The sequence below is a fragment of the Hyaena hyaena genome, unplaced genomic scaffold (assembly GCF_003009895.1).
Source record: "Hyaena hyaena isolate Hyena2069 unplaced genomic scaffold, ASM300989v1 scaffold_269, whole genome shotgun sequence".
NCBI lineage: Eukaryota > Metazoa > Chordata > Mammalia > Carnivora > Hyaenidae > Hyaena > Hyaena hyaena.
The window spans coordinates 1444137-1565757 of NW_024080896.1; the positions used below are offsets into that span (position 1 = coordinate 1444137).

The 121621-nt window shown below is 44.1% G+C and overlaps 1 protein-coding gene across 2 annotated transcripts; it reads left to right on the forward strand.

The window, feature by feature from the left end:
* Nucleotides 1-22359: 22359 nt before the first annotated feature.
* Nucleotides 22360-85215, forward strand: PTCH1 (patched 1). 2 transcript variants are annotated; one of them, XM_039245691.1, is made up of 24 exons: nucleotides 22360-22939; nucleotides 24639-24831; nucleotides 43239-43428; nucleotides 46526-46595; nucleotides 46688-46779; nucleotides 48173-48371; nucleotides 48668-48789; nucleotides 49552-49699; nucleotides 50505-50636; nucleotides 51051-51206; nucleotides 51839-51937; nucleotides 52695-52820; nucleotides 59081-59199; nucleotides 59883-60285; nucleotides 60694-61003; nucleotides 65888-66030; nucleotides 68103-68286; nucleotides 69703-69983; nucleotides 71686-71823; nucleotides 75230-75372; nucleotides 78740-78839; nucleotides 79394-79648; nucleotides 81231-81786; nucleotides 82336-85215. In XM_039245691.1, exons 1-23 carry the CDS (start codon nucleotides 22739-22741, stop codon nucleotides 81783-81785), a joined length of 4359 nt encoding a protein of 1452 aa, XP_039101622.1. In that variant the 5' UTR covers nucleotides 22360-22738; the 3' UTR covers nucleotide 81786; nucleotides 82336-85215. The 2 variants fall into 2 exon arrangements, with proteins under 2 accessions (XP_039101622.1, XP_039101623.1); XM_039245692.1 differs by lacking the exon at nucleotides 22360-22939 and adding an exon at nucleotides 23787-23944.
* Nucleotides 85216-121621: the final 36406 nt, after the last annotated feature.

Here is a 121621-nt window from a genome sequence, read left to right on the forward strand (position 1 = left end):
GGGGGGTGATGGGCATGGAGGAGGGCACTTGTTGGGATGAGCACTGGGTGTTATATGGAAACCAACTTGACAATAAACTATTTAAAAAATGATTAAAACTGTATGAAAATAGAAAAAATAAAAATCTAAAAAATAAAATAAAATAACAAAATAAAAACTGTTTACAAAATGGTTGCAAGGTGTCCAATGATGATATGATAATACAGGAATGTTCTTTCCTATGAGGAGACAGTTTTCAGCAACACAGAAACTGGAGAGTGAGATTTACACATACTTCCGATGCTTAACAATCTGGAGAAAAGCTACTATTGCATTGCCTACACCAGCTCCTTTGTCCTTTACACAGGAAGTTGACAAAGCTCCAGAAAGTCTAGAGTTTTGTTTTATTTTGTTTTGTTTTAACTCACAGGTTCTGTGTTACAACACCCAGGGAGCGATTATTTGTTTCTACGCATGAGCACAGGTGAGAAAGCAGGTCACCCAACAGGACAGAGGGCACCTGAGCTTGGGGCTTCACAGTCTACGAACAGGCACTGAGGCAGACAAGGCTGTGGACATTGATGGGAAGGTGCTGGCAGCCAGGCTGCGCATTCACCTTTGTTCATTAAGTGCTGAGACCGATTGAAGGTTTCTGGCATAGGGCTTGCTTGAAAAACCTGTGCCTGAGGAATGAGACTTTGCCATCATGTGTAAGAACCAGCTTGAAGACGATGATAATAGTCTGTGAGAGAAATCCTAAGTGCTGGGGGCAGGGACACCTGCGAGGGAAGAGAATGAGCATGAGCAAAAGGACAGTGGGAGAGGTGACTGGGTGGAAACAGGCCTGTGACTGCTTGAATGAGAGTAGGGAGTAAGCCGACCAAGAGAAAAGAATAAAAATACGCGTGTACGTAGAGTGCCAGGCGTGGATGGACGTTGATGCCTTTTGGGTGGGGAATGGGAGGGAAAGGGATATTTTGGCAAGAGCATGATCGTTTCCATTTTGATATTTTGAGTGTGGGGTGCTGATTGACAGCTGAGATAGAGATTATAAAAGTCCTGAGTTATAAAGGAATTGAAGGACCAGAACATGTGACCACACAGTGCCCACACCCCTGGGTTAGATGAAACTTGTGTTTCTCTGGCCACTTAATTTATTGTATTATTTCACCACTCAAAAATGTTTATTTTTTGGGTTAAAATATGTCCTTTTTTCCTCTTATCGACTGAATTTCCTGCTTCTGTTGAAGAAGTCTCCTCAGGGTGCCTGGGTGGCTCTCTTGGTTAAGCATCAGACCTCAGATCAGGTCATGATCTCACAGTTCATGAGTTCAAACCTGGCATTGGGCTCTGTGCTATTGCCCCTGTCCACTAGCCCCTGGTAACCACTGTTCCGCTCTGTTTCCAGGAGTTCTACTTTTATTTATTTATTTATTTATTTTTTTAGATTCACATACAAGTGCTACTATCCAGTTTTTGTCTTTCTTTGGCTATTTTACTTAGCATAATGCCCTCAAGATCTGCCCATGTTGTCCCATATAGCAAGATTTCCTTCTTCTTAATTTTTTTTTAATATTTTTATTTATTTCTAGGAAAGAGAGAGAGAGAGACAGCGTGAGCAGGGGAGGGTCAGAGAGAGACGGAGTCACAGACTGAAACAGGCTCCAGGCTCCGAGCTGGCAGTCAGCACAGAGCCCGACGCGGGGCCCGAACCCACGAACCGCGAGATCGTGACCTAAGTGAAAGTCGGACGCTCAACCGACTAAGCCACCCAGGCGCAGAGAAAGCATAAGCAGGGGAGAAGGGTAGAAGGATAGAGAGAGAAAGAGAGAGAATCTCAAGCAAGCTCCATGCTCAGTACAGAGCCAGATGCAGGGCTCAATCCCATGACCTTGGGAACATGACTTGAGACGAAATCAGGAGTAGGACACTCAACCAACTGAGCCACCAAGGCGTCCATTTTATTTTAATTTATTCTATTTTATATATACAGAGATATCCTTCTTTTTAAAAGCTGAATAATAATACTCCATTGCTTATATACACACCACATTTTCCTGATCCATTCATCCATTAACAGATATTTAGGCTGTTTCCATACTTTGGCTATTGTGAATAATACTGTAACAAACATGGAGGTAGCATAGATATCTCTTCAAGATAGTTGTTTCATTTCCTTTGGACATATACCTAGAAAGATTGTTGGCTTATATGGTATTTCTATCTTAAATTTCTTGAGGAACCTCCATACTGCTTCCCACGGTGGCTGTGCTAGCTTGCATTCCCACCAAACAGTGCAAGAGGGTTCCATTTTCTGCCCATCCTCTTCAGCACTTGCCATGTCTTGCTTTTGGAAAATAGCCATCCCAACATGTGTGAGGTGATATCTCATTGTGGTTCTGATTTTCATTTCAACAGGTATAAATTTTGCATGCTTTAAATTTTTTAAATGTTTATTTTATTTATTTTGAGAGAAAAAGAGAATGCACACCCACAAGCAAGCAGGGGAAGGGCAGAGAAAGAGGGAGAGAGGAGCCCAAGCAGGCTCCATCCTGTCAGCACAAAGCCCAATGCAGGACTCAAATTCATGAACTGTGAGATCATGACTTGAGCCCAGATCAAGAGTCGGACACTTAACCAACTGAGCTATCTAGGTGCCCCTAAATTTTGCATGCTTAAAAAATGTTTTTATGAGCACCTGGGTGGCTCAGTCAGTTGAACATTAGACTTCAGCTCAGGTCATGATCTCTAGGTTTGTGAGTTTGAGCCCCACATCAGGCTCTGTGCTGTCAGCTCAGAGCCTGGAGCCTACTTTAGATTCTGTGTCTCCTTCTCTCTCTGCCCCTCCCCCACTTGAATTCTGTCTCTCTCTCCAAAATAAATTAATATTAAAATTTTTTTAATATTTAAAATTTTTACCACTTGCTCATGCAAAGTTTTAAAACATGGTAAACATCTTGAAGGCATCATTATTCAAATCTTACTCAGACTTTTACTTAGAGTCATTTTAGGCATAAGAGCTGACATTAAAAAATGGTACTCATAGAAGGCAGTCAAGATTTCTCAGCCAAACACTTGAAAAGATTTCACTTGGAAGTTTTTATACAAATTTCACATTTAATGTTTTTCCTAAATTTTTATTTATCTATTTACTTATCTTTGTTATAATTGTGCAATACAAAAAGATGTAAAAACTCCAAGTACCCCACAGATAGGTGCCTTCAAATTCCCACCAGTTTATTCAGTTGTGCTGTACCAATTCTTTCTATGGGCATCACGACATAAAAAAGTTGGAAAGCACTAGAAACACCAGAAGAGAGGGTATCAAGAAGTGATTGGTGGGATGTACAAAAATAAACTCAAAATGGATAAAGGACCTGAACGTGAGACAGGAAACACCCTAGAGGAGAAAGCAGGAAACAACCTCCTTGACCTCCACCGCAGCAACTTCTTACTTGACACATCCCCAAAAGCAAGGGAATCAAGAGCAAAACTAAACCATTGGGACCTCATCAAGTTCAAAAGCTTCGGCACAGCAAAGGAAACAACCCACAAAACTAATAGGCAACCGACGGAATAGGAAAAGATAGTTGCAAATGACATTNAACAGGCTCCAGGCTCTGAGCTGGCTGTCAGCACAGAGCCCGACGCGGGGCTCGAACCCACGAACCGCGAGATCATGACCTAAGCGAAAGTCGGACGCTTAACCGACTAAGCCACCCAGGTGCCCCGACCTCTTCTACTTTTAAAGACTCTAGTTTGGACCCACCCATTCAAAAATTCCAGGATAAACTCCCCATCTCAAGGCCTTAACTTAATTACATTAGCAATGTCTCTTTTTCCCAGATAACATAAAATATTCACAAGTTCACAGAATTAAGATATGGACATCTTTAGGAAACCAATATTCAGCCTCCCACAAAACTCCCCCCCCCATAGTGTTTTATCAGTGCCTTAAGTTTTCCTAAAATGAATCCAGATTCCATGCCATCTCACTTATTCTTTCTAATCTTCATAATTTTTGGAACTCTAACATTCACAAAGTGGCATAAAATTTTTACCAGAGCTGTTTTGGGTAAGTAGGCAGAAGTATTCTGAAGGTTTGTTAGCTATGCATTGTGAAGATGAACTCTAATCATAAAGTCATCAAAGTGTTCGAAGTAGACAGAACTCCCTCAAATAATGAGATTGGATCAGAATCTATCCTCTAGAATTAGCTCTACTATACGGGAACTGGTACCAGCAAACCCTGGCTTGACCAAAACTCATACTGATGAACATGTAAAATATCTTTGAGCGTACAAAGAGATATTTGTACACTCATGTTCAGTTAAGTGTGATTACTAATAGCCCAAAGATAGAAGCACCCCAAGTGTCCATCAGTGGATGCATGTATAAACAAAATGTGGTAAATCCATATAATGGAATACCATTCATCCTTAAAAAGGTATGAAATTATCATAGGTTACAACACAGATGAACCTTGAAGATATTACATTAAGTGAGATAAGCCAGTCACAAAAGAACAAATGATGTATGATTCCACTTAGATGAAAAATCTAGGGTAGACAAATTCTTAGAGACAAGAAGTCAAATGGTGGTTACTAGGGACTTGGAGAAGAGGGGATAAGGAGTCAGTGTTTCATGGGCAAAGAGTTTCTGTTTCACAAGACAAAAACAGCTCTGGAGATGGATGGTGTGATGGTTGTACGTCAGTGAGAATATACTTCATGCCACTGAACCAAACACTTAAAAACAGCTAAAATAGTACTTTTTGTGTCATGTGTATTTTACCACAATTTTAAAAATGAAGATTTAAATAGAGTGTTTTCATATCTTTGAGCCTAATTCTTTTAAAAATTGTTTACAAGACACAAAGACCAATGGAATAGAATACAGAACTCATAATTGGACCCACAAATGTATGGCCAACTAATCTTTGACAAGGCAGGAAAGAGTATCCAATGGAAAAAAGACAGCCTCTTTAACAGATGGTAAACTGATGGAGAACTGGATAGCAACATGCAGAAGAATGAAACTAGATCATTTTCTCACATCATACACAAAAATTAAAAAAAAAAAATGGATAAAGGACCTGAATGTGAGACAGGAAACTATCAAAACCCTAGAGGAGAAAGCAGGAAACAACCTCCTTGACCTCCACCGCAGCAATTTCTTACTTGACACATCCCCAAAGGCAAGGGAATCAAGAGCAAAAATAAACGACTGGGACCTCATCAAGATAAAAACCTTCTGCACAGCAAAGGAAACAATCAATAAAACTAATAGGCAACTGATGGAATGGGAAAAGATAGTTGCAAATGACATTTTAGATAAAGGGCTAATATCCAAAATCTATAAGGAACTCACCAAACTCTACACCTGAAAAACAAATAATCCAGTGAAGAAATGGGCAGAAGATACGAGCAGACACTTCTCCAAAGAGGACATCCAGATGGCCAACAGACACATGAAATGATGCTCAGCGTCCCTCATCATCAAGGAAATACAAATCAAAACCACCCAGAGATACCACCTCATGCCAGTCAGAGTGGCTAAAATGAACAAATCAGGAAACTCTAGATGCTGGCGAGGATGTGGAGAAATGGGTACCCTCCTACATTGTTGGTGGGAATGTAAACTGGTGTAGCCCCTCTGGAAAATAGTGTGGAGGTTCCTCAAAAAATTAACAGTAGAACTCCCCTATGACCCAGCAGTAGCCCTGCTAGGAATTTACCCAAGGGATACAGGAGTGCAGATGCATAGGAGCACATGTACTCCAGTGTTCACAGCAGCACTCTCAACAATAGCCAAAACATGGAAAGAGCCTAAGTGTCCATCAACGGACGAATGGATCAAGAAGATGTGGCTTATCTATACCATGGAATACTACATGGCAATGAGAAAGAATGAAATCTGGCCATGTGTAGCAACATGGATGGATCTTGAGGGTGTTATGCTGAGCGAAATAAGTCAGGCAGAGAAAGACAGCTACCATATGTTTTCATATATAGGTAGGTTAGGAGGAACTTAATGGAGGACCATGGGGGAGAAGAAGGGGAAAATTAGTTGGGGAGAGAGAGGGAGGAAAACCATGAGAGACTNCTGAGGACTGATAGATGTGGGGGGGAGAGGAGAGATGGGCATGGAGGAGGGCACTTGTGGGGATGAGCACTGGGTGTTATATGGAAACCAATTTGACAATAAACTATTTGTAAAAAAAAAAAAAAAAAGAAAAGAAAAAAAAGAAGTGATTGGTGGGACCAGATAGAATTGTATGTCTACAGAAGAGGTGGGGGGCATGGAAATGAGTGGACCACTCAGTGGTGGGTGGGCTGGTAGCCTGTTTCAAATCATGAAGGTTAAAGAGCAGTGTTCACCTGTATAAGCAAATAATGAGCTGCAATCTGTAAGCTGCCTTCTCCTTGGCTTCCTCCAGGCCAATGCTTGTTTGTAACTGAATATTTCTTAAGCAGTCTGTCTGTCACTTTACCCATAGCTAAGTGACTTCTTAATAAAACATCCTATCAGCATGCAAATTCACATGGGAAGAAAGTTGAGGTCGCCATTTTATGAAGTTTTACTATTACTCACATTTAGAACCCCTCATAGTGTTCGCAGTAAATAAATAATATTGCCTTACATACAAAGAATGTCATTATAAGATGATTGCACGGAAGAGTTAGTTGGCTTATATAATGTGGATTTTTTAAAAAATCTAGGTTTGGGCCCATAAAGTGCCATCAAATACACACATTTCCTGACTTTCAGCTTGTATAGCTTCATTCCCTTGGAAAAGATTACTCAGGTTTCTAGTCTGTACCTAGGGTGACATGTTGATACAGGCAAAGCAGGAGGTGGTAGTTCAGAGTTTAGTCAAGCTGGGGTCCAGAAATAGGGGCTTCTAAGAATAGGGTTTTTCTTTCAGGTGTCTCTGGCTCTCCCCCTCCCCTAACCCCCTTTCTCTCTTCCTTTGACCTGGTCAACACCCCTCTTCCTTTCCTCAGCATCCCCCTCCCCAGACTCTGCCCTCTTAGGAGACAGGGCTCAGACTCATATTCCCTGTGCTCCTGGTTCCCGCACCTGTCATATTATACTACAATTACTTGTTCTTCTTCATACCCTGTTATGCTATGAGATTGTCTAGGACTAGGATGGTGTCTCTTTTTAAAAAATGTTTTTATTTTTATTTTTTTTAATATTTTTATTTCTAGGATAGAGAGAGACAGCGTGAACAGGGGAGGGTCAGAGAGAGAGGGAGACACAAACTCTGAAACAGGCTCCAGGCTCTGAGCTGGCAGTCAGCACAGAGCCCGACACGGGGCTCGAACCCAAAAACCTCAAGATCATGACCTAAGCGAAAGTCGGACGCTTAACCGGCTAAGCCACCCAGGCGCCCCTAAAAAATGTTTTTATTATGAAATAGATGATACATTCAAAAGTGTATTTGTCATCCGTATGTACATTTTAAAGAACAGTAATAAAATGAAAATTTTTTCACAATTTTTTTAAGTAGGCTCCATGCCCCCAACGTGGGACTTGAACTCACGTCGCTGAGATCAAGAGTCACTTGCTCTTCTGACTGAGCCAGCTAGGCACCCCAAAGTGAATCATTTTTGAAGCTTCCCAATCCCTTTGCCTCCTACACCCCTAGATGTAACCACTTTCCTGAGAGGGTCTGTTAGGCTCTTGCTTTTCTAAGTACTACCTGGTTTTGACCTTTGTATAAATGGAATTTATATATGCATTTTTATGACACTTGCTACTAACCTAGGTATTTCACCCAAGATAACATCTATAAGATTCATCCTTGTTGCTGTAAGGTAGCTAGGTCTCATTTATTTTCACCTCTTGGTAGAATTCCATCGTGTGAATTCTCCACAGTTTATCTTTTCTATTTTGATGGACATTTTAGTCATGTCTATTTTATACTATTACAAATGATGATGCTATGAACGTTCTTGAATGCACCTCCAGGGCCTCGTCTTTCTCTTAGAGATATATCTAGGAGTGGGATTCAACCTTTCTAGGTGATGCCAAATTACTTTCAAAAGCAATTTTCCAGCCTGCACTCCAACCAGTGGTGCCCTAAAATTCCTGCTACTCAGAGTCTTGTTTATAATTGCTATGGTCAGACTTTTAAATTTTTTGGCCAATCTGATGGATATGAAATAGTATTTCATGGCATTTTTAAGGAAGATGGCTTTTTAAAAAAAATTTTTTTAATGTTTATTTATTTTTGAGAAAGAGAGAGCGTGAACAGGGGAGGGGGAGAGAGAGAGAAAGAGAGAGAGAGACAGACAGACAGACAGAATCCAAAGCTGGCTCCAAACTCTGAGCTGTCAGCACAGAGCCCAACGTGGGGCTCGAACTCACAGTGTGTGAGATCATGACTTGAGCCGAAGTCAGACACTTAACAGACTGAGCCAGCCACCCAGGCACCCCCATGGAAGATGGTTTTTTTCATTCCCCAATTTCAGTACCCAACAGAAGACTCTGAGTGCAGCAGGAGCCCACAAATCTTTTATCTGATGAATCAACAGCAGCAATGCAAGGGTAACGAATACTATTAGAGACTGAGAATGTTAAGATTATATTTGTAAATCTTTCTGCATATCAGGATCACCCAGGTATTCTTTTATTTTCTCACTGACATTTTATTATGAAAAGCTTCAAATGTACAGCAAAGTTGGAAGGATTTTACAGTGAATACCCAACCTAGATCCTACCATTAGCATTTTACTACACTTGCTCTAAGGAGATTCTTTTGAAGAATGTCAATTCCCCAGGGCTGAGACTCTGATTCCACAGCTCTGGGATGGGAGCAAAGAATCTAGTTTTGTTTCTTCCTTTCTGTTTTTAACTCTCCAGGTGATTCTGATGAGCAGCCAGCCTTAGAAACCACTGCCTGAAGGAACTCACAGCAATAAATAAAGAAGACAGATTTATAATTAGCCTAACAGGGCTCATTCTTTGTGGGGGGATTAAAGTTCTGCTGAGTGCCTTAAGCCATTTTCTTAGACCACCAGCATTCCTCGGAAATGTGTCACCCGGTGTCAGATTGATGGAGGTGTACATAGGTTCCTGGGAGGTGGTGGGTCAGATCCTCCTCACACTAGAAGCCAAGAAGCACCCACGTCCTGTCCACCCCGTTCCCCATTCTGATTGTCACAGGAACTTCCCCTTCAGATCCATGCCAGTTCTTAGGGGCTGAACTATATACCCTCCAAATTCCTATGTTGAAGCTCTAACCAGTACAATCAGTACCCCAGAATGTGACTGTATTTGGAGTTAAGGTCTTTAAAGAGGTACTTAAATTAAAATGAGGTCCCATATGGGTTCCAATCCAACATGACTGATGCCTTCACAAGAAGAGGAAATTTGGGCACAGACACACACAGAGGGAAGACCACATGATGACATAAGAAGAAGATGCCAAAGAGAAAGGCCCCAAAGAAACCAACTTGGACAAGACCTTGATATTGGACTTCCAGCCTCTGGGACTGTGAGAAGATAATCTGTTGTTGAGGCCACCCAGTCTGTGGTACTTAGTTAGGGCAGCCCTAGCAAGCTAATACATGTATGGAGGGGAAAGCTCCAAGCATGGGGTCAGGTGGCCAGGCAAGCAGACCCAGGCTTCCACTCCCTACCCCCACAGAACACGCTCCTTCAACAACCGGAGCTGCAAGAGAAGATGCCATGGCCCCAGGGCCCTCCCCACAGGGCTGCTGGGAAACAGAACATGCATTCACTCCAGGCCCTTGTTCTCAGAGGGGTCTACCTCACAAACACAAGGAGAACTGTCTATATGTATGAGGGGTCTTCAGAGCTACCAACGGTCCTGCTGCGGCCGAGTGGCCCCCCAGAGCACAGCACAGTGACAGGACTCAAGAATGTTTCACCCCTTACATCTCAAACCTTCCCCCTAAAGTCTCACCCACACGGAGCCTTGATTCACACAAACTGTCTCACTCGCAGCGTGAAAATAAACTGTGGCTCCTGCCTCCAGATATTTTTTAAAAATATTTTATTTTATTTTTGAGAGAGAGACAGAGAGACAGCATGAGCAGGGGAGGGTCAGAGAGAGAGGGAGACACAGAATCTGAAGTATCCTGCCTCCAGATTTTTAATCACAAGCGTAGATGAATGAATTTTGGTTCTGTGCCTCTTCCCACCAGTCTCAATCATTACAAATGATGAATTCTGAGTAGCAATAATGCCAATTGTGCAAAATAGCCCTTTGTGTCAGACAGAGGCTGTTTTAGAGGCTGCCTTTTTTTCTTTTTCTTTTTTGTATTTACTACATTTAATATCTTTTTTAGTCTTCCTAGGTACAATTAGAACCTTGTGGTAACTTTTTGGACCTGCTTGATTGCAATCAGCTCTTTCTCCTGGCCCTCACCCACCAACCACCACTGTCACCAGCCAACCTGGCCACACCTGCCTCCCACAGTTTAAAAATCTCCTTTGGCACTTCATTTCTTACCACATTCTTCCCTGGCAAGGCTTGTCCCCTGCAGATCTTCTACACAGGGGAGTGTCATCAGGAGTCCCACATGGACTCTCTACATGAGCCCTACGTGAGCCTCTCTACTAAGTAATGGGGTCCCTTGGAGCCTTTGGTTTCACACTTTGCAGATCTCACCCCACCCCTTTTGTTTCTAAAACATCTGTTTAGATTTTTCTGCTCCACAATCCTGTTTTACTTCTTGTTGCTGTTTAAACAATTCCCCTTTTACAATTTCAGCATATCTCAGCACTGCTATTCAATTGCTTGCCCAGTATCCCAATTCTAACCAACCACCTTTAATATTCCTTATCCCTCTAGTCTTCAAAGACCCAGTTCTTCAAGTTGGCTTAGCTGTAGGTATCTTCCTGACAGGAAGGAGGCAGAGGGGGGGCGGGTAGTCATTTCAGAATTGGAATCCCTACACTGAATAAAATTGCTTTTTATGAGAGCTCGATCTGTCTATCCAGGATCAAAGAATGGCTACACCTGAGACACTCTGTGTGAAAGCAGTGGATAGCTTCTTAGATGTGGACAAATGTTTCTTCTGAACCCTCAATTAGTCATCTGAGGCATTCCAGTTGCTGGAGGTTGCTCTGAGGGAGGGATTGAGTGAATCATGTTTGGCACCCACTTTTAGCGGGAGCCAGGAAAGAGGGGAACACACAATGAAGAATGTGTCTGGGAGTACTTGGGTGGCTCAGTTAAGTGTCCTACTCTTGATTTGGGCTCAGGTCATGATCTCAGTTTGTGAGATTGAACCCTGCGTTGGGTTCTGTGATGATAGTATGGAGCCTGCTTGAGATTCTCTCTCTCCCTCTCACCCTGCCCCTCTCCTGCTCTCTCTCTCTCTTTCAAAATAAATAAACTTATAAAAAATTACAACTCAATCATTAAAAAAAAAGAATGTGTCTGCATGCACACGTGTGTGTGTGTGTGTGTGTGTGTGTGTGTGTGTTAGGAACAAGGCTAACAACTTAATCTCAAGTAGCAACAGATAGTCACAAAGACAGAGCCAGGGATGACCTTGCCCATCAACAGATTTTATTAAGCCCATGTGATTTGTTTCAGACCTGTTTCAGAAAGTCCCTGTGTTGTCTCCTCCTTTGATATGTCCCTAATATTCCATGTGGTCCTGCCTTAATGCCCTGAAATCTCCAACTTTAGAAGTACTTCTCTGGATATGGTACAAGTCCAAGTTAGCTTGCAAAACTACTGTCTAGTAGCCTTGTCAACCATTAATACCTTGATGCCAGTTGGCTTATCAGACTCATGGGCTAGAGCTGAGCTCTGTTGCCTGGAAGACTTGTCAGTCACTGACACCTCCATGCCAAGTGGGTTGTCCGACTGGACAGTGCTAGAGCTGGTTTTGCAGAAAGGGATGGGGCGCAAGCAACTTTAGAAGGGTGGAGGCAGCTGTTTGATGAGAAAGAGCCTGCCCTGGTGGGGAGCCTCTGAGAAATGTCAGAAGGTAACAACATATGGGGCTCTGGGCCCTGCAGAACACATATATTTCAGACTTGATGATTTGACGTTTCTAGCATCTAGAAGGAGACAGCACTGACATTATTTTCAAAGGTTGATTTCAGGGGAAGGACAAGACGGGCAGGCTGCTCTTGGGAGAAAAGGTTTCCAGTGAATTTCCCTCCTTGCTGACCTTTTAGGTTCCAACACCAAAGGCTTTCTCTCCCTGTTTCTTTACATTACCACTGGCCAACTCCAACTATTTACACTCAAATCAAGCTGTCTTTGCTCCCTATTATAAAGCATTTGACTGAAGTAGAACATAATATGAACACTTTCAGTATTAACTAATGGATGCAAGACCACAAAATCTGGGTAGCTCTGTAATCTCCCTGTTCTGCACTATAAAGGGGGACAGGAAACTCATGCAGCTTCAGAGCTCTTCCCTGCACAGACCCCTTCCAAAGCCAACTACTGATTTTGTGTTTGTAATTTTGAGTGCCTAAAGAAACACCCCCATCCCAAACGGCATAAGCCTCAGGTCCCACCAAACTTGATCCCCCCTGATTATCAGCCTTGGCCACATACTCAAGGAGCATGTAGTCAAGTGTGCCTGCGGAGGGCAGGGGTGGGGGAGGCCTTTTAATGAGGAAAGACAAACTCTGCTGGAATTTCTCTGCAAAATTAGCATACCTAGCGACTTGATACTCTGGATCCTTTAAATGTCCTTTGTTAAGCTGTTTCTCTTTTTTCTTATTCCCCTCCCCCGTTTCTCTTTCAAATTCTAGACTACTCTATTTGGAGACATATTTATATCTTCCTCTTCCTCACCTCACCCAAGTTTATAGGAGGGTTTGAATAGAGTCTTTTGATATTGCACCAAAATGTAGTGTTTCTGAGTGAAATGTTGGTGGGCTTGTCTTTCCAATTATTATGACTCTTAGGATCCATGCTCAGCTTGGATGAATGGATAATATCTATTTAAGACCATTTTTTACTAAAGTCAAACGGTATGAAATGACTTTCTGGACCAGCCTGATTCACAGGGCTGCCCAGCATTCCAATGCTTAATTACTTAATGCACCTCAAACATAAGCACTCTGGAAACTCAAATAACACTGTTAAAGAATGGTTTATCGTCTTAGGAGCAGGGAGGCAAATTGTGACTCCGAGGTTGGTTGCATGTTTGTTTTTTAATCACTACACACACACACACACACACACACACACACACACACACACACCCCTCTCTAATCACACTGTCAGCCCAGAACAAGGTGAGAAAAGGCTGGTTTTACCTAAAGCACGGCTAGTTAACTCTTTATATTTTCAAGAAATTATCTTACCCTCCCCCTCATCTGTAATTCATCTATATTCATAATACGGACCATTTAAAATAGCACTTTTCAGCTGTGTGTGAAACAGAAGTCTACCTTGCAGGTTTGAGCAGATGAAATGTTAAACACCGTTGCAGGGTCTTTCCGGAATAGGACTTTCCATTTAGGGCAAGAGGCTGAGAGCCCTTCCGCATGGAGGCACTTCCGTCTAACCCCATCACCCAAGCTTGCCTCGTTTGGGAAAGCAGCGTGGGTGGGAGCATTTGGGTGGCATACCCCAAAAACCGCAGTAATTGGAAGGGAAAAAAGGCAAATATCAATTAGTAATTCCTCAGCCAGCTACCAATCTCGGTTTCCAAGGGACTCCACCTTGGTCTCTTCAGAAGCAGCAGCTTCCCAGGGACCTCGGACAGAAACGACGCGAATCCACACACAACTTGGTGCACTGAACATTTCCCCCAGGGAGGCTCTTGTTATCTGCCCGGCTTCCCTGGCTCTCTGCCTCCCTGTCAGCCTGTGGGCCTGTCAACCAGAATGATCCCAGCTTCTCAGGGCTTCCGTGGGAATGCGAGCAGGAAAGGGCTTTGAGCATTGAGGGCAGGCAAGGTGGTGGTGTTCGGCAGCGCTCTGGGCACCCCGCATTTCCCGGAGCGCTGGGGATGCTGCAGTGAGCTTCCACGCTCCCCTAGCAACCCCCGCCCCCGGGTTCGGGCAAGTGCCTAAATGTTAGCAAATAAGGTGGGGGTGGGGACGGGGCACAAGGTGGGGAAGGCGAGGTGGCGAGCCGAGACCCCCCGCCCAGCGGCCCCCCGCACGCAGGGCCGCGGGGGGCGGGGAGGGGGCGGCCGGGGCTCGCCGGAGCTCGCGCGGCTGGGCGCCTCCCAGGAAGGCGGGGAGGGGAGCGCCTGTTTACCCAGGAGGGCTGTGCTGATAGCACGTTCCTCGAGTTTACTTTGCTTTCCTTGAGTTTATTGTAAAGGGGTAAAGTTTTCGGATCTGTCACGTGACCCTGACAGGTCCTGCCTATGGCGCGGCAGACCACCCACGCCGAGGGCCATGGAACTGCTTAATAGAAACAGGCTTGTAATTGTGAGTCCGCGCTGCACTCCGCCGAAAGCCTCCGGCGGCCCAGCGCGCCGGGGTTTTTACACTTTCCGTTCCTTTTGTAAAGACGGAGGAGGAGGAGGAGGAGAAGACGAAGACGAAGACGAAGAAAAAGACGACGACAGGGAAGACAAAGAGACCCGCAGCGACAAGGCTAGGGGGAGACGAGGGAAGACGGAGGAGCGGAGGACCAGGAAAGGGGGGCAAGGGGAAAAAAGGAATTGATGTGAAATCCAAGCGCAGCGTCCGCGCCATCGGCACCCGCGCTCCGGGCAGGGCTTGACGGCCGGCTATGGTGAGTGCAGCCGGCGCGACCACCGCCGCCTTGCCCTCGCGCCGCGTGCGCCCCCGGGGCCGCAGGTCTGCGGGGCCGGGCGCCCCGCGCGGCGGACAGAGGGCCGGGCGCCGGGCGGGAGGGGCGGGCGGCGCGCCGGGGCCGCGGGGCTGGGTGGGCTGCGCCGCCGGGGCGCGGGAGCGCCGGCCCGCGTCTCCACGGTCGCTCGCTCGCTCCGGGCCCCCGCCCCCCGAGGCCGGCCCCGCGGGGCGGGGAGGGGGCCGGCGGCGGCGGCAGGCCGGCCCGGGGAACGGCTCCGGGGGGAGTTCTCACGGAGAGGGTCGCCTGGGATCCCATTTTCACGCTTGAAAGGGTCGCCACCTTGGCTTCCGCTCCTCAGCCTGCTGGTGGCTCCCGACTCGCCAGCGGAGGCAGAGCTGGGTCGGAAGGGCCGGTGCGGAGAGTGACAGCGCGGGGGGGAGGGTGCGGGCCGGGAGCGCGCGCGCACCGTTGCGAGTCCTCTGGTCTCGGAGGCGCTGGTGCAGACCTGCTGAAGGGCATGGGCGCACGCTCCCGCACCCACGCCCGGACGCCTGGAGTGCGACACCCGGGGCTAGGAGAGAAGCACCTTAAAAGCGTGGAGCTCACACATCCCCCCTCCCGCCGCCGTTGGTGGTATAAAGGGCCAGAGGTGCTTTTCTGAGTTCAGAAAGGGGCTACGGGTGGGAGAGAGGTACGTGTTGACTCTTGCACCCACGGAGTCGGGCGTTCTGGTGCTGAGTGCGGCCTCAGGGGACTCCTGAGGTGGGGCGGGCTGCTTCAGATCCCTTTAGACCCGATGCCAACACTGGGCCCACAGGACCTCCAGAGACTGTACCTCTGAGATGACATGTGCGATGCCTCCAGGTATTTAAGTTTTAAAAATGACTCCTAGTGTGTGGATGAGCAATCAGTCCAAAGTTTTCAGATCTCAATTTCCAACACGTAAGAAGAATCATATGGATTGTTATCTATGGAAGACACCCAGAGACCAATCTTTTCCTAGACCTGGGAGAGAAGACTACTTTCTTCCACTCTTATCCTCCCTGGGGAGAGGAAATCTAAAGACTAGACAGAAATAATAAAGACCCACAATGGGTGGCTCTAAATTTTAATAATTGTGTAACTGAGGTCTTGAACTACAATAGTGCTTTTTCAGGACTATTGCATTGTGTGTGTTCCATTTTTTTTCCCTCCAGTAGTTCAACATGCAATTAATTGCCTCCACAAAGAAAGACAATGCTTTTTGGTGTCATCTTTTGTTACTGTAACTTATTATTTCTGGGTGGTACCTCAGGATAAATTGTTGCCTCAGGTGCATTGTGCACCCATGTTGTAAAACAAGGGGCTTTCAATTGAGAGTTTGTGTGTGTTCAGTTGTCACCCAGCTTCCTTCCACAAGGCTGTAAAATGCCTTTGAGTCCAAGGCCTTTTTATATTAAAATGTTGAATCAAGGTGGACACCAATAGACCCATTCTCAATTTGGGGTATTAGCTTCATTTCAAACCCACTGTGAGAAGTGTATCTAATTTCTGGTTATAATCTAGTCCTAATCTAACAAGCTATTTGAATAAGAGTTCACACCATTTGGGATGATTTTGTAGGGGGAAAGACTGTTTTTACAAATTGTCTTCAACTTTCTACAAAACAATATGGATTAAAATATCTGTCTTCCCAGTTTTTATCCTCAGTCCTCCCTCCCCCCCCTCACACACACACACACACACACACACACACACACACACACCTTTTATTTTCTCCCGCCTCTGCCACAGTGTATAAAGCCCTATTGAGACATGTAGGCGTGATGTGTAAACCGGATTAGCAGTATGAAAGAAAGACACACAATAAGCTGGAATTGTTTTACTTCCCTTTCATTTCTCATGCCTATATCTCTAATAAATTTGTTGCTCCAGCAGTGGGTCAAAGGGATCATGTTGCTCAGCTTCTTTTTCATGCAAGACCCAATGGCAGAGATCACCGAAATGAATGGTGTGCCTTCTGCCAAATGCAAAGCTTGATATAGATATATTAGATGGGGAGATAGAGATGAGGCAAGAGAGAGATGGAGAAAAAAATGTTCAAAGTCTGGGTCTTTCTAAAATACATCTCTAGCCACTGTAGCAATGTGGATAAAAAGATACTTGAAAAGGGGGAATAGCAATATAAGGATCAATGCTGTGTTTTCTTTCAAGCTCACTGTAGGCTCTGAACATTTTCTCTGTCGCATAAAGTCTAATTCCCCTTTTCAAGCTAGTATTTGAACCTAGAGTAATAAATGTGGAGATTTCTGGGATCTTCTCAGGACATCTCCCCTCTGCCACCCCACCCCAGGCTCACTGCAGACTCAGAAAATGCCAGTGCCCCTGGGTTTGTTCTGTAGACCCCTCATTTACTCCTTTGTGGAATTGGGAGCAGCCTCCCATTAAAGGAGATCAGGGGTAATTAGCAGCATTATTTTGACAAGTTGGCTAGAGCTGTTCCCATTCCTCCAGTCCTGGGGAGGGGGGAAATAGGGGAGGAAACAGAAGGTAGAAGGGGATGGGGAGGGAGTCATACTTAGGGGTTTCACATTCTGTGGCTGCTGAGTCTTTATTTTTCACTCCCCCCCACCAGAAAAAAACCTTTTAGACTCATTTTCTACCATCACCTTTTAAGTGAATACAAAAGCTGCCAATGAGAAAATAATAAGGCATTCTTAGGGAGCCAAGAAAATGTGGTGGACGGTGGCATACTTGCTTGAATAGAATAGAGTCAACAGTAGGTTATCCAAGGTACCAGGTTTGAACTGCTCAGGCTGTTTCATCACTCACATGCTGTATCCTGGGCTCCCCACCCAGAAATAGACATTACATCAAATCCCTAGTTCCTCTCCCCATTCCATGGCCTCTCAACAGCCATACTGTGGGACTTAATATAATACTTGCAATTCTTTGCATTTGAAAAGAATAGTAAAGTCAGGCAAAATTATAACATGGCCCAGAGATCAACTGATTGGAACACATTTACCCCTTTATTCATTTCTACTCTGCAAAAATTAGCTAAACCACACCAGATTTTAAAGACCGATTTAGTTGGATCTGCGAAACCAGTGAAAAGTTAAATCTCACTATGGTTTCCCATTACTCAACCAGGTCCGCAATTGCTTATCATTGGAATGTCCAGATACAAAGGGCAGATGTTTCATTTTTCAGTGTTATCACTTGGGTAATTGGATGTCATTTTTGAGACGTGTGTGGTGTAGCCATGGATATTTGAACTATTGGAGTGGAGAAGGGAAAATATATGAAGGATTCAGATTTTAAAAGTTTAAGACTATCTGTTTGAAAACTACAGACTCCTTTGAAGTCTTGGATCATGAGAGGAGACCCAGGTGACAACTGATGCATTGAGGTGATGCATTCCCCTTTACTTGTAAGGGGGAAAGAGAACACTCAACTGTGGCTCCAAAGAAGGCCAGCAATTCCTGCTGGTTGAAAAGGCCCCAAGCTCTCACTCATCTGGTAACTCTCAGGAGGGGAGCCACCCTGCAGAAAGGCCATTGAAGGGACTGTCTTCCTAGCTGGAACCTTCGCAGGCGTGGCTCCTTCAGCCAGCCTCATCTCAGGTCTGGAGAATCCTTATGGCTAGTAGAAGTTAACACACCCGGTGTGGCACAGCAGTCCCCTGCACAGGACATGCATATTAAAGCCGACAACGCTTACAAATGTAAATAAGGGCAGATTGATTAGGAACAACATTATCGCTGGGAATGTCGCACTCGCATGCATCAGCAATGAGGCAAATTGGGGGCAGCCTCAGCCCTGACCACCCAAGTCGAGCAGGCTTTTACACTGGCTCCTCTTCCCTTTCTTAAAACGTTACAGAAACAAGGCCAATTAGATCCTCAAAGTAATTCATCTCTGTGTATGAAAAAAGCAGACCACAGGGGAAGCGGTGGGTGGGGGTGGGGAGATTAAGATAGCGCTTGTTAGAGCCCAGGCTGGGGACTGCGTCCTGGAACCGATGGGTAGAATTTACAGGCCCGGACTATTGTCTGAGATGCTGAAAAGTTAACCTATCAAACAGCGGGTGAGGAGGCTGAGAGCGCTGACGTTTAGGAATTAAGTCAAACGGAGGGAAATGAGCCCGAGTGGAAGAGGCTTTGCCATTGAAATGGTGCACATGTAGAAGCAGTCAGAACGAGAGGATATGCAGCTGCATGCAGAGAGTAATAAGGAACCATGATGGGTACATAGCCTATAATTTCATTTTAGAATTCCATAATCCAAGTAGCAATACTAAAAGTGCTATAAATAAAAGAATAGGAGGCACAACTAATGTTTTGGTCTAAAATGCTGTAAAGGAATTTGAAAAGACAAACATAGCAACCTTTGGCTACATGAATACCTTGCTATATACATACAGCACCACTCAAATATCAAAAAAAAAAAAAAAAAAGACTGACACATAAAACCTAGGGGCACAACCTCCTTCACTGGAAAATAATTTCCAGCGGCAAGCACTTAATAGTTTTACTTGAAACGTCTGCAGAACCACTTAGTAAGAAGTTAGAATAAATCACCATTCCTACTTTATGTTCTTTATCAAACAATAAAGATCAGGATATCGCTTCAAGATTACACTTGCTATGTGTCGAGCCCAATCTTACTGCGATATTATATTTTAAGGTAGTGTCATTTAGTTGCACGGCGCTTGCCTTATCTTCTGGGTTTTAGCAGCCCTCCCAGAGCTGCGCACAAAATCACGTGCTCCTTCGTAGTTTTGAGTTTTGAATTTCCGCGCTGGCCGAGTGCTCCGGTCCTCCTGTTGATCTCGTAACCACCTTTCAGACACTTCTGTCTTTGTCTCTATTCTACGGGCCACCCTACTCCTCCCGGTGTCCCGCACACGTCCCGCCGAATTGGGATGCAGGAGACAGGGCCTCCCACTGAAACCAGGACGGAGAAAAAGCTAGAAGGTGGTGAGGCTGAGTAAGGAGGAGAAAAGGGTGAAAGAGTAAGGAGAAAGGGAAAGGAGGGAGGAGGAAACCGCCGAAGAGGAAGGAAGAGGGCGGGAGGGCTGCCGACAAGCCTCCCGCGGGAACCGCGTGCGACGCTGCGGTGGCCGGCGCACCCCGCTGAAGTCCCTTCGGGCCGGGGCCGCGGACGCCCGGCAGCTGAATGGGAAGGGGACCCGTGCGTTCGGCCATTGGCCGGGCGCAGGGAGGCCGCGCGGACATTGGGCAACGTAAGGGGGCCGGACCGCCTTCAGGAATGTACTACGGCGCGTTCGGCACGTCCGTCCGCGCCGGCGGGGTGCGAGCCTCGTCTGGGCTCCCGGGAGGCCGCGCTGGAGACTTGGAGTCCGTCCGGCTCGAGCCAAGCGCACCGACTTCCCTACCTGCTCCGCCTGGGCCGCGCGGGGAGTCCCGGAGGTCGGGTGCGCGCGCAGGCGGAGGCACGCGCGCGCGCTTAGGCCTCCGGGCCGCGGAGTGCGCGCCGCCCTGGCCCGGCCCCGGGTCACGTGGCCGCGTGGGCTCCGCCTTCTCCCTGCTCCTCCCCCTTTCTCTCCATCTGGGTTTCTTTCTTTCCTTTCCTTTCTTTCTTCTTTTTTTTTCAATGAACACACACCGTGTGCATCTTAAAGCCACACTGCTCCAATTCACGGCTGCGGTCGGCTTCTAGCTGCCGCGGGGGTCCCCCTCTGCAGTTCAACCACGTTTTTAAGAAAGAAAAATACCCAAATGAAGCAGAATCGAGTTTGTGGGGTCTGGTCCCTATCTCAGGGAGGAATTTAATAACTTGCAAACTTAAGAAAAACACATTACAGTCTTAAAAAATCCTATTTTTCAATAAAAATCGGAACTGTGTAGATAGTTTAATTTGTCTATGGCCCCAGGATCTACTTCAGAGAGTCGTGTGTTTTCTTCCCCAACGGGAAGCGAATCCCCGGGATGTCTCGGTGACACTGGCTGCAGTGTCCTGACAAGTCCTCGCAATCAGCGCACAATTTGTTTCGAATGAATCCAACATCAAAGCCTTTATTCTCCCCAACGTCACGCTATTATTAAATATAACAGGATGCATACCAGTTTTTGAAAAAAAAATAAAACTTCAAAAACAGACTTTAAATAAACAAAGGCACGTGAGTAATAAAAAGGGGGGAGTCCAAACGAACCCCAAATAGTCAGGAAAACTTTTTTCTCTTTCTTAAGGAAACAGTTCCGTTGCTCCGGGTTGTTAAAAGGATTCTCTTGTTTTTCTCTTACGTATGTCATATTAAAGATTCAAATAAAAATGCCTCTGCCTCCACAAGACTGCTTCGGTGTCTGGATTCCACGTTTTTAAAACACTGACTCCTTCAAACTGGGACTGTGCTGCCGTGGGTTTTGGTGTGTGTGTGGGAGGGAGGATTTTAAGAAAGGGTGGCTTTTCCCAACGTCCTTACTTTCCTCTTTAACTTTCCATTTTGTTTATCTTAATGCGAGGCGTTGTTCCCTGCGAGAGCCTAAGTCTTCTCTTTAGTTAGAAAAGAAAAGAGAGGAGAAAAAAAAATCTGGCACACCCTGGCGCACTATCCACCACCCTGTCATTATTGGTGCAGGCCTGGGAATTCAAGCCGGACCTCCCAGTATTTGCTGCAGCTTGAGGCCAAGGTGCCTCTGAAAGGGTTTTCTTTGAGGAATTTCAGAAATTGTTTAAGCGCTTAAAAAAATACTACATTTCCCCCCGTGTCTATCGCGAGGCAAATGCTCGTGGATGTGTGTGTGTGGTGTGTGTGTGTGTGCGCGCGCGCGCAAAAGGCGTCTTACAAAAAGAAGACACTGTTGAAAAGAAAAGGAATAAGAAAGAAAAGGGGGGGGAGCATTCCTTAATGGAAGTATTGCATGCGAGAAGGTTGGCGCTCTCGGAGACTCCCCCCGAAGCCGGGGATGCACACACTGGGGTTGCCTACCTGGGTGGTCTCTCTACTTTGGTGAGCTGTTGCTAAGCAGCTAATAATAGTCATGTTTGCTGAGTAATTTCTGCCCTCCGCGAGCCAATCGCGTCGCAGAAACCCAAGCCATCTGACAGCCCCGGGGGCGGGAGCTCCAGCCTTTTTCTCTTTCGCTCGGTCTCTCCCCCTCCACCCCCTCCCCTCCTCCTCCTCTTTCTCCAAATGGAGAGAGTTCTTTTTTTTCTTCTTCCATCTCATCTATTGAATCAAGGAGCTGCTGCGGCCGCTGCCCGCTGCACACACACAGAGCGGAGTCCCCAGGTCCCGGGAGCGAGAGAGGCGCGCTGCACTGGGGCAGAATGGTCCAGCGGGTTGGCGAGGAGCACAAGAAAGCAGAGTCCGGGACGGAACAGCCACCGCGAACCCAGCAGCCAGAGCCCGAGCAGCCCGAGCAGCAGCTTCAGGAGCCGCCACCGCCAGCAGCAGCCGCCGCGGGAGCAGCGGCGGCGGCGGCTGCCCCGGCCCGGCAGCGCTGAGACCCGCCGGGCACCCACGGACCCTGCGGCAGTGGCTCTGCGCGTACCCTCCGCGGCCGCTCGGGCGACCCAGGAGACGCCGAGGGAGCCTGCGAGGCCGGCGGGAGCGGCGGGGATTTGCTGGCGTTTTCTGCAGTGAAGGGGTCGCGGCGCGGGGCGGAGGGCGGGTAGGGGGAGTTGGGGACCGCGAGGAGCTCCGCGCGAGCGCCCGAAGGACAGGCTGGCTCCGCGCGCCGGCTCTCGCCCTCCTGAGAACTGGATGTGGGCAGCGGCGGCCACAGGGACCTCGGGACCCCCGCGCAATGTGGCAATGGATGGCGCAGGGTCTGACTCCCCGGCAGCGGCTGCGGCCGCAGCGGCAGCAGCGCCCGCCGTGTGAGCAGCAGCAGCGACAGCAGCAGCAGCAGCAGCAGGTCTGTCAACCCCAGCCCGAACAGCCGGCGGCCAGCAGCGTCTTCGCCAGCCGAGCGCCCGGGCGCGCCGGGAACCCGCAGCGGCTGCGGCAGCAGCGCGCCGGGCCGCCCGGGAAGCCTCGGTTCCCGCGGCGGCGGCGGCGGCGGCGGCGGCGGCGGCGGCAACATGGCCTCGGCTGGTAACGCCGCCGAGCCCCAGGACCGCGGCGGCGGTGGCGGCAGCTGCAGCGGGGCCCCGGGCCGGCCGGCCGGCGGCGGGAGGCGCAGACGGACCGGGGGGCTGCGCCGCTACGCCGCGCTGGACCGGGACTATCTGCACCGGCCCAGCTACTGCGACGCCGCCTTCGCTCTGGAGCAGATTTCCAAGGTGCATTTCAGACTCTCTCCTCTCCTCCCACTCTCTCTTCCCTCCTCTTCCTCTATGGGATCGCCCCCGCCACACACACACACACACACACACACACACACACACTCACTCACTCACTCACTCACTCAAGCACTCACACACTCAAGCACTCATACACCTCTCCAGGAAAAGAAGCAGACAAGTGGGGATTGAAAAATTCAAACCCTCCCTCCGGTCCTAGGAGGAAAGGGCTGTCTGAGGTCTGCAGGGGGTGGAGGGTGTGTGTGTCTGTGTGTGTGTGTGTGTGTGTGTGTGTGTGTGTGTACACGCGCTCTCCCCGGCAAGCCTTTTCCGGAACACTGGAAAGAGGTCCACAGTGGACCACCTCGAGGGCGGCCTCAGCGCGGCACAGCCCAGTGTCTCCAGCCCCGGAGCCCCCTGCTCCCGCGCCCCTGCCCCTATTTGCAACCTAAACCCCTGTAATGCTGCCACATTTCTTAACATCTTGGAGGGGGAGGCGGAGTGGAGAGAGGCGGAGAGAGGAAGGGGGGGAGGGAGCCGAAATAAAGGTGGTTTCCTCTTTTGGCAGCCGGTTTTGCTTTTGTTGAGCATGAAATCTCTGCCCCCTTAAAAATTATCCTTGGAAGAGGGCATCTCTCCTCATCCTTTTTAGTTTTTGAGCCACCTCTTCTCAGAGCCTGAGGGGAAAGGGAAAGTTGTAAACAAATTGCCACCTTAAATCCGCGGTACTGGTCTGCCAAGCGGCCGGGTTCATTGTGTTTACGAGGCTCGCTGAAATGTGTGGAATCCAGGGAAGGCGAGCACCCAGACGGGGGCCCGCCGGGGCAGCGGCCAGCGCCGGGGAAACGCCGCCGCCGGGAGCAGCCAGCGCCCAGCCCGGACCCCCGCCTGCGCCGGCTTGGGCCCTTCCCCTGTGCACTTGGCTACTTTTTACGTTTAACCAGATGGGAAGGGAGAGGAGGGAAAGATCCATGTGGCTGCCCTCTTCCGATCACAAATGTTGTCGTAAGTTGCAGATGGCTGCCCCACTTCCTAATTCAGCTCACACAGCGTCTCCCAACGCTATGGAAATGCGTCGCGAGTGAGTGCCCGCGGCCGCGCTCACCACGTGGATCCTCACTTACTACCACGCCGGGCGGGGGGTCAGGATCCGGGAACCCGCAATACATTGTTCCCGAGCGCGCTCGTCCCCCAACCCCCATCCCTTCCGGGGCACCCCGAGAGGGGTAAAAGATGGGGCTTGACTTGCGGGGAAGGGACCCGTGGTTTGCTGGTTCTTAAATGGTGGGCTCTATCGCAGACATTGCGCAGCCCCTCCCTTCCCGGCTCCAGGGTGAATATTGCCTGTGTTGAGTGATTTCTCTCCTCTCTGCCGCGGCTTCCCTTCCCCCTGTTCCGGCAGCCCCTCTCCCCAGCGCCCCCAAGACATCTTCGGGGATGTTGCGCAGGTCGAGCGGGAGGGGGGAGGGTTGCCCCTGCTGTCGCCAAGGTGCAGCTCCCACGGTGCAGTCCCACTTTGATTTATGTCGAGGAGTCCCCCAAGCCGCTCGCCTTCCCCGGGGCCCGCCTGGGTTCCAGTCTCGAGGGCACCCCCACCCCAACGCTGTCGCGGGATCCGCGGGCGGGTGCGCGCAAGCGGGCGTGGGCGCGCGGGCCGCGACTCCCCGGCGCTCACTCCTCCCTTCTGCTTCATCCTCAGGGGAAAGCTACTGGCCGGAAAGCGCCGCTGTGGCTGAGAGCGAAGTTTCAGAGACTCTTATTTAAACTGGGTTGTTACATTCAAAAAAACTGCGGCAAGTTTTTGGTTGTGGGCCTCCTCATATTTGGGGCCTTCGCTGTGGGATTAAAGGCAGCTAATCTCGAGACCAACGTGGAGGAGCTGTGGGTGGAAGGTAAGAGACCCAGCGCCCGCCGCAGGGCCCTCTCGTCCCCCAGCTCGGGCCCCCATCCCGTCCTCCTTCCAACTGATAAAGATATTTGCCAGCGTACACCTAGGGCCTTTCTGTGGCGAGCGAGAACCCCCTACCCGCACCAGGGGGAATTGTTTATTGTTTGGGCGCCTGGCCAGGAGCCAGGCCCGCCCGACAAAGGCCGCGCTGTAATCTACTCGGGGCGCTTTGCTTTGCTAGGTGTTGTGGGAGAGAGTAGCGAGGGCGGGTCGGCCGGGGCGCGGGGCCCCCTCCACGGGACGGACCACTCCGCGCGGCCGGGGACCCCCGGCGCCTGCCGCCGCCGCCGCTCGCCGCCACCGCGCCCGAGACGCGGTCGGAGGAAGGCCTCTCGGCTCCTGGCTCTCGTCCTCGGCGGCCTTCCCTCCTCCACCCCCACCCACCACGTCCAAAAAGAAAGAAGGGGGGGGCAGAGAAAGGCCACCCCTCCGGCTGGAGGGAGTGTGCGCGCCCCCGGCGGCCGTGGCCGCCGCGCCTTGGAGGGCGGGGGGCGGGCGCAGCGCGGGCCTGCGGAGGCGGCGGCGTGTGTGGTCCTGTTTTTGGACAGCTTTCAACTCTGGGGGAAAAAAACATTTGTCTCAAGGTACAAAAAAAAAGTGGGGGTGGGGAGGAAGGGAGTTGAAAAAAAAACAGTAAAGCATAGACTGGAACGCATGTTTGCAAAGTAGATTAATGTTTCCTCGCGGGTGGGGGCTTTTTAAATGGTATGCTTTGGGGGCAAGGCTGCATTTTGCAGGCTGAAAGAAGAAATGTGTTTTAAGAACGCGGATTTGGGGGGCGGGGCCACACAGGAGCTCTCCAAGGGGTTTTGCCAGCCTTTTATACACATTCCTCAATTTGGGGGTTCTTGAAGCCCCCCCCATTTTTTTTTAAAGCAGTTGTAAATTTAAAATAGATCCCTTCCCCTCTCAACACGGAAACATTTTACGTTCTTTTGGTGACATGGGTTTTTGTTTTGGGGGGTTGTTATTGGTGGTTTTTTAATTCTTTTACGGAAAGTAACAGATTTGCTATTTGGAAACATTTTAATCCCTAAACACTGCCTTGGATATCTCTTACAATGGGATGGGAAGGTGCAGATTTTTCAAACCAGATGCTGAGAACTAACCTTAGAGAATATTTTGTTAACTTTTTTTTGTTTATAAAGATTCAGTTCTCCGTGTTTTGCAAGCATATGGTGGAGTCTTTAATTGAGAAGTGACAATTAAACTAATAGTCCAAATAATTAAGGCCAGAAAACATTCTTGCCTTAAGTAGCTTGATAATTAATACAAAAGTATTCTTTGGATTGAATCCATGGGGTAATTTACCTCAGTTGAGCACTTCAGCATCATTGGTAGACAAAAGAAGGGTTTTATTGAACACCTACGATATCTTAGCACCAACCTTACCGAGCACCAATAAAGTCCCTAGCATGGAAGGGTCAATGACCTCTGTGAGACATTCCCTGTGCACAAATCCACGCACTTAGAAAATACTAGAGTTGAATAGGCTTGCAGTAAATTTGAGCTCACAACTGAAGTGGGCCACGAAAGCCAAATGGAGGAAAAAAAGCTTCTGTGGAAGTGAGGCAAATTAGGGTGACCTGGAGAGAGAGAAAGAGGGAGTTCTGCACAGGAACTCAGAAAGGGGGTCAGGCAAAGGCCCACTGAATGGAGGCCCCTAGTAGTGGGAATGGGGTGCCATGGCTCATGTGTGCCCTGGAGCGCAGGGCGGTCGTTCAGAAATGATGTGATTTGGCTAGGCTGTGGGGAGCTGGACAGAACAAGGGATGAGCAGAGGGGCCTCCCAGCTCTGTCCATATGTTCACACTGCAGCACTGACCAACTAATTTGTTAGGTATCAGTGATGATGACAAAAGATAATTTCTTGCTGTTTTGAGCAAGACTTTTGGGTAGACCTTTAATAAGCCTAAAGAGAAGTGATTTATTTTCTTAACATTGTATATTTCTGGAAGCAACTGTGTTTCTGCATTACACAATTCATTTAAAGTCCTGGAAGGAGGAGGAACATGATTAGGGAAAGTCTCCCTGAGCTCCGATTAGTGATAGAGTATTAAGGAGTGACACCTCAGACACTCAGGACTCAGTTTGCCCATTTTGGGCCTCTGAAGGAATGGGCCTTCCTTCATTCATTGTGTACTAGATTCTTCCCCTTTAGAAGAAACAATAGTTTCATAAATGCAAGTAAACCCAACCGGGGATCCCATGAGGCCACGATACCATTTTATAATTTTAACATAAATTCAAAGAAGAGGTAACAGTGTTGGGGTCTTGTTTATGATATAGTGAGCTTGGTGTAATAGTGTAAGCATTTGTCTTCAGGAGTTGGAATTTCCTGCTGTCCTAGACAGTAGTGGAGTAAAATGAGCAGCAACTCAAAATTTATGTTAATTTGTACCTTAATCTCTTTGATAAATTCCTCATCACTACCAGCAAAGAAGTCTGTTAGATGATTGTTTTCTTAAAGGAGACTATAAATGTTCTGAGCATACACATGGCTGCTTGCTACACTAAATAAACCAAATGAATAGAAAGTGCATATTTCCCTAGTTAAAAAGCAACAGACTGAGAAAGCATAAGAGATTTTTAAGGGGAGAGGAATACTGAGGAACAGTTTGGAAAAATACTGTTTCCGTTGTGATTTTTAAAAATATGACTTACCACACATATTACATAGGTAAATATACAAAGGCAACTGGAGATACATATATCTACATACCTACACACAAATACATATTATATACCAGTCGACTCCTGCACAATATGGGGGCTTAGGGGCACCAACCCCTCCACAATTGAAAATCCATGTATAATTTTGACTCTCCACAAACTTAACTACTAACAGCCTGTGTTGACTGGAAGCCTTACTGATAATGTAGTCAATTAACACATGCTTTGAATGTTAGACATATCATATAGTGTATTCTTAGAATAAAGTAGGCTAGAAAAGAGAAAATGTTATTACAAACATCAGGAGAAAGAAAATATATAGATATGGTACTGTATGTATATCGAAAAAAATCTGCATATAAGTAGACCTGCACAGTTCAAACCTGTATTGTTTATATATTTCTGCTTACATTTGTATTTGTATGTACACATAAACTTACTACATCCATCTTTGTATCTGCCAAAATAATTACTATCTTTTTCAGCAAATTAAAAGGATCTACTTGATAGGCTATCTCATTGATTTGATGTTCAGGCTTTAACATGCTGGGGAAATGTGGCTTTATAAGGACTGTTTGAATATGTTGGCCACAATGTGCAGACCAATATAAGCTAGATAAGGAAGACTCTGTCCTATTTTTATCTCATTGGTGATAAGAATTTTTTGATTCTGTTAAAATGTTCATGCAGTGGGGCGCCTGGGTGGCTTAGTCGGTTAAGCGTCCGACTTTCGCTTAGGTCATGATCTCGCGGTTCGTGGGTTCGAGCCCCGCGTTGGGCTCTGTGCTGACTGCCAGCTCAGAGCCTGGAGCCTATTTCAGAGTGTGTGTCTCCTTATCTCTCTGACCCTCCCCTGCTCATGCTGTCTCTCTCTTTCTCTCCTAGAAATAAAATTAAAAAAAAAATGTTCATGCAGTGATTGCTGTAATCATTGTTAACAGATATCAGTTTCTTTTAAGAAACTCAATATACGTTTTGATGTTAGCTTAGGTCTCCGGGTTAGAGTATTTGCAAGTCAGAAATACCAAATTTAGCTCACTTGTGAGTGGCATCATGAGGGTTAGTAAAAGAATATGTAGAATAATGTGGACATCTGCTCTCACGGAAGCACATGCCAGTTGCGGCAAGGTCCAGGAGAGATTAATTGTTATTTAAAAATAAAAATATTCAGGGCACCTGAGTGGCTCAGACTGTTGAGCATCCAACTTCCGCTCAAGTCATGATCTCACTGCTTGTGAGTTTGAGCCCTACATTGGACTCTGTGCTGACAGTTCAGAGCCTGGAGCGTGCTTCGGATTCTGTGTCTCCCTCTCTCTCTGCCTCTCTCCCCGCTCACACTCTGTCTGTCTCTCTCTGTCTCTGTCTCTCTCTCAAAAACAAATAAACATTAAAATTTTTTTTAAATAAATAAAAATATTCAGCACGTGTTCTCCGTGCCTGCTCTGTGCCAGGTATTTCATGAAGCTCCAGAGAGATGTTAGTGAAAGGCCACAGTCCCTGCTCTCGAGACCTCCACCCAGCAGGCAGATAGACCAGTGGCATGAGAGCAGGGATTCCTTCCAGGACAGCTCTGACAGGGGTCTGAGCCAGGCACAGGGGCTGGGGAAGTGGGGGTGCTGCTGGGGCATTGCAGGACAAAGGAACAGTGCATGCAAAGGCTCAGAGGACAGGGTGTGGCCTCCAGGAGAGCTCCCAGTGCTTGCCTCCATTGGGACATCCCGTCTGAGGAGACAGGGAGCCTTGAGGGCCTGGAAAGCCCAATTGTATCACAGAAAGGTCTCTGTTGTGTGCCGCATTCAGCTGAGGGGCTGCCAGCTCTTCCTTTTAGCCGTTCTTTGCCTTTCTCATTATCTGTACTAGCATATTTAGCCTCTAGGGCCCTCCCTAGGACTAGAGTGCTTCAGCTTGATTTCTCTCTTCTGGCACAGGAGGGAAATACTTTATTTTTAATCTTGCCCATTTCTCTGTAGGCTTTTCCTTTTTTTGCTTAGCACCCTTATCTTCCTGTCTCCCTTAGTAGCTACCCCCAGTCCAACCCTCTCTCAGATGCAGGTTTGTTGTCACAACTCCCCAGTGGGCAGAACGTTCATTTACCTCTTGGAGATGTTTTTTTTTTTCCCCTCAAGCTTTGCCCATCCCCTGGCCCCTTTTACTGCAAAGGGTTATAACAGCCTTGAAATGAATCCATATTGCCTTGTGTTTGGTTATTAACATCAAGGGAAGAGACACAAGTTGTGACTCTAATTTTTTTTAAGGAAAATTTAAAAAATGTTCTTAACACCTGCTTGATGTTTATAAGTGCTCTCAAGTTTGCTCTTTGCTGGTATGATGCCTTCAGTGTTCTTGGCTTGGACTCAGGCAGTTATAGGAGATAAATGAGCTTCACCATCCTTTAAGTTTAGAGCCAGTTTTCTCACTCTTGATATTTTGCTGGATAATTCTGTGTTAAGGGGACTGCCTTGTGCACTCCAGGATGTTTAGCAGCATCTCTGAACTCTACCCACTAGATGCCAGTATCAACCTCCCAACTTTGACAACCAAAGATGTTTCCAGTCATTGTCAAATGGGGGGGAGGGGGTGCTGCACAAAATCACCTCAGTTGAGAAGCACTGGTTTAGATAATAGATTCCAATTGGAAGACCCATGCTGTGCAGAGGGAAGGCTTTTATTATGATGACCTTGTGGCTGCAAATGCATTGCCATACATACAAAGGAGTTTTCTTGAAGATAATGTCCCTTCCCCATCTCCAAGTCTACTGATCTAGGTAACTAATTTTTTTATGCTAATAATGTAAGTTTTTTGTTTTTCTTAGAATTACATTAACTATCAAATAAAAAAACCCCAGCATGACAAGATGACAGAGTGAAGGAGGTCCGGCAGACGGTGTGGGTGGGGGCCAGCTATGCAAGAAAGTGAAATCTTTATATTAGATTTCCATTCTTCAGGTAACTTCATTTTGAAGACAGACCTTGTTGCCTTTCAAGAAGAGTAGGATGAAGGTTTTATTTAGCACGAAGGTGTCTTTGTAAAAAGCAGGAAAAGACACCACTAAACTTAGTTCATATGGAAATAAGAGCTCCTTTTGGAAGCCCGCTCCTCAGTACATTATCTCTTCGGTGGCCTAGCTCTCCTCCAGATGTTCATATCACAGACGGCTTTTCCCCGGGTGCCCTTTTGCAGCAGAACCAAAGGGATTGGGAGGGGCTGAGACCTTGAGCCCAAATGGGCGATATGAGCTCTGATTTTACTGCCAGTTTCTCCTCTCTAAGGCTGTCAGTTTGGGTGCATTTCACAAGGGACTGAAAGACCTAATGAATTGCAGCTTCTTCTCTTTGGTCCCCTATGCACTTAGCAAATATTAAAAATATGTTTATTAGCTAGGCATTGATTAGATTGCAGTAGCAGGCGCACACATACATGTGAAAGGAATTTTGGTTTTTCTTTTACATCAGGAGAAAAATGACCAAAAAATTTACACCCAACAATAATTGCTTTAAAATACCAATAGCCTCAGGTGCCTTCTCCCCAGGGCAGCCGACCCTGTGAATCTTCCATGTCTCTTTGCTGCCTGTCACTCTCAAGTGTAGAAGCCAGGTTGGGCAGTGGGGTGTTTCAGATCCACGGACTGCCGCTTGGAGGCTCTAGAAATGACAGCTTCCAGATGTACGAACCGCCGGATCCGTTTGTTTGGATTATGCACCACAGCTGATGGCGAGATTAACGCTGGCTGGATAAGCTATGGGAGATTTGTCTGGTTTCCACAATGCTGTGTTTATATTTCATTGGGATTTCTCCTTCAAAGCTGACCTTCCCGTGACCCCTGGAGCTCTGTCCACTCAGGCCAAGCTGTAACTTGTCTGCCCTTCTTCTTGTGTTGGGGGGTCACAATTGTGCAGCGGAAGGGGCTGCTTTCATGGTTTACCACCCCCCCCAGCTTCATGCCAGCTGTCTGCCTAGATTTAGCCCCAGAAGAATAGTCTTATTTTATGGGGGCGGGGGGGGGAAGGTGGAGGGGGGTTTGCTTTTAAAAGTCTTTTTGGCTTTTAAAACAAATATGGAAATAATTTAAAATTATTTACAAATTTTTTTAATGTTTTATTTTTGAGAGAGAGAGAAACAGAGTGCAAGTGGGGAAGGGGCAGAGAGAGAAGGAGACACAGAATCCTTAGCAGTCTCTAAGCTGTCAGCAGAGAGCCTGATGTGGGGCTCAGACTCACGAACCGTGACATCACGACCTGAGCCAAAGTCGCCCACTTAACTGACTGAGCCACCAGGTGCTCCCAAACTTATTTTAAAGGACACCATATTTAATAGAGGCCTCTTTGCAGAAATATAGTATTTAACTTAGCACTAGTGTGATAGTATTTTGACAAAAAAGACATCCCTAAATAATCGCCATACCTGTGTGATTCTATTATTAAAATACTATTTCCTTTGCCCCTCACTGACTCCCAGAACCTCTTCTCCGAACTCCCCTTCACTTCCTCCCACCCTTCATTCCCTCCATCCACTCCTTAACTGCCCTAATCATTTCCTCCCACTGGATCTCTGCAGTTACTAGTGTGAAATCTGAAATGGTAGTAAATCTGGTTAATCACAAACTGACAGGCAGGAATTAGAAACTATATTATTTCAAACCAGCTGTGGGAGATACCAAATGCCAAGCTGCCATTTGCATCCTTGAGGTTCTTGTCTTGGTAAGGGTTGGTTCTAGGACCTTACTCTCTGATGGGGTCTTGTCAACAGAAGGTGTACTTCCCCTGTTGAAGAGTCATGGCATTGTATGGACATTTGAGGTGCCTTAGAAATCATTGACAAATGGAGTGTGAAATAAGTCTTGGTCCCCTGTGTTTAACATGTTGTATGAAATGTGAAAAATTGAGACCCTTAGCATTTCTTGAGATGGTAAGTGAAATGTAAGCCTAGATGTTCAGACCCAGGCACCATACTTCAGGCTTTCCATGGATGGAACTCCCACCAAAGGCAAGAGGAATATGATGCTTGGGTATAGATGGAAGAGGACAGAGTTCCTTATCCACACTTTGGCCAACTCTGCAGCTTTAGACAGTCCATCCCACATGAGAGGTCCCAGAATGCAGAGCGTTATGCTCACAAAGGTGCTTCCAGCAGTTCATATGGAGGACGCTCCCTGGGATTTTCTTAGTGGAAAGCTTCCTTGACTATACAGATATCATCAGGGTCATCACAATAGAAACAATTACTTGTTCTTTGCTTCCAAACTTTGAATTTGGGCCCTTCACCATAAGACCTATGTATTGGATTTGTTTCTCTTAAACTGGATTTAGGGTTGTGTTTTGCTTTACATGGCAATATGTTTTTCTACATGCATGTATCTTTAGGTTTGACACAAGTAATTTCATCTTCCAAAATAGCAGAATGCTGCATTGAGAAACTGCTTGATTATCTTAGAGATTTTTAGGAAAGATGCATCCTGTCCACAACTTTTCAAGACTATTTTGTTGTATTTGGGTTCAGAGCATAGTTGGGAAACCAGCTATCATGTGTTAGGGAAACTGTCATTGGTGGGAAGTCAGGCACCTGCTCATGAGTGACACGTTTGTTGTTGGGAGATTTATAATGAAGGTTTAGGGCCTTATTTCTAGAAACCTGGTTGTGAGTTGACCCAAATACTCCACACTGCGTGTGGGTCCCAAAACACCACTGGCTCTGAAGGTGAGGCTAGTGAAAAGCAAGTCTCTGTACCACAGCATGAGTTTGATTTATTCTCGTTAGGATAAATGAAAAGAAACAGTAAGTTTCCCCAATTTATCAACCAACATAGTTTTCAGTTATTGATGAAACGCATACAAAAGTAAGCAAAAGGAACTGGAAGTAGGCTTTGTTAAGTCAGTGTGCATGATTTTTTTCCCCTTAAATCATTGCTTAAGGGCTTCTGGCCCCTAGCTCAGGAATCCTGCCCAAAAATGCCAGATGTATTACACAGTCAAGTACTGCAATGTAAACACTGCTCTGTGCCATGAGGCAGGGTGGTCCATCTCCTATTAAAGAAGAGCGAGAGATTGAGAGGGAAAGAGAGAGGTAAGCTCTCTCTGTACTGCAGTGGCACAGTAGTGGTTGTGTTGTTTGTGTTTTTGGCTGCAGAGTCAAGATTTGGAACTCCAAAATCCTAGATGAATTAATACTTTTTACTGGCAAAGAAAAGCAGCTTGAATTGGGATGCCAAAGAGAGCAAGATGTGGCTTGGATAATGTTGCTTCATTGGGTCAGATAAGTTTATAAAATGTTGAACCGAATGGGGAGGGGCTGATAGGAACAAAGCTGTTGTTTTCATAGCAGCATCTGTGAGCATCACCCTTTTCATCTGTGGTGAGTGTAGCACGGCAGGGAGAGACCAGCTCCCCACCCCCACCTGGTCTGAGAAAGCCTGCTGGTTTGGTGCACCTTCTGTGTGTAAACCTAAGAGGTATCACAAAGCTGCTCTGGGGTTTTGTAGCACTGGGGGTAGTCCAAGATCTATGTTGCAGAGTAAATGGCCTTCCAGTTTGCCCCCAGTTCCTAGATTTCAGTAAAGCACCTACTAATGATGTTCCTTTGGAGGTAAAAAAGTAACTGGACGCTTTGGGCCACCCCTCCAAGTAGAACTTGTTTTACAGTGCCGTGGGCAACCCAAGGAAATTGGAACGCCTAGACATTATCTGTACATCCAAATAATCTAATACTAAGCAGTCCTTAGACTTACTAAACCTAGGATGTTTAAACATTAATAAGGTATTTTGTGAGTTAGAAGGAAATGGGGTTCCAGTTGAATTTGGGGAATTGTTAAAACAGCCTGCAGTAATAATATCCCGAGTTTAGAAATCCATTCTGTAGAGTGATCTGAGAAAATTGCTTTTAGAAACAGGGATGGGAAACAGGAATTTTGAGATTAAGGAAAATGTAGGCTTCTTGACTCTCTCTCTTTTCCCCCACCTCCCCCCAACACTTTTTTTTTGTTTTGAATTCTCCCATTTCCCCACCCCCATTCCCTGATTTCCTTTGCTCCTTTAGTAGGGAAACCAGAAGACTTCACAAAATAGACATAAATATCACACAGTGTCTTTTGAAATAGAAGCTTTCCAGAATAACAAAAGAATTTTCCCTAGCGGCCTAAGAAATTATTTCTTTTCCTCTTACCTGACTTTTCCCCATGAGGTTCATACATTGTTCCAATAAGTTTAAAAATGATAAATATGACGCCATCATTTTAGGCTATACGTGATCCAGGGAAAAAAAATTGCATGTTTAATACGTTGCTTAATTGCAAACAAAGCTTGCAATTTGAGAGAATTGGGATTAGGGCTAAATATCTATTAACTGCTCTTTCTAGAGATTTGGGGAATAGGATGACCCTTTTTTTTCTTTTTTTTTTTTTTAAATAGGCTACAGTTTCACATGGCTCCCAAAAGAAATCTCTCTCCCTTTTTGTTTCCCACACCAATTGATTTATCATTTTGCTTGCAAGCAGATCCAGAATGTTAGGGCAAGAACACACTCACTTTTTTCTCGTAACTTTTTTGTTGCGGACCGAAACCAGTTGACTTGAATAAATTTTTCAGAGGCCTGAATGTAGCCAGCAACGTGGAAAAATCTTGCCATTCAGGGCCGTCTGAATGTACATTTCAGCCACACAGTAAGCTGCATTGGTAGGCACTGGACTGCTAAATACAACCATTTTTCGCAGCAGCGAGTTAGACAGGTGATTAGCATAATTAGCACCGAGCAGCTATACATATGGTAATGCTGAGTGTGTAAATGCCAGCTGCGGTGTAAAATTTATGTCAGGGGTCGGCAGGGCTGTGCGAAAGTATTGTGTTCCAGCTGCAGGTCAGGGCCGGCAAAGCTTACCTCCTTTTCTCTTGTTGGTGAATACGCCAAACAGAAGAGAAAGACAGAAATATAACAGATACGGCTTTGATGGAACAGCCCAGTTCTGTGCAAGAAGGACTGTTCTATAAAACACACACACACACACACACACACACGCACGCACACACGCACACACTTGCAGAAATCTCATTGCTTTCTCTACAAATTGTGTTTACTTCATGCAGGGTGCACATGAGAGGCAGCCAGGATGCGGGTTTGGGGAAGTAAAAGGGCCAAGTGATTTTCTGGGAGGAAAAGTTTCAGTCACTGAATTTTTAAAGGCCTTGAGTTGTTCTGGTTCTCTCCATCCTCATACTGACCGCCCCCCCCCCCACTCCTGCCCACATTGTTTTCCTTCAAATTAAATGGGAACACCCCCACCTCCCCCACCCCCACACTATGGGGTAGGACCATAATATAAGGTTCCAGCAGTGAGGCTCTCTTCCCAAATTGCTTGACTGGTTTTAGCAAAGGACTAGAAGTTTCTTTGTGTTGTTTTTCTGTGGCAGTTCTGCTCACCACTCCACTTAGCTGCCACTATCAGACCCCATTACGTCTTTTATAGATAAGAAAAGAATCAGTGGGGCTCTTGCTGGAAAGGAGGACAGTCTTGAATGGTTCACAGTCTTGGGAATGCATGATGGGGGAATTTATGGCTGTGACGAGTTCATGCATTTTCCCTGCTGTCCCCTTCCCTTTTTTTTTCAGTTGGTGGCTATAAGGAGCTGTGGTGGTGACAGAATATAGTTCACACCATGCTGACCTGGTGATGAAACTTCCTTATGGCACCAGGGGGTTCTTATGCATCAGTCCCTAATCCAGCTAATCCTGATGGCAACAAAATCATGCAAGTGGCCCCCAGGGAGGGTGTGGGAGATAAAGCAGGCCAGCGTGATGTTCCTCAGGGCCCTGGGAGCCTGCCTGTGGAGGTGGGGACTCACATTGTGTGCTCAAGTAGGAGGCCGGTGCCAAGAGGCCCAGGCTTGATAATGGCAAGAAGACTGTTGAGAGCAGAGAGGTGATGTCAGCCCCACAGAAGCTAAGAGAAGGGAGCTGGGGTTAATGTTATGCAGCAGCATCCCGAATGCTGGGGTAGAGAGCCCGCAGCCCAAGCAGGCACTTGGCTTTTGTTGTCCTGGTTGGGTTGTGTCCTGTTTTTATTTTGAATGAAGACTTTAGGAGGCCTTAACTAAGAACTTAAAACTTGGTAACAACACTGTCCTTGGTCCCTGGGTTTTGCTTCGTGGCCCAACTTTGCCTCTGATTGAGCATGCTGCTCTGTGTCAAACCCTCCCAGGCTTGCTCAGCTCCTGCAAAAGGACAGGACCTGAGTTTGCATCTACTTGCTCATGGATGAGCATCCAGGTGAAAACTTGGTAGCACCTGGGCCAGTTCCCAGTGAGCCGAGTGTGCAGCTTGGGGTAGAGCAGAGCTCCATCCTGTTCCAGCCTGCCAGAAGCCAGGAACATCCTTGAGTCCGCAGGCTCTGGCTTCACTTAGCCTGTCTTTGACGGGGAGGAGGTTTGACCACAGCCTTCATTTGCCACAGCAGCAAGTGACCAAGGCAGAATGGGTCTCCTAACAGATGCGGTGTGATCTTGGGAGCTGGTGGCCCTGGAAAGAATACCAGGTGGGGTGGCGGGGGAGCTGTGGCAGGCAGCAGATCCAGTGTGGGCACAGTGCTGGGCTGACCTGATCGTGTCCGACAGGGTGAGCGGGCAGCTTCAGGGAAAGCCATTCAGAGAAGCAGCCTGGGCGGTAACAGATGGCACCACAAACAGCTGGTGTGGGGGGCCTGTGGTGGGCGCATGCTCAGGCCTGCTACCCCTTCTACCGTGTTCCGCCCTCCTTACCAACCCTCTGCCCCCCCAAGCTGTCCCCAGGGAGGTGTGGGGATGTGTCCTGCTCTTGTCTTGTTTTTGTGGTTTTCACTCACTGGGCTCACTTCATGAAGGCAAATTCTCTTTGGGCTATCTGATTCTAGCATTTTCCCATGGCAACACCCAAGGGCACAATCCCAAGAGGAGAAAAACAGCCCAGAAGCTTAAGCAGCAGTTGGCTAGTCATGAATAAAAGAGATGGCTGGAAGACTGACTAAAACTCACAGCTCAGGAGTTTTCAGCCAATTGCCCAAATTACTGAATCTTCATTTTTTTCAATTTAGAAAATGAGCTGGTGCTAATAATTTTGCAGTTACACCCTTTGTAGAGTCGTAGTTTTTCACCCTCACAATAACTAATCGCAACATTGAAAGAAGGACCTGAAGTAACTAAAGGGAAAGAAAAAAAAATCTCTCTAGAGGCTGTTAGATAATTCATGGGATTAATCAAATGCAAATGCTCCGCTTGCATATACACAGACCCCATTTTCCTAATTGGACTCTGAGTGGGTACTTTTCAGGCTGAAAGGGTCATTTGTTTTGACTGATTGACTTTTTGAGGCTTTGGGGAGAATTAATATCTTATACAGATGACTGCCTGTTCCCAAGGCTCTGTATTGAGGCTGTTCATTCATTTATTCCTCTGACACAGAGTGTGCGCATGCGCCTGGTGTGCCGAAATAAGTGGGCAGCAGGCGGTGCCTCCCTGAAAGGATTTGGAATTTACTGGGAAAAACACTTCGTTTGGTCCCTCAGATCACCTTTATGTGGATCACAATAAGCTTTTGCTAAAAGTTTTTTGCGTGAATGCCACAGGCGTTTATTAAGCTCTGTGCAGGGGGCCGTGCTAAGGAATGGTACATGGTGGGAGAGCATCATGTGGGGAACATCTCGTGTCTACCATGGAATGGAATAGCACTGGCCCAGAGGTACAGACTCCTGGATGGAATGGTTTCTTACCTGTGCTGGTCCTTATTCACCTTGGCAAACCATAATGGTTTGATTTAGGGAGGAAAGGATCAGCAGAGCTTGAGCAAGAACTTCTTTGGGGGAAGTGATGCTTTTTACCCCACCTCTTACAAAGAATTGGTTTAAACCTGTGATTTCTGGAGAATTTGCAGGTGAAGAGCCCTAAGGCTGTGTGCCCTCATCTCTTTGCCCCCCTCCTCTAAATCATGCCCCTCTGGGGAGCCAAGGAAAATAGGGCATCTGTTACTGCCACCCATGAGGTTCTACTGAAAAAACTATCTCCTCAGTGGCCGTAAACACTCTGGGAGGCAATGTTGTCCTTTAAATAAAAATGCCATCTGTTGTTCTGTGTAATAATCTGATGCATTGTAAAAGCTCTAGCTGAGAGCTTAATACAGTCTGGTATATGGAATTCAGCACTTCTAGACTCATATCCTCAACTAGTGCTCAGAAGCCACAAGGCGCTCTCAGGGCAGTTGGACTAAGTGTTGAGGGTCAGTGCCACCTCCTCTCAGCTGGGTAATCTTGAGCAATTGCAGATACTTTTCCTCTTCTGTAAAATAAGGGTGATGATACATGCCCTGTGATAAATGAATAAGTAACCCAATGAGTGGATGCCCGCTGAACTCCTGGTTCAGGATTTGGGAAATTTCATAACACGTTGCTAATACTCACACCATCTTATGAGGTTAGTAGTAGCATTTTCATCCCATTTCACAGAGAAGGTTACTGAGGCCCAACTGTGTCAGGGACTCGTCCCAAATCACAGTGCTGCCCTTCTGGTCCTGATTCTCACCACCTGACCAGTCAGTCAGCTTGCCGCAGCTTGATGAGGGAGGAGCACTGAGCAAAATATTTATAAATAGGTAAAGAATGAGGGGAAATGGGTTTGCAGATGGAAAACATACACAAATATAAAAGGCTATTTTGTGTCCTAGAATCCTGAGATAGCATTTTTCATGAGTCTTGTTCAGAGTTTGGTTGTTATGTTGTTAAAAGTTACTGAATTTGAAAGAAGGAAAAGAATATAAGAGGTCTTCAGAATTTAATGAATATGCATTTTTTTTGCATTGAGCTTTTTAATTCAGATCTCTACCAAGCAGCTTTCGTATCTTTTTGTCACATGGAAGTCTTTAATTACATGGGTTCCTTGTAGAAAAAATTAAGAAATAGCGATAAACCTCAAAAAGGGAAATGGGTAAATATTATCCATAAACCACCACATAGTAGTAGCTGTTCACATGGCTGTCGGCATTCATCCATCTACATCAAATACTAGATCCTATGGTTCTTTATGCTCAGTAGTCGGAAATAATTATGCAGTATTTCATGAACAGATTATTTTTTAAATAAAAAACGACCCTAACCTTGAAAATGAGACAGAGAGAGAAAAGCCTTTTCCCCCAGACTGCACCTGTAAATTCAGTCACTTGAAATGGGGTCTGTGGGGCTTCCTGCGGATGGAGCCTCATGCTGATGCGTGATAAGGAAGACTGGCAAGAAAAGAACAGCTCTGGGCTGTCATTGTTGTGATTTAGGATAGGCATTTGCTAGGGTAGCAAAAGTCAGGTGAGTGCATAAAGTTGGCTCTGTCCAGAGAGGTTTCTGTCTCTGGTAGCTGGTTCCAGAGCACTGTGGGTGAATACTGATGTAAGACCATACGAATGCTGAGCAGTTTATGACATAGGTACACCCGAGAAGGAGCTAAGTCTACCAGTGCAACCAAGTGAATGACATAATTGTAGTCTCACCACGCTCCAGCCACACTGGCCTCCTTTCTCTTTCTGCAGCAAGCCAGACATGAGGGCTTTCCAGTTGCTGGTTCCTCCGCCCAGACACTGTTCCCCCAGCTCTTCAGAATCAGTCTAAGTGTTACTTCCATTTAGGTCTCCCGGGCTACTCCATTTGAAGGGGACTTCCCCGTGCCCACCACCTGCTAACTCGTGGCATCACTATCTGTGTTTCCTCTGTGGCACTTGTCATCCCATGAAATTATCCTATTGATTTGTTTGTTGCCCATGTGCGTACTGGCCAGCGAGCCTTTTGGAGCAGAGAACATGCTGGTCTCATCCCCCCCCCCTTAGCACCCCATGGTGTAGCACACAGCAGGCACCTTCATATGCTCGCTGGGTGAGTGTTAGGACTGTTTGTCAAGTTAAGGGGATGTTCAGTGAAACTTTAAAGTTACTGAATAGTTTTGCAAAAATAATAGATGGATTGTTCAATAAAATACAGCATGTCAAATATAAAAACAAATTGAACTGGTACTCAAAAGTAGGATACAGCATAGGTGCTGGAGGACACTTTAGAATTCAGAGTCTTTGAACTCCAGTTCGTCTACCTATGATGAGAGTCTTGGTTGAAAATGGCTGTCACGTTAGCAAAATACTACATTTATCACTAGAGCAAAGAAATGAAGGAAGAAAAAAGATTTTCAGTTCCAGAGATATGATAGACACCTTTATTAAAACATACGCATTTCTTTAAATATACGTCTTAAAACATCTAAAAAGTGACACTATAAGACCCCTGAGGTATATTTTATATCTTGTAGGAAATAGCATCATTTTTGAAAATGCCTGTAATAAAATAATTGCTCCATTGTGAGGTTGGTCTGTAAGAGTGCAGAGAGTTCTTTTCAGGAGTATGAACCTTACATTTGATCTTTATTTTTGTGTGTATGTGTCTCTTGGGCCCTCACCTTATTGCTTATGGTTACAGAGAGCTACAGCTGCTCTAAGGCAGGGGAGGCCGGCAGGGGTGTCTGTTGTCCCATTTTGTTGTTTGTTTGTTTTTACCTCATAGTTTAATTTACCTGCAGCTCTAAGCTTCAGGAAAAATAAAGGAGGTAGGACTTTGTAAGCAGAATGAGGGATCATGTGCTGTGCCAATATGCTTGAGGAGCTGGTAGAAATATAAATGATTTATAGGTATGGGGGCATTGATGTCATAGAGCCAGAAAAAAGGAAGGAGTTGAGATTTTTTGCAAAAAGGCTATTTGGAGATCCTTGGCATGGAGCTCTGTAGCTTTTCAGAAGTGACCTCTGGACTAATAATTGGCTTTTTAGCCTCAAACAGCCTTATTATCTCCAGAGAATGTAGACTGAGTCTAATTCAGTGCTCTAGTTAATTGGTTGAAGTAGTGCATTGTGATTCCTGCCAGAAGGAGCCAGACCCTGCCTGCAGGCAGCTTTAGAAGAGCATCCTGAAAAGCCCTAGGACTTCATGTAAATTTATCCTCTGTTACAAGTTTCCTTGTTTTCCTGTGGTCTTTCTTTAACTTCAAATTGAATTGTAAAATCCTCAGCAGTTCCCCAGGGCATTTGTCAAAGTTTTCTGTACAAGGAGTCTTAATACTTTCTGTAACCAATTGATAATTTCCTTCTCTCTGCCCTTCCCCATTCCTCCTTGCCCCTCCTCCCTCCTCATCCCCTCTCCCTCATCCTCCCCCCTCCTTGCTACTCTTTGACATACCCAGCAGTATGTTCAGCCTCACCTCGCAGTGTTCCGCAGTGGCCTTGGCCATCTGCATGGACCCTAGCCAGTCTGTGAATCTGGACTAGCTTTCCTAATGAGGGCATTATTTGCTTTTTAGCCTGCCCCCTTGTTTATAAAATATGCCAAGAGAACTAAACAGCCCACTATTCCCAGTACTTACTTGCTGAAACCAAATGTTTATGTCCTTGAATGCTAAACTTGAAGAAAAAGGATTCCTCCTCATGGGAAAGCTTACCATGATTGCTGAAGGCTCTTTCTACACTGTAGCTGAAGGCCTGCTTTCTGGTATAAACATGCAGCTTACCAGTGACTTGAGGAACTCTTCAGATGCACTGTTCAGACTCATCAGCTGGCCTTGGAGTGTGTATGTAGGGAGGGGGAGAAGAGTAGAGGGTGCTGCTCTAGGATTCTCTCTCTGCTGCCCTCCTGGGCCCTTCTGGAAGAGCCCCTTCCCTGTGACCATACTGGGTCAAAGCACACTCTCCAGAGCACTCCCAACTGCATCGCCACACACCTACCCTGTTGCGGAGTGAAACTCCCTTCCCCCCATACCTCCCAGCCAGGTCCAGCATTCTAAGCTTGGCTTATTCTAAATCCATAATTGAAGTATAACCCAAGACCTGAGAAAAGAAACAAAAAGTGTACCTTGTTGCCCTGTGAGGCCAGGCCTCCTGGAGAGCCCGTTGCTACTGGGGCAAGGCTTCTGGCCTCTGCAGCAGTTTCAGGATCACCTGGGGAGCTTCTGGAACACAAGCTGCCTGCTCACAGGCAACTCAGAACCTGGTATCTTTGTGTCCAGAATGCTGACCAGGTGAGTCTGATAGAGCCAGGATCCAGAGACTGGTTGTCCTGGCCACAGCTGATACATTTGGTTCCCCTCAAGTACATCTGATGTGAATCACATTATTTATCTTCTCCTGGCAAGTTTTCTGCCAAACACACATTTGCCACCTTTCTTTGTTTCTTTTTCAACAGGGAGAAACATTTCCTTGTTACCTTTGCTAGATTATTTAGGAGAAGAGTGTAAATTGAAGCCATTTATCTTGAAATGTGCTCCAGGGGCACATTGTTTACACAAGTGAAAGAAATTGTAACAGGGGTATTTGGTCTGGTCTGCAAGGAAAAGGTGTCTCAAGTTTTCCTTCCCCCTCCCCCTTTATACATCTGGTGCATTAGTTAGAAGGTGCACAAAGCACGTATGCATTAGCTTTGCATATGCAACAGTCAGGACAGTTGTTCATGGGCTTTGCAAGTAGTTTTTTTTTTAATTGGTGAAATGAACCTTGCCAATAATAATAAAGTGAATGTTACCTCCCAAACATCAGCGCTACATTTTCATGACCAGAGATAATTTATCACATATCCTGCCCCTCTTAGTGAGATAACAGAACATGGGTTCAGGGGGATATTGCTGTTCTAATTGAACCCTGTACATGTTTGTCAGTTGGTGGACGAGTAAGTCGTGAATTAAACTATACTCGGCAGAAGATTGGAGAGGAGGCTATGTTTAATCCTCAACTCATGATTCAGACCCCAAAAGAAGAAGGTGCTAACGTCCTGACCACGGAAGCTCTCCGACAACACCTGGACTCGGCGCTCCAGGCCAGCCGAGTCCATGTGTATATGTACAACAGGTAAGGTGGTGGGAAGAGGCTGCTGGTTGTACTAAATACGGTTGCATTGGAAATACGTTTCGAGTGTTAGTTCAAGTAGTTTTCTAATAAGTGGGGTTTTCTTAAATGTTGAATTTCACTTCTAGAGTTTGGCAACAAATCATATACATTATGATGTATTTTCACTAAGTATCTTGGCACTATATACCCAAATGAGTATGAGTTTTCAAACAGCCATTTGGGTGGCTGTCGGCCCTTCTGAAGATCTTTCATGCTTAAGATATTTTTGGAGCAGTTACATTTTGAATTGCCTTTTGTCAACTTAAAAAGAATGAGAAAAGAGGGGCACCTGGGTGGCTTAGTTGGTTAAGCATCTGACTTCGGCTCAGGTCACCATCTCACAGTTCATGGGTTCAAGCCCCGTGTCAGGCTCTGTGCTGACAGCTCAGAGCTTGGACCCTGCTTCAGATTCTGTCTCTCTCTCTCTCTCTCTCTCTCTCTGCCCTGCTCGTGCGCACTCGCTTTCTTTCTCTCTCTCTCTTTCTTTCTTCCTCTCTGAAAAATAAATAAACATGAAAAATTTTAAAAAGAATGAGAAAAATAAAATAAAGAATTTACTTCTGGTTACTTTGTATTCACCACAGATACTGACAGTTGGTACTTGTCACAAAGCGTTAGCAGTTTGAGTCCCTATGGTGAATTCTTACTAATAAGTAGGCAGATATGGCGGACTCATAATACAACTTCATAAAATATTTCCCTTTAGCTTCATAACTAATTTAACAATGCTGTGGGCATCATAAAAGCATATGAAGAGTTCTGGAACAAAACTGACAGTCCTTCTCTATTTAAACAGTGCATTATTCAGGGCAGGGACCACATCTTGTCCATCCTTCAACCCCAGCAGTTAGATTAGAGTTTGTTGAATGACTAACTGCCTAGATTGATACATTTGATCCAGATCTTCTCCCTGAACTATTAGAATGACTATCCCTAAATCCTGTTTTCAGGGTACCACTCAGTTGGCATTTGCCTAACCCCAGCCTGTCCCTTACCTCTTAACTTACTGGTTGATGGTACAGTTTTTCACAGGAGAGGTGAGGAAGTGCCACTGTAGACCTGTTCAGTGGCCAGGGAGAATGAGGGGAGAGACTAAAAGGAAAATCTGTACTCATCCCTGCTACAGTAACCTCCGCTCCCCATGGTCTTAACTGGTTTGTCTGTAAGACCCATCTAGCTGAGACAGAACCCTAGGGTCCAGAATGAGTCACATATCTTTGACGTGCTCTTGTTTCCTCACCTGTAAAGTCAATTACTGATCAAGTGTGGTCTGTTATCCTCAGGAGGTTCTGAGAACAAGATATATAACGTATGAAAAGGAAAGCGTAAGGAGGTATTCTAGCACTTTTGTCAGGCAGACTTGGCCAGTGAGCACATCCTGATCTTATCAGCACATCCCTCCCATTCCACAGCGGAAGCAAGTCCCCAGGGCAGTTCTGCAGAACTTGCAAGTGGAAGCCCTCTAAGGACTCTGGAAATAAGGTCCAGGACCACTGTAAGCATGCTGACCCATTCTTAACACAAGGGGACCCTACCTTGAAGGACTTGTTACTTATATACTTAAGGAGATGATGTGAGTGTCTATATAATGAAATTATATTCTTAACCTGAGATGGAACCAGAGAACTTCTATGTGCTGGAGTGAGCTTTAAAGAATACCTAGTTCAACCTGTCTCATTTTTTTAGGTGAGAAAACCAGGAATTAAATTAATTAGAGCATTTATCCAAGTTTATAGAATTTTTAAACACTAGAGCCAGTTTTCAAACCCTTTCTTCTGGTTCCAAGCCAGGGGATTTTCTAAGGCACAGCTATGCCCTTCTCAAGCAAGTATAAATGAGTTCACTGATAAAGTGATTTTGATAACCCATTCATGCTAGATGGTCTGTGTTGATGGTGTGTGGAGTTCAATATAAACATACACATAGATGCTTGAGTAGGTGGGTGGGTGGGTAGATGGAAAGATGGATGGATAACTTGGGCCCTGCATTCAGAAGCTGATGGTCTAGTTAGAAGGAGGAAAGGTATCACTGTAGATGGGCATGTACGAAGTCCAGGTGCTCCACGTGTCAAGCAGATCAGACCAGCAGTGCTCTGCAGTTCATGAGAAAGGGGTCATTTTCAGTAGCACTGGGCAAACAAAAAAGCCTAGTGGGAAGGTGTGGCATTTCACTGGAGACCCTGAGGGATAGGTGTGAAGGTTCCACAGGGAAGAGGACTAAGTCCAGAACATTCCTTTCAGTGACCAATAAAAAGAATGAAAAATGAGAGCAATAAAATAGAGCAGTTCAGAGAGACTCAAAAAAAATTTTTTTTCTCGTGGATTTCCCTTCCCTATTCTTTCCAAATTTCTTCTTTTTTCAAGTTAAAGTTTATCTCTCTGGTACACTTGGGAAGGTATGTGCTTATAGAGCATTTTCCTAGAGATGTCAGAATTCTGTAGTATTCTATAGATAGGTGATAGATAATAGAGGTAATTGGTGATCAGTATATTTAACAACATTTCTATAGAACAAAAATAAAAAACTGTAAAGTACGAAATCTCTCTACCTGGCAATGCTGTTTACAGCATTCACGGTTCAGAGCAGAATTCATTTTGAACACTCTCGGTTACTAAGGACATTAACTGCCAGTAAAAAAAAGTCAGTTATATTTTCCCACCTGAATATATGTTAATACATTGTAAAGCTTACTGATTAGTCTCCACTTATTTTGAATTTGTGATAACTCAACTCTGAATTATCTACCCTGAAATTGTTCAATGTATATAGAAAAGCAGATTAATGGTGTAAACAAGATTATTGGCAGAGCGCTTAAGAAAACAGGACTTTTCAAGTACTTTAGTAGCATTCATTTACGTAAACACCCACATGTTAATTACAATTGAGTATTATCTGTCAAAGTAAGCTTGTTGAGTCTTGCCAAAAGTTGTGCTCATTTTGACAGATACCTAAAGGTGACCAAAATTGCAGTGCTGTATGTTCTATAGTTCTGATGTTGCATGGATTTCCATACTTTATTACAGTGAGAAGTGTTGGTTTCTCCTTTCTATTTTAACAGGCAGTGGAAACTAGAACATTTGTGTTATAAATCCGGAGAACTTATCACAGAAACAGGTTACATGGATCAGGTATATTTTCTTTTCTTGCATACAATTCTCAAAAATTCCTCAGTGGTATGCAATTAGCCTAATGTGTGACCTCTTCTTTTTAACTTTGACAGATAATAGAATATCTTTACCCTTGTTTAATTATTACACCTTTGGACTGCTTCTGGGAAGGGGCAAAGTTACAATCTGGGACAGCGTACCTACTGTAAGTGCGTGATACCATATTCTGATGTCTGATTTCTGAACTTTAGAATGTTTCTATGATGTTACTTCATCATTGTTTATTCTATTTCAGTTTTGAACAAGAAATAAAAACATTGAAATTCCATGGGCATTTTTTGAGTGAATAGTTGGGGGAGAGGGGACTTCAGGAGAATGTTTTTCCTCTTTTCAAAAAAAAAAAGTTCTGAAGGCATCATTAAATTTTATTCACTTTTACCAATCTATTTATATGCAAATAAAATGCAAATTATTTCAGAGTATGTATGATTTTTAATTCTTTAATAAAATGTCTCTAGTTTTGCTGACTGAGCCCTTCCATAGGTTTAGTTTATTTTTTAAGCAGAGAATTTATTAGTGCATACGTGTCAGAATTAAAAATAATTGAGTTAAAGTTCCAAGATCTTCCTGTGAAGTAAAATACTGACCTTTCTTTAGATCCCATTAATGGCATTTAAGGAGGAAATCTGCTATCTTTGAAGGCTGTGGTAGGGGATGCTTCACAATTCAGCAGTTGGATATTATATACACCACGTCATTTAAGGAATAATTGCTAATCAGTGTAGACATTTTCAGTTAATTATGCAAGAGTTCGTGCCTGGGTTATTGTTTCTGTCCTAGCTTGCACATATCTGCAAAAGCAATTTGCAGTGGCCATACCCTGACCTTCGGTGTACAGTTTTAGATGGGAAATAAGGGGTTTTGTGTTTTCTGGTTGGGAGATTCTGAATAATGACTTCAGCCTGGTTAAGCAGCTACAGTGTGGTTTGAACCACATAACAGGCAGCCAAAAGCCTTTCTGGTCTGTCAACAGCACAAATTCAAAAGTGAGTGTGGGGGGAAGTGGCCTTGATGGTGGTGATGGCAGAGGCAGTGGGGGGCTTTCGGGGTCGACTGCCAGGCTGTCAGAGAGAGCTCATAAGTATGGGATTATTAAAGGTAATGGAGATCAAATATTTTGATTGATGACATTTACAAAGCATTTATTAGGCTGGCAAGTGCTAATTTGACATTGTGATTCCCTCTCCCCCCCACTCTCCCTAATTTTGGATCTCAGTCTTCTGCTAGCAGGAAGTGCCCTTTGGCTAATTCTGATTCTAGGTATTAAATATGACATATCAGCCAGTAAAGATTCTTTGATCTCTTCATTAATTTACAAGTTCTCTGCTTGGCATTTTTGCTCATGAATTACTTTCCGGACTCTGGTTTGCATACAGACACACTGGAAAGGAGCATTTATTTTGTATGCCAGGCTCCCAGAATTGCAGCACTACCGAAAAGTCTCATGTAATCCAGACACAATATACATGGTCTTGGAGGCTTGGAAAAGAGGCTTGGAAGCCTCTTTTCATGGTCTCGCCTCCTAATTTCTTTCACAGAGGTAAGCCTCCTTTGCAGTGGACAAACTTTGACCCTTTGGAATTCCTAGAAGAGTTAAAGAAAATAAACTATCAAGTGGACAGCTGGGAGGAAATGCTGAATAAGGCCCAAGTTGGTCATGGTTACATGGACCGGCCCTGCCTCAACCCGGCTGATCCAGACTGCCCCGCCACAGCCCCCAACAAAAATGCAACCAAAGTGAGTACAGTCATTGGTTATTCCCTGAGAGACAGAGAAAAAACTTGGTGTCTATCCCCCATTTTGAGTTCTGTTATTTGCATTTTTAAGATTTGATTCCCAACTACCTTTTTTGTCTATGGAGCTAAGTTTGTTTATAGAGCTAAATTTTGCTGTAAGATTTGCCATACGCCCCTCATTGGCCTTGTTATTAATGTTCTCTCTGAAACAAACAAGCCCTTAAAGCACTGGATTTTAACAAGGCATGTGACCTGCCTACTGATTCCCGTAATTATTTGGCTGTCTTTTTATTTTAGCCTCTTGATGTGGCCCTTGTTTTGAACGGTGGATGTCATGGATTATCCAGAAAGTATATGCACTGGCAGGAGGAACTGATTGTGGGTGGCACAGTCAAGAATAGCACTGGGAAGCTTGTCAGGTAATCCAACATATGGAGGAAAAATCCAAGCCATCTATTTTTTGTCCTTTCCTCAGAAACCACTTCCTTTCTGACATCTGCAAGTGTATTTGTATTAATACCTAACGGTTATCCTAGCTAGTCGCCTGCTGTAGTAGAATCTTAGGAAATATTACTGGACCAGACCAGCTTGAAAGAACACCTTGTGGGGAAGTTTTCAAGAGGAGATTTGTTGTTTTCATCGAGACTCTAGTTAGTGACTGAAGACCTGTTAGGTAGAAGATCAGGGCAAGTGTAAAGTGGGCAGGCGACATTGGTCATTGCCAGTGGGGTGAAATGCTGTGACAGCCCAATGAGAATGATCCTCTGTGCACTGTGGACCCCGCTCCATCAAGCGTCAGGCTCTCCGTCTGGGATCTGCCCCTTGGGAGAGCCGTCGTCTGGGATTTCTACACAGGCAAGCATGCAGTGCTGAACCCAGCATATCTGGTCAAGCTATCGACTCCCCTACTCTTCCTGTTTCACTGACTAGAAACTGAGAAAGGAAATTGCCTATTAATTTAATTTTGGGGTATATCTGTAAAAGGTTTGTAAGGTTACACCTTTAATATGGTACATCAATCTATTAAATAAAATAACCCTCAGGTCCCATTTAATGGAAACATGTGCTCGCATAGAAGGAGAGAATGGTCACAAGTGAGTTGGGGGTGCGGGTTCATGATTTTAAGCAGTGAGAACTACTTCCTGGAAATACTCATGTTGTGTCTTTATCTCCCATCACAGTGCCCATGCCCTGCAGACCATGTTTCAGTTAATGACTCCCAAGCAAATGTATGAACACTTCAAGGGGTACGAGTATGTGTCACACATCAGCTGGAACGAGGACAAGGCAGCAGCCATCCTAGAAGCTTGGCAGCGGACGTATGTGGAGGTAAATCGCCGGCATTGTGATGCCCACCTTTGAATCTGGGTACAAACCCCTTAGTTACTAAATACTTCATTTTAGCAATGTTTTAAAACCTTTTTTTTTTTTTTTTTCAAATAGAACTCATTTTCAAAACAAATTGTCATTCTGGGACTTTGTGGCATAGAAACTTTTCTTCCTTTCCTAGATACTGAAAATCTTAATGTCTGGGTGATGCTAATTCTAATCGGGATGCCTGAAACATTCTGAGTAATCAGTTGTGAACTCCAGAGCTAATGCATAACAGTGTTTAAAAAAAAAAAACAAAAAACACTTGGTTAGCAAGAAAAGGTGTCTGGAAAACATTAGCAAGGCGTAGAATCCGTTCACAGCTGCAGTCCCCTTGGTTAGGTCATGTGACAGGAGCTGGCCTTTGTTTCCCAAGCAGTGACCTCTACTGAGCTGCATGTGACCTTTTAAAAGTAGCCAGCAAACGAAGTGGGGAGGAGTGGCCACAGGAATGAGTTATTTTGGATTAGCGGGGAGCCAAGGGGACCTCTAGATAAGTTGTACAGTCGCAGAGAGGACAATGTGTGGAGTAAATAAAGCATGGAGTGGGCTTCAAGGATTCCAGCAATGGCCTTCATTGTCCCAGGCCTAGGGTCATTTCATGTTAGTCCAAGTTCAAACCTGGATCATGTAGAACTCTTTTTAATGCATTCAGAAAAAAGTGAGGGTTGAGTGGAGGGGCATGTCCCATAAGGTCTGTGCTATTGAAGCCCATCGAAGCTTTAATTCCATGTTGGACTTTATCCTTATGTTGTGACCACAGGTGGTTCATCAAAGTGTCGCTCCGAACTCCACGCAGAAGGTGCTTTCCTTTACCACAACGACCCTGGACGACATTCTCAAGTCCTTCTCTGATGTCAGTGTCATCCGAGTGGCCAGTGGCTACTTACTGATGGTAACAGTCAATTCAGTTCTCCTGGGGGAGGGGGTGTTGGTGTGGTTTTTGGTTTTTATCTTTCCATGACCGCTCCTGCTTTTAACTGCTCTTAACACACACGTGCATCCAAGACAGAGAGAGCTCGGCTTCATAACGGTTTCAAAAGTGGTCATGTAAAGCGTTTTCTCCCATTTGCAGTTTGCCCATCTCTGACTCGTATCATTTCATGTGATGTCTGTAATGTAAATTTTTTGTTGTTGTTGGATTCAAGAACTTCTACCTTTTGATTTGGGGTGATGGGTGGGGGAAAACATTAGAATCCTTATACATTCTAATGTTTGGCTTTTGTTTTGTGTCTCCCCCCCCCCCCCGCCCCTCCCAACCCCCCTCGTTCCTTCACCTGCCCCCCCCACCCTGTGGTTCTGCTTGCAGCTTGCCTATGCCTGTTTAACCATGCTGCGCTGGGACTGCTCCAGGTCCCAGGGTGCCGTGGGGCTGGCTGGCGTCCTGCTGGTTGCACTGTCAGTGGCTGCAGGATTGGGCCTGTGCTCATTGATCGGGATTTCCTTTAACGCTGCAACAACTCAGGTACTAAAGGAGCCATCCGTCCACTGTTTGTTGACAAACACCCCTCCCCAGGCTTGGCCCAGCGGCCTCCTATATTTCCCTGTCACCTAAAGAGTCTTCCGGCCTTTGCCACCAAGATGCCACACCAAGGTGCTGCCCCAAAGTGGAGCGCTTGGCAGTGGGCGGGGGGTCTGAATGGGCTTGTTGCTTGGTAGAGACACTTCACTTACCAGTGAAATTAAGACCATGTATTAGAGCCATGATTCCCAAACTTAGGAGTTTGCTAGAGTCGCCTAGAGGGCTTGGACAGCTCAGACTGCGGGGCTCCACCCCCAGAGTCTCCAGTCACCACTTCTCAGTGATGCTAGTCCAGGGCTCATGCTCTGGGAGCCGCTGCTTTCCATGAGTTAGATTCCTTCTCATTTATTAGCTTTAAAAACTATAGCGGAGCTTAGAAATAGAAATGCACAAGATCTCCTATGTGCTAAAATGGCGCCATGTGGGGGATTTAAGCCTCAGAGAAAACTAGATTCTACGTATGAACTGTTCTTTGGGGAGGTTGGGTGGTTTTGGGGGTAGTGTATTCAAGGGCTCAGGAATGGCCAGAATTGGGCTTCCCATGTCTAATCCGCTGCCCTTTGTTTTTGCTGCAGGTTTTGCCATTTCTTGCTCTTGGTGTTGGTGTGGATGACGTTTTCCTTCTGGCACATGCATTTAGTGAAACAGGACAGAATAAAAGAATCCCTTTTGAGGTAATAGAAAAACAAAAGAAGAAAGCTTTGGGACAGCCAAGATCCCCTCTGTTCTTGAGTTTTTGTCCTCAAATTTTCTTTGATCTAGCCCAGTAAATATTTCAGTCCCAAGTCAGTGACATGGTACTGGCTCTAAATAAGTGGAAGAAATCAGAAGACTCTCAGAACACTTATTCTAAGGCCCAAATTTGCTTTTCTGTTTGTGTGTGTGGGTGTGTCACTTCGTCCCCATCGCACCCTCCCCACACCTTTTTTTTTTATTATTTATTTATTTTGGGAGAGAGAGAGCAATTGAGGGAGGGACAGAACGAGAAAGAGAGAATCCCAAGCAGGCTCCACACCTTCAACACAGGCCCAGTGCAGGGCTTAAACTCATGAACCGTGAGATCATGACCTGAGCCGAAGTCAGGTGAGGACTTTTAACCAACTGAGCCACCCAGGCGCCACTCCCCCGCCCCCGCCCCCCACACACAACTTTTGAATCTGAAAATTTTACTTACATCATTATCTTGCAGCTCTGTGCTTTGGACGTCAGAGCCATGAACAGCACATGACTATGTAGATAGTACTGAGAACTTTCTCAATGCCAGTGTTAGGTGGTAAGGCAAAGATCGCCCTTTCTTTCTTATACCCTGATGCCAGCATTATCGACTCTCTGCTGTCTTACTTTGTCATGTATATGAGTTGTTCACGTGATCTGTGCTCAGAGGGCACCCTGCCCTGTGCGGTTCTCAGCACTGTGGTTTCTCATGCTCAGGACAGGACTGGGGAGTGCCTCAAGCGCACAGGAGCCAGCGTGGCCCTCACATCCATCAGCAACGTCACTGCCTTCTTCATGGCTGCGTTGATCCCGATTCCCGCTCTGCGGGCGTTCTCTCTGCAGGTGAGTCTCCAGTGATGAAACTTGTGGTGAGCACCCCACGTCGCCTTTTCTCCATTAACACGCATCCAGTACCACTGTAGTGTGTCAGCATATGGAGCTCCTGTGGTGGGTGCTTCTTTAAGCACCCTGACAATCCCCCTAAAATACAGCCCAGGGTTCTTCCCTTCCTTTCAGTCCTATAGTCTGGACACCTGTGGCCTTGGTGTCCTTGAGACCTGGTGCCTTAGGGAGTGGCCTTTACAGTTAAACTAAAATTGGTGCCAGAGCTGCTCCAGATAGGATGCCAGTAAGCCCCTGCTCCAGATATCTGGTCTCATCCGCGGTGCAGCCAGCTCCTCGCCGTCCCTGCTTCTAAATCCCACTCGGTTTCTGTGCTTACTGCCCTTTCTCACAGCCACCTCAGCCCCAACATGCCACCCTTTATTTCCCTAAAGCAGCCTCAACACAAGGCACCTAGAACAGACTTCATTGACTATGAAGATGAGGTTGCAGTATAGACCAGGCTAGGCGATCACTTAGAATTGAACATGGGGATTATAATGGGGTGCAGCCCTTCCCCACTCCTGCAGTCAAATCTACATATAAGTTGGTGGGATTTTTTGGTGTTTTTTTTTGTTTTGTTTTGTTTTGTTTTCTTTTTTTTTAGAGAAAAAGAGAGAGGCAGAAGGAAAGGGGGAGAGAATCTTAAGCAGGCTCCACATCCAGCTCGGAGCCCTACATGGGGCTCCATCTCACAACCGTGTGATCATGACCTGAGTCAAAATCAAGAGTGTGACGCTTAACCAACTGAGCCACCCAGGTGCCCCTGCATATAACTTTTGACTCTCCCAAAACTTAACTACTAATAGCGGCTGTTGACCAGAAGCCTTACTGATAACATAAACAGTCAATTAACACATATTTTATGTTACGTGTGTTATATACTATATTCTTACAGTAAAGTAAGCTAGAGAAGGAAATGTTATTAAGAAAATCCTAAGGAAGAAAAAGTACTTTTATAGTGCTGTCCTGTATTTATTGAAAACAGCCTCTAAGTGGACCTGTGCACTTCCAATATTTGTTGTTCAAGGGCTGCATTAGTTTTCACTGTGTAAATGTATTGGCCACCCTCTGCCTGCAGGAGGTTATTGGTGGGCCCTTGCTTGCCACCTCTCTCCCTAGGCCCCCCACAGTCTCTTCCGTCCTCTCCTCTCCCTTCTTGTGGTCTCCTAGTCCCCTCTCAGGCTGCACAAAAAGACTCCGAATTCCTCTCCCTTCCTTATGCAGGGCAGTTTGGCTCCTGCATTGTTCTCCTTCCAAACTAGGCCCTTTTGCACCTGGAGGCCACCAAGATATTTTTTTAATAAAGAGCCGGCTTATATGACTGGTAGGAATGGAGAGCTCCCTGGGTTGGGACCACAGCGATGGACCGTCCAGTCTGTGTGTGGCCTACAGGGCTGACTGCTTGAAGCCCCCAGGGATCCGGAAATGGATCAGCACAGCAGGTGAAAGCTCAGCACCCAATTTGAGCTGTGGCCTTCCTAAGCCCAAGATGGTTTTGGGTTTTGATATCTCAAAGACGTTATTGCCGTTTTGTGAATTAAATTCAAGTTTTCAAGCTTCGGCTATTTTCCAAGAGAGGAGCAGTGGCTTTCCCCCTTCCTTTCTCTCTTACAGTATGCTTTATAATTTATGAGATGGCCAGGTTGTTGTTTTTTTTTTATTATTTTTTTATGTTTATTATTTTTGAGAGAGAGACAGAGAGCAAGCAGGGAAGGGGGAGAGACAGAGGGAGACACAGAATCGGAAGCAGGCTCCAGGCTTTGAGGTGCCAGCACAGAGCCGGAGGCGACTGAGCCACCCAGGTGCCCTGAGATGGGCAGGTTTATAAAGGAAACTACCTTTGGTATCACTTTTTCAGCCCTTATTACATCCAGCTTCTTGAGGCTGCTTTAGTCTTGTTAATCACCAAAAGGTGATAGTGACCAGGAGGAGGAATGGATAGATGATAAATGTGTTTCTCTTTATACTTTTTTTTTTTTTTAATGTTTTTATTTATTTCTAGGAGAGAGAGAGAGAGAGACAGCGTGAGCAGGGGAGGGTCAGAGAGGGAGTCACAGACTGAAATAGGCTCCAGGCTCTGAGCTGGCTGTCAGCACAGAGCCCGACGCGGGGCCCGAACCCACGAACTGCGAGATCATGACCTAAGTGAAAGTCGGACGCTTAACCGACTAAGCCACCCAGGCGCCCCTTCTCTTTATACTTTTAACAGGCTTTACTCTTCTGTAATCTTCATATTTGAATTTCATTTCACTAGTGGCTAATAAAGACCAAAGCAAGTAATGATCCTACTGCATTCGGGACGCTAGACTTATTTAATATTTAGTGTAAGACAGAACATGAAAAAAGATTTTTGTGCCAGTCACTATGACCATCCCCCCCAAAAAAGAAAAAGGATTTATTATAAAATACATATATGTGAATAGAAGTAGTAAGTGAATTAATGAATAAAGGTAAACCTTTAATGACCAAAGCACAGGAAAATGAAAATATATCTAACTGCTCAGTAATGTGGAAGATGGGTGAATGTTGCCCACTAAATTATGGGTGCAACCAAAGTTCTGAAATGCCTTTTTGCATAGGCATCTGCGCCCTCGCATCAGGTCTGCCGTTCTCGTTTGCATATACAGCCGATTCCAGTATTGGAGAAATTGTCGTACTCCTTGGAGTGTGGGACCCTGTCTCCTGCCTCTCTCCTTTTCTGCTTGCCTTTTTCTCACTGTTCTTTTTTTCCACTCTGCCTCACACTCCTTCTTTTCTTCTTGTGTGTCTCTCTCATTTTCTCCTCTCCTCTCTCAGCACACACTGATGATTCATCAAGACATACTCTCCTTTAATGATATCCTATGGTGTGGTGCTGAAAAGCTACATGAGTTTTCCTTACGCCTTTTAGAAAATCCAGTGCGCTAAGTTCTCCCAAGGTAAGCACCTTACCGAGAAGAGATGAGTACTGTGAGTTTTGCATTTCTATTCCGAGCCACTGGGGTACCACTTTAGAAAATTGAGGATTTCCAGGAGTCTTCATTTCTTAAAGGCAGGCTCCCCATAGCACTGGCTCTTTCTCTGCCAAAAAACTAACAAAAGCCAAAAAAAAAAGGAAAGAAAAAGAAAGATAACGTAAAAAGAAAAGAGAGAATGTGCCATGATTTTTGCAATAACCATCAGAAATTTACATTGGTTTCCTTCTAAATATCTTGACATTCAAAACTGACCATTATGTAGCTTCTTCTCTTTCTTTTAGTGAATGGCATTCAGTTGTGCCTCTGTGTATTCATTTGTGTCTATATTTTCAGGATGTTACAGATTCGGCCTCAAAAGAGAGAGAGCCACAGTGGTTCTGTCCAATAATAAATCCATGTTAATTTAGAATTTTTCCCTGTGGAACTTTTCAAGTTGTCTAACTTTCCCAAAATAAATAGAATTTTTTTTTCCCCAAAGGAACTGTCTTAGACTTCCTTGTCAGCCTCCATCCATCTGTCCAAATACCACCTCTGTACCAGAAAGCAGTGTCATCGTCTAATTCTTTGGGAACCAGTGGACTGCACTGAGCTTTGCTGGTAGCTGAATGGTGTTTGTTCTTCAGTGAGAACTCCAGAACAGAATGCCTTATTGTTCTAGACAGTACGAGGGTTTCGATGAGGGCCCCACTAGGCAGGGCCTGGTTGTCTTTATGTCGCAGCAGCAGGGCCACCATGGGTGCTTTGCAGGGGGCACTGTGGACCTTGGAGGAATGGGGACATTTCCTTTAAGCACCGCAATTAGAATTGACTGACAGTGCAAATCATTCCCATCATGTTTTCAGATTTTCTCATAATTTCTTAAACTCCCCTTTGCCCCAGCAATGACACGTGTCCCTTGCTGAGAAGACCTTGCAATTGGTATTTACTGTTTTAGTGCACTTGAATGGGATATGGAAGCTGTGTTGTTTTCTGTCAATATGTCCTCCCTATGTGTGTCATATGCCACTGGACAGTAAGCAGGGCAGGACGCTACACTTCGGAGTTCTGGGGTTCTTCTTTTCCTCCGCATACTCCTCTGGTGGATACGGCTGATACCAGATGTGTTCCGCAGCCACTGTGGAAGCATCAGACGTCATTCAGCCCAGAGCACCTGGGCCACTTGTGTTCCTCATCCTCAGAAACTTCTGTCCAGAGTGAGAGGCCCAGAGTGTTCAGTCTGCATTCCACCCCTGAGCTCTGAACATGCCTGTAATAGAAAGAGAAGCTGAAGGGATTCCACCTCCAGGACTGAATTTTACTGAGAAGTCTCCTTGAGAATCAGACCCCTTCTTCCCAGCACCCCTGTGGTCAGATTGATCAGGAGTTGTAACCCAGCCTATGTCCATCCCCTCTGGCGCTGACCAGGTGACAAGAACTCCCAGGTCTCAGGCTGAGGGCTTTGACATCAAGTCTATGTATAAGTTCAGTTTACCCTGTAACCCGAGGCAGGGGACCATCCTCTGCACTCAGACTCTCTGTTAGGTAATAGTGTCAACAGCAGTAGTAATGGCTGGCGTGGCTGCTGTGAGGACCGGATGAATCATGTGTTAACTCCCTGGTCTCCCCTTATTCTCCCTTTTACTCCCTTCTCGTTCCCTCAACAGAATTTTACGTGTCCCCTTCAGACACCATTGGTCCATTTCCTCCACGTGGCACATCCTTCCTCCCTGGCCCCACCAGAGTCCTATTTTTGTCTTCTACACCTCCCCAAGTACCTGCCTTGACCACCCTCCACCCACCATCCCCACACACACCCTCGCCCACACCTGCATGTTCTTCCCTCCTCCGAGCTGCTCTGAAACCCTGTGCAAGCTTTTATTACTATATTTATCAGCCTGAATCATAATTTGTTTAAAGGTCTGACTGTGTCAGTCCTTGGAGGACAACAGGATTTTGTCTTATTTCTCTTTTTGTCTTTAGTACCCAGCTCAGTACCTTGCCTTTTCTTTTTAAAGTATTTGCCTCTTGGATGAATTCTCCAGGCAAATTAGTAATTTGCTTATTAAAACAAGTCAGACCTTCCATACATTAGAGTGGTTAAGTTCACAGGTTTCATATATTTTGAGTTGATGTGGAATCTCGAAGCAGACTAAGAGAGGGTTTACATAATTTTTAGAAGGAGACTTGATTACTTTTTGGTTTTGGAGACTTGGCAGGGAATTAAATATTATAAGGTACCTTTCCAGAACTCAGGCCTGCTCTCTCACCTTGAGCATAAATTCACAATTACTATCAAAAGCTCTTTGCAAAGTTCTCTTCTGATTCTGTTAGGTATCAGGTTCTCTTTTCTCACCTGGAGACACCTACCCAGTTGGAGAACATTTTAGAACTAAGTTGTTCTTCAGAAAACTTCCTAAGAGTTTTTAATTTTCAAAAAGTTTTCTGATGATTTCTTGGTTACTTAGCATTCCAGTTGCTTTTTTTCTTTATTGTGCCACTTCTTTCTACGCTTGTCTGAATGGGAGAGCCCTTTCAACTGTTGTCTGTTGACTTTCCCTATTAACGGCCCAATTGTGTAATTTTTACTAGGTCAGCAGGAGACTTGCCAAAGCACTACAGAATCTAGCCCCATGTTTATTCTAGGTTATGGAGTGACTTTTGAATCTGTACTTATTTATTCTGCATACTATAATCACACGCAGGAATTCCTTTCTGCCTTACTCTCCTTGACCTTTTATGTTACTGTGCTCAAATACCCCACAGGCTACTCCAGAGACTATATGGAATGTGCCTATTAAAAACCTCAGGGGATGTGTTTGAAATTTTATTTCATGTTTTAAAAGGGACATTTTGATATACCCAATCCACTTTACGTATAAATATTCTAAGTATAAAATCAGAGTTGCGTGAAACTCTGCGAAATGTTCTGAAAGGGGAATGTTTGTTTTAAATTAAAACATCTCATGTATAATCTGTATTCTGCCTTTGTAGATTTGGTTTGGTTAGGTTGCTAGTAAGACGCTCATTTCATTCCTGTGTTTGTAAATCATGGGTTCATGAAATTCTAAGAGGTGGAAAGGATCAAAATGACGGGGGCTATTCTAGTCAGTTGGTCTCTTAATGATGGAAGAGAAGTAAAATGATGAGAAACTCCAATATCTATTTCACCTTTAAACACTTCAGTAAGGAAGTGAAAGAAAGATGTTTAAAACGTCTATATTTTCAGTGCAGTCCTCTGGCATATTGATGACCTCTGCTACTTTTTTTTTTTCCTGCTTCCAGGCGGCTGTAGTAGTGGTATTCAATTTTGCTATGGTTCTGCTAATTTTTCCTGCGATTCTCAGCATGGATTTGTATCGACGTGAGGACAGGAGATTGGATATATTCTGCTGTTTTACAAGGTACAATTTCTGGCTGCTGGGGCCTTTATTTGATGGGTAGAGAGCGGTAGGGTTTAGAGAAGTCCTTAGTCTGTGGACTTGGAGCAAAATGTAGTTAACAGGACTCGTACCAGCGTGATGGAGGCAGGGGAGGTAATGGACAGAAGATGCTTTCGTAGGGATATCAAAACACCGGGGCTCTCCCCTACACCCCGACAGAAGACACGATCACAGCCCTGTGGTTGTGATGCACATGGCTGTTATTTCTCCTGTGGATCAATTTTGCTGATTATCAGAAGCGTGTCACATCTCTGTGGATTCAGGCAGAATAAAAGTTTGAAAACCAACCATCCAGAAAAAATACAGCCCTTTGGGTGTTGTGGGATTTGGAGTTGTGTGTGTGTGTGTGTGTGTGTGTGTGTGTGTGTGTGTTTTGGTATTTTTTAGGAATTATGCTCTGAAGGGGTTCATCAAATCAAGTGTGTAACTTGATTTTGTCAGCCAAATTCAGGTTCAGACATCCATTTGGCTTCCTTGGACTTACTAGTGTCTATGTCCAGATGGTTAAATCAGGTGACATTTGTGAAGTTCAAGAATATGATATTTTTCTCCTAAATCAGAGCTATGTAAAATAGATCTTGTCAGTCATTGGCAAAAATGAAAGCACTTTGTTTTTACCACTGCAACATATTTTTTCCTCTCAGCCCCTGCGTCAGCAGAGTGATTCAGGTTGAACCTCAGGCCTATACGGAGACTCACGATAACACCCGCTATAGCCCCCCGCCCCCCTACAGCAGCCACGGCTTCACCCACGAAACCCAGATCACCATGCAGTCCACGGTACAGCTTCGCACAGAGTACGACCCTCACACACACGTGTACTACACCACTGCTGAACCACGCTCCGAGATCTCTGTGCAGCCCGTCACCATGACCCAGGACACCCTCAGCTGCCAGAGCCCTGAGAGCACCAGCTCCACCAGGGACCTGCTCTCCCAGTTCTCTGACTCCAGCCTCCACTGCCTCGAGCCCCCCTGCACCAAGTGGACACTTTCATCTTTTGCCGAGAAACACTATGCTCCTTTTCTCTTGAAACCAAAAGCCAAGGTAATCTACCGAAACAGAAGATGCTCATCTTCAAGAAATGACAAAACAGTCTCCTTTGTAATCCATCAGGTCACTTATTTGGGTGTCTCTTATTTCAGGCCTTCTAAAGAGTCCATCCATTTCACATATGGGGCCATTTTAATGAGCTCATTTTCTACAGCAGTGAATCTCTATGCAGCAAGCGTTTCTGTGAATTTATTTTAACTTCTTACGTTATAAACATTTCATTCTTTGTGAGCTTACTTTACTATGATTACTTATTTTCCCCTCCGGGAGAATGCCCCCTACCTGCTGCATCAGGGCCACTGTGGTGATAAAAGTGAGGTTTAAACCAAACAGCTTGCTTTTGTCAAGGGAGAGTCGATCCTGTCCTCTGGGTCTGATCTTGTGCCTCTTACTGTGTTACAGGTTGTGGTGATCTTCCTTTTCCTGGGCTTGCTGGGGGTCAGCCTTTATGGGACCACCCGAGTGCGCGATGGGCTGGACCTTACAGACATTGTGCCTCGGGAAACCAGAGAATATGACTTTATTGCTGCACAGTTCAAATACTTTTCTTTCTACAACATGTATATAGTCACCCAGAAAGCAGACTACCCAAATATCCAGCACTTACTCTACGACCTTCACAAGAGTTTCAGCAGCGTGAAGTATGTCATGTTGGAAGAAAATAAACAGCTTCCCAAAATGTGGCTGCACTACTTCAGAGACTGGCTCCAAGGTAAGACGTGGCAAGAGGGTGTTTGCCCTTCGGTAAACTTTCACCATTTGGTCCTTGGTGTGTTCAGTGTCCACAAGTTCCCTTTGTTCACTTTACTCAAGTGTTAGATTATAACGTAACACTGACATGTTTCAGTGCTGCTTAAAATTCTTATATATAAACTGTTTCTGGGGGCAGCCTCCCCAAAACTGGCTTTCACCTATTAAGTGATGCAAACAGTTCACACGGTTGACTCGGGAACTTCTGTAAGAATTTATGGGTGCACATTAGGAAATGGGAAAGTATGTTCTAAAATAGGGAGCTGCGTGCTTCTAGTGCTCTTTTCTTGGATGGTGGTTAGTTGGATGACCAAGTGAAATCAGCGATGGAATTTCTAGACTGACTTCTTGCCAGATTATGGCTTATTAATACCAGTGGACTTTGCATCATTGGTGGGTATGATGTAAAATTCCGTATCTTGACCGTCCTTTGATTTGGTGTATGAAATAAACTTATCAATGCTTAACCACCTCTCACAATGTTTCATACTGTGATAAGGAGTCAAATTCTGCTCTAAAGTGTCTTTCTTAGCTTCTTACCTTGTTCTTAGAAACATTTCTAGGAAACAGTAGTCAGCTGAAGAAAAAACATGGCTTAAATATGCTCCTAACTGCTGACTGAATATGAACGTATTCAGTGATTCCAAGAACATCTGTTCATTTATTCCATGTTGACACAAGCAAAGTGAAGTGGGGAATCAAGATAATTATCCACACAGTTCAAGCAAAAATGCTTTTACTGAAATACTCAAATAATTATGGCCCCCAACATTTTTTGGCTTAAGTTATCCAAATGATTGTCTTAATTTCCCACTTAATTAGGCTTGTTTAAACACAGATTTGAGTGCCTTTTTTGGTCTTAAGTCAATATGCTTGTATGTAAAGATTAAGCAGCCAATTTCCCTGTGAGTTTGCATGGAATGGTAAACAACTTAAGTTTTAATTGAAAATTCCTCAGTACAGTTTTTCTAGGCTTGACTTCTCTTCCTACAGTTTTGTTCTTACGTGTATGCCAGACTTGACCTCTTTTTTTGAGGAAGGCAAAGAGAACCTTCCTCATATTATTTTTTAACATGCTCTGAGATTAACTCTGAGATTTGTGCCAAGACTTATTTTTTACAGCAGTTTGGGAGGTAGTGTTTTTCAGATAAAGAGTCAAAACAGGACCAGACAGTTGAGAGATTCCCTGCTTTTCATTTTTCCTCCATTGGCCAAAGACATGCAAATAGCTTCCTGCAAATGACAAAGAGTACACTGCCAGTATCTGAGCAAAGGAGGGCTGTTGTAGAATTGATTTCAATGTCTTCAGCCATTCCTTTGGAAGCTTAGTATGGCAAGTTAGGCAGAGCTTGGGAAGAGGGCAGAGGGGTATTGTCTCCAGGCAGTGCTGAGGGCTAACCTTTTTATAGCGAATTGTAACTTATCCCTATGCTTTCATCCATTTAAAGACCTAAAGCAGTTGGACTTGAGAATCACACTTTTTTAAAGGTGCCATTGAATCATGTTGTTCTGATTGCTAAGTGAACAGCACCTGCCTAGACCAAGTGAGACCTGTTAACTGCTCCCAAGTCAGGGTCCCAGCCAGCTCTAGAACTCTGCTGGTGACTCTTAGGAGGTCCAAGAGAGAACACGGGACACAGAATGGCCAGATAATGCTACAGTTGGGTTGCCTAGATGCTTTTCAGGCCTGTCAAGTGGTTGATTGGGTCTTTGGACACTTCCTAAAAGGAATCCGCTCTCCTTGAATCGTTCAAAACTTCCTGTGCAATTGTTTCCAGTGGAATTATCACTAAAAACCATGTCGTGTTGTTAATCTTTATCGACATTCCAGTAGTTTGGGAGGGGTAGTTAACTCATAAAAATACATAATGGTAATACCACACGTCATCTTTAAACACACATGCAGGGGCCCCTGGGTGGCTCAGTCGGTTAAGTGTCCGATTTCAGCTCAGGTCATGATCTCACGGTTCATGGGCTCGAGCCCCGCGTTGAGCTCTGTGCTGACAGCTAGCTCAGAGCCTGTAGCCTGTTTCAGATTCTGTGTCTCCCTCTCTCTCTGACCCTCCCCTGCTCACACTGTCCTTCTCTCTGTCTCTCTCAGAAATAAATAAAACATTTAAATAAATAAATAAATAAATAAATAAATAAATAAACACACATGCAAGTAAGGCGAAGTTGCAGATAAACACCACACTGTGCATCATGTCCAAATGGTGTTCATTTATATTTCACACTGAATTATACAGATAAAATTTATAAAATTTAAATTGGTGTTTTATTTTTAGGTCCCCTATCAAGGAGAAATTGACAATTGGGGTAGTTAGCTCAGAACTTTCACTAGAAAATTAAATTTAGTATAAAATTTAAAATGAAACAGGTTCTAGTGAAATTTTTACATTTTGCTGTAAGATAGGTAAAATGTCACAAATCTTTTCTACAGCATATGTGTGTTAGAGTATAAAATGTTTGTCAATGGGCAGTGAAGGCAAAATTCATATCCCCCGTTTTGTGTATAGAATCATGTTGTACATGTATCTTGGGCCAACTCGTTATTTGAGTGTTTTGGTAATTAGTCAGAACGTAAAATAATCTGATTATAAGGACTTAACTTTTCCATGAGGTCAGTGACTACTTCTCATTCACGTTTGTAGAGTGAATGGCGTGGGGAAGGCCGGCAGCGTGGATGAGGAGTTGAGCTGAGTGCCGGCAGGGTTGACCTCCCTCCCCAAGCCCCGTCTTTCTTTGGTTCACCCTAGGATGTCCCCAGATTCTTAGTGCATAAGTATCTTAAAATTACACTCAGTTTTGGAATGCCTTGTTTGCCACTAGACATCATCGGTGCCCACTGTAACTCTGCTGATCTTATTCCTGCCTTTAGCAAATAATTTCCTGAGCACCTTAGTGTGTTCAGGGCAATTTAGAGCATCGATAGTTCAAGCCAACCTCGGAACCCGGCTGCCTGGATCCAAAGCTTAGCTCCAGCCCTGGCCTGCTAGGTTGCCTTCATCGAGTTGCTTTCCAAGCCTCAGATGGGGAAGCTGAGTGGAACCATAATGCTAACAGGGCTGTCTCATGAGGTGGTTGTAAGAATTACATGAGCGGTGATCAGTGTAAAACGTGAGACAGCTCAGTGCTCACTGAGCCGGAGTGGCTCCCTAGGATTAACGGATCAAGAGGGAAAGGGTTAAAGTACCACACAGGCCATGAAGCGATGAAATTTCTATTAAGGCGAGGAAAACAGACCAGGTCTCTTTTTTGGGAGAGGAGGGGTTGTTTTTCCTCTCCTGTTTATTTTTTTCAAAAACAAAAAAAGGCTTTAGGTAATAAAATAACATCTGTTCCATAGGCTTGTTGTGCACGCCTCGCTGTGAAAACCAGTCTGTGTGAGAGTTGGGAGCGTGGCTGCCCCGGTGGTCCCCCGCCCGCCCTCCTCCACACCGGGCCTTCCTTCACCACCGAGCCCACGGGCCTTACCCCACATTGTTCATGTAAAAACAATGCCCACAGCAAGGTCAGCAGGGAGGTTTAAAGAGAGAGATGGGGAGACAGGGTCCTGTGCTGCCCTCTCCCCCTGCTTCACACGCCAAGAGCTTAATTATTTTGAGCGCTAAGGGAGCCAGTATTTGGGGGGGGGGGGTGTCTTTGAAGTCACTCAAGGCATGTCGTGAAATGAAATGAACCCTTCTCCCTTCTTGCTGGCCATGTCTAACCCGTGCATACGCAGCTTGTTCAAAAGATGTGGTTTCCAGAGCTACTGGGGCTGGGGAGTTCTACTTGGGAGGGGATTTAGGGGGAAGCAGGGCAGTGGAAAGGAGGTGGGGGTGTCGGGGGGAGAGTGTGTGCACGCGGGATCACTCAGCCCCTAAGGCCGGGTCACCAGGGCCCTGTTTTCTCTTCCAGCACGCTTATCTCTTTACAGCTGTAGCCAAACCATCAGGTCTGTAATGATGGTTTTGATTACAGAGGCCAAGCGCAGCTGTGTGTGGTGGGCTGGTGGGCTTGCCCATCCCCCACCCCCAGAAAGCCCTTTCCTTCCCCTCCCTGTGCTTGTGGTTTGTCATCTGTTCTCACAGAGCCCCCTTGTATTGGCCTGTGGCTTCCTGTTCTCAATCTGATCCAAATTTACCCCGTGAGGCATTTCCCTGCGCACACAGGCGCACCCGAGTTCCCTCCCCTCGCCCTCCTCCACACCCCCCTTCTGAGGAAGGGTGGCAAAGAGGAACAGTGGAGAGTGAATAGGTGTTGGCTGTGATCTTTACACAACCTGGCAGCCGATCCCACAGCTTGTATTAGCTCCACAAGTCGAACAGATGGAACAAATTGACAGAATCGTGTTCACTCACCCTGGGCTCGAGAAGCAGCTGAGTTGCTGTTTGAAGTTGGGAGTTTGAATGCGTTTTTCCCTCCCCTAGTGGAATTTCTGGTTGTATTGAAGAACCCACTGCTTTAGCACCTGACGGTGGCATGAAGTGGCTAATGAGCCCGTGTGGTGTCCTCACACAGCCATCCAGCTCTCCCAAGCTCGCTCTCTTGCTTTCTTTCCAAATAGCCTTGGGGGAGAAGAAGGGATTTCTTCTTTTATGTAAAGGTAAAACACTGATATTTGATTCCTAGAAATGAGTATTCCCCTCTTCGCCTTTGAAGCAGGAATTGTTAGCAACCTGAAGTTTACCCATGAAATATCTAATAGTGTCCCTTGAGCTTGATATAAGAAAACAAGTAGAACAGTATTTGGGGTGATGTCAAGTACTTCTTTGTCCTGCTCAGTGTCCTCAGCCCAATCCATTAGGGGCAGGATCATTCTGGTTAATAAGCATAATGTGTTATATACGTTTGCCCTTTCTAGGACTTCAGGATGCATTCGACAGTGACTGGGAAACTGGGAAAATCATGCCAAACAATTACAAAAATGGATCCGATGATGGAGTCCTTGCCTACAAACTCCTGGTGCAAACGGGCAGCCGTGATAAACCTATCGACATCAGTCAGGTACTCTCGCAGCCCCGACACCCTGGGGGTTTCGGAGGGCATAGTTGAGAGCAGAGCTCTGGGGCCATGCCGTACTGAAGATCGGTTCACAGCCTGCCATACCAGCCTGTGCTCTCTGGAGACCTGAGGCATCAGGGGCTGGGAGAGTATTGAATTGGCTCAAATTCACTTCATCCCATCCGCTAATTGCATGACTGCAGGCAGAATGCCTCACTCTGCTCCTCTGTTAAGTGGGCACATGTGTGATACCCTCCTTCCGGGGCAGTTGTTCTGACCAAGGACCCTCGAGGCAGTGCAGGCTCTTTTGGATTCTAGAAATGCTATGTTGTATTGTTCTCTTCTGAAAATAGTGCATGTTACCGTGTTGGTCTTATTTTCAAACTTGGGGGGCTTGTAGCAGTCATTTGAATGAGCAGAATTTGGGGTGGATGGGTGAGTTAGACTAGAGCGGTTACTAGAGGGGAGGATTGGTTGCATTTGATTTCTTGCGGGGGGGGGGGGGTCACCCTGGCCCAGCAGGTAGAGGAGCAGGATAGACAGGTGGCTCTGCCGTGAGTGAGGCAAAAGAAATGCCAGCCATTGGACCCCGAGCGCACTCAGTGCTCTGCTCACCCCACTAGGTAACAGGAGCTATTTCAATTTGGTGATCATATTCTGCGACTGCATCTGCACCTCCTCCTTGATGCCTGGGTCCCGGCATATCCCTTTAGATTCCTCAGGCATGTTGGGGAGTGTGTTTGGATCCTTCAGGTTTCGTAGGAGTCCAGCACCACTATCCGCTTTCCCGGACCCCATTCCCTCTGCTCCTTATAGCTTACTTGCTTCCCCCTCCGGCAGAAAACCGTCATGCTAATGATCTTCCCAGCAGCTCTGTTTATTGTCTCCCCTTTTTTGCTGGCATTAAAGGTGACAGATTTACAAACTACATTGTTCAGAGTTATTATGGAGTGTGAACTTGGTGCTTTATGGCCGCATGCAGCAGGCTGTCAGGTTTGACAAGGATGTGGGCAGAGGAGCCTGCCAGAGAGATAGCAGGGGGATGCCCAGGGGCTGGGCTGGGCTTTAGGGACCCCGGACAAGGTAAAGCAAATGTGATTGGGCCAGGCCCCCGGATATCACTTCCTCTGCCTGGGAGGGAGAAAAGCGTGCTGCATGCACGGAGGCCACGAGCTGTGCTATATAATTCCAGAGACGGCTTGAAGACATGCAGTTGTTACATATCCCAGGGATTAATTGAATCCAGACCCCTGAAATTTCGTTTTCTCGCTCTATTCTTTCTTTCTTCACTCTTTCTCTATTAACTGCTGTCACTGGTGTTTTTCATTGTGTTAAGAGGGCCCAAAGCATTGGAATCGGGCCTGAACGTAAACAGGAACAATATATTTGTGTGTTTGTGTATGTGTGTGTCTCTCTCACAGTGTTTTCACCTAAGCAAAGCCCACAAGACCTACTTCAGAGGGAGTGTCATATTCATGCTAAGCGTGACCACATCCCTCAGAAATCAGGTTACCCAGAAAGACCGGAGCCGTGCACCAACCCCTTCCACTCTCTGGCGATGGGCATTTTGTGAATACACAGGTCATAGGAGGCTAGTGTTAGCAAAATTTATACAGATGTTGTTTTATTTTTATAGCTCTCCTCCATTTACTGGGTGGCATTTCCTTCAGTGTTAACAGCAGAGGTTAACTGCACACAGACGTGTATGGGGATTCTTGCCAGGTTTTTTCCCCCTTCCCCTCCTATAAATATGTTTCTCCAGATTGTTCATTCTCTGCCTTGGCTGCAGACAGTCTTTTAGCATTCAGATTTAATTGGTTCAGTCAATTCCTGGACCATCTGCAGAACTGTGTGTGTGTTATAAACACACCGATTACTGCATCCTCTGATGAGTGCATTCTGAAAGAAAGGAAAGGTGTTCTGACGGGATTTTCTACATGTTCAAAGAGGGGACATTCTAGTCTTTGTTGCAGATACTGGTGTGGGGCTCTGCTTCCCCTCCTCCCCTCCACCAGGGAGGAGTGTCTTTACCCCCAACCCCATTCTGAAAGACCCCTGTTCTTCCCATTCTGCAGTTGACCAAACGGCGCCTGGTGGATGCAGACGGTATCATCAACCCCAGCGCTTTCTACATCTACCTGACTGCTTGGGTCAGCAATGACCCCGTGGCTTACGCCGCCTCCCAGGCCAACATCCGGCCTCACCGTCCTGAGTGGGTGCACGACAAAGCTGACTACATGCCAGAAACCAGGCTCAGAAGTAAGTAGCCCTCCAGCGGGGGCCCCACTGACGAAGGGCCTTACCCTGCTCTCCCAAGCTCAGTCATGGCCCTCATCTGCTGACGCTACCCAGGGTTCAAAAGTGTAAACAGAACAATATATTTCTTTGAGTTTAAAACTCTGGGAGACACATGAGGATGTGTAATGGGATACAACCCGTGCTCTGTCACGTTGGGAAATGAGAACCCCTAACTTCCATTTGTGGCTTGCACTCTAGGACGTCCACCAGGCAGCTCTCTTTAATGCCAGCTGTTCCATGTGAAAGCTGGGGACGCCTCCAGGTTGAGTGGTATTTTACTATTGCAGAGTTTTATCGCTTGGGGATTATATGTTTATCTTTACTTTGTCAACTCTGGTGTTGAAGGGATTTTTGGCAACTTGGGTCATTCCTCTAAGCCACCAAGCACCTGTATTCTGTCAGAGCTGTTGAAACTGGAGCAGAATAGTTCTGTATACAGCAGCGTTCTCTTCCTTTCCTCTCTCAGCCACGACCCTGACAGGTAGTCCCGTACGGATTTAATTTGCATTTATGTTAGAGGTGTTAGTAGCTTATACCTTGGATATGAGGCCGAGGGAGGACGTGACAAAGAAGACGGGTACCTTTGCAAACATGGCTGGAGAGGAAGCGGGTTGTGCTTCTCTGTATCTAAACCCCAGAGTCTTGTGGCAAGCAGCCAAGGCTTGTCTTAATGAAAATTTATAGTTGAGATTATAATAGGGCAAATCATGTTTAGCAAGTCAACTGAATGACCCCAAAGGGTCTGGAACACACAACGGCAGTAACTAAATGCTTGTTGTGTGAGGATTTCTTCCCCTGCTGCTGAAGACTTAGCATTGCATTAGAAAAGAAGCATGGAAGGTTTAAGTGTGTTAGATCACTAAAAGGATAAGAAAGTTAAGCGTTTTTCTCAGTAAAGCATGACTTTCGAATTATTTTGTTCTCATAAGTGATTGAGTAAAACAGTTTGAACTTTGTATTTTCTGTTGTGTCAGTTGAACAAAAAAAATTCTCCCGCCATTGAATTCTTACAAAAGTGACTGCTTCTAGAAGATTAAAATCAAAGGTTAAATAAATACACAGATCCTGGGCTCCTCCCCTCCCCCACCAAATAAAAAAAATCAAATGTTGATTATTGCTTAAAACCTTTATGAACCAAAGATTAAAACTGTAAAGGCCTGAAGACTGCCATCGGTAGCTTGTCTCTCACGTTAGGAGAAGAGCAGTGAGGGACTCTGTTGCAGAGTTCCCTCTCTGTTCCTTGCGATGGTAGAGAATGCGGGATCCAGATCTGGGGATGGCCAGTAGTGGGGTGTGCCGAGTCTCTGCCGTGCCCGGGTCACGCCTGTTCACCGGAGCCTTCAGCCATGGCCCCTTACCACTATCTTCTCTATCCAGTCCCAGCAGCGGAGCCCATTGAATACGCTCAGTTCCCTTTCTACCTCAATGGCTTGCGGGACACCTCAGACTTCGTGGAAGCAATCGAAAAAGTCAGAACCATCTGCAACAACTACACAAGCCTGGGGCTCTCCAGCTACCCCAACGGCTACCCCTTCCTCTTCTGGGAACAGTATATCGGCCTCCGCCACTGGCTCCTGCTGTCCATCAGCGTGGTGCTGGCCTGCACGTTCCTTGTGTGCGCCGTCTTCCTCCTGAACCCCTGGACAGCCGGGATCATTGTGAGTTCATTCGGAGGGTTTTTGGGGAAGTCGGATTCCTTTCAGCCTAGCTCTTGCTGCAGCCGGGAAGTTGTGTTTATGTCTGGGCCTCTGGAGGAGGGTATAGATTGCATCATCCTTGCTATATTTATTCTGCTGGAGGTGGCGAGGTTCGTGGTTAGGTAGAGCCTTTAATGGCCTTCATCTCATGTCCCTTCTACAGCTTTAAACTTTCCGTGTAAAGATGGGGGAGTTTTTAAACACATGTTCTATAACAGCTCCTAGCATTTATTAAACACAAATACTCTGAGCGTTTATTAAATAAAAATGTAACTGGGTTTTTTTTTTTATTTAAAGTGTTCTTTTATGACTACATCCCAGACCTAACATAGAGAAGATTCTTCTTAAAAAGAGGGAGAGGGGAGTAATTAGAGAATTTAGGAAAGGGGTGTGAAGGGTAAGATGGTTTTTGAGATGGTTTTGTGCGTCCTGTGTATTTTAAACTTAGAAGGACAGTGATGAACTAGTATTACTACCGATTTTTTTGGCATCCTTCTTCCAAGTATAATAATCTCAGATTTGAAGTAAGTTTCATAGAGAGTCTAATAAAATCATGGCAGTGTTTAAATTCCATGAACTGTGGTATAGCCTTCAAAATGCCAAAATTATAAAAACAGAGACCAGGGCTGGTTTCTGTACCGTAAGTCTGTGTGGCAGGTATGTTAAAAGGTAAATGTTTAGTCTGCAGGGGTTTTCATGGTACTTAAGCAATTGATGTTGTCCATCTTTCATTAGCTTACTAAAAGAAAGCAAAAGGAACTTTTATTGTACTTGTCCCCCCACCCCCAACAAAGGAAGATCATTCACTCCTTGTCTTCCGCCTGGGGAAAGTTTACCATTTTATTTGGATTTTCTCCCCTTTGGCCCAAGAAACTCCAAAGTCTACCTCACAGATTTTCTCTCCATCTCTGCGCAAATTTTTACAAGGCAGATGAAAGGCAAATAAAAGCTTTTCCTTGGATTTAACTGTCTGCTGTGTCCAGCCGCCTCTCTCCTCATTTCTTCAAAGTGAAGGCGCCTGTAACCTGACCCATGTCAGCTGACCAGAAGCCCCCCTTTCTCCCTAGCCATCCTCTCTTAACCCATGGGCTCTCTAAACAAAAGCAAGGCTGCCTTTACGTAAAAGAACTTTTATTCACCCGTCCTATCTGCTTTCTTTAGGATGTAGGGTGGGGAAACCCAAAACACTAACGTTTCAACTCTGTTGTGAGTTCGGAAGGACACTTTCTGATGATTAAGATCAAAGCAAAAGGAAATACCTTGTTTTAAACTGTATTAGATTTGTAGCTAGCGACAAGTCCATGTTTGTGTAATTGTTATTTGCCTCAAATGGAAAATTGTGATTTTTTTTTTTCCGCTTTCTAGAGCAGGTATATTGGAAAAACAATTCACAGTACAATACTAAACTTTGCCTTTATGTATTCCTTGTACAGGCTGCTGTCCCAAAGTAGCTGTCCCAGAATTGTCCCAAAGTCTCCCTTCTCAGCAGGGACACAGTGAATTAGAAAGTAAAGGCAGGTGTCCAAACTTAAAGCAAGTCAGCACCTGCATTCTGTCTGGGTCCCCAGTGTTTGTCCACGCCTCACCCCAGCAAGCCCCTCCCCGTCTTCAGCACCTCCAGTGCACGTGTGCCCATCCACTCATGCTGTGCATCTTCCTGAAGGTGACAGTCCTGGCTTTGATGACGGTCGAGCTCTTCGGCATGATGGGCCTCATTGGAATCAAGCTGAGTGCTGTGCCGGTGGTCATCCTGATCGCTTCTGTGGGCATTGGAGTGGAGTTCACTGTTCACGTTGCTCTGGTATGGCAGACCTCTTCACTGAGAACTTTATGAAAAGGCGGTGTGTTTCCTCTCGCTCTCGTAGTCTCCCAAGATGGAAACCTTTCCATTTTCTCCAGCATCAAGGAACACACATAATGACACGTTCTAGTGAAGAGGCTTCAGAGCACAGGCAGCCCTGTGCTGGACAGGCTGAAATCTAGGTGGTCTCCTCCCCCTACCCTGGGCAGTCTAAGGAGAAGGGTACAGGAGGTGAAAGAGCACCTGGCCGGGTCAGTGTGGGCCAGGAAGGATTCTGCTTATTTGGTGTCCTTAACATCAGATCCGTAAGTTGTCACCTTTGTGCCTAAGTTTGATGCTGTGAATGTAATATACACGGGTAAAGTGAGACCACACTCACAGGCCTGTTAGAGATGGTGTGACTGAGGGTGAGGCAGGTCAGCAGCCGAGGAGATACCCTGGGGCCAATGAGGCAGAGGAACTGGTTCTCCCAGCTAAGCCCACCCAGTTCCTTATTAAACTTCCCGGCCTCCCAAATTCATAAGAGCAGAAAGTAAGAGAACTGGGGTGGTTCTCAGTGGGATTCCTCCCCGCTCTCTTGTTCTGTGCCTAGTCCCGTGAGTGGTTTGTTGGAGGGAGTTAAATGTCAGGAGGAGTCTTTAATCCAAGAGGCAAATCAATTGTGTGCATTTCTCAGAAAATGATTCAAAAGCCTCGCAGCAGTGTTTGAGTTCTCTTCTGTACACACTTGCACTTTCTATACCCTCATCCTTGGGGTTTTTGGTAGGCACTCGATAAATATTTGCTCACCAAGTAAATACTCCTGTTTGGAATGCCCTACATAGGAAACCTAGCATAGAGCTTGGGTCAAAGTTTTGGCCTTGCTTCTGGAGTCACTGGCATTGATTTTCTTTGGGCTCAACACATGGCATATGTGGTGTATATGTGTGCACATATGCTCTGTCTTGTACCTTCTTAGTTTCTCCACAAGGAGTCTTTCTGGGCCATTTTTATACACTTTAGAGACTGTAAACTTTAGTGTTTCAGAAGGAATGTTTTGTTGAGGTTGTCCCGTTTTTCCTCCGTGTATAAGGAAAAGCTGGTGATATAGAAGCAATATTCTCTAAATTTGGACCCTATCCAAATTTTTTTCCTCCATTGAGTTGGGAGGAGGGAGAGGGGATTTTTTTTTAATGTAATGTTTACTTATTTATTTTTGAGAGAGAGAGACATACACACACACAGAATCTGAAGCAGATTCCAGGCTCTGAGCTGTCAGCACAGAACCTGACTCAGGGCTCGAACCTAGAAACCGTGAGATCATGACCTGAGCTGAAGTTGGATGCTCAACTGACTGAGCCACCCAGGTGCCCCTGAGAGGGGATTTTTAAAAAAAGAATAGCCCACTAGCCTAGAGCTTAGAATGTAAATAATTCTTAGTATCATTCCCTCAAAAAAGGAAAAAACCTTGAGAGTTAAGAATCCACTAGTAATTTTATTCTGATATGAATGAAAATCACTTTTTTTTAAACTTTTGGTAGCTAGCATTGCAAATAAAAGCATCCTAGAACAGGTTGTTACAGTGAAAATGAAAACTGCAGCCTTTAAACTGTTGTTGCGCCCTGGGCCTCCCACGTGAGGCAGTGTGAACATAAATGTCCAAACCGGTGTTGGGTAGACAATTAAGGAATGCTTCTACCACTTGTATAGATTTAATTCCAAGAATTTAAGGGCACCCAAGAGCCAGCTCGGCTTTGTGAGCAGTAACCCCTGCTCAGTGCTGGTAGCCCACACCTCCATTGAGACACTACACTCGGGATATGGTGTTCCTACCTGACCCTGTATGTGAAGATCTATTTAAAGCAGGAAGTTCCTGCTCTTCCAAGGTGTGTAAAATGAAGGACTAAGGTTGGTGAGGAGCACTTTTCAGGGAATCAGTGGTTCCTGTCAGTTAGCTATTCCCACAACCTCAGTCGAACATGAGATGATAAAACCCAGCTTGACCCCTGTGGCCTCATGGCCAAGTATGGTACAAAATAACATGGCTCCAAACCATCTTATTGCTTTTCTCCCATGAGGAAAAAGGTAGTTGTGTTGGCCCTAAAGTCAACCCCACTCTAAAAGAGCATGTGCACTTTAAAGAAAGTATGGAAACTCATAGCACATTTTTGTAAATGTTTCGCTCTTCATCTGCTCAGAACAACAACCTTAGTGTTCTTCCACAGGCTCCCCAAGGGATGGGAACGCACCCGGTGTGTTGAAGGCCTTGATTTTTAAGGGGCTGTGACCTGCAGCGTGCCCCAGCCTTCTCTTCGCAGCATGTCCCAGAGCAGCCTTTAACTTTCAGGCAGAGAAGGGACTTGTGCCAGCCTCAGCCCTCTCTGTTGGGGTCCCACTGAAAGGCCAGGCAGGGTATAGCAGTAACTGACTCACGTTAAAATGGTCCTGGGTCACACTCTCAAACCAATAGTCTGATATGCTGGGGCTTACTCTAAAGTCGCCATTTGGTATCAACAGCATTCTTGACCTAGCGGAGCATTCAGAAGGTAAAGGAGGTGGGGATATGACCACACGGAGTTAGAATAGGCTTGAATTTCAAGTCCTCTAATTTTCTTGTGATACTTCCATGGTGTTTAGATGTACTACAAACACATTAGTTTGAACACAGCAACAAACACCACATCATCAATGAGGAAATATGTACTTGGCATCCAGTTGCATGCAACCCTCAGCTAAGCCTACTCAGAAGTAAGATCTTGACCTTCCATAAAATCAGGAAGAATGCTGTCATTTTCACACCATAGGTCTCCCACGTGAATGCTCTGTGCTTATTCAGGTTGGGGAAAAAAACCTAAGGAGAGTAGCAGAGAAAAGAGGGGAACGTTTTACTCCATTTTGTATAGTTTGGTTTGGTTTTTAATTTAAAGTAAATATGCTTTCTGTCTTTTTTTGTTGTTGTTCAAGATTTACATTGACATAGCAGGGCACCTGGGTGGCTCAGTCGATTGAGCATCCGACGTCAGCTCAGGTCATGATCTCATGGTTCGCGGGTTTTAACCTCACATTGGGCTGTGCTGACACCTCAGAGCCTGTAGCCTGCTTCAGATTCTGTCTTCCTTTCTCTCAGCCCCTACCCTGCTCACACTCTGTCTCTGTCTCTCAAAAATAAATATTTTTTTAAAAAGACTTATATCAACACCAAATATGACGCAACATCATGAACAGGTCATTTTAGTGTAAGCCTAGATCTAGGTACTCGAGCAACCTAGATTAAATAGTCCAGGAGCTAAACGGGAAGCTGTGAGGAGGTCCGTACAGGTCCATACAGACTGATTAAAACAGCTTGTATGTAGCGTGTTGGACAGAGCTGACCATGGACCAGGCTCAGTCTGGGCACCTGCTCACCCCACGTCTTCTCCTTGCACAGGCCTTCCTAACTGCCATTGGCGATAAGAACCGCAGGGCCGTGCTTGCCCTGGAGCACATGTTTGCACCTGTCCTGGATGGCGCTGTCTCCACTCTGCTGGGAGTGCTCATGCTGGCAGGATCGGAGTTTGACTTCATTGTCAGGTAAGCGGGAGGGCAGAGAATCCTCATTTTTAGGAATTGTTATCACTGTTAGGATCTCTGTTGCTTACTTCCTTGTGTATCCAGTAGACAGTAGCATGTCTTCATTGTGACTCTACTCTTTATCCCCCTAGACTGATCAAGGTATAATTAACAAATCAAAGCCATAGATGTCTAAGGTATACAGCATGATGTTTTGATAAACGAATACATTGAGGAATGATTACCACAGTCTGTGACTCCACTTTCTCTTGCGTTTAGTAACTCAGAGATATGCTGACAGGCATAAGGACAAGGTCTCTTCTAGAGGCCTTTTCATGAACATCTTGGGGAGAAGAGATGGAGAGTCTGTGGCCAGCAGCAAAGACAGCTCCACAACTTGAAACCAGGGGCTACCCAGTACCCCGGCATTGACCTGGGTTCCCCTTAACTGATCGATTTTGACCTTGACTTCTCTTCCAAAACTGTAGAAAACTTACAAATACCTGAAATTGTCATCTACATTTTATTCTTTCAAGAAGCTAAGGTAGCATGCCCAGATTTCACATTCAAGTTCTCACTAAGATTTAGGGCGCCTTAGGTATGTGAGTCTGGTGTCATGTGTTGGAAATCTAGGCCTAGTTTGGATACTTCTCTTTAGAACCCAAGGCAGGCAGTTTCTGGTGGATTTATGAAGAATGCAAGTGTGTGATGTAGAAAAGGAAGGCCAAGTTTTCCTTCTGAAAAGAATTTGAGAACTGCAGGGAAAGACCATTTTCTTGTCTGAAGAGCCTCCACTGTGTCGTGAAGTAGCTACTCTTGGATGTAACAGTGCTGCTCCATGGAGGGGCAAGGCCAGAATCATCAGTAAGGGAAAGGGAGGCCAGAATTAGAACCGTGGTAAAGCAGAACCACATGTGAGACATAACTGCATTGTTTGGGATGCTTCAGTAATCCAGAGAGAGAATCGAAACAGGCTCTCTTGGTGTGTGTGCCTATAATAGGTCTTTCATTTTCAAGTAGAAAGAAGAGGGCTTTAAGGTTCCGTCCCAGTTCCCTTATTACAGAAAAAGATCAATCCATTGGTCTGTGGTATACCCCATTGGGCAGTTCGGCAACAGAGATTTAGTCTTCCTTGAAAGAGTGCCAGAGTTTACTCCATGTAGTTTAGGGTAAATGAAGAGATAAAATAGCTCTTGCATCATGGACCAGTACTTCTTACACCGCATAGTGCTTATGAATCATCCGAGGCTCTCTGCAAATGCAGGTCGGATTGCACTGGGTGCAGGCAGCGTGTAGAGCAGAATTTGCATTTCCAGCCAGCTCCCAGGTGATACCCAGGCTGTCGGTCCTCTCTGCACACACTGTTAATCACCTAACAAGCCAATTAGTACATTCTTGTTTGCCAATACCAGGTAGATGTATGCCTAAATTAGATCAAGGTTTTGGCCTAAGTTTTATTTTCAGCTCTTAACTTGATTTTGGCTATTCCTTTATTTCCTTAGCATATGCATATTCGAGCATTAGTAGATGTTTCTTTATGGTATAAAACCCCTATGTCAAGCGGAGTTTCTTCTGTGTTTGTCCTCACTCAGCACAATGCAATTACAAGCATCTCAGTAACATTTTACACAACGGTGAATAATGTGGACCCCGACGCCCTCCATGTAACTTACAGTCTATCAGGGGAGAGAGTTCACAGGCATTTCAGAACCATGGGAAACCCTGGATGTGATGGGATCTCAGAGGATCTCACACATCCCTGTGGAGATGCTAAGTGAGCCACGGAAGGGAAACTTAGCCAGAATTAGAGTAACCAGCTGGGAACCAGGATGGAGGGCAGAATCCCAGCAATCATCCAACCCATAGCTTCCTGTTCCCTCCCAGAGATATCAGGGTTCTTGTTTCAAGCACTTAAAAGGGCTTCCCATTTTCTAGAACTGGATGGATTAACCTGATAAAGCCCTCACTGAGGTCAACTAAATGAGCAGACATTGTATACGCTAAGCCGTCAGAAATCTAATTGGTCTGTTTATTCTACAGTTAGATGGATGGGATGCAAATGTCTTAATGCCTGCTGCTGATATATGCTTCAGCCTAAAGTTCCAGCAGTTTACATTAGAGCAAGACATTGGCGGCTTGGTTTTTACTAATGCAGTTCAGAAGTTTCTGGTGTTTACAATAGCTGCAAGGTATTTGTATTTTTATAGGGAATCTCTCTCCTTTCATCTATTGTCGAAACATATATAGTCATGGCAAAGTTTGGTGCCTGTTCTGTTTTATGATCAAGAGGACCATTAACAGATAGATATCTTGCCCTCCCTTTTCCCAGAACATCCTGAGCTGCCCCCCACCCTCCACCACAGCCTACTAGCAGCAAAATCTCCCTAGATTTAGTTAGTTCCAGAAACGCACACTTGTGTGGAGCCCATTCCCTCCAGCTGTGTGGAGTGTTCGCCAGCAGCTCTCCCGAGCTGACAGGTTTACCTTGGTATTCATGAGGGATCCCAGACCTTAGCCCTCAATGGTGGGAAAGCAGGGCCACTTGCGCACTCTCCCCTTCTTCATGGTGCTGCGGCCTTTATGTTTGAATTGGCTGACGCAAAACAAGAGTATTCAGAGATGCTAAATTGTCCAACAAAAGCTTGGCCTACAGAGCAGCCCCCTCATTGTGGACCGCCCTCCCCCACAAATGCCCCAGCAGCCACAGAATGGGCAGCGTTTTCTCTGCAGAAAGCTGGTTCTTGTCTTCTAAAAAGGTTGCAGTTGGAGCTGTTTGGTAAAACTGGAACTCACAGAATTCTAGGCAGAAAGTTGTGATTAATGAAAGCCCAGGGAAAACCTTACCTGATACGCTAGAGACTTAATTAGAGATTCTGCTCTAAGATGCTGAAGCATTTCACAGTGGATTAGCTGCCTGCAGAAGTGGGCTGCTTTTCCTCCTGAGCTAAATTGTTTAAATTCTACACCCTTCACTTCATTTGTTTGCTTCTGCTGGGTTTTCACGGACGGGGCCCCTCTGCATTGTATTTGTGCTTCCAATCTGCTCAGCCATTCAGCTCACATTCCATATTTTTGTGTTTGTGTAACACATTCATAAATAACATTACATGCCAGGAGATTTCGGCAAATTAACAAACTAATTTTTCTCTCTCCCCTTCATGAACTTAACACTTTGGGTTGTGGAATGTAGTCTTCGAGAGTCACAGGGTAAAAAGAGAAAAAAAAACAAACAAACTAATGTTGTGCTGAATTTGAACCACCGTCTTTTCAACTATGTGGGTTTTGTTCATTTTTGGTTTTGACGTGCTGCCCAGTATTTGGGCACGTGAAGGCTTGCTGCTTTTACGTTTGCCACAGTGAACGCTCCTGTGTCCTTTTTATCTTCAAGGTATTTCTTTGCTGTCCTGGCAATTCTAACAATCCTGGGTGTTCTCAATGGACTGGTTTTGCTGCCAGTGCTTCTGTCCTTCTTTGGACCGTATCCTGAGGTCAGTAATTATGCCAGTTGTAATGGACAGTCCCCAGGCCACCTGAATGCTGTTTGTCCTAGGGTCACTGTTCATTTAGATCTTTAGGTAGATCCACATTACTGATTATTTACTTTTTCAGTAAACATTTCAGTGACTATGAAGTTTTTCATAGAAAAACTATGGCTTTTTTTCTCTTCAATTTAATAGTTTGGGGAATGCAGTACTAGTTGTGTTTTGGTTTTTTTTTTTTAAATCAACTGATTGGTGGCCTGAGTCTTGTAGTTTTATATCCGTGGAGCATTTTCCACTCAAGATGACTATCTAGGCTTGAATAAAAGGAAAAAGGGCGCAGCCTGCCTTTCCAAAGTTTGAAAGCAGAGGGCAGCTCTTTTGCTCCAGCTGTCAGGCCTGATGGTCCTCGAGGTGGCAGAGTGGGGGAGGGGTAGCGGGAGGGGTAGGGGCAGTCAGAGGACGGGTGCAGAGACCCCTGAACAATACTGAGCTTTGCACTTCATGTGTGACTGGCAGGTAAATGGGTGATCACACTTTTAACCTGGAATCTCCTTAAATAGGTGTCTCCAGCCAATGGGCTGAACCGACTGCCCACCCCTTCCCCTGAGCCACCCCCCAGCGTGGTCCGGTTTGCCGTGCCCCCTGGTCATGCAAACAATGGGTCGGATTCCTCTGACTCGGAGTACAGTTCTCAGACGACAGTGTCGGGCATCAGTGAGGAGCTTCGACAGTACGAGGCCCAGCAAGGCGCCAGGGGCCCTGCCCACCAAGTGATCGTGGAAGCCACAGAAAACCCTGTGTTTGCCCGCTCCACTGTAAGTCACCCGAGGGGCCAGCCTCTGCCTCCTAGGCAGCAAATCCCAGACAGATAGGATTCAGAAATAAAGTGTAGGTTGGGTAGAATCCTATGAAATTGCCCATCTTTGACTCACACTATAAAAACATGAGTTTTGTGTGGTTCTGTCTCATATAGGTTGAAGAGGGCAGGGGCCAGTAACAGTAGCTATAAAAAGCAGTATATGTCTTGTTCGGGCTAAGGATAATTTGAGCCTAAGGCCCAGAGGTAAAGCCTGCTTTGCTTTTTTTTTTTTAAGCTGTATATCATTTTAGAATAATACCTTTTTTTTTTAATGTAGTGGTATTTTTATTGCCAACAGTGTGATTTTTTTTTCCCCCTCTTACTTCTGTTGCTTTTAATTGCCCTTAATACAAAATTATTTCAATTATTGATGTCCAAGATGTTACCCAAAGGAGCTGGAGGGAGCAGAGAAGCTCAGCCTTCAGTAATGCGCGAGAGCCATGAGCAGCCTGGGAGCCCCTTCTCAGAGGCTCCGAGAGTTGCCGCCATGCTCCCCAGGATGTCCTGAGCCCCCCAGGCCTAGAGCCCAGCACACAAAACCCGAGGAAGGTTCTAAGGCGCGTGCTGTTCCAACTCGGGGCCTCCTGCTGTCCCTCCAGGAAATGGGTATTCCAGTCTCAGGCCAGAGCAGCCCTTCCATGAAAGAGAGAGAGGCCAACCAAATAACCTAAATTTTCCTCCTCTTACCCCCCGTGACGATGCCTGCTGAGCTGCAGTGTGAATCTGGTTTTGTTCAGCGGGAGCCTAAAAATAGGTACAAGCTGAACGACTTTGAAGTTGGTCACGGTCCTTTTGATTGATGTGGCCACTGTGTTGCTCCATGCTTTGTATAGAGACCTAGAAACTAGATTCCTAACAACCGGACAGAGCAGCGCTGCCCCATGGAACCTTCTGCGATGATGGAAATGCTCGCCAGTATAGTAACCGCTCACCACATGTGGCTGTTGAGCACTTGAGATGTGGCTAGTGCAACGAAGGGACTGAATTTGGAATTGTTGTTAATTTAAATGTAAATAGCCATATGCTCCTAATGGCTACCACACTCTACAGCGGAGGTACAGACAGTACTGCCAACGTGCTGCATTTGGGTGAGCCAGAGCCAGAGCCAGATGCCCGGCAGTTCACAAGGAGGACGAGCTTGGGATCTGACTGCAGCACAGGGTGGAGTGGTAAACCGGGAGGGAGGCAGTCCGGGTGCTCTCGGACCACAGCCCTGCATTTATGGGCCGCAGTCCTGTGTGTCTGGCCAGCTGTGCCTCAGAAAGCCTAGACATAGGGTCCAAAAAAGGCGCTCCTCTGCCACGTCGTGGAGGTTTTAAAAGAACAAGTTTTCCTTTTGTGGGTGGAAGGCCTGGTTGGCTCCAGGGGGCTTCTCCCAGCCACTTGTGGGGCTGACTGAGCACTTGGTGAGGAGCTGTGTGTGGGTGGCCGTTGCAGTCAGAGCCAAGTAGGGAAGGCTGGGAGCAGTGGGGGGCGGTGCCAACGCCCCGACTAGCGTTTAGCACCCGCTTGTTTTAACCTGCTCTCGCCCTCTGCAGGTGGTCCATCCGGAAGCGAGACATCACCCACCCTCAAACCCTCGACAGCAGCCCCACCTGGACTCAGAGCCCCTTCCTCCCGGACGGCCAGGCCAGCAGCCCCGGAGGGAACCTCCCAGAGAAGGCTCGCGGCCACCCCCCTACAGACCGCGCAGAGACGCTTTCGAAATTTCTACTGACGGGCATTCTGGCCCTAGCAATAGGGACCGTGCGGGCCCCCGGGGAGCCCGTTCTAACAACCCTCGGCATCCAGCATTCACTGCCGTGGGCAGCTCTGCACCCAGCTACTGCCAGCCCATCACCACTGTGACGGCGTCGGCCTCCGTGACTGTCGCCGTGCACCCCCCGCCTGCCCCCGGGCCCGGGTCTGGTAGGAACCCCCGAGGGGGACTCTGCCCGGGCTACGGGGACTACCCTGAGACTGACCACGGGCTGTTTGAGGACCCCCATGTGCCTTTTAACGTCCGGTGTGAGAGGAGGGATTCCAAGGTGGAAGTCATAGAGCTGCAGGACGTGGAATGTGAGGAGAGGCCCCGGGGCAGGAGCTCCGACTGAGGTGTGTGCGGCTGGTGGGCGGGCCTCAGCAGTGGCGGAGGGACACCCAGGCTCGTGGAGGGCAGAGCTCTTTGGGGTTCTCTAGGCTGCATCCTTGGGGAGCCCGTAGGCATTGGTATGTCCCACGCCGAACCCCAGTGACCTCTTATCTCCGCGGCAAGGCCACCCTGTCCAAGCTTTGTCATCCTTGGGGAGCCCATGGAGTCCCAAATTGGGTGTCTCACCTCGCTGCTCACCTGTTGAGGGTTGGTGCAAGCTAACAAAGGCTAACAGCTGCACCTTTCACCTGTTTTTCAGTCTTTATAATAAGCACCGTAACAGGTATGTAACACACAGCTCCATGCATAGGTGACAGAGTGAACATATCCGGGTCACAGCGTGAACACATCTGGGTCGCCAGGCCCCAGACCAGCCGCTCATGCCCTCCACCCAGCACCCCCAGCCTGCGTTCTAATGCTGAGCAGTTTGCTTACTGAGCAGTTTGTGTTTTCTAAATACAGACTCATATACCTATTGCTTATTTTGACTACCTTTTTTTTTTCTTTCAAAGGGTGAGTAAAATCTGAAGCAAAGAGGCCAAAGATTGGAAGCCCCTCCCACCCCCCCAGAACTGCTTGAAGAGAACTGCTAAGAGTTATACAGATGTGCGCACCAGGAGAGCAGTTCAGTGTTACTGTAACCGATTGTATTATTTTGTGAAATAGTTCTATAAATATTTAAGAGGTGTACACATATGTAATATACGAAGGAACGGATGTAAACTAGTGCGATCTGGGCTTTCTCCACTCCTGCCCTCCGAGTGGGCGGTGGGGAGGCCACAGCGGGGCCCCTCCCGATTTGTACATTGGTCTCTGTGCCACAACCAAGCTTAACTTAGTCTTAAATTTCAGCATATGTTGCTGCTGCTTAAATATTGTATAATTTACCTGTATAATTCTATGCAAATATTGCTTATGAAATAGGATTATTTTGTAAAGGTTTCTGTTTAAAATATTTTAAATTTGCATATCACAACCCTGTGGTAGTATGAAATGTTACTGTTAACTTTCAAACACGCTATGCGTGATAATTTTGTTGTTTAATGAGCAGATATGAAGAAAGTACGTTAACCCCGGTGGCTTCTCCAGCTGTAGTTGGATGCGATTCTGTTTGGCTGTGCGTGTGAACACGTGTGTGGTTTCCCGATGTACTGTACTGTGATTTTTTGTTTTTGTTTTTGTTTTCTTTTCACTGTCTGTAATCCTTCATGGGTTCTGCCCTAGTTAGGCTGGAAGAGTCAGGATATCTTTATTGCTTGGTGCTGGTGGAAAGCTAGCCCTGAATGTCGCCTTATCCCTTTGCCCAACTTGCTTCAGGTGCAGGGCATCTCTCACGATCATTGGCTGCTATCCAGACACTCCCAGTTCATGCTTCCGAGAAGATGGGCTCCGCCGCACTGGTCATTGTGGTGGACGTCGGAACCTCAGGGTTTAGAGCTAACATCTGTTCATCTTCATTGGTATTAAAGAGTTCTAGAAGTGCCTAGTGGTGAGCCTCACCTGGGCCATGAACATTACCCTAGTTTATGCAGCCTTCGTTGTACCTCTCTTGACACACACACACGCCCACATACCCTCAAACGTTCAAGAGCAGATTGGAAATCTTTTGGAGACAATGACCCTGTTACGAGTGGAAAAACCTGTTAATTCTGGGTCCACAATAAACCTGGAGGTGATGTTTTGAGTCCCTAGAATTTAAACTCCCCTCTTCCTAAATTGCACAGTTGGTCGGGGCTTTCTGGATCTGTTTGTATCTTTTTTAAAAAATAAATAGTGAGCATCAGTGTGGTGACATGGAGTCAGAAGTTCTACAGGATGAGAGCTTCAGAAGGATCCTTCTCAGTGCGTTATTGTTAACGTTATGGGTACACGCTTCCTAAATAAACTGTGTCCCTCCTCTCCACCTTATTAGTGTCCGTTCAATGTGACATTGATCAAAGAGCAGGGAGATGTTAATTGCATACACCCCAATGAAGAGTGTATATGGAGGCAGATCTCTCAACCAGGCATTATTTTTATTAAAGATTTGCTTCTGTATCGATTCTGTTGTCTTGCTTTGAGGTTTGGTCTTCCTCAGCGCTTAGCCAGAGACCCGCAACTGTCGGGGAAGCAGGGGATACCCGGACCAAGCTACTGTAGGAGCACAAAAATGGCAGCTTCCATTGTGCCCTCCTGTTTTACACGGAAAATCTCAGTCAAAAGGCAATGGGCTCCCAGTAGTACTCAGCAGTACAGTGACCTCAGACCCTAACACTTGCCACAAAACTGTAAGATACTAATTGTAAGCCACCTGTGGCCGCCAGGTGTGTGTGTTGATGTGCCAGGGGCCCCAATGGGCCCACGTCTACTGTTTGGTGCTTCTGTCAGCCACACTGTCTGTCCACCTAATACCCAGCTCTGCTCAGAAAACTTAACGCCCTGCGTTCAGGAGAGAGAAGATGCAAACTTCTGAGGTCTGCTTCCCTCTGGCTCGTGGCGTGCCCTCCTCGCTCCTTTCCTGAGCCCAGCTTGTGTGGCGCATGACAGTTTGCACAGCCCTGCTTTCTGCAGTGTAGAACTTTTCTCCCGTAGTCACATTGGCAAAGGGAGAACTCGGGGGCTGGCAGGCAACTAGAATTTCTCTCTCTCTCTCTCTCTCTCTTTAAAATAGTTTTATTTTGTCTGTCTTGTTTGTTCATTTGGATGTTTTAATTTTTTTTAAATCTTTGCTGATATTTATAATTTTGTATCATAAGAATGTTTTCCTACAGTATTTGTCATGCCAGTTTATAACAAAAAAAATGCAGGGATTTTATTTCTATTGGAAACACTATTACAGCTATGTTTTACTTTTGAACAGAATTTTTATTTGTATAGAGTGCTTACTAATGTTAAATAGTTCAGAGTATATAACATTTTCATTAAAGACTCGTGGTAGGTTTTAGTGTAAGGAGTTTAAAGGAAATAAATATTCAAACTGGGTCTCATTGTCTGCCACTTTTGGCAGAAATGGGTTTGCGTCATTTCAATTACAAAGATAAAAGTATGCCATATAATTTATTTATATGAAAATTTATTTTTGTAGTGTACATAGTAGTCATCAAGTCTTTCGACAGAAGTATATTTTTAAAGAATTTATATGTGATGAATCCATGATGTCTGGAACTTTGCTGAGACATGAGTGGGGCACACTTTTCATTGTAAAGTACAGCAAGGAAAAGAAAATGTTTAACAGTGTTAAGAGAGTGAGATGAGTAAATATTCATGCAATTGTGAAATGTGTATTAGTTACCATTTGTGACCTAGTGTGGTTCTCATTTTAAACCTTGGAAGGCAAAAATGTACAAACTCTCTAAATATTAATGTTCAAACACTGATAGAAATTCTAACATGAATAAAAAATAATATAACTTGTTGGTTATGTCTTTGTTCATAGAATGTTTTTTATTACAATGTTTTACATAGACAGTTAGTGTGTCAGGCCATCACTAACTTTGTTCATTTGTCTTAGTAACGTTGCTAAAGAATCCTTTCTTGTTCTACCTCATGGAGGCATTGTTGATATATGAAAAGTTCTAGGTTTTTATTTTCTGACACCAAGAAAGTTCCTCAATTACCATTCAAAACAATCCCTTCCTCTTCACCTAACATGTTTTTATGTGACGCCTAATAATTAGAAGGAACATTTATAGGGAGAAATTTGGTGACTATTAAAATAAATGGAGGTGCCATACTTAAAACAGAGGAGTGGACGATACAGGGCTGATTAAACCCGATACAGAATGTTTTCTTCTGAATGTTTATGATATGATTATATCCCATCTTTATTGGAACCATGGAGAAAAATAAGACCAGGAATATCGTAGCCATCTGAAAGCAAAGAGCAGTGGGGTAGAACTCAAGACCCAAATTGTTACACATGGGGAGAGTTCGGCAAACTGCAATCCACGGGCCTCCTGTTTTTGTAAAGATTTAATAGAAGACAAATGCACCCATGGACATACAGATTGTCCATGGCCTCTTTCCAGCTAGAGTAGCAGAGTTGAGTAGTTGTGACACAGTGTACAGCCTACAAAGCCTAAAATAATGACTGGCCCTTGGGAAAGAGTTTGCCAATCCATTTTAAGATCGGGTCATCCTAGGCTGATGATACTCAAGTGGGGTTTATAGGTCAGCAGCACTGGCATGCCTTGGAAGCTTTCTAGAAAAACAGAACCTTCACTGCCACTCCAGACCTACTGAGCCCTGGGAGTGAGGCCCAGGAATCTGTGATTTAACCAGCTGCCCGTAGTTCTGATGAACCAGCAGAGGCAATCCCTAAATTCCTTCCAGCTATTATTGGACTCCGGCTCCACAGCCAATGCAGGCCAGATCCGAAAACAGCATAGACCTCCCGACTCCTCTGGGTGGTCTTTCCACAAGAGCACATGTTCATCCATGGGAAAGAGTAGAGGACACCTGTCAACTGCATTTGTGTCTGGGAGTCCAGAGAGAGGCATTCCTTTCCGGTGCTCTACCACCACAGCTCCACCTGCTGTGGGGCAGGACCTCAGGGGGGGTGGGGGTAGGCTTCAGACCCTCATCCGCCCTTCCTGCTGAGAGCGTTACAGGTGACCAACTCTGACTTGGGCAATTCCCTTGAAACCTTGGAGCCTCTATATCCTCATCTGTATATAAACTACAGATAATGCATATCCTTTACAGACACCTGAAGGTCAAAAACTGTGATGGTTGTGATAAGGTCTGGCCCAGAGGGGACAGTAAGAGTTCACTGAAAGAACTGGAACCTCTGTGGACCCCACACTGAATAAGATGCTTGGGTAATACGTCTTCCTTGATAGATGCGTTATCTTTAAAAATAAAAAAAGAAGAAGAAGTTATAAAGTGTTAAGCAGAGTTTCCTGTCTTATAACCTCATCTTCCTATTGCCTGGTCTAATCAGCAATCTGTTCCAATAGCCCTTCGGTGGTGAATTTCATATATAATGCTCACTTGGTTCATTCAAAAGTCATGAAGAATAGGTACTCCCTGAAACTAGCATGGAAAATATTAATTGTGTTAATTGGAATTCAAATTGAGAGACACTTTCTTTTAGACATGTTTTATACCACCAAAATGACTGTTCATTACCATCCAATTTTATATTCTTTATAAATTACATATACCTAAGTAAGCTAATTTAGTTTTTCATGTTGGCCTAGGGAGAAGTTTTTAATCAGATTTGTGTCCCAAAATCCACCATATTTATTCAGGACTTATGTAAACATAAGGCCCCATTATTTTTGGCACGATGGGCATATTTAACAGCTTTGGGAATGTTGCATGGTGCTAAATTTCAGGCAGCAGCCACGTTGATGTAAAGGCAGGTGTTTCATTTTTGGTAACTGGCAACTGACCTCCCAAAAGGAGAAGAGGAGATGGCCTATTAATCATCCGAAAAGAATATTTGCCAAGTTTTAATTACTTTTAATGAAGGCTGCACCTAACGAGAACACACCTAGAACACGAATCTGTTTAATCATTCACATTAGAGCACGTTGGACGCCATTTTCTGCCTCGGTTCCCTGCTGGGAAATTACAACAGCTGCCATTACAAGACTCTTGACGGGACACTCTGGTGTGTTAGGTACTCGGCGGACCTCAGGGAAACGGAGGGACCCAGGGCTCTCTGTTACATAAAGCAGTGAGCAGTGGCGATGACCCAAATTAAGCTTGGCCTGACCACAGCACTTGGGTTCTACACGGCACGGTGTTTTTTATCATTGATTCCCACCTACTCTTGAGGAATTCCTTTCCTTGGCACAGAGAGAACGGGCCTCTCAACGGAGAGGGAGCCTTTGCCCTGACAATGAGACATACCCCGGGAAGCAGTGGCCTCTAGAAGAGGCAGCCACAGCCACGTCTTTCTCAAAGTCAACCAAACCCCTTTCCGTTCCTTTTTCCTGGACCGTGTTCTCTTCATTCTTCTGCTTCCTATCCACAGGACTCCAGGCCAAGGGTATAGGAATGTGATGTAAGCTATCGATGAGGCAAAAAGAAAAAAAAAAAAAGCCAGATAAAGGTTCACACTAAAGCAAGGCCAGAAAAATGCCTCTGTGAACAGCACCATCTTTGTACACAATGGACAACGCCTTGTGTTCTCATGGAAAGGGGGTTGGTGGATAAGAACTGGTTTTATTTTTATAAAGAGAAAAATCATGTAGATGGAGGAGAAATTGATGAGCATGTTCTGACTGGTGAGTTATTATATGAGGATTGCAGCCTGAAGCCCACACTAAGATGCCAAAAGAATAATCTTTGTAATTACAAATTTCCAGCAGCAGCAGCAGTAGGTGGACTGCTGGTGAGAGCCTCTTTTGCAGCAAGAGGAAAAGCAAGATGAAGCAGGAACGGAGAAAAGCAAGAGGCCCTCCGCTTCGGACTGAGAGAGAAAACAGTTATCCATCAGAGGGCACGTGGCCAGGTGTCCAGAGAGTGAGGCTGGTACTGTGGAAAAGGCCAACGTGCCACCCAAACTAGGAAAACACCATCAAAATGAGGAAAGGGCATGAAAAAAGTAGAAGAGAGCACCCAGATACAGAGATCTTCTCCTTCAAAACGTCCATGGGCTGCAAGAGCAGTTGCCAGCCCATAATACTTCCATCATGACCGAAGCATCAGTGAGCACACCTACCTTTCCATCTGATGGATGCTTTCTCTTTTTTTATTCCACTCCCACCTTACGTGAATTACGGAAGGTTATCATGAATCATGGATCATGGAAGGGTAAAGCCGTAGGAGTCCTTTATCTTCTAGGACCGGAAAAGTCTGGAGAAGTGATATGCCATTTTTAACATTAGGCAACACCTTCAGTAATCAAGTCAGGTTTTGGACCTGGATCTTGTGCAGTCTGATGTTCTTATTCTCTCCTACTGCCTTCATTTCCCTGCCATGTGTTTCATGTGTTATTTTCAGAGGCATGGGTAACTGCTACACAACTACTACACAACTACTACAGCAGAATTGCTTCTGAGCCCTTCAGCTCCTATGTGTGTGCACAGTCCTGTGCACAGAGAGTATATGTCTGCACTGAAGGCAAACAGCTGCAATGCATGAAGCAATTAGCAAATCTCTGAATTATCCTTCTGATTACACTTAAATTCCAAAAGCTAATTGGCTAAAAATTTCCTCCTTAATTAGAAGCAATTAATATGGGAAGCTAGGTTTGCATTTCACAAGAGAGTTTGCATTTCATGATTGAAATCTCATAGTTCATTTACTAATGGTCTCTAATGGCTCGTAATCATAAGGCACACACAATTAAGGTGGGATTTTCAAAGTGTAAGTAAGGGAGGATGGTTGGATTTATGACCTATTCTTCCAGGCTCAGGACAGAGCCCGCATCCACCTAGGACTACAAAACACATATCATGCCTGCACACGCTAACCCAAACACACTCACGCATGTAACACGTCAGGACCTGCCAACTTTGACCCCTTTCGAATTTCCTCCTCTCTCTCTTGTCCTCTCTCCCCTGAGGAGGCTTGTCCTCTCTCCCCTACTTGGTCAAGTCAGACTCTCAAAACCAAGGCCAAGAGAAGTCTGGATAGAGTTCAGATGCCACTGGTGGAGCCCCAGCCTGGGAAGCAGTAATACTAGTATTCTTGCTCTGTGTGTGTCAGGCCCTTGGCTATCTCACCGAACAAACCCCGTACGTGACATTGACAGAGACTCTGGGTGCTAAGTGAAGAGCAGGAAAGTGTAAGGGGAAATAGGAAGAGGAGGAAGAGATGGGAGCAGGGTGCTGAGGAGGGAATGAAGCCACAGGGATATGAGGAATGACTGCGGGAAATTAAGAAAGAGAATACAGAGGCAAAGCCTAAGTCAGAAGCAGCATCTGCAGAGTCAAGGCTATGACAGGAGTCCCTTACCACACACCAAAGTAATTTCCTGAGAATAGTGGTGAACCTGAAACCAAAGGGGAAGACAGAGAATAAAAGAAAGTTCCTTTGTTGCATGTGTTTGTTTTTTCCTCTCCCTTTTAATTTCCAAAACCTTTGAGTGAGAGATGTATTGTGGGCCAACTACAGCCTACAGGCCAAAGCCAGACTGTCACTTGTTTTTGTAAATAAAGTTGTATTGGAACACAGACATGTTCATTCACTTTTGTACTGTCTATGGCTACTTTCATGCCACAGTGGCAGAGGTAAGCAGTTTTGAGAGAGACCATACAGCTTAGGAAGCCTAGAATATTTCCTATGTGGCCATTTACAGAAAAAGCTTGCCACCCCTGATTTACAATATAATGCCTCCATATCAAATCAGGTATCCACTCTGGCCACTGTACAGACAGTGATGCTAATTCTTGCTCTTTCTCAAACACGCCAGACACTATTTTGCCTCAGGACATTTGCACTTACTCTCCACTGTACCAGAACTGGACATTTTGTCTCCCAGACAGACACAGGCTCACTCCCTCATCGAATTCAGTCTTCGTTGAAACGTTACCTCCTCAGGGGCTCCCTAACATCCACTTTAAAACTGCAAATACAATCCGCACCCCGACCCCAGCACACCTATCTCCCTCTTGTGACTAATTTTCTCCACACCATTTAGTTTTTCCTAATATCCTCAATATTTTGCCAACTTATTTGCTTATTGTCTTTCTTACCCTTGTAGAATGTTAGTTCTTTGAAGATGAGGATGTTTGGCTCTGGTATTTACTACTGTATCCCTGAAGGCTAGAACCGTGTAAGTACAGTATTTGTTAAGAGAATTAACCCTACAAAGTACCTACTGTAATTACTCCCAATTTGTGAATGAGAAAACTAAGATCCTATGAGATTACAAGACTTTCTAGAGATTGTAATGCAAGTAATGGATTTCTGAGCCTCCGGACTTAAGAATGACCAGAGGGAACTCTTTCCATTGCTACTTTTTGCCTCTACTGTGCATTCCTTCTATAGCTAGTGACTGAGCCTAGCACCGTGTCTAGATCCCAGCACCATTCCAGATTCTGGGTAGGATAAAATGAGTAACAGGACCACAATCCCTGATACCAAGAACCTTAAAATGTATTTCTATTTCCCTACAAATAATATATAAATATAATGAACCCCCATGTATCCAGTTCCAACAATTGGTCACATTTCTCCAGTTCCATTTTGTCTGTCCTCCGCCAATTTCTCGTTGTTTGCTGGAGTAGCACAAATCCCAGACATCATCCCATTTCACCTACAGATACTTCATTATGTATCTCTAACCAAGAAGGATGTTTTCATTATTGAAGTATAGTTGACATGTAATGTTACATCAGTTTCAGGTGCACAAAACAGTGATTTGACAACTCTATACATTGTGCTATGCTCACTACTTGCTAGCTACCATCTGTCGCCATACAACTCTATTACAATACCATTGACTATATTCCCTCTGCTGTATCTTTCATCCGTGTGACTTATTCACCCATAACTGAAAGCCCATATCTCCCACCCCACCAATTTTACCCAACCCCCTCCCTCTCTTCCTCTGGCAAACTAACCACCCTGCTATTATTACACAAAACAGAATTGACAATAAGTCCTTTAAATCACATAATAACCAATTCATATTAGAGTCCCCTGATAGTCCAAAGTTGACGGGTATGTGTGTGTGTATGTGTGTTTGTATTTTCTCCTATTTTTTCATGCAAACCTTCCTGTAATTATTCAAAATAAAACAAAAAAAGGTGGAGTGCCTGGCTGGCTCAGTCCCTAGAGCATGCAGATGGCTCTTGATCTCGGGGTCATAAGTTTGAGCCCTACACTGGGTATAAAGATTACTTAAAATAAATGAACTTTAAAAGAAAACAAAAAAAGGAAACAAATGTTTTTTTAAAATATTTTAGAATGAAATATGTTAGATAAATGAAGACAGATATACAACTAAATATAATATAGACTATGAAGCATCATTTTTTAAAAAAGAATAAATCAAGCAAAATGGGACCCAAGGGATGAATGGATCAGGAAAGATGTCATGAAGGACATGACATTCAAATTTGGCCTTGAAGGATAGGATTTCAGTAGGTAGAGATTATGGGAAGGGTATTATCAATAAAAGAAAGAGGCTGAGCTATGTCCCAGAAGATAAGAAATTGAGGGTGTGTCTGAAAAATGAGAGGTCCATTTTGTTCGAGCAGATGCCATCCATGAGCTCTGCTTCTGAGTCTGGTCCTAAGGCTAGCGGCTTCAACAGGACCTGGGAAATTGCTGGAAATGTAAACTCACAGCAAACCTCCACCCCCACCCCGAGCTCTACTAAAATCATAATCTCTGGATTGTTTTAAGAAGTTCTTCAGATGATTCTTTTTCTTTTAATTTTTTTAAAAATTTTTAATGTTTTATTTATTTCTGAGAGGGAGACAGCGTGAATAGGGAGGGTCAGAGAGAGAGGGAGACACAGAATCTGAAGCAGGCTCCAGGCTCTGAGCTGTCAGCACAGAGCCCGACGCGGGGCTCGAGCCCACGAACCGTGAGATCATGACCTGGGCCGAAGTCGGACGCTTAACCGACTGAGCCACCCAGGCGCCCCCCCTTTTTTTTTTTTTTAATTTTAAAGTTGTATTTGTTTAAGTAATCTCTACACCCAACTAGGGGCTTGAACTCACGACTCTGAGATCAATGGTTGTGCTCTTCCAACTAAACCAGACAGGTGCCCCTCTCCAGGTGATTCTTAAGCTCCCAAAGGTTTAGGAAGGGTACATGTAGGACATGTAGAAAGAAGGTGACCTTAAAAGCTAGCCTACAGACAATGGCCCTATCTGTTTGCCCTGTTGAAGAGTGTTAAACAGATACCTGAATGTGCCTGTATTTCTGAGCTCTGAAGGATGGATGAGAGGTACAGAAATAGAACCTTGGAGCAGGAATGGCATAGGAAACTATTGCAGTGGCTGTAAAATGGAATTATGGCAGCAACCGATTGTTGTGTCTCCCGACATCCATTCACTCATGGGTTCCCATAACCCAATCATGGAAAGGGAGGAACCATCTCTTTCCTGACCCTCAGTCTATTCACTTCAAGTAGAGCTGTCCAAGGTCCAGGGTTTATCATTGACTCCGACTGTCCAATAAATGCATAATTTCTTGGCCACAGTGGTTGATTCAAGGACGGGAGCAGAAACCAATTGGTATCTGTTAGATGTTGTGAGGCTTCATCTGATACTTGTAAGAGTAGATGTGCTTCCCAATGGGAAATATGCAACCCCCTTGTGAGTGGAGTGGAAGAGCACTTTTCTGAGAAAAGAGCCAGTTGAGTGGAAGAAGGTATAGTCAAGGAAAGAAGAGGATGAAGTCAAAACTGCTTACATCATTTGAACCTTGGATCAAGCTGCACCTAAAGCTAATTTGTTCTCAAAGATTTCAGTTCTGAAAGGCTTTGTGGCCCAGCCAACTGGAGGCAGGATTTTTTGTCCCGAATGACCTAAACTCAGCATGGCGTTGGGCTTGATAAGGGAACTACAGATTCACAGGACACTGACTTTGGATTGTCACTAAGAGAAGAGACCGAGGAAGTCAAAGGTGTTTGACATTGTTGCAGGTTGGATTCCATGAGAAGCAGACTCTGAGAAGGACATGTGTGTGGGATGTTCACTGGGGACGGTGAAAGAAGCAGCACTGAGCAGAGGGGGAAGTTGAACTGCCACGCAACTGGTCCTGTGGGAGCTGAGATCACCTTTCAGAGTTGGATCAAATTACAGTAAGGAGGCCAGAGCTCTACACTCTCACATTGACCGGTCACTGGGTACAGGCTTCCTCCAGAAAAGGGGCATAATGTTGGGCCATGTGTCTTTCTTCCAGCAAGTGCAACTCCCAAAGAGAGACTGAGCTGAGTCATCAGCCACCAACAGCCCTACAGCTGGGCAAGAGTGCTGAATCTGGGTGTGGAGGGAGCAGCCCAGCATTCATGACAGCCAGGTTTCCTGCCCAAGTGCATGGCTGTGGGGACAGGGATGCATGCAGTTGAAATGGGGGAGGGAGGAGGAGCTGATGCATCTGGGAGAAGGCAGAGGTAGTTTTGAACTGGTTTAAACCTCTGTTTAAACATTTAAGGGATGTTCCCAGAGGTCCAGACTGACATCCATCTGGGAAGCCTTGGAATCGAAAGCATAGTTGACAAGTACCTGCCAAGAGAGACTGGAGATGGAAAGGAAGGAGGACGAAGCCTGAGGAGCTCCCCATCTAGGGAGCAAGGAGAAGAAAGGGAAACCATGAAGGGAGAAATGAGGAGCAGTTAAAGAGGTAGCAGAATCAAGCCGTGCTGCAAATTCCAAGATAGTAGTAATAATAGCAAATACAAATATTCCCTCCATGCCAGGCTATGATCATCTATGGGCAAGGAACTTAAGGTGGTGGCAGATGCATTGGGTGGGAGTTAATCAGTTGATGAGCAGTTAAGTTAAGGGAAGAATCTGGAATCTGGGCATAGGACAAGTGTACTTGAAGAATGTGTATTGGCTGAGCAAAACATAAAAGTCATCAAAAACAAGAGTATGTTTGCTGAATAAATTTTATCTCTACTCTGTTTTCATTTAATAGCTTTATTGGGATAGAATTCACATACCATACAATTCACTCATTTAAAGTGTACAAGTCAATGGTTTTTAGTATATTCAGAGTTGTGCAACCATCGGCACGGCCAACTTTAGCACATTTTTGCTTCCTTTTAGCTGTTACTCCTGTAGCCTTCCCATTCCCCTCAGCCTTAAGTAACCATTAATGTATCACCTGCTCTGCTTTGAACATTTCATATGAATGGAATTATATAGCATGTAGTCTTTTGTGACTGGATTCTTTCACTTAGCATAGTGTTTTCAAGGTTCCTCCAGGTATTAGTACTTAGTAGCAGGTATCAGTACTTCACTTCTTTTTATGGTCAAATAAGATTTCACTGCATGGCTATCACATATTTTGTTTATCATCAGCCAGCTGATGGACATTTGAGTCCTATTTATTATCTCCTAAAACATTCATGTACCAATTTTTGTATGGACATCTTTTTTCATTTCTCTTGGGTACTGCTGGGTCATGTGGGAAATCTATGTTCACTTAATCAGTTGAGGAGACATTTACAGGAAGATTGGGAGTGTTTCCCATCTGAAAATACATGCGAATAATAAAGCCAAACAAATGACCATCCTAAGGAAAGACCTAATCTCTGAGATTCCAAATCTTCAGGCCTAAAGAGATAACCCCATTTGGTCACAGAGTAACCATGAATTTAGCTGTATCCCCACCCTTTCCTGTCACTACCTGTTCTTGGGGGTGAGATGAAGAAAGGAAGATAGAACAAGTCCTTTGATCCTAACAATGTACGTATTTTATGTACAGTATGCATTTACATACATTACGTACAAAAAGCATTATGCAGCTTATGATAGTATCTGAGTTGGAGTGAATCTTCCCAGTATATGCCCTAATCTTTTGGGGGGTTTTCAGTGGGAGCTGGGAGGGAGTAAATGATGCATAAGACTGTGTATCAGATGAAGAAAGGATACTAAATGGCAGGTCGGGTTAACCTTTGGGAAGTTAAGCAGATCCTAGAAATTCAGAACCATGAAGGGTCATTGTGAACTGGCAGGGTCATTTTGGTATTTCTGTGGAAGGCAGGACTGGTTTTTGAGGTCACCTATCTGACACCCTCTGAATAAATTTTCAGGATCAAATGAGAATAGAGATAGTGTCCAAAATAGAGCTGACGTCTGTACCAGGAGCTGGCTTTACATTCCCTCTCTTAGGGAACCCTTAGAGCTGGCCTAGTGTGAGACCGTGCATCCCGTCATGAAACTAATCATACTGAGGCTCAGAGAGTCTATCAGTTAAGGTCCAACAAGAGAGGCAGAGCCAATAAAAGACATGACAGATAGATGGATGGTTAGATAAGTAGAGAGACAGATAGGCAGATTTAATACAAGAAATTGGCTTATGCAGTCATGGGGACTGGCTAAGGAAATCCAAGGTCCTCCTTTGGGCAGACAGGAAGGGAAGATTATGATCAGGCTGGAACCCCAGAGCCATGAGCTGAAGAGAATCTCTAAACTCAAGGAAAGCCTGAATCCTCTGTGGAAGGCTTCCAACTGATGGGTCAGGCCCACCCATGATAATCCTCTTTTTAATCAACTTAAATGTGATTGATTAGGTATTTTAATCACAGCTGTAATAGTCCTTCACTGCAGCACCCATATTAGTGTTTCACTAAATACTGGAAGAAGGTGCATGCACGTTACAAAAAGGTCACTAGTTCCCTTCCAACACCCAATTCTCAAAGGAGAAGAACCCAACCAGAAACTAATGAAAGAGAATGGTGGAGACTACAGTTGATCCTTTACAAGGAGACGCCTCAGAAGCCACCACAGAATGGTTAAGTAACTCTGTTGACTCCATTATGAAGAGCAGAATCCATTCTTGCTGGTTTAAGCAAAAAGAGATTTACTACAAGGCAACCAATGATTGAGAATAATAACAAGTACTTAGAAGGCTAGAGAAAAAAACTGGGAGCTGAGTTTTGAGAAGTGATGCAAAAGCCGCAGAAGCCGACTACTAGGAGGGCTTCTGCCTCTTTTAAGATCAAGAAGCTGGGGCGTCTGGGTGGCTCAGTCAGTAAGCGTCCAATTCTTGATTTCTGCTCAGGTCACGTTCTCACAGGTTTGTGAGTTTGAGCCCCGCATCTGGCTCTTCCCCACGTATGACTGTGCAGAAAGCCTGCTTGGAATTCTGTCTCTCTCTCTCTCTCTTTCTCTCTTTCCCTCCTGCACATTATCTCTCCCACAAAATACATACATAAACTTAAAAAAATGTTTTAAACAAGACCAAGAAGCCACCAGTGAAACCAGCAAGTTCTTGACAGCTCTTGAATCAAGCCACCACAACCATGCTGCCCAGGACTAAACACCAGAAGCAACACAAACAAGTCCTCAGACTCACTTCTGCTTTCTGCCTTCTTTGACTGCACCAGATGGATGAGACTAAATCAAATCCTTAACTCCTGGCTGCAATGGGGTTTGGAAAATGCTTTCAGTTCCTCACCTCTGAGATGTTAAGATGGTTGGATGTATGTTGGGCATCAATCCACTGCAGTAATATACAAGGTCCTCCAGCCATTAGGGAGCAAACCCAGTATCCGTAACAGTCTCTTAACCCCCACAGTACATTTCCCATGATCCAGAATGGTCTTTCTTCTCTTTTCAGATTTGGGGCTCTTTCCTGTCTAGGACTTGTCTAGAGATATTTCTGGTCTCTACCATCTAAATTTGCATTTACCTATTATGTCCAGTTTTCATTGTTGTCTTGGCTGCAGACTTCTCTGAAACCACCTATCCAAGAACAAATAAAAACAACCCATTGTGTTTCTACCTGCTCACATGGCCTCTGGCATGGGGAGGGCTGCGGTATGTGGAACCCTCTCTTCCTGAGCCAGTCACTTCAAAATCTGTTCATGGAAGTTAGCAAAGTGGTCACTGGGCAATTAAACCTAGTGGCCTTAGTGATGCTTAGAATTAGAAGAAGCATTTGGGAAACAAAACAGCCTTCTGGCAACAATGCAAGGAAAATCAGGTCTTCTTGGATTTTCTGTTTGTGTCCTGGTCACATCACTCCTGTACCCCAAAACTCCTAAATAAATAGTGAACATAAATAGTAATGAATAATAAATAAATAAAATAGTGAACATACCCGGGCCAGCTTCTAGGCAAGCACATTGATGTAGCAACAGAAGCTCACAAAGAACTACGACTGTTCACTGTGGGCCGGTCATGAATGGGGAAAGATTTACACACTGGTCAGTATGAAATGTTATTCCTCTGTAACCAGGAGGAACTCAGAAATAGGCATTTTAAAGTCTCTAGAGAGAACCAAATCAGCATTCCTGGCAAATATCCCCAATATCAAAGTTCTAGGTAAATGACACATAACTCCATAAATCTAAGCAAATGGATTTTTCTGGCACAATTGTACAACTTCTTTCTGGGGAAGAATCTCCACAGTAAGTCTCTGTTTAAGGGAAATAACCTTGCTTCATGTGGTTTGTTCAGTAAATATATGCATATATATTTGGCTGTATACATATGAGGACTGATAAGTGACACAGCAAGATCTATGTACATATTTATTCGAAACAATTTGATTTTCTGGAAGATCAGAAAAATCCTTGTGGGTATGAAGAGATTGTATGTTTACTGACACTGAAAATAGTTCATGATCTATTGATCAATTAAAAAGCAGATTACTAGGCACATGGGTGACTCAGTCAGTTAAGCATCTGACTTTGGCTCAGGTCACGATCCTGCATTTGAGCCCTTCATCAGGCTCTGTGCTGACAGTGTGGAGTCTCCTTGGGATTCTCTCTCTCTCCCTTTCCCTCTGTTCCTGCCCTCTCCTCAGCCCCCACTCTCTCAAAATAAATGACAAATAAACTTTTTTTTAAAAAGGAGATTACAGGGGCACCTGGGTGACTCAGTTAGTTAAGTGCCCGACTTTGGCTCAGGTCGTGATCTTACTGTTTCCGAGTTCAAGCCCCGTGTTGGGTTCTGTGCTGACAGCTCAGAGCCTGAAGCCTCTTTCACATTCTGGGTGTCCCTCTCACTCCTTGCCCCTCCCCCGCTCACACTCTGTCTCTCTCTCTCAAAAATAATAAAATAAACATTAAGAATGTTTTTAAATAAAAAAGGAGATTACAAAAAAGGATGGACATTATAATTCTTTTTCAAAGAAAAGTATCTCTACATAACAGCAGAGGCAAAGTCAGAGGGTGTACATTTTCATGATGTGATTCTTACTAATATTTTTCAATATTATTTATTGATATTAATGTAATATTATTTAATAATTACTTTGTCTTTACTTAATATGTTGCCTTATTCATTGTTTATTCTATTATGTCATTTCAATATATCATTGTTTCAGGTGATTTTATATTTCGTGTATATCTATACGTCTCATTTACTCTGTGAAAAACAACTTTCCTGTCATGAAGAGAGTTTTTATTATTTTCCTTACTCGCTTGGTTTTTTCCCCCTGGCTGTCTCCCCCACCACCACCTTCTTCTTTTCTCTTTTCAAAATACCATTTTCAGGGATTGCTTACAAGCACCCATGGTTTATCACGGAAGCAAAGAGCCTCCTAGAACTTCGTGAGGACTTCAGACTTGCTCTGGGAGAAATGAAGGACGCCTGGCCCCTGGGAGATGCTGTGAGGCAGGGCCGGGCTGGGGTCTGCCATCAGACAAAGGGACCGCAGCACATGGGAGGCGAGCAGATGCCAACAGACAGCTTTTGTGAGTCCCTTCATGTTAATTAACTTTTGTGAGAACTTTCATGTTAATTAACTTTGCTTGAGCTTTCCCTGGACTTGAAAGCTTTGGAGTGGTTTGTTTTTGCAAAATGCTTTGACTCCAGGGAGAGCTGCTTCAAGAGGGAAAAAAGGAAAAACAAAAAGAAAGAAAGGGAAAATTTTTAAGTGGGGTTTTGCTTACCAGAAAATTTCTTCCCTTGGCTCCGACTCTCCCCTCCCCCCACAAGGACTGACTCAACCATCAGAGAGAATTTTAATGGCCTTTTTTCTTCCCCTAAAAAATAAACCAGAACCAGACTTCTATGCAGTAAGAACTAGCTTTGCCTCACCCAAGCGAAGACAGGTGTGCATGTGCGTGTGTGTATGTGTGTGTGTGTGTGTTAAAGGAAGCAAATTCAAAGTATGAAGAGCTTTGGCCTAATTTATTTCAAACTAGAAGAAAAAGGGAAACAGAGCTAGATTTGTGAGGGCCAGTTTTGTAGCTGAATAACTTGCCCATCCACAGAGTGGCAGGACCCAGGTGAGACAGGTGTGGTTTCATTCTTGGTGTTACCAAGACTTTACATGGTTGGATGGGATGGTAGAGGCTAACAGGGGCCAAGTAAAAAGAGAAAGTGCTGGAAAGGGAAACTCTAGTCAGCCCCCTAGTTATTAATAAAGTGTACACAACATCAAACTACTGACTTACTTTTTTCCTTCCTTTTATGATAAACATTTTTAAACATATAGAAAAACAAAGTTGAAAGAATCAGATACCCACAACCTGTATTCTATAATGAACATTTTGCCCTATTTGCTTATTTTTTAAGAGAAGGAGAGAGAGAGGGAGGGAGGGAAAGGAAAAGAGAATCTCAAGCAGGCTCCATGCCCAGTGTGGAGCCAGACAAGGGGCTCCGGGCAGGGCTCAATGTCACAACCACAGTGAAATGGTGAGATCATGACCTGAGCCAAAATCAAGTCAGATCCATAACCAATTGAGCCACCCAGGTACCTCTGCTCCATCTGCTTTTATCATGTGTGAAATCACCCATCCATCCCTCTCACATGTCCATCAGGCAGGCCATCTTACTCTGTAAGATTCCAAAGTTGCTGACATTGGTATTCACCTGTAAGCAATTAGGTGTGCACCTATTAGTTAGAATTCAACATTTGCTTATGGTTGTGGAGTTTTTTAAGATAAAATTTACATACAGAGGAATGAATAAATCTTAATGGACCTTTTGATGAGTTTTAAAGAATTGTTTTTAATAAATAAATTTATTTATTTTTGAGAGAGAGAAAGAGACAGAGTGTGAGCTGGGAAAGGGGCAGAGAGAGGGAGACACAGAATCTGAAGCAGGCTCCAGGCTCTGAGCTATCAGCACAGAGCTGGATACGGGGCTTGAACCCACAATCCATGAGATCATGACCTGAGACCAAAGTTGGATGCTTAACCGACTGAGCCACCCAGGCACCCCTGATAAGTTTTAATCAAGGCATACAATTTTTTAAAGAACGATTTCAAATTTTTAAAAAAGTTGCAAGAATAATACAAAGACCTCTCATTTGCCCTTTACTCAGATTCACTACTTTTTTTTAATTAGTCGTAAGTTGTATACGTCATGTACCTTTACCTCTTAATAATTATGTGTATATTTCCTAAGAGCAATGCCATTCTCTTATTTAGGAAGTTTGACTTTGATATTATACTTTTTATCTAAACTACAGTCGATATTCCAATTTTGAAAATTATCCTAAATAATTTTCTTTCTAGCATTTTCCCCTTTAATATAGGTTCCAGCCCTCTGTGAATTGTGGTTTTACCTTTACTGTGCCTTTCTTTATCTTGCTTAATGTTTTTTGGCTTAAATTCTACTCTGTTTTATATCATTATGGTGATCATTGAATTCCTATTGTTTCCATTAGTCTGGTAAATCTTTGTCCATCACTGTATTTTTACTCTATGTTTTAGGTGTGTCTTTTGTTTTTTAAATACTTTTTAAAGTTTATTTATTTAAGAGAGAGAGAGAACAAGCAGTAGAGAGGCAGAGAGAGAGGGAGAGAAAGAGAATCCCAAGTAGGCTCCACCCCGTCAGGGCAGAGCCCTGTGTGGGGTTCAAACCCATGAATCATGAGATCATGACCTGAGCCGAAATCAAGAATAAGACACTCAACCAACTGAGTCCCCAGGTTCCGCCAGGAACCCCTATATGTGTCTTGATCACAGTGTAGAGTTGGGGTTTGTTATATAAGCCAATTTGAAGATATTTTCATATAGAGACAAATTAAACCTATTCATATTTAACAAGATGACCTATGTTTGGTCTCAGCTCTGTCATATTTTTAAAGTCATAATTAAAGTATATATTATATTGTATTTGCTACGCTTCTTTCTCTATTAAGTCTATCAGCTATATTAATTTTAAAGGTATTTTTGGTATTTAAGAACTTTTGTTCTAAACATTTTTCTTTTCAGTAGGCTTTGTGCCCAGTGTGGGGCTTGAACTAACTACTGAGAGTTGCATGCTCTACTGACAAAGCCAGCAAGGTGTCCCAAAGAATTTTTATTCTAGTTACTACCTTTGTATTTATATATTTTACAGTTTCCCTAACTCCATTCTTTTCTTACTTATTCTCTTATTATCTGACTCCTCAGTGGTATCTTCTGACTCCCACTTACTATCACAGGCAATGATCTTATTCTGCTTTCCTCCTCTTTGTCCTGTCTCCTTGCATTTTTAGTTGTTTTCTTTCTACTTTGTCAGAACATATAATATTTATGCTTTCCACCCATATTTGCTCTCTAGTTTACTCCCAGCTCTGCCATTAACTATATTAAGTGTTCATCATTGGTTATTTGGCTTAAGTTTCCTCTGTTACCACTTAGTTGGATGAAGTTCATTCTCCACTATATTCTTCAGGAAGGGCATATGCAATAGTATTCCATACTTTGGATAGTCTAGGTGGGCATAAAATCCTTGAGTAGTATTTTCTATCCTTGAGCATCCTGAAAATGCTGCTTCACTATTGCCTTACTTCATATGTGGCTCATGAGAAGCCAATGCCCTGCCTGATTTTCTTCCCTGTAAGTAATTGTATGTTTTTCCCTGGAGGTTCTGAGGGGATCTTTTGTTTTTGTTTTTGTTTGTTTGTTTGTTTTGTTTCTTAAAGACTAATTGTTTTACTAGGATATGTCTTGGAGATAATTATCTCATGTCAGTTTTCAAAGTTACACTGTAGTTGTATATGTAGACTGAAATGTTCTTTTATTTCCAGAAAATTGGGTGATAAATTTAAATACTAGTTCCATTACAATGTTTTGTTTGTTTCTTCAGAAATCACATTATCCAGGCATTGGACCTTTGTTACGGATCTTCCATTTTAACCACTTTGTCTCAGGTCTTTTTAACTTCTTTATGTCATTTTAATTCTCTTGATTATCTATTCTTTTTTGATATTCTTAAATAAGTTTCCATTGAAATTTATTTTCCATTGGGAGTTGTAATTTATTCCTTTTGTAATTTATTCTTGATTTATCAGATAATTGCATCTTTTTCTTCAGTGTCTTTCAATCAATTCATGTTGCATTTCTTATTTTACAACCATTTCTATTCTTAAGGGCTTTTTAAAAATTTTATGATATGAGGATTTAAAATAATCTATCTCTGGGACACCTGGGTGGCTCAGTCAGTTAAGCTTCTGACTCTTGATTTTAGCTCAGGTCATGATCTCACAGTTGTGAGATTGAGCCCCATGTCAGGCTCTGCTCTGGGTGTGGAGCCAGCTTGGGATTCTCTCTCTCTCCACCTTTCATATGCCCCTCCCCTGCTCACATTCTCTCCTTCTTTCTCTCAGATAAATAAATAAATAAATAAATAAATAAATAAATAAATAAATGTTAAAAATAAATAGATAAATAAATAAAATGAATATAAAAAATCTATCTCCATGTACATGTATTTGCTTTAGGATACTTAATTCAGTTTATAGAATAGTGTTAAATTTTCTTCTGCTTTGTGAATAGTTTTTGTGAAGAGAATTTTCATCAGCTTAAATGTGATGATTAACATGTTCTGTTTTCTTTTATAACTAACTGTCTTATAGGATGTTTTCTTGATTTTTTTTCAACTTCTAACTCTTTTGTGGGCAGTTATTTTATTTCAGTTTACTAAAGTGCATCTTCTTTAATAGATGCTATTGACAGTTGTGGTGGAGGCGGGGTGGGGGTGGTGCAATGGTATACTGATAAATGTTTAACAACCAGATCTCCCAGGAAAGGGGCGGGGGGGCGGGGGGGGGGGAGAAGGGAATAGATTAACAGTTGCCAGTTTCTGTGCTATATATCCTCCCTCCCTGGTGGATATTGCTCAACACAGACATGGGAAGAGATGCTGTCAGTCTTCGTGAGCCATTATGTCTCCTGAACATCTTGTTTCTCTTTTATTTTTGCATGATCTTTAACTTCCCCTCTTATTTCCTTCTTGTCCTTCTTGGCAACATCTTCAGGCATGATCCCTTCTCTATTTGATTTTTCCACAGAAGCAGCAATATTCCTTCAATAATGCCACTTCTGGTGCTGCTTATCATAAGTCCCTCTGCTATAGCTGGTGCTTTGAATTATGAAGTCCCAGACCTGTGTTCAGTATTTTGACACTTACTGTTGGGCTCTTCTGGAGTGATTTTGCCTATGCTTCAACTGCATATTTTCCCTCTTGTATTTTTTATGGGTCACTTAAGTCTCCTTCTCTCTACCCACTGCAGTAGTGGTGGGAGTCTCCTGGAACTTGGTATTTATTTCTTTGTTTACATGTAATGTGAAGGTCATGGAAGTCTCTGTGTATTAGTAATGCTGAGAGACTGGGTCATGCATGGTTTTATTTGCACTTCTTAGTGATTTTATGTTTGGGGAAATAGATATATAAGGATGGAAAGAAAGATTTGGATTCAGGTAACCATCAGTACTTCTCAGTCATGAAGACTCTTCTGGCTTGACTTTTCATTACCAAATTCATTGACTCTTTCAATGTCATGTTGATGTAAAATGTGGGCTTTTCACTATACCTCAGTTCAGATGAGCTTAGCCCCTGAGACTAAGTCTGTGTGTCTCAGTAAGTAAAGCACGATTTTAATAATCAAGCAAAATGTGAGTGGTAGATGCCATCCCTACGTCAAGTGGGACTTGAAAATTGATCCAATCAAAACTTCAGATCAAGTCCCATCCAGCTGCTCATGTCAGCCTGAACCCAATGTATACCAATTAGGCAGAAATACTTGGTCTTTGATGGTAGTAATAGAGGCGGAGACAGTGAAACATGTCAAAATGATAGCAATTTAAAGCTATTTGGGGGGCACCTGGGTGGCTCAGTCAGTTGAGTGTCAGACTCTTGATTTCAGCTCAAGTTATGATCTCAAGGTTCATGAGTTCAAGCTCCGCAGTTCAAGCACTGTCAGTGCAGAGCCTGTTTGAAATTCTCTCTCCTCCTTCCCCCCATTCCCTTCCTCTCTCTCTCTCTTAAAAATTAGCATTAAAAAAGCTATTTTTAATTTTAGTGTATAATGAAGAAAGGCAAGTCTTCAGTTACAAGCTGTTCAGTGTTCCCATGGCTCTCAGTATTCACAAATGCATTTAATCTTCATTGTTATTTATTCTCATCCCAGTGTGTTCCACACATGAAAATTTATCCATCTTTGTGTTTACAATCTCTAGCACAGATCCATGAATAAAGTTGTTGATCTGTTGATTTCATATTTTAAAAAAGTTTTTTTGCTTTTGAGTGAGTGCCAACATAATCATAAAATCAGTGACTCACCAAAACACACATAGGCTACACCACCCAATCTTTATAGCACAGGCTACTACTCAATGTGCTCGCACACTGATTCACTCATTCATTCATTCACTCAGTCCATCAACAAACATATTTTGAGCGCAAGCTCCAGGAACTATTCTAAGGACTATAGGAAGAGGAAATGACTCTGACATAGACTCTAACCTGAGATCGCTGGACACCTATTTCCTTGCTGCCTTTCTGCCTCCAATTTTGATTTCAATTGTGAGCACTTACTGTGTCTATATGACATTCAAGAAATTGAATAAAAAGTTGAAAATTCAATTTATTGTCTGCTTCCATAGCTTCTGTCTGTACCTTCAATTTTTTTATTCAGATACTGAAGCAGTAACTATTTTTATAGTTACTCTCTTTAGGATAGTAAATGATCCAAGTTTGACTTCACTTTCATTTCTGTTTTGATGCATCATAGGCATAACTACAGTTTTATAAACCTGGAGAAAAATTCAGTTTTATAACCAACTTAGAATGGCACATGTGGAAGAAAAAAAAAGAATGGAACATCTGCCACCAAGTACATAAACACTAATAAAATTTGAATTTTATCTTAACAGATTTGTAAACTCTAATATGTTGTTTTGATGGGAAAAGGTAAATATGTGTGCAGAAAGATTATAATAGTTTAAAGAGCTTAGTCCAAGATTGCCTTCTGGCAATGGGGAAAAAAAAAAATAGATTTCAAACTAACAGGACCCAGGGTAGTTTGGTTTGATGAAGTAACATTCCAGATGGAAACTCTGAAACTGAAAGAGGGCAACACAAATCAGATGTCCATCCAATGGATTTTTAAATGTATGTATACATATAAATACATCCTTTGGACCCTCAACAATGTGATTTTCTTTGCAGAGATTGTCTTGCAGGATATAGGCCACTCTGGGTACACAGCCTGCTCTGAACAATCCATCATGCTCGGCTCCTTAGATGTTGTAATTTTTCTTGCTCATGATACATTTACCAACAGACCTCCTTAATTATACATGCCATTGCAGAGTCTTATTATGCAGCTCCAGCTTCCTTTGCTGACTGGGTGAGGAAGAACCCATTCGATTTCTTAGTTTTCATTGAAGTGGAGAAATGCTTCACTACCCCTCATCTTAAATGTACAGCTACAAAGCTCCCTTGCTTGGGTTGTATTAAAAAGTTTATAAAGAACCAAATGATTAAAGCTGGAAAGGTTCCACTGGCTTTTCTAGATTATGGATGATTTTTTTATACTTCTCTGCATTTTCTAAATTTTTTTCAGTGCATGTATATTTCTTTTTTCAAAGCCGCACGATCACATTTATTTTAAATGCACACACACTAAAAATTGCAAGGAAATATACTAAAATTATACAGTGAAGGAAATTGGAAAAATTTTTATATTCTGCATGCTTTCAGTATTTTTTAAATATTATTTTTTAAATAGAACAGTTATATACAAAAAGTAGCCTATGAACTACTTAAAAAACTCTCTTTATGGGCACCTGGGTGGCTTAGTCGGTTAAGCGTCCGACTTTCGCTTAGGTCATGATCTCGCGGTTCGTGGGTTCGAGCCCCACATAGGGCTCTGTGCTGACTGCCAGCTCAGAGCCTGGAGCCTGTTTCGGTCTGTGACTCCCTCTCTCTCTGACTCTCCCCTGCTCACGCTGTCTCTCTCTCTCTCTCTCCTAGAAATAAATAAAACATTAAAAAAATTTTTTTAAAACTCTATGAAATTCAAGCATTATAAAGCAGTATTAAAAATTCTGATCTTCCAGCATCTAGATTCCCATTGTTTACATACTGTATTTCAGATAACCCTTCTTAACAAATGTAATGATTAAATTTAAGGCCTTCCCAGCCTTCTTGACTGTTTTAATATTTTCAACACACCAGACTATTCATTACATCTTGAGGCTTTTGAAAACCAAGCCTATCTCCCCTTCCCTCCAACACACACACACACACACACACACACACACACACATTACAGTGGTTATCTCTAGGTAATAGAAATAAGATTTTGGTTTGTTTTTGGTTTTTGTTTATTTTATTCAGCATTGCTTCCATGTTAATAAACAGTTAAAAAAATAAATTGATCAAGTAAATAACTGTGTCCCAAGCAAATAAATAAAACATTGCTCCATATTCTTACCAGCATTTGATATTATCAGAAGTTTCCATTTCTATACTACATGGCAATGAGAAAGAATGAAATCTGGCCTTGTGTAGCAACATGGATGGACCTTGAGGGTGTTATGCTGAGCGAAATAAGTCAGGCAGAGAAGGACAAATATCATATGTTTGCACGTATAGGAGGATTAGAAGGAACTTAACGGAGGACCATGGGGGAGAAGAAGGGGGGAAAAGGTGGGGGAAAGGGGAAGAGGCAAACCATGAAAGACTCTTGAATGCTGACAAAAATTGAGGACTGATGGATGTGGGGGGATGGGGGGATGGGCACGGAGGAGGGCACTTGTGGGGATGAGCACTGGGTGTTATATGGAAACCAACTTGTCAATAAACTATTTGAAAAAAAAAAAAAAAAAAGAAGTTTCCATTTCTAGAAATCTGGTGGGTGATGTTAATTTGCATTTCCTGATTATTAGTAAAACAACCATAGGTATATTTGTCTAGCTCTGCACAAAATTTACACTGTCTTAATTACTACATTAAAAAATTAAATTTTTGGTATCTGGAAGAGTAGCTTTATCTTTGATCTAAATCTGCACTTAAATACAATAGCCCTTGAAACGTGATTAGTTTAAATTGAGATTTGCTTTAAGTCTAAAATATACTTAAGTGTAAAAGACTTAGTACCAAAGAAGAATGAAGAACATTTGTTAATAATTGTTATATTGATTACATGTTGAAATGGTAATATTTTTAATATACTGGGTTAAATAAAATACATTATTAAAATTAATCATACTTGTTTCTTTTTACTTTTTTAAGTGTGACTACTAGAAAATTTCGAATTACACAGATGGCTCACATTCTTTGGCTCATGTTATATTTCTCTTGGACAGCACTACTCTAGAACAGTCAATTTTTTTCTATTTTTTTAATATCAAAATTAATGTTACACATTTTCTAGAAACATTTCTACCTTGTAGTTTTCAAATGTATTAACATAAAGTTGTTCATAATATTCTTTTACAATCTGTTTATTTATTTATTTACTTACTCATTCATTGATTCATTGATTCATTGATTCATTTATTTATTTTTGAGAACAAGAGACCAGGAGAGAGAGCCCACACATGAGAGCAGGGGAGGGACAGAGGGAGAGGGAGAGAGAGAATCTTAAGCAGGCTCCCAGCACAGAGCTTGACACAGGGCTCCACATGGGGCTCAATAACACCACTGTGAGATGATGATCTGAGCTGAAATCAAGAGTCAATGCTTAATCAACTGAGCCACCCAGACACCCATATAATCTTTTTCATGTCTACAGCATCTGTAGAGATGTCTGTTCATAAAATTCCCAATTTTTGTTATTTGGCCTTCTTGTCTTTTTTTCTTGATCAGTCGAACCAGGGATCTGTAAATTATTATTTAAATTATTATTATTATTATTATTATTATTTCTAACATAATTTACTTACGATCAAAGAATATTCCTCTGTAAAATTTATTGAGACTTGCTTTTATGCCCTACAAGATTGTCAGTAGGTCTCCAATTTGCTTGAAAAAGACTGTGTACTCTGCAGTTGCTGAGGACAGGTTTTATATATAATTTAGGTTGAGTTTGCCTCCTTTCTCCTCAAGGGTTTTGATGGCTTCCTGTCTCATATTTAGGTCTTTTGTCCATTTAGAGTTTATTTTTGTGTATGGTGTAAGAAAGTGGTCTAGATTCATTCTTCTGCATGTTGCTGTCCAGTTCTTCCAGCACCATTTGCTAAAGAGGCTGTCTTTTTTCCAACGGATACTCTTTCCTGCTTTGTCTAAGATTAGTTGGCCATACACTTGTGGGTCCATTTCTGAGTTCTCTATTCTATTCCATTGGCCTATGTGTCTGTTTTTGTGCCAATACCTTACTGTCTTGATGATGACAGCTTTATAGTAGAGGCTAAAGTCTGGAGTTGTGATGCCTCCTCTTTTGGTTTCCTTTTTCAATATTACTTTGGCTCTTCGGGGTCTTTTGTGGTTCCATACAAATTTTAGGGTGGTTTGTTTTCACTTTGAGAAGAATGCCAGTACAATTTTGATTGGGATTTCATTGAATATGTAGGTTTCTTTGGGTAATATTGACATTTTAACAGTATTTATTCTTCACAGGGGAATTCCACCAGACATTTAAAGCAGAGGAATGCTTCAAAATGGAATGTTTTTCCATTTCTTTGTGTCTTCTTCAGTTTTCTTCAGAAGTTTTCTACAGTTTTTAGTATAGCAATCTTTTATTTCTATTCCTAGGTATTTTATGGTTCTTGGTGCGATTGTAAATGGAATCAATTTCTTGATTTCTCTTTCTGTTGCTTCATTATCGGTATATAGAAATCCAACCAATTTCTGTACATTTATTTTGTTGAATTGATGGATCGGTTCTAGTAGGCTTCTGGTGGAGTCTTTTGGGTTTTCCATGTAGAGTCATGTTGTCTGTGAAAACTGAAAGTTTGACTTCTTTGTCAATTTTGATGCCTTTTATTTAGTTGTCTGATGCTAGGTCTTCCAACACTATGTTAAACAACGGTGGTGAGAGTGGACATGCCTGTTGTGTTCCTGATCTCAGGGGGAAAGCTCTCGGTTTTTCCCCAGTGAAGATGATATTTAGCTTTTATTAGTTTTTCATATATGGCTTTTATAATGTTTAAGGATGTTCCTTCTATCCTGACTTTCTTGAGGGTTTTTATTAAGAAAAGATGTTGTATTTTGTCAAACGCATCTATTGACAGGATCATATGGTTCTTATCCTTTCTTTTACTAACGTGATGTATCACACTGATTGATTTGTGAATATTGAACCAGCTCTGCAGCCCAGGAAAGAGTCCCACTTGATTATGGTGAATAATTCTTTTTATATGCTGTTGAATTCGATTTGCTAGTATCTTATTGAGAATTTTTGCATCCATGTTCATCAGGAATACTGGCCTATAATTCTCCTTTTTGTGTGGGTGTCTGCCTGGTTTGGAAATCAAGGTACTGCTGGCTTCATAAAATGAGTCCAGAAGTTTTCCTTCCATTTCTATTTTTTGGGACAGCTTGAGAAGTTTAAGTATGAACTCTGCTTCAAATGTCTGGTAGAATTCCTCTGGGAAACCATCTGGCCCAGAACTCTTATTTGTTGGGAGATATTTGATAACTGATTCAATTTTTTCACTAGTTATGAGTCTGCTCAAATTTTTTATTTCTTCCTGTTTGAGTTTTGGTAGTGTGTGAGTGTCTAGGAATTTGTCCATTTCTTCCAAGTTGTCCAGTTTGTTGGCATATAATTTTTCATAGTATTCTCTGATAATTGCTTGTATTTCTGAGGGATTGGTTGTAATAAATCCATTCATTTGTGATTTTATTTGGGTGCTCTCTCTTTTCTTTTTGAGCAGTCTGCCTAGGGGTTTATCAATCTTGTTTATTTTTTCAAAAAACCAACTCTTAGTTTCATTGATATGCTCTACCGTTTTGGTGGGGGAGGGGATTCTATATTGTTTCTTCTTGCTCTGATCTTTATATTTTTCTTTGTCTGCTGGCCTTGGGGTTTCTTTGTTGTTCTGCTTCTAGTTCCTTTAGGTGTACTGTCAAATTTAGTATTTGGGATTTTTCTTGTTTCTTGAAATAGGCATGGATTGCAATGTATTTTCCTCTTAGGACTGCCTTTACCTCATCCAAAAGGATTTGAACTGTTGTGTTTCATTTTTTTTAAAAATGTTTTTACTTATTGCTGAGAGAGAACAAGAGAGACAGCGTGAGCAGGGGAAGGTCAGAGAGAGAGGGAGATATAGAATCTGAAGCAGGCTCCAGAGTCTGAGCTAGCTGTCGGCACAGAACCCGATGCGGGGCTAAAACCCATGAACCATGAGATCATGACCTAAGCCGAAGTTGGATGCTTAACCAACTGAGCCACCCAGGTGCCCCTGAACTGTTATGTTTCCATTTTCATTTGTTTCCATATATTTTTAAATTTTTTCTTTATTGCTTGGTTGACCCATTAACTCGTTAGTTGGATGTTCTTTAACCTCCATACATTTGGAGGTTTTCCAAAGTTTCTCCTGTGAATGATTTAATGCTTCATGGCACTGTGATCTGAAAATATGCATGGTATGATATTGATTCTTTTATGTTTATTGAGGGCTGTTTTGTGACCCAATGTGTGATCTATCTAGGAGAATGTTCCATGAGCTCTCAAGATAATGTGTATTCTGCTGCTTTAGAATGAAAAGTTCTGAATATATCTGTCAAGTCTGATCCAGTGTATCATTCAGGGCCATTGTTTCTTTACTGATTTTCTGTCTAGATGATTTGTCCATTGCTGTAAGTGGAGTATTAAAATCCACTGCAATTACCACATTCTTACCAATAAGACTGCTTATGTTTGTCATTACTTGTTTTATATATTTGTGTGCGCCTGAATTGGGTGCATAGGCATTTATAATTGTTAGCTCTTCTTGATGGATAGACCCCATAATTATGATATAATGCCCTTCTTCATCTTTTGTTACAGCCTTTAGTTTAAAATCTAGTTTGTCTGATATAAGTATGGCTACTCCAGCTTCCTTTTAACTTCTAGTAGCATGATAGATGGTTCTCCATCACCTTACTTTCAATCTGAAGGTGTCCTCAGGTCTAAAATGGGTCTCTTGTAGACAGCAAATGGATGAGTCTTCTTTTTTTTATCCATTCTGATACCCTATGTCTTTTTATTGGAGCATCTAGCCCTTTTACATTCAGTGTTATTATTGAAAGATATGGTTTAGAGTCATTGTGTTCTCTGTAGGTTTCATGCTGGTAGTGATGTCTCTGGTCCTTTGTGGTCTTTGCAACATTCCACTCACAGAGCTCCCCTCAGGATTTCTTGTAGGGCTGGTTTAGTGGTGATGAATTCCTTCAGTTTTTGTTTGTCTGGGAAAACTTTTATCTCTCCGTCTATTCTGAAGGAATATTCTCTCTTTGTATTTTGCCAGTTTCGCTATTATATACCATGCAGAAGATTGATTCAAATTGTGTCTGAAGGGAGTTCTCTGTGCCTTCTGGATTTCAATGTCTATTTCCTTGCCCAGATTGGGGAAGTTCTCAGCTATGATTTGTTCAAGTATACCTTCCACCCCTTTCTCTCTCTCTTTTCTAGAACTCCTATGATATGGATATTGTTACATTTCATTGAATCACTTAGTTCTCTAATTCTCCCCTTGTGGTCCAGAATTCGCTTATTCTAAGCTTTATCTTTTTCCATAATTTTATCTTCTATTTCATTTCTCCTCTCTCTGTCTCTTCAATCCTCACTGTCAATGCCTCTAGTTTATTTTGCACCTCATTTACAGCATTTTTAAATTCATCATGACTATTTTTTAGTTCCTTGATCTCTGAAGCAATAGGTTCTCTGATGTCTTCTATGCTTTTTTCAAGTCCAGTGATTAATCTTATGACTAATATTCTAAATTCTTGTTCAGTTATATTATTTATGTCTGTTCTGATCAATTCTCTAGCTGTCATTTCTTCCTGGAATTTATTTTGAGGAAAACTCTTCCATTTCATCATTTTGGCTACTCTTCTGTCCTTTATGTGTTTTAAAAGCTCGTTATGTGTCCTGCACCTGTGAGGACTACTATATTAAAGAGGGATCATACACTGTCCGGGGCCTGGTCCTTCAGGAGGTGTTTTTTGGAGTGTGCCACTTGCTCTCTGTTGTTGTGACTCTGGTTGCTTTGTCTCCCTCCTCGTAGTGATGTTTTTTCCCTTCACCAGGTGTGCTTTGATTTCTTCATTGAAGTAGACTTGGAAAAGAAAACAAAGAAACAAAAACCAGAAAAAAAACCAAAAACACCAGCTACAGCAAAACAACAGGGTGGAGGCGTTGTTGATAGAAGAGGCCTTATCCCATACAAAGAGAAATGACAGAGGCAGGGAAAAAGAAAAGGAAATTGAGCAGGCAAAGAAACTCTATGGCTTAATCCAGAGACAGAGAGAGAGAAAGAGAGGAAGATAAAGAAGGAGATATAGAAGAGGTATAAGGAGGATAGATTAAATATGCCTGCTTAAACAAACCAGCAACCAGAATATACAGACTAGAGGAGGGAAGAAATAAGAAGGAAAAAAGAAAGAAAAAAAATACATAATAAGAATTGTTCAAGAATTAAATATGGAAATGCAAAACTGCTGGGTGCCTTGGAACCAGTGGCAGCTGGTCTGAGGAGGGGCTGTCTGGTTTGTCAGTGTCAATCCCACGTCAGTAGATATGCCGTTATCAGCACGGAGGGGCTGGTTTGGTGTAGGCGGGTCTTACCTGCGCTGTGGTCTGGCTGTCTGTTCCCTAAAGTCCCACCTTGTTGGTGATGGGGAGAAAAATGGTGAGACCCCAGTCTCTCCTCACGGACTGGGTACCCCAAACCACTCTGTTCACACCATCCTTGCAGTGCCACAGGCATGAACGGGGTGGTTCGTGCCACTCCACTGACTCCCGTGCCTTGGCACTCGGCTGGGATTTAAACCCGAAGTCTTTAAGGTTCCCACTCCGTCAGCCCCATTTCCAGGGAAGTGCTGCTCTGCATGGTCAATAGATGGTCTCTGGCTGGTGGTCGCAGGCAGTCTTTGTCTTTTGAACATATACCTTAGTTCTAGAAAATTCTTATCTGTTATCTTTTCAAATATTACCTTTGCTATTTCTTTCTTCCTCTTTTGGAAATCAAATATATGTCAGATTTTTTCAGTATACTAGCTCTTACCTTCTTTCCTATATTTTCCATTTTCATTTTGTTTCTTTACACTATATTTTGGATAATTTTTTCTGTTCTGTACTGCTGTTCATGGATGCTGTCTTCTAAAACAAGTGTTTTATTTACTGACTTTATTAAAGCATTTTTTTACTTTGACAAGTTTTGTTGGACTCATTGTTTCCCTCAATGTTTATTTATTTTTGAGAGAGAGAGGGAGGAGACAGAGGATCTGAAGCAGGCTCTGAGCTGACAGCAGAGAGCCTGATGTGTGGCTTGAACTCACAAATGTGAGATCATAACCTGAGCCAAATCCAGACTCTTAACTGACTGAGCCACCCAGGTGCCCAGGGATAGAAAATTTGTATAGCTTACTCAGGGATATTCATTTCTCAAGTCCCTTGGAGAAATACAGTTAAGATCTGTGCTTTCTACTGAAGATAAATGATATCTCAATAAACTTAACACATGATATATGTATGTGTATGTGTACAAATACATGTATGTATGTGTATATGTATATCTGTTCTTTGCCCAACTCCTTTCCATTCTTCCCTTGAGAAGATATAAGATCTAGGAGCTAAATAACACAATCCCAGAGAAAGGCAATTCAAAGGCCCAGATGGAGGGAGAATGGAGGTCTGCAGGAGGGAATTCTCTAAATAAATAATGGAACAGATAGATCTCTTCACAAGGAAGCCTGAGGACTTTTTGTGGAAATTTGTACTGAGAGGTTATTAACAGGTGTGGGAAATAAAACTAAGGAAAAAAATATGAAAGGCAATCATTAACTTCAAAAAGGAAAAGGAATGAAGGTACCATGATCAGAGTACTCTATAATACTCGGCTGAGGATAATATTTACATAATCATAATAATGTAAATACTACATATTAACCAATCCTAAAATTTGTAACACAATTATATTGGGGGACAGAAGAGGGAAGGCTGAGGGGATGGATCCTCTACAGCACTATGAAGTGAGTAGATGAAATGGATGAATGAAAAGAAGTCAGGGTACACACATTAGAAGTATAGACATGTAAATGCCAGGAAAAACATGGCTGATAAAATTGAAAGTAGTTGCTCGTTGGAAAGGAATGGAGCATGAAGAAAGCAGAAAACACCGTGCTTTGGCACAAACTATTGACTATTATTTCTCTTTATAAATATTATACACGTACTGCATTGATACAATAATAATTATCTAAAAACTGTTGTGGACTTTAAATTGTATTTACAAGGTAACATTAGCCTTTTCCCACAACAGAGTTCAACCTTCTAGGGAGATTTCTAGACCAATTTGAAAACAAATCTGGAGCCATTTACTAAGTAAGGTAGTTTATTAATTCAGGAGGCCCTGTAGGCACATACAACAGACCCTGCAATTTATCTGTACTTATTTATTTGTTTACTTGTTTCAGAGATTTAAACTGAAAATAAACAAATGAAAACACTGAAAGCAGCCTAGCAGTGGAGAAGAAATGGGAGCACATAACCTCCCTGCTGTGAGTGGAGTAAGGACTCTCTCTCCTTAAGCAATTTGCAGACTGGAAGATCCCTTTACCACCATCAACAAGTCAATTAAATAGGGTATTTCTTCAGTTTAGTTCTAACATCATCTGTTCTAATACCCATTATTAATTTAATAACAACTTTGGGGCAGGTGGGGCAGGGTAGGATGATTGGCAAGCTTACTTTGGCATGACTCAAAAGATACATGCCAGTTTCAGAAATATTAATACGTGAAGACTGCACATCTTTCAACTGAGGGACACTTTATTTTTTTTTTTTTCAATTTTTAAAATTTATTTCTGAGAGAGAGGGAGAGAGAGAGACAGCGTGAACAGGGGAGGGTCAGAGAGAGACACACACAGAATCTGAAGCAGGCTTCAGGCTCTGAGCTAGCTGTCAGCATAGAGCCCCACACGGGGCTTGAACCCACGAACCCTAAGATCATGACCTGAGCTGAAGTCGGATGCTCAACCGACTGAGCCACCCAGGTGCCCTGAGGGACATTTTAAATACCCGGTTTCTTGATCTTCCACATGTCCCATCTGGGGCCTATTGGTTTATATACATATAAATTTTATTTGAGAGAGAGAGAGAGCATGTGCAAGCAGGGAAGAGAGGCAGAGGGAGAGAGAATCTCAAGCAGGCACCATGCTCAGTGTGGAGCCGAATGCAGGGCTCCATCCCACAACCCTGGGATCATGACCTGAGCCAAAATCACAAGTCAGACGTTCAACCAGCTGAGCCAACCAGACACCCCTGGTTTCATTATTTTTATTCAGCTGTTTAGTCCATGCATTTCCCGGGGTCTGGCTGAGGACCTTGCTCCCTCAGCTGTACTGAGTATTGGCTGCCAACAGCTCTTAACAGAGTCCTTTCCTATGATTTGCCTTTGGCTCAGAAGAGACATTTTCCCCAAGTTTATGTCCCCTCCCCAGAATAGTTTGCATCAACCAATGGTGGGGCTGGGGTAGGAAAGCCCGGCCTTTGAGCTCCAGAACTGCCTGGGGATTGGCTGAGGCCTTTGTTAAGATTGCTCGGCAGCTCAGCTTCTCCTTCTGCCCAGCCTTGCCTGGAGGATCCCCTCCATGCATATAAATCCCAAGAACACTCCCCAACAGAGCACCAGTATGCAAATCCCTCAGAGACAGCTTCTTGGGAGGCCACCCTGGAATGAAGTCAAAGTTTAATTTCAGATTTTGTACCCCCTTCGTGCCAAAGGTAAGAATCTCTTGGCACATAAGGTTTTTAGGCCTGAGGACATCATCCCTCTCAGTGAGGAAATGAAAGCATCATACCTGAAGCCTTGATTTACTTCCTAAGGCCCAGGGCTGGTGCTTTTATGGGCCAAAGCCATTCTCTATATTCCTGAAAATGTGGTTCAGACAGAGGCAGGCTACCATCCTGCCGTAGCACTGAGGTGACATCTGACTTCTGAAAATTACTTACTGTCCCTGAGCCTTCATGTTCTTCTGTGTAAACTGGGGATAAAAGAGAGATTGCTGGAAAGCATTTGGCACAGGCCTAGTGTGTGGCAGGGACTCACGGAGCATTCTTTCCCAATCCCGGACAGTCTCCCTCACCCATGAGGCTGATTTGCTCTGAACATCCTACATAAGGTCAGGGAAATGGGCTCAGCGTGGTTCAGAGAGGATGCCACTTGGGGCCTGTAGTGAAGGATGGACTCAACCAAACAAGCCTTTCAAGGTGCAGCGGGCCATAGGGTCTCACCCCAGCCCCAGGGAAGAGGCCACTGCATTCAATGACTCAAGAGGCACTGAGGGGAGAGCTCGGGCTGCCTCTGGTTCCCTTGGGAACTGGAGGGGGTGTCCGGATGTGTCCCTTTTCTGCGTTCAGCTGGGAATGAGCTGGTGGAGAATTTTCCCCTCCAAGTAGAGAATTATCTGCTCCTCTCTGGCCCCTCCCCCACCTCTTGTCCCAAACACTCACTGGTTCTCTGGGCAACCCTGGTTAGCAGTTTGAGCTTTTCTTCCTGCACACAATTGACATGGAGCTCCCGAATCTGGTCCATTCAAACATCACATGGAACACTGTTTTTGTCACTGAGCTTCTAGAAACATGATCTCATCCAACACAGGCAAAATGGAACTTGCTTTTCTACTCCCTGTGACAGTGTACTTCCTCCCATGGCATGGCATTTTCTGTAACTTTTAGATTTAACACTTCAAATTATTTTTAATGGGGGCTCCGATAGACACTAGCTTCTGGTTATTTTTTTTTTCTCTCCAAATGCTGAAAGGTTTGATTCTTCCATCTATCCATCAACAAATCGCATTGAATGACGGTGCTCAGTGACCCAGGATGCCACTGGAGACAAAACAGACCATACATATTTTCTGGTCTCCCTGGAAAATTAGTGCAAACACTTTCATCACCGCAGAGAAGGAAAATATGCACAAGGAGGTGAAGATTTGCTTTGTTTTGTCTTGTTTTGTTTTCCTAAGAAGAGATTTCCCCTTCATCCAAACAGTGAAATTCATATTGTTCTTATTTGTCTGCAAATTAACCAGTTAACTAGAATCCCTGCACTCACTGATTTTTTTGAGAGCCAAGGCCCTTCTCTCCACTTCCTAGTCACACTTATTCCAGGATCACCGTCTTTCTCCCCTTCAGGACTGTTTGGAATTCATTCTGCTTTTGCCCTGCCTTGTTAAAAGTAGCACTTTAAATATTTTAATTCGATTTCTTATCCCATCTGTCTTCTTTGTTTAACCCCATTTTAAAGAATCCCCTTTGCTTTATGAACAGCCTGCGTTTAATTTGGTGGAAAACTGGTTGGATTGCTCAGCCCCTTTTCTCTCTCCTAAAATTTCCCTTTTATGAAGAGATACAATCTAGCCCTCTGGAAACGAAGCAGGAGGAGAAGAAGGGGCTCCTGGCCTCCCCGCAGCCCTCACGTCGTCGTGCTGTCTGGGACGCCAATCCCTCTGTTAGGTGGAGAGCACAATTAATCTCTTCCTACACAGAAGGGGTGCCTGAATGCTTTAAGATGAAAATGTTTGTGTACAGGGTGGTCTATTTAAAACAGTTCCCATATGATGCAAGGCAACTTGAAAAGGAAACTCTTTCAGATGACTCATCCGTTTAACAATAATAATTAGCATTGGAGAATCTTGTTTAGAACACCCAGCAGAAGAATATTTTATGATTTCTTAAGAGTCCACACTCTGCCTGGAGCTTCAATCAAGGCAACATATTAAAGCATGACATTCATTTTCATTTGTTAAAATTTGGAGAAGGAGAGACCAGGTTTACCAACAATTCAAGAGAAAAGGACTTAGGGAATTTAGGAGACTTCAAATACAGCTAAGCCGTCAGTGCAACCTAGTTATTCAAACAGCCAATAAGATGTTGGGATGCATTAATAAAAGCATAACAAACGTCTCAAACAAAGGAAGTAATGATCCCATTGTACTCTTTGATGGTTAGGCCATATTTGGAGTATTTTTTCAGTTATAGGTGATGAATTTTAAAATAGATATCAATAAACCAGAAAGCAGCCAACGAGGACAGCCTGAAAAATGAAAGATCTAGAAACCATACAAAATGATCATTCCTAGATTAGCTAGAACAGGGCTCAGAGTTAAACAGAATTGGGTTACAGGCCCAGCTCTATAAATTACCAGCTGTGACCTTGGACAATTCACTTAACCTTGCCTCTGTATCATCATCTATAAAAATGGGGATAATAATACCAATGAATAAGATCATTCATGAATACCTTATGCCTACCATATAACATGTGCTCAGTAAGTATTAGTATTACTGTTAACATTGATAATAAAAATTGTAATTATGATATTAGTTTCTAGTTGTGTAACAATAAAAACTTGTAACATATAAATAGACTTTGCGTCATCATGTTTTCTAACATACACATTTAATATGAGTTGGACGTTGCTCTTCTCATTTTCAGAAGTAGAGAACTTCCTTGGCCACAAGGTATCCTTTCCTTTATGGTCAGCTGCCAGGCACTAATTTCTTCTGCTGCGGCCATAAAGTCCTCACAGCCAGCACCCAGCGGCTGACTGAATGCAGCTACCCTAAGTCTGAGGAAGGTCTGTGGACAGCCCCAGAGGGAGGGTTATTGTGGTCATAGAGTGTGTAGTCAACCTGGTCTTTTGTGAACAACTGTATCTATAAGTGATAAGCTGTTTCTACAGGACCACTGTACCTTGTTGTCATGCTCATTGCCTTGAGAAAAGAGATCCCCCAAACTGGCAGCCGTGGGGCCTTGAGCAAGTGACCTAACTTCTACACATCAGTTTCCTCAGCAGAGAAACAGAGACTATTTCTGTATCAGGCACTGTATGACTTTAGGAAGCAAATGTGTAAACAGGTGAAAGTCCTTTGAAAAAACTAGAAAGTGGGGCACCTGGGTGACTCAGTGGGTTAAGTGTCAACTTTGGCTCAGGTCACGGTCTCGCAGTGCCTGAGTTCAAGCCCCACGTTGGGCTCTGTGCTGACAGCTCAGAGCCTGGAGCCTGCTTCCGATTCAGATTCTGTGTTGCCTTCTCTCTGCCCCTCCACTGAGCACACTCTGTCTCTATCTCAAAAATAAATAAACATTAAAAAAATTTTAATGAAAAAAACAGAAATGCCCACAACAGCATTGCAAAGTAATTTCAAAGCAGATGATACTAGTATTTAAACATCGAAATCTCTGTAAGTCAAAGCTGCATTAACTACAGCAGACTTGTTGTGTAAGTCACTGAGTGGATGTTCAGCATCAGACCTTCATAAATGGAATCACTATTGTCCCAGGAACTTTACCTGGAGGAGAGGCCAATCCCTTCCCCCTGAGCCCAGAGCTTTCCAACAGAGCTTTCTAGCTCCTCAAGCCCTGTCTCAGCCACCTATCTAAGCTTAGACCCATCTCTTAACTTATTCCCTCTATTTGCAGGATCTGTGGATGTTTCCAGTGTCCTGGTCTTTTCCCCTGCCTCAGCCCCTTTCCCCTTCTGCGTTAGGAACCCTTCTCACTTCTGGTCATTCTTTCCAGCACAAGTCTTGACCCTCAAGAAATCATCACTCGAGCCAGTTTTCAGTTTCTGGAACAGGGAGTGAAGGGTTCAAATCCCATTTTCCACTCTTATATTACCTTCCACTCTTACCTTACATGGCACCTCAAGGTCAGAGCATCTCTGGAATTGAGGTCTGAGCCTTAAAGTGACATCTAGGGGAAAGTTCATGAAATTGGTCTTGGCAATGATCTCATGGATATATGACCAAAAACACAGGCAACAAAGTAAAAAAAATAGACAAGTGGGACTACATCAAACTAAAAAAAAAAAAAAAAAAAATGCACAGCAAAGGAAATAATTAAAGGAGCAAAAAAGCAAACTACAGAATGGGAGAAAATATTTGCATATTACATATTTGATAAGAGGCTTAGTTCCAAACTATATAACTACAACTCAATGGCAAAAAAAAAAGCTCTAATAACCCAATTTTAAATGTTTTTTTGTTTATTTTAAGAAACAGAGAGTGAGAGCGAGAGCAAGATTGTGCATGTGAGCAGGAGAGGGGCAGACAGACAGGAAGAGAGAGAATCCCAAGCCTGATCTGGGGTCAATCTCATGACTGTGATGTCAGATCATGACCTGAGCCAAAATCAAGTCAGATACTCAACCTACTGATCCACCCAGGCACCCCATCACCAGATTTTTTAAATGGGCAGGGGCACCTGGATGGCTAAGTCAATTAAGCCTCCAACTTCGGCTCAGGTCATGATCTCATAATTCGAGAGTTTGTGAGTTTGAGGCCCACATCAGGCTCTCTGCTATCAGCACAGAGCCCACTTGGGTCCTCTGTCTCTCTCTCCCTCTGTCCCTCCCCCACTGCTCCCCACAAGGGTTTGCACTCTCTGTCAAGCTCTCCCTTTCTCAAAAATAAGATACCACCTCACACCAGTCGGAGTGGCTAAAATGAGCAAATCAGAGAACTCTAGATGCTGGCGAGGATGTGGAGAAACGGGCACCCTCCTACACTGTTGGTGGGAATGTAAACTGGTGCAGCCCCTCTGGAAAAGTGTGGAGGTTCCTCAGGAAACTAACAATAGAACTCCCCTATGACCCAGCAGTAGCCCTGCTAGGAATTTACCCAAGGGATACAGAAATGCTGATGCATAGGGGCACATGTCCCCCAATGTTCACAGCAGCACTCTCAACAATAGCCAAAACATGGAAAGAGCCTAAGTGTCCATCAACAGATGAATGGATCAAGAAGATGTGGTTTATCTATACCATGGAATACTACATGGCAATGAGAAACAATGAAATCTGGCCATGTGTAGCAACATGGATGGACCTTGAGGGTGTTATGCTGAGC

Bases quoted from the DNA above. Each gene is read 5' to 3' on its own strand.
- PTCH1 (XM_039245691.1), top strand. From the start codon at position 22,739: ATGGCCTCGGCTGGTAACGCCGCCGAGCCCCAGGACCGCGGCGGCGGT. The intron at 46,596-46,687 runs GTATATTTTCTT...TAACTTTGACAG, and splicing joins AAACAGGTTACATGGATCAG to ATAATAGAATATCTTTACCC. The intron at 48,790-49,551 runs GTAATCCAACAT...CTCCCATCACAG, and splicing joins AGCACTGGGAAGCTTGTCAG to TGCCCATGCCCTGCAGACCA.